We start from the raw sequence: 144,179 nt of genomic DNA on the forward strand, positions 1-144,179 counted from the left end.
CTGCGGGTACCAAGAGAACCAGGAGAATCCTACCTCTCAGGCCGGGAGAGTTCCGGCCAACGCAGTGACCGGGTCTTGAGGCTTCAGAGGGAAACGACAGGCAACCAACGAGGAGACAGGCGGCTAGGCCTCAGCAACAACTCCGGCTGTCAACAGACGCAAGGCCTCAACCATTGACCAGGGGGTCAACAAGCGAAAGGGTGGAGCTGCTATCGTCCCTATCAACGACCAGGCGGAGGGGGAGAGAAGCGAACCTCTTCCACTAATCCAAGGGTCAACGGGGGTCGAGCAGCCAGCGACGACCTCCCCACCACTGTGACAGCAATAGAAAAATACAGCAGGGGGTTCTACCCCCTAATAGAGGTCAACACGAGTCAAGATGTTCTCGACAGAAGATGGGGTGTGATAAGAAAGGCAATTTGCTTTCTAAATTCCACCTCCCAGAATGGGGGGTCGCACCCAGCAGTCGTGAACTGCACCAGCTCTGAGCGATAAAGAGGAGGCCGGGTCAAATCTAGAAAACATGGACCCCCCTCCTCACTGCTCCAAGTCAGAATTTGACAACTCACAGTTGAAACCAATGGAAAATGATCTTGGTACGAAAACAGGTTGTTAAAGACTGTACACGGGATCACAAAAACTGAAACTGCTAATTTGAATTTTAGAATCTGAGTGTGGCAAACCATATGTATTTTATCCTAATATGATTTAAAATGTATTAAGTATTATCTAGAAAGTAGTGTGTAGAAATTGATATCTATGTTTGACATATTAAGGATAGATAAACTATCCGAGTGTGGAAATGTGGTAGATTCTGGAACATAGATTATAGATAGGATTTCAAATCAAACTAATGTGTAAAAGTCTTATAGAAACAGTCAAAGTGGAACAATTCATAGAGGGTGTGTGTGGACAGGGATCTTGAGCTCACAAACAAAGGTGAATTTGCATACAAAGTGTGGGCAACAGCTGCAGACTAAAGATACAGAGTCATGTATCCTGTGTGATCTGTGGAACCGGTCCTGTGAGGACAGCTGCTGTAGACAAGTTTCAAACCAAGACAATAGAGGAACTGTTTACAAGTGGGGGTGGGTAAACAGCTAACGCAACAAGCCACCTGGGTTCGTCAGGGTGGGGGACAGGAAGCCTTAGTTACCCATTCACACACACACACACACACATTCACACACACACACACACACACACACACACACACACACACACACACACACACACACACACACATTCACACACACACAGAGGACACATGCATGACACACACACACACACAACATATTCTAGAGAAACATGTGTCTCCTCTTAGGAGACATCAAAGGGCCAACTGGTCTGCCAAAGACAATGATTAGGTCACATACAGTTTATCTGATGGCTCCATGACCATCAAAGGTCTGATCACACATACACACATACATACACACACAACTTAGTTTTTGATATGAAAATATAATTAGAAGTGTTTACATTGGGATAATAATTCTGAAGCCATATTAAACTGTGTAAAAACAGAAGATGTAAGTTAAAATATAAATAGAATAGGCTTGTTTATATTAGGGTAAGAATTCACTAGGTAATTAGTTTTCATTTTAAGTGAAAATAAGTCACTATGATAAGAACTGTGTTCAAGTATAATATCTCTGTGTTAAGGTGATCAAATACAATTCAAATATATGTTATGAAATAAATAAATGCAATGTATTAAAGTAGATAGTTAGATTAAATGAAACTTATTTGACTGTGTAAGGACCGCCTCCGTTTGCATATAACTAAGAGAGGCGGTGATTGGACAAACCACAGCTGATGATGTCATCACAATGAGCCGCTGAGCCTTGAGATAAAATGGGATGTGGTGAGGGGGAGAGGACACTCTGAAAACCCAACTGACACGACAAGACCTCGAACCATCTCATCCACAGGCAGGTCGGCAGAAGAACAAAGGACATCGCTTTTGGAGGGAAAAACAGAACTATACTTTGATCCCTAAGCCAAGGGAACAAAGCCATCATCAACTATCATTCTCTTTACTGTAATATTAGTCTGGTTGTTTTCATTTACGGCATAGTGTCTTTGATCACAATTATAGCATTCTTTATTGTAATTTGTATACACTCTTAACTTTGATTAAACAGCTGTTATATTACCTTTTCCTCCTAATTCCTTCTGCCTGCACCGCTGAGAAGAGATAAGTAATTCCCAGAGCTTTAGAGTTATTGAAACAACGCAGAGTACTAAGCACCCGGTTCTGATACAGAGCAGAACCGTAAAAGCTTGGGAATCCACTTCATAGTCATAACCTTTCGTTAAAAAATCTACAATGAAATGGTTAAAGAGGAGGTTAAAGAGGAGGTCTGGTTAAAGAGGAGGTCTGGTTAAAGAGGAGGCCTGGTTAAAGAGGAGGTTAAAGAGGAGGTCTGGTTAAAGAGGAGGTTAAAGAGGAGGTCTGGTTAAAGAGGAGGTCTGGTTAAAGAGGAGGCCTGGTTAAAGAGGAGGTCTGGTTAAAGAGGAGGTCTTGTTTAAGAGGAGGCCTGGTTAAAGAGGAGGTCTGGTTAAAGAGGAGGTTAAAGAGGAGGTCTGGATAAAGAGGTGGTCTGGTTAAAGAGGAGGTTAAAGAGGAGGTCTGGTTAAAGAGGTGGTCTGGTTAAAGAGGTGGTCTGGTTAAAGAGGTGGTCTGGTTAAAGAGGAGGGCAGGTTAAAGAGGAGGCCTGGTTAAAGAGGAGGTTAAAGAGGAGGTCTGGTTAAAGAGGAGGTCTGGTTAAAGAGGAGGTCTGGTTAAAGAGGAGGTTAAAGAGGAGGTCTGGTTAAAGAGGAGGTTAAAGAGGATGCCTGGTTAAAGAGGAGGTCTGGTTAAAGAGGAGGTCTGGTTAAAGAGGAGGTCTGGTTAAAGAGGAGGTTAAACAGGAGGTCTGGTTAAAGAGGAGGTCTGGTTAAAGAGGTGGTCTGGTTAAAGAGGTGGTCTGGTTAAAGAGGTGGTCTGGTTAAAGAGGAGGTCTGGTTAAAGAGGAGGTCTGGTTAAAGAGGAGGTCTGGTTAAAGAGGAGGTCAGGTTAAAGAGGAGGCCTGGTTAAAGAGGAGGTTAAAGAGGAGGTCTGGTTAAAGAGGAGGTCTGGTTAAAGAGGAGGTCTGGTTAAAGAGGAGGTTAAAGAGGAGGTCTGGTTAAAGAGGAGGTTAAAGAGGAGGTCTGGTTAAAGAGGATGTTAAAGAGGAGGTCTGGTTAAAGAGGAGGTCTGGTTAAAGAGGAGGTCTGGTTAAAGAGGAGGTTAAAGAGGAGGTCTGGTTAAAGAGGAGGTCTGGTTAAAGAGGAGGTCTGGTTAAAGAGGAGGTTAAAGAGGAGGTCTGGTTAAAGAGGAGGTTAAAGAGGAGGTCTGGTTAAAGAGGAGGCATGGTTAAAGAGGAGGTCTAGTTAAAGAGGAGGTCTGGTTAAAGAGGAGGTCTGGTTAAAGAGGAGGTTAAAGAGGAGGTCTGGTTAAAGAGGAGGTCTGGTTAAAGAGGAGGTTAAAGAGGAGGTCTGGTTAAAGAGGAGGTCTGGTTAAAGAGGAGGTCTGGTTAAAGAGGAGGTCTGGTTAAAGAGGAGGTTAAAGAGGAGGTCTGGTTAAAGAGGAGGTTAAAGAGGAGGTCTGGTTAAAGAGGAGGCGTGGTTAAAGAGGAGGTCTAGTTAAAGAGGAGGTCTGGTTAAAGAGGAGGTATGTGATTTGTGATTTTTTTCTTTTCCTTTTGAAAGTCCACACATGTGTGTTTTTGATTTATCTGTAAACAAAGACCGAAAATAAAACTATTCATCATCATCTTCATCATCATCATAATGTTAGGATGCATGGCCTGTTGTAACATGTAATGTATTTTAATAATTGTCAAATAAACTAAACTAAACTAAACTAAATCAACCTGGGAATCCTTGACACGAAAATGGTTGAGAATTCTATATTAAGGATGAATATAGATATAAACATTAATATAGAACCATAAACTACTTTGGGTACAGTGTGGAGTAGCCTATAGGTTTCAGCGTTGATATCAGCGCTTGTACAGAGCATGTTTAACTTTGTCATTTAGCTGATGCTTTTATCCAAAGTGACTTACAAATTGTGTACAAGTCAGCAGGAGGGGTACACCTCTGGCAGCTAAGAGTAAGTGGTATTCCTCATCAAACAGTGTTGAACTTGAGTGTTACACTCTGAGTGCATGGTAGTATAACCATATTGCATAGTAGGTAGTAGTATAGCCATAGTAGCATAGTGACCTACTCCTCGCCGCTGACAACCGTGACTGCTCTGTTTTAATGCTGCTTGACCTCAGTGCAGCTTTCGACACTGTTGATCACACCATTCTATTAAATCGTCTCCAACATGGGGGTTGGTGTCAGTGGCACTGCACTAGCATGGTTCTCCTCCTATCTCACAAATAGAAGCTTTAGAGTACATAATAGTAAAAGACAGTAAGAATGTTAAGCATTAGTTTGCAGCAAGTAGCCAGAGCTGTCGGTATCCAGTATGAAGAACAGCATGGATTGGGCTGAGAAACTAATCTACCATTCAACAACATCCCTGGTAAGTAGGAAATATGGCTTTAGCCTACATTTTTACTTAAAACCATGGTTGTTTCCTGCCCAAGAAGGAAGTGGCGATCTTGGTTTATTTTGTTCCCTATAGGTAAATTGTAAATGGCTGCATTTATATAGCGCTTTTATCCAAAGCGCTTTACAATTTGTTCCTCACATTTTACCCGTTCACTCACACATTCACACACTGACGGCGGAGGCAACCATGCAAGGCGTCAACCTGCTCATCTGGAGCAATTAGGGGTTACGTGTCTTGCTCAAGGACACTTCGACATGCTGCCCGGGGGAGCGTGAATCGAACCAGTAACCTCTGGATTACCAGACGACTGCTCTACCTCCTGAGCCACTCTCGCCCCCGAGGTGACATATGTGTTATTTTCTTAGTCTCTAAACTTCCCAACTAGGAGCGTTGATCTCTCCATGATGCTGTGTAGTAAATGTCATGCAGATCTGACTTCCTGTGATGAGCCTCCATTGTGTATTATTCCCTATTCCCAATACTCTCTCACTTTCTCTCTCCACCTCTATCTATCCCCCTCTCTTCTTTCTTCTGTCTCTCACTTCCTTTTTGCCTCTCTTCCTTTCTCTGTCTCTCTCCCTCTGTCTCTCTTCCTCTCTTCAATACCATAGTCCCCTCCAGGGACCTGGGCTTGAACTATGACCTCTGCCAGTGGGTATTGGACTTCCTGACGGGTAGACCCCAGGTGGTAAGAGCAGGCAACTGCACCTCCTCATCCATCACGCTCAACATAGGGGCCCCCCAGGGCTGTGTTCTGAGTCCCCTCCTCTACTCCCTGTACACACATGACTGTGTGGCACAGCGGAACAACAACACAATCATCAAATTGGCTGATGACACAGTAGTGGTGGGCTTGATCTCTGCCAACGATGAGAGGGCCTACCTGGAAGAGGTAGAGAATCTGTCGCAGTGGTGTCAGGAGAACTGCCTCTCCCTGAACGTCAGCAAAACAAAAGAGATCATTGTGGACTTCAGGAGGTCGGGGGGCAGGGACTACAGCCCCCTCAGCATCGACGGGGCACCGGTTGAGAGAGTGAACAGTTTTAAGTACCTCGGAGTCCACATATCCGAGGACTTGACATGGACCACACACATTGACAGTGTTGTGAAGAAGGCACGGCAACGCCTCTACTTCCACAGGCGCCTAAGGAAGTTCCAAGTCAGTCAGAAGATCCTTAAGAACGTCTACTCATGCACAATAGAGAGCATCCTGACTGGCAATATCATCTCCTGGTTTGGGAATAGCACCGCACAAGACCGTAGCAGACTACAGAGAGTGGCCCGTTCAGCCGAACGCACAATTGGAGGGGGGCTTCCCACTCTCCAGGACATCTACAACAAGTGGTGCATGGGTAAGGCTAAGAGAATGATCAAAGACTCCAGCCACCCGAACAACTGCCTCTTTGAACTGCTGCGGTCAGGCAAGCGATACCGGAGTCTCATGGCAAGCACAGAGAGACTCAGAAGAAGCTTCTATCCCCAGGACATCACGATGCTCAACGAACAATAACACTATGTGATATACATCAAATGCACTCACAGCACACACATCCACACGCACACACTCACTTTAAACAAACAACTCACTGCAGCACCCACTTTACCCACTTTAGAACACCTAAACACACTTTATATTTATTGGTAAAGAATTTGCACTACAACCCATACCTCATTACACCTTACTGTAAATTGTACCTCATCCCATTTCTGCTTTGTACTGTATAGTATATTGTATTGTAACTCAGTTACTTCTACTCTGCATTGTACATTTTATATATGTATATACTGAACACTTTTGTCTATGTACTTGACTTCTATTTTATACTGCTATACTTATTTTATACTTATCTATTTTTGTCTAGCACAGTCCCTGGAGCGTAACAGAAAGAAGCATTTTGTATAAAAGTATTCTGTACTTCTGTATGACAACTAATAAAGAAACTTGAACTTGAAACTTGTCTCTCACCCTTTTTTCTTATCTCTCTCTCTGACTGTTACTCCACAGGGTCTTAATGAGTATGCTATAAACGGAACCTGTGAGCCAAATATGTGTGGTATACAGTATGATAGATTTAAAATATTGTGTGTATGTGAGATGGGGGGGGGGGGGGGCAAAAAGAGAATGGAGAGATAGGGAGAAGGAGAGAGAATGGAGGAGATAAGGGGAAGGGGAGATAATTGAAATAGGGGGAAGGAGGGAGAATGGAGGGGAGATGGGGGGAGGAGAATGGAAAGGAGAGATAGGGGAAGGAGAGAGATAATGGAGACAGGGGAAGGAGAGAATGGAGAGACAGGGGAGGAGAGAGAATGAAGATAGGGGGAAGGAGAGGAAATGGAGGAGAAAGATAGGGGGAAGGAGAGAGAATGGAGGAGAGAGATAGGGGGAAGGAGAGAGAATGGAGGAGAGAGATAGGGGGAAGGAGAGGGAATGGAGGAGAGAGATAGGGGGAAGGAGAAAGAATGGAGGAGAGAGAATGGAGGAGAGAGATAGGGGGAATGAGAGAGAATGGAGGAGAGAGATAGGGGAAGGAGAGAGAATGGAGGAGAGAGATAGGGGGAAGGAGAGAGAATGGAGGAGAGAGATAGGGGAAGGAGAGAGAATGGATGAGAATGGGTCAAGCAGCAAACAAAACTTTGTTTTCATATAACTTTTTTTATTTATTTATATATATATATGTTTAAAAATAAGACAACAAGGCAAAGAGAAACTGAGCCAAACAATATAGATAAGTTCCATGCATAAAGACGGTCACCATGGTTTCGCTGTATAGTGATTTGCTCACATTAAAGGCGCACAGCAATATGTGTGCTACTCGATTGGTCAACTCACAAGTGAGTTGTGTTTTTTCTTTTTTAACCCAAAGAATTAAAAGAATTCACAAAACATGGAATTTCCAACAATTCTTTGTTAAAACAGTTTTTACACAGTGTTTGTATAGCAATCTTGATCCAAATCCGCTTCCCCATTAATCTCAATAGGAAAATAAATGCTAAATGTCTCAAGCCATTATGAGATTTCAGTATCACTGTAAGAAATTCCATTCAATGTAGGCTATTAGTCCACGATCCAGTTTATAGAAAAAATGACATCGTTGTACATAATTTTGCCATAGAAATGTGGTATTTTTGTAGAAATATACAATCTCATTGTGAAACAATCACACATACTCAAGAGGTAGAGAAATAGGCTAGTATAGAAAAATAGAGATTACAAACATTTACATTTATGTTTCTCGATATTGTCAAATATAAATCAATTTGACATAAAACTAGAAAAGTGACTCCACTTTGCAGATTGAGCTGAAAACAGGTATAACAACATTCTGACTCAACATTCACGTTCACGGATCGTTTTTTTTGTCCACGTAAAATGGCTTCAATGTTCACATTATATCATGCAGTAAACGTCTGAGAAATATTAAATGTATATTTTACAATCGAAGGCTGTGGGAGAGAGTCTGTCTCGTTTCCAAAGGAGCTGCTGTCCATGTTCTAGTGGCTTCTCTCTCGCCATCTCTCTCTGTCCATTCAAAGTCTGTTGGTTTGATTGAAGAACAACATGATTGGCGGAAGTTCATTTACTAATTTCAACGGCTCAAGCCAGAGGTCCATTTTCAAACGGTTCACACTGTTCATCTCTGAAATCAATCAGTATTCAACCTTCTCTCCGTTTCAACTCCTTTGGAGATAAACTGCTTCAACCGGAACGCTTTCGGCTCCAACTTTCACTTGTCTCGTCTTGACATTTTGTTGTCAAAAACGGACAGGCCGGCGCTCTAAAAGTCCCCCTGAGACTTTTATTTTATTTTTTAACTTTAAAACAACAGGCAGTTCAACCGGGGAGCTTCAGACGCCAGCGGTGGGGAAAGCCAGGGAGTAGGCCGCCATCATCTGCGCGCGCAGCTGCTGCTTGACGTGCACGCGCCCGTGCCTCTTCCTCTCGTCGCTGCGCGCAAAGCGCTTGCCGCACACGTCGCACGAGAACGGCTTCTCCCCGGTGTGCGTGCGCGTGTGCGTGGTCAGGTGGTCGCTGCGGCTGAAGCTGCGCGCGCACACCGCGCACTGGAAGGGCTTCTGGCCTGTGTGGATGCGCACATGGCGGTTGAGCTCGTCGGAGCGCGAGAAGCGGCGCTCGCAGCCCTGCATGGGGCACGGGAAGGGTTTGACTTTAACGGCGCCGTTGTTGTTGTTAACGGCGCTGCTCCTCCCCCCCCGGGACCCGCGGGACTTGCATGTCCCCGGCCCCGCCGACGAGCGTACGATGTTGAGGTTGGCCATCGGGAAGGCGCCTGGCAGCAGAGTGGAGAGCAGAAGCGCGTCCAGGGTGGAGGTGGGAGAGAAGGCCTGCAGGTCGCACGTGCCCAGCTGTTGGCACGCGCCTCCGGTCTGCACCTGCGCAAGCTCTGTTTTGATGACGTAGGTGTTGGAATCCCCTCCGCTCTGCGGCGTCGCGAGAATCAGGCTCTTGAGCCACTCCTCCAGACCCACCGGCTCCTGCTTGATCTCGCAGCCGGGCTTCAGCTCGCCCTGGCCGGCCTCGGAGACCAGGAGAGACTCGAGGAATTCGGCCACATCCACCTGTTGTTGCTCCAGACCCGGCAGCGGCGGGAGGACAGGCTCTGCGGGGAAGACGTGTGAACACCCGCTGTTGCAGCTGGGGGGGGTCCCAAACTCGCTCTTAATAACCACCGGCACCGGAGTCGACGACAAGGGGGGCAGAAGCTGAGCGTCGCCCGGGGAGGATGGAGGGTAGAGGAGCGAGGGAGAGGGGGCGGGGGCGGGGGGAGACCCGGTGCCGACGGGCTGCTGCTGCTGCTGGTTCTCCATATCGGTACAAATCCCCACGATCTCCGTGATCATATTCAGGATGGCGTCCGTGTTACTGTTCAGTCCCGCAGTTCCCGCCTCGGCAGAGAAGAAACCCCCAGAGTAGGAGAGGGAGGGGGACAGGGTGTCCGAGGAGGAGCAGTCGCTCAAGTCAGAGAAAAAATCCGAGTCTGAGGCGTCGGTCCCCGGAGAGAACGCTACACAGAGAGGAGAGAGAGAGAGAGAGGATGAGTCAGTGCTGTTGCATAAGATCTTGCATTTAGTGGGCGAGGGGCAACGGCAGCAGCCTGCATGCAAATTGTATGCTTCTATAATGCTATTTCATGCATTGCATAAATGGGTGCATAATAATCTATAGCCTAATCTGCATCATATTTGCTGTTTGCATTATTAGGGAACTTTGCAACTTGAATTAGGCAAGTAAATCCTAATAGCATAATATAATCATAATTAATTTTTTGTGGCCATCTTGGTCTATATGTCATAATTTGTCAAGTAATTTGTCAAGTATACTATTATATACTTATTGTTTATGTGTCTTGTAAGCCCATATATGGGCTGGGCATTCACTTGTATGTAAGACACGAAAATAAAAAACATCAAATCAAATCAATAGCTATCAAGCTATCACACACACACACACACACACACACACACACACACACACACACACATGCACACGCACACACACACACCTTGGGAGAAAGGCGAGCCCACGTCGGATTCGGTGCCGTCACTGCAGGGACTCGAGCCCACGCTGTCCACCCAGGCGCTGCACGCATCCTCGAACTCCGACATGAAGCTGTCCTCGCGCTCCAGAAGCATGATGGCGGGAAAACTGTGTTTTTAGGGGGGGGGGGGGTCCAACCAAGTTTGGTTTATCTCAGGACAAATCAAACTTGTCCGTCGGTTATATAGTACAATCAATCTAATTTGAAATATTGACAAATTGCGTTGTTAAGTGCTCAGTTTGTCTCGGGGATTCCCTTTGGCATTGAAGACGCGGTGATAATTCCGTTAGTGCGGTCGGTGCCGGTTGTGAGTCTGACGATGCTCTGCTCCTCTCCTCACTCCCTTTTATATCCTCCGTCTCCTAGGTAACTCCCGAACGGCCCTCATTGGTCTACGTCGGCGCGAGGGATTCCCCCCGCTGCGAGCTCCACTGGCAGCCCAAACATGGACACATCCGGGTGTGACGGGGGTATCCCCCTACCATATAAGGACAGACGGGAGATTGACGCGGAGGGGGGATCCTCTGTGAAGATTCTCTCCTCTCCCTAATGCAACACAACAAGAGCGCGAGACCATTTTGGTTTGCGAGACCAATGGCATGCAGAGCTCGAGAACCCGGGGGTATATTATATATATATTACATAACTAACCTAGTTCACGAGGAAAGGACGAGAGAGAGGGCTGCAAGGCAAAATTATTGTGATGTATTATTGTCTTTAAGTTAATGAAAACACATGATATCTTTCTACTGTACCATTATAGGAGCACCTCTCTGTCTGTCTGTCTCTCTCTCTCTCTCTCTGCCCCCACTCTATCTGCCTCCCCCCCTCTCTCTGCAGGTGCAGTGCGGGAGGAAGATGAGGACACAATGCGACAGACAGAAAAATAGGCATGCAGACAAATATGCAGTCAGTCAGACAGACAGGCAGTCATACACATGCACATGGCTAATAAATCAGAGCATTTATATGCATTTGGTTGCACGCTGAGGTTGCTTTATTGGATTAATTAATTATTGTAATGAATAATTCATATCTTGATCAATGGTTGAATTCATCAATACATGCATTAATTCATTCATTAATTCATTTATGATCACCGCTGCTTTCTTGGCTATTTCTCGTTTCAGCACCACGGACAGCTCTGCAGTACCACTGCAGAGAAAATGGAGGAATGAGAGGAGAGAGAGATGTATAGAGGCAGGACACACACAGTCACAGATAGACAGGCCTAGGGACAGACCTAGAGACAGGACACAGACAGACAGTCACAGACCTAGAGACAGGACACACACAGTCACAGATAGACAGACCTAGAGAGAGGACACACAGACAGTCACAGACCTAGAGACAGGACACACAGACAGTCACAGACCTAGAGAGAGGACACACAGACAGTCACAGACCTAGAGAGAGGACACACAGACAGTCACATACCTAGAGACAGGACACACAGACAGTCACATACCTAGAGACAGGACACACAGACAGTCACAGACCTAGAGACAGGACACACAGACAGTCACAGACCTATAGAGACAGGACACACAGACAGTCACAGACCTAGAGACAGGACACACAGACAGTCACAGACCTAGAGAGAGGACACACAGACAGTCACAGACCTAGAGACAGGACACACAGACAGTCACAGACCTATAGAGACAGGACACACAGACAGTCACAGACCTAGAGACAGGACACACAGACAGTCACAGACCTAGAGAGAGGACACACAGACAGTCACAGACCTAGAGACAGGACACACAGACAGTCACAGACCTAGAGACAGGACACACAGACAGTCACAAACAGACAGGCCTATAGAGAGGATACAAACAGTCACAGACAGACAGACCTAGAGGCAGGACACAGACAGTCACAGACAGACAGACAGACAGACCTAGAGGGAGGATACAAACAGTCACAGACAGACAGACAGACCTAGAGAGAGGACACACAGACAGTCACAGACCTAGAGGCAGGACACACAGACAGTAACAGATAGACAGACCTAGAGAGTCAAGTCAAGTCAAGTCAACTTTATTTTTATAGCACATTTACAAATGACTAAAGCCAAACCAAAGTGCTTCACAGGTACATGATAAAAACACATACAATGCAGTAATAGGTAAAAAAAAAAATACACTAAAATAACAGAAAAAGGTATTGTACAATTAGGAAAACAAGAGCAAGGTGCAGTATAAAAGAGACAAGAAATTTGATTTATTTTTTTAAAAGTCCAGAGTAACATCAAACGTTGTGTGCAGAGAGTGGCAGAGAGGTATGGATGGAGGACAAACAGACAGTCCCAGATAAACAGACCTAGCTTTTAGAATTCTAACAAGCCTTTATCGAGGGGATTTAGAAAATGGCTGTAGCGGCTTGCATTTAACATCTGAGAATGTTTAGACATTAAAATAGATGCACGTGCAGAGAGAGGGAGAGAGAGAGAGAGGACTAGAGAGAGAGAGAGATCAATAGGCTGTATGTTATTAGTGCACATATGGCATGCCGCCACACTCACACCAACACAACGGCAGATATATAACCGATGTGATGGAGTTACCATGGTAACAGTAGCAGATGAATAATGGTCGTAAACACCGTATTCAGGTCGTGGGCTGTTGCATAAGAGGACTTCTGCACTATAGAATGTTGCTGAACGAATGGATGTAGAACCAAAAGGGATTAACTAATTCCATTTGAGCAAATGGCACAGGATTCTTTTTCACATATAGCGGCTGCAAAGCTTGCAAAGATTTGGGTTGATATGACACTTGCAAAGCACTGTCCACCTTTCTCACCGTGGCCTTGTAGTTCTGCAGGAAGGAGACGTCTTCAGATCCCAGCTCCTCCTCTGGCTCTGATTGTGTCTGAAGGGGTTGATATCTCTCTGCTCAGCCTCTCCACCTTCTCCTTCATCGTCTAACTCGTCTGCTCCTCTTCCTCCCTCAGTGCAGCTGTTCTGGCCTCCTCTCCCTCTTGTGGAACCTTAACCCTTTCACTACCACACTACAGAAGGTTAACCTTTCACTACCACACTACAGACGGTTAACCTTTCACTACCACACTACAGACGGTTAACCCTTTCACTACCACACTACAGACGGTTAACCTTTCACTACAACACTACAGACGGTTAACCCTTTCACTACCACACTACAGACGGTTAACCCTTTCACTACCACACTACAGAAGGTTAGCCCTTCACTACCACACTACAGACAGTTAACCTTTCACTACCACACTACAGACGGTTAACCCTTTCACTACCACACTACAGACGGTTAACCTTTCACTACAACACTACAGACGGTTAACCCTTTCACTACCACACTACAGACGGTTAACCCTTTCACTACCACACTACAGAAGGTTAACCCTTCACTACCACACTACAGACGGTTAACCCTTCACTACCACACTAGAGAAGGTTAACCTTTGACTACCACACTACAGAAGGTTAACCTTTCACTACCACACTACAGAAGGTTAACCTTTCACTACTACACTACAGAAGGTTAACCTTTCACTACCACACTACAGAAGGTTAACCTTTCACTACCACACTACAGAAGGTTAACCTTTCACTACCACACTACAGACGGTTAACCTTTCACTACCACACTACAGACGGTTAAACCTTTCACTACCACACTACAGACGGTTAACCTTTCACTACAACACTACAGACGGTTAACCCTTTCACTACCACACTACAGACGGTTAACCCTTTCACTACCACACTACAGAAGGTTAACCCTTCACTACCACACTACAGACGGTTAACCCTTCACTACCACACTAGAGAAGGTTAACCTTTGACTACCACACTACAGAAGGTTAACCTTTCACTACCACACTACAGAAGGTTAACCTTTCACTACCACACTACAGAAGGTTAACCTTTCACTACCACACTACAGAAGGTTAACCTTTCACTACCACACTACAGACGGTTAACCTTTGACTACCACACTACAGACGGTTAACCCTTTCACTACCACACTACAGAAGGTTAACCATTTCACTACCACACTACAGAAGGTTAACCTTTCACTACCACACTACAGACGGTTAACCTTTCACTACCACACTACAGAAGGTTAACCTTTCACTACCACACTACAGAAGGTTAACCTTTCACTACCACACTACAGAAGGTTAACCTTTCACTACCACACTACAGAAGGTTAACCTTTCACTACCACACTACAGAAGGTTAACCTTTCACTACCACACTACAGACGGTTAACCTTTCACTACCACACTACAGAAGGTTAACCTTTCACTACCACACTACAGAAGGTTAACCTTTCACTACCACACTACAGAAGGTTAACCTTTCACTACCACACTACATAAGGTTAACCTTTCACTACCACACTACAGAAGGTTAACCTTTCACTACCACACTACAGAAGGTTAACCTTTCACTACCACACTACAGACGGTTAACCTTTCACTACCACACTATAGACGGTTAACCTTTCACTACCCCACTACAGACGGTTAACCTTTCACTACCACACTACAGACGGTTAACCTTTCACTACCACACTACAGACAGTTAACCTATCACTACCACACTACAGATGGTTAACCTTTCACTACCACACTACAGAAGGTTAACCATCTGTAGTGTGGTAGTGAAAGGGTTAACCCTTTGGTAGTGTGGTAGTGAAATGGTTAATCTGCCTCTCTGTGTGCCGGGCCTGGACCTTATTGTGTTCCGCTGTTTGATCAAATTTTTATTCAACTTCATTATTAAAGACCTTCAGTTTGTCTTGTAAGTGCTTTAGATATTTCTGGAGCTCGTCCTGGTGATCCAGAGCAGCTCAGTCGATGGGTTTTGAATATGTGGTTAGTATGTTTTCTAGAATCCCGACAGACGACACACACTGGTTGTTGTTATATTTCGTATAGCTCTGCTCAGCGTCATAGTGGCAATACTCTTCACTTCAGTACTCGCACTGAATAAATTTCCACATGTACCTTTACATACCATCATCTGTCTGGCCACACCCCTATCCGCTACCTACATAAGCAGGGGTGTGGCCATACCCTCATCTCCTTCAATTTTCACCACGTTGAGTGCCTGTATACCAATCACTTTGAGATTGTTGAAATCGTTTGAAGAAAGGAGAACAGAAGATCAAGGAGATACGTTGACATTATATCTTTGTTTTCTCTCTCACTATTTTCGAGAAAATACGGCGATAATGTCTTCGTCACTGGGGTGTCTGGAAGATGATGATTATTCTGACTTCCACCGGCTTTTTCGTATTAGGGGCTCGCGTCGCTGGTCTAATCTCCACCTGCAGTCCTCCAAGCTGCAGCTGGACAGGTATTACCTTCGGTTCTGCAGCTGGACTGTACAGGAGGCGTCGGCTGTTGTGAGAAGCTGGCTACCTCTGGGTGAGTGATGATTTTGCTATGCGAGCGCCAGTTGTGTTGTTATGAGGGGGTTAGCTGCACAATTTACGAAGGCCGGCCCCAGACTAGTATCCCTCCTGTGGGTCGCGACCCCGACTTTGGGAACCCCTGGTGTAGGTAAGACACTTAACGCCTCTTCCTTCCTTCCCTTCTAAATGTTTTGTAATAACGATGTTTTTGTCCAAAACGTATGTTGCTGCACTACATTGGGGATACGACATGTGTTGTGTGTGAATTGTCTTGTCGCTGGTATAGTTTCTCTCTACCTAGAAAATCAGCGTTGTTTTTTACGTGAGTAAAAATGAACTGGTTTGGTTGTGATGAGTACTTGTATGTTCATGTAACGTTAGTTAACGTGGTTGAGCTCACAACTAGTTGGGTTAATAACCCTGCAAAGCTATGCTTAGTGACAGATATGATCGAGGGGTGAGTCCTTCTCTCAGCCTGTGATGACAATAAACAGGTAGCGTGTTCACATATTAACAGGGCAGTACCTGTTCAACCTAGTCGTATCAAGGGTAATGTGGGGAGGGGTGTTTTTCCCCCTGGTTTCCCTGGGGCTTTCCCCCCTCCTCTCAAACATGTTTTGTTTACAATATATTGTTTCACTATGTTTGTGGGGATACGGTGTAATCCCTCAGCTTCTGCTGGGGTTGTGCTCCTGCTTGGGAAAACGATTTTTTCCGAGGGAAAAGATTGTTTTGGTCGCTATCATGTGGACTTAGCAAGGCCTGTGGGCCAGTACTTAATCGAGGACTTGTGTCTTCTCTCGTTATGAAAAACGGCGTTCCTCTTACGGTAGTGAGAGTGTACTTTTGCCTTTTTTGTTGTGATGGAGGGTTATGTGTGTCGTTAAGATCCACAACTGGGTTAGGTGCTGGCCTACAGAAGTCACATGTGTAAGCTCTGGTACCGGGGCTCTTAACACATTAACTGCCACGGAGTTTCAGCATCTTATACCATTCTCTGCCAGTACTGTAAGTCTATGGAGATGTTCACCTTCTTTGCAGGGCTATAACTTTTTAAATTGTATTGCAAAATTGACATTACTATGGCCCATTCAACATCGATTATCTATCGTTCAGGATGTAGGAACGTTTTACTTTTTCATTCACACATTCATACGAAAATACCATCTAGAGTATAAATATGTTTTTATCGTTTTCGGCAGTAATTCCTAGAAAGTGAGATATAGGCATAAATGCATATAATTAGATTATCAAATGCCGTTTGATACCGATCCACGCTATATTAAAAATTTCAACTGTACATGGTCCTAAACGTTATGACTGATCATGCGCAGGTGAACGGGGGGGGGGGTTGTTTATAATTCCGTGATCGTCGTTAAATGCTTCATGTAGTATGGGTGATATATAGATCAGAGCAGTTTGTATGGATAGTAATAAACAAAAACGCTGAAAGTCACGGCAGCTTCCTCTTACCGTTGGGCAATGACACTGGAGTAAAAATATCCCAGTTATTTGATGGGGATCGAGGCGATCCATTTCCGGTTTGTATAATAATAATAACAGCCCAAATCATGTCGATTATTGAGTTATGGCAGCGATCGCTACACATGGACGTGTGTCTTGAGTCCCGCAACGATAAGCGAGTGGCCGGACGGATTTAGGAGATGCACCGCTATCCGGTTTGGCATATCCGGTTTGGCAACTAGCCGATCATCCACCAGGTGGCAGTATTGAAGCGTTGCAGAGTTGTGCTGAGTCCCACAGCATCATACAAGGCTCCGTGAGTGAAATATGAATACCATGGCGAAAATATGAAATATGATCAAAATAACGTCGTACGACGTGATCTGGCAGAATTCGCATGAACTTGAAACCCGTTGTACGACGTGAATGGCGCACAAAGTGTTAAAGGGGCCCTCTCTGGGTCTGTGTTTTTCTTTGTAAAATTCAGATGGCAGGTTTCGCACATGAGTCTATGTGAAGCTGTTGAACGCTTCAGGTAGCATGCTATGACTGGTGTCATGACTCTACTTTGTCATTACATCGTATCAGGGGTGAGGGGTCATAAAGGGGTGAACTGGTAAAACCTTCCTCCCCTTTGTCTGATTGGTCAGGGGTTAAAACCCCCTGTCCTTCGGGCTTCCTGTCACGTTGCTGGATCAGCGTGTTACAGGGTAGGGGGGGGGGGGGAGTTTCCTGGTCCCACGCCATATTGGGTGGTGGACCACGGAAATTCCCCCGCCATAGAGTACGTCACTGGGCGCGTTTCTATTGGTAAGACTTCCGTGGGTTATTCAGGCTCCATGTTATGGACCTCTGTTACAGGGAGTTTCAGAGCCTCCTCCTCAGGGAGTTCAGAGCCTCCTCCTCAAGGAGTTTCAGAGCCTCCTGTGAGTTCAGACCCTCCCTCCCAGTGAGGGAGCCTCCTCAGAGTTTCAGAGCCTCCTCCTCAGATTGTCAAGGTGAGTAGAACTTAAAAAGAAGTTCTGCTCTGTTGTATGTGTATTTAGCTTGGTGGGTGATGCAACGCAGTAGAGACGGTTGTTCTTCTGCTCTGCTCCCTACTGGTAGTGTGTGTATTGGGTCAGAGCCTCCTCCTCAGGGTGTTTCGGAGTCTTCTACTCAGGGAGTTCAGAGCCTCCTCGGTGAGTTCAGAGTCTCCCTCTCAGTGAGGGAGCCTCCTCAGAGTTTCAGAGCCTCCTCCTCGGAGAGTCCTAATCCAATTGTTACATAGCTCAATGTTGCAATATGTCTTTTCAATCTATTGCTCACGTGGGAAGTCTCTCTGGGGGTCCCCGTCCTCTCCTTTATGGAGCAGGTTGACGGGGTATTGTTAGGGAGTTCCCTGACTCCAAGCCGGTAATGGTCTGTTGAGTCATGGTTTTTCCCCCCGTCATAGGGTACGTCGCTCTCCGTCCCCTCTTTTATGGAGCATGGTTGACGGGGTGTTGTTTTCCCTCAGCCGCGTCGTATGGGACCCATGTCCGTATTTTTTTCTGTGAAAAAAACGGCTTCTTGTCGTTCTCCCAGGCGGCTTGGAGGAACGGTATCTGGTGTCTTGTTAGACTATCCATTGATGTGTTTTGGGTCTCGACGTGTATATAGTGCTGGCCCTGGGTGCTTCTGATAGGAATCACGCATGGGCTTGAGCGCCTTGGTTGCTCATCATTAAAACAGCGTTTTTATGGGGCAACTGGGATGGAGTTTGTCTCTTCCGAGCGCCAGGTTTTGTCTCGACGAATTCTCGTTCATATCTGGGGGATGTTAACGGAATAGATCTAAGCATAGGTAGAGGGGTCTCACGCCCTTGGGGTGGGCCACCGAGCGCGGTACGAAAGGGACCATCTGGGTGGCGCCCTCTATAATGTTTTGGATCGACACGCGTACCTACCCCCCTCCTAGTGTTGGGGATGTCAGCGTGATTAGGGCACAGGACTGATTCTGGTCGCGCCGGTCCAGGTCAGTTAACCCGTTGTCCGCCGGGGACGCAGATCTGCTGTTCTGGTACCCTGAGGGACTTGTGCTTTTTTCGGGGGGAAAAATGCCGGTCGGTCCGGGTGTTACAGGGTTTGACGTTATGGAGATGTTCGTGGTTGTGTTACTACGTATTACCCCTCACTGTTGCTTGGTCCATGTTGTGTTGTACCTTGCGCTGCGCTAAGGGGGCCTGGTCCTTCTCCATTCTTTTCGCCCCTCTCTTCTCCTGCTTAAGCATGGCTGGGAGGGGGCTGTTGAGGTGGTTCTTATGGAACTCCTCTGGCATCCCTGTGTACGTCCCGGTCCGCCGGGCCCGGTCCGAAATTGTTTCGTCGACCCGTAGGCCTGGGATAACCCCTTTTTGAAAACTGAAACACTTGTACTGCGGTATAGCCAGTGTATACCCGCAGTTGTGTTTTGGAGTTTTTTCTTGAGGGGTTATAGGAACAACCACCTCATGTTTGAACCAAGGGGGTGGTTGGTTCCCTGGTGTGTTGGTAGCCGAGTCAACTCTCGGATTAGGCCGGTTGAGTGTGCCCCGGCACGTTTCATGACGTCTGCCAATCGTGTCAGCCTTCTCTGCCTCGACCCCTCTAGAGAGTCGGGTTTTTTTTGTGGAGGCTGTGACATGGTGCACAACAATACCAGCATACGCCCCTTCCGCCGGGGTGCTGTTTCAGCAGACCCCTTTGGCGCCTGTCTAGTCCGCAGTGCTCCAGGCTCAGGTCAAGTGCCTGTTGCCTGGATTGAGGGATCGACCTCTTCTGGAGGTCATCTCCCCGGTGCGCTGCCTGCTCCCACTGTGGGTGTAGCCTCTTGAGTGCTTCGAGTTTACAGCCATGCCAACCTGAACACGCGCGATCTCGTTCGATTTTGGAGGCGGTATAAGTTCAGGCCTGGGTTGTGCTTGGATGGGTGACTGCCTGAGTATACCAGGATCAGTGAGCCAGAGAACCCAGAGCGTTACAAGGAGAGTATGGATACAATCAATCAATCATCTTTATTAACAGAACACAGGGTCCACAGAGTAAAAAAACACGCAGAAATAATCAACAAATCACATCACAATAAATAAAAACATAAACCAATAGCAGCTCTACAACGGGGCACTGTACCAATACTTCCAGATACAGGACTTGATGATGTCACTGAGACTAGGTTGAGGCAGCATCAACAGGATTATCCTGTTCTGAGACACATTCAGACGACAGATATATTTGATACATCAGGTGTCTCAGCAGAGCATGAAAGGAGTCAACTCCAGTACCACAACACATCTAGCTGGCGCTGCAGAACCGAAGGCTTCCTCCGCAGAATCCTCAGGCAATCATTGTAATTAACCTGGAGCTTATGAAAGCAAGCCTGCTTAAACTTGACCCACAGGGGGGCAGTATAGAGAGGAGTACAATAGGCCCTAAACAGGTTAACTTTCACCCCAGCAGAGCAGAAATGGAACTTCTTCCTCAGCATGTTACTGTCAATACAGAATTTAATCAAATGCCTAGCAAATAGAGAACTTATATCTGAGATGTCAGCATTCCAATCATCAACCACATAGACAGACACAAGTACAGACATTATCCTGTATAAAGCAGTTGATAAAAGCAAGTTTGTCCATATAATCATCCTCATTGTGTAGACATTCTTAAGGGGTGTATACGTTGAGGACGATAAACTCCTTGTTGTTGTGTTTATATCGTACAGCAATACACCAGTCGACTTCAAGTCTGATAACACTGATCACTGAGTCCAGTTTTTTGTGCCAGAGGATAGCGACACCTCCAGCTATCCTCCCCCTAACTATTCCCATAGACAGGTCAGTCGTTGACTTGAAAATAGTAGTAGATAGTGGTAGATAGTGGTAGGAAGTGGTAGATAGTGGTAGGAAGTGGTAGATAGTAGTAGATAGTGATAGCTAGTGTTAGATAGTGATAGATGGTGGTAGGAAATGGTAGATAGTGGTAGGAAGTGTTAGATAGTGGTTAGAAGTGTTATATAGTGGTAGATAGTGATAGATTGTGGTAGGAAGTGGTAGATAGTGGTAGGAAGTACTTCATACTGCTATCTATCACTTCCTACAACTATCTCACACTTCCAACCACCATCTACCACTATCAATCACTATCTACCATTTCCTACAACTATCTACCACTATCTACAACTATCTACCACTATATAACAATTACAACCACTATCTACCACTATCTACCACTTCATATCACTATCTACCACTATCTACCACTTCATATCACTATCTACCACTATCTACCACTTCATATCACTATCTACCACTTCATATCACTATCTACCACTTCATATCACTATCTACCACTATATACCACTTCATATCACTATCTACCACTATCTACCACTTCATATCACTATCTACCACTATCTACCACTTCATATCACTATCTACCACTATCTACCACTTCATATCACCATCTACCACTATCTACCACTATCTACCACTATCTACCACTATCTACCACTTCATATGCATATCACCATCTATCACTATCTATCACTATCTACCACTATCTACCACTATCTACCACTATCTACCACTATCTATCACTTCATATCACTATCTACCACTATCTACCACTTCATATCACTATCTACCACTATCTACCACTTCATATCACTATCTACCACTTCATATCACTATCTACTACTATCTACCACTTCATATCACTATCTACCACTATCTACCACTTCATATCACTATCTACCACTATCTACCACTTCATATCACTATCTACCACTATCTACCACTTCATATCACTATGTACCACTATCTACCACTTCATACCACCATCTACCACTTCATATCACCATCTATCACTATCTACCACTATTTACCACTATCTATCACTATCTACCACTATCTACCACTATATACCACTATCTACCACTTCATATCACTATCTACCACTATCTACCAATTCATATCACTATCTACCACTATCTACCACTTCATATCACTATCTACCACTATCTACCACTATTTACCACTATCTATCACTATCTACCACTATCTACCACTATCTACCACTAGCTACCACTATCTACCACTTCATATCACTATCTACCACTATCTACCACTATCTAACACTATCTACTACTATCTACCACTATCTACCACTATCTACCACTTCATATCACTATCTACCACTATCTACCACTTCATATCACTATCTACCACTATCTACCACTTCATATCACTATCTACCACTATCTACCACTTCATATCACTATCTACCACTATCTATCACTATACCACTTCATATCACTATCTACCACTATCTACCACTTCATATCACTATCTACCACTATCTACCACTATCTACCACTATCTAACACTATCTACCACTATCTACCACTTCATATCACTATCTACCACTATCTACCACTTCATATCACTATCTACCACTATCTACCACTTCATATCACTATCTACCACTATCTACCACTATCTACATTACATTTACATTTAGTCATTTAGCTGACGCTTTTATCCAAAGCGACTTACAAGTTCTGTACGACAAGTCATCAGGAAGGGCACAACTCTATCAGCTGAGTAACAATGTTCATCAAAGTGTTGAGTGCTACAGTGTAGGTTAGTTTATTAGGACAAGTGCATGACAGTAAGGTTAGTTAGGGTTAGATTATTATAATTTTTGTAAAATTCAGATAATGGTTGAAGAAGTGCGTCTTTAGATTGGACTGGGTTTCGGCTGTCCTAACTGGGGTGGGTAGTTCATTCCACCATTGTGGGGCAAGGACTGAGAATAGGCGACTTCTCTTTGATGACCCTCCCGGAGCTTGGATAGGAGTAGGTCTGAGGCGGCCAGAAGATGCAGAGCGTAGGGGTCTTGAGGGTGTGTAGTTAGAGACCATTGACCGGAGGTAGGCGGGAGCGGTTCCCTTTGCCGCACAGTATGCTAGGTCGAGGGCCTTGAAGCGGATTCGTGCAGCAATGGGGAGCCAGTGCAGGTCCCTAAGAAGTGGGGTGACATGGGCCGACTTCGGTAGGTTTGAGATCAGGCGGGCCGCTGCGTTCTGAATGAGTTGAAGAGGCTTAGTGGCAGTGGCCGGGAGGCCAGCGAGCAGTGCGTTGCAGTAGTCGAGGCGGGAGATGACTGTTGATTGGACGAGGAGTTGGGTGGCTTCTTTTGTCAGGAAGGGGCGGATCCTTCTGACGTTGCTCAGGAGGAATCTGCAGGTTCTGGTTGTCGCTGCGATGTGAGCAGAGAAGTTCAACTGGTCATCGAGGACAACACCAAGGTTCTTGGCGGTCGGGGACGCGGTCACAGCTGCATTCTCAACTGTGATGGAAAAGTCGGTCAGGGGGGAGGATTTGGCCGGCAGGTGGAGCAATTCTGTTTAGCTTAGGTTCATCTACAGTACCACTATCTACCACTATCTACCACTATCTACCACTATCTACCACTTCATATCACTACCTATCACTATCTACCACTATCTACCACTATCTACCACTTCATATCACTTCATATCACTATCTACCACTATCTACCACTATCTACCACTATCTACCACTTCATATCACTATCTACCACTATCTACCACTACCTATCACTATCTACCACTATTTACCACTACCTATCACTATCTACCACTATCTACCACTATCTACCACTTCATATCACTTCATATCACTATCTACCACTATCTACCACTATCTACCACCACTATCTACCACTTCATGATCCCAGGAACAAAGGAACCAGACGGCGTGGGAAGAGAGCTGGGATCCATAACAGGCTGAGATCCAGACGCCACCGAACGCCATTACCCAGTATATTGCTAGCCAATGTACAATCAATTGACAATAAACTGGACGATATCCGAGCAAGGATTCAATACCAAAGAGACGTTAGGGACTGCAACGTTCTCTGCTTCACCGAGACGTGGCTCACGCCAGATGTCCCAGACCACGCAATCCAACCGGCCGAACACTTCTTCATCCACCGCAAGGATCGTACAGCAGAGTCCGGCAAATAACGTGGAGGAGGTATCGCCTTCATGTTTAACAACAATTGGAGCGATCCAACTAACGTGAAGGAATTATCCAACCACTGCTGCCCAGACCTGGAATATATAACCATCAAGTGTCGTCCTTTCTTCCTCCCGAGGGAGTTAACGGCGATCGTCCTGATCGGAGTGTATATTCCACCGCAAGCCAGTAACAACGTCGCGCTCTCCAGACTCCACGACGAGGTAAATAGAATACAAGCGGCGAACGTTAACGCCGCCATTTTAGTGCTGGGTGATTTCAATAGCGCCAATCTGAGAAAGGTATTACCTGACTTCTATCAGCATGTGACTTGCAACACCAGAGGCGGTAACATCCTAGATCACTGTTACACGCAATTTAAAGGTGGCTACAAGGCTCATTCTGATAGTGGCTTTGGTAAATCAGATCACGCGTCCATTTTTCTTTCATCAAAGTACAAACAGAGAATCAAAAGTACTCCTGTAGTCTCGCGAGAGGTGCAGAAATGGGATTTGACGTCAGAGGAGACGCTACAGGCTGCGTTTGACTGCACAGACTGGAACGTGTTCCGCGACACAGATAACATTAATGTCTACACGGAGACAGTGCTGGACTATGTTTGTACTTTGGTGGAAGAAACAATCCCCACTACCAAAATGAGAGTTTACCCAAATCAAAAACCCTGGGTAGACAAATCCGTCCGTGAAGCTCTGAGAGAGCGCACCAAAGCATACAACGACGGCCTAGTGGCAGGCAACATGAATGACCACAAGGTGGCGCGATACAACGTAAGGAGGACAGTGACAGAGGCCAAACGGCGCTACAGGGATAAAATTGAACTCCAGTTTGAACAAGCTGACTCTAGAGCTATGTGGCAGGGGCTCAAAACGATGACAGACTACAAAGGCGCCTCCCTCAAACTGAACAGTGACATCTCCTTAGCAAATGACCTCAATACCTTCTATGCGAGGTTTGATGCTGGTAATAACAACACCAGCCCACAAGCCACAGCAATGGGGGGGGGGGGGGGGGTCGGCTGCTGATGGAGACGCAGTGTTCAGGGTAACAGAGCATGAGGTGAGGCGGACCTTTAAAAAAGTGAATATCAGGAAGGCAGCAGGTCCGGACGGCATCCCCGGCCGCGTCCTAAAAGTCTGTGCCGACCAACTGGCCCCAGTATTCACTGACATATTTAACCTGTCCTTAGAACAGGCTGTCATCCCCACCTGCCTGAAGAAGTCCACTATTATCCCTGTACCCAAAAAATCCAAGCCTGCTTGCCTCAACGACTACCGCCCTGTAGCTCTCACCTCCATAGCCATGAAGTGCTTTGAGAAGCTAGTAAAGGGCTACATCTGCTCCTCCCTCCCCATCAACATGGACCCCCTGCAATTTGCATACCGCCCCAACAGGTCCACGGAGGACGCCATAGCCCATGTGCTGCACACAGCAGCATCACACCTGGACAAGAGGCAGGGGAACTATGTGAGAATGCTATTCATCGACTACAGCTCGGCATACCATAGTCCCCTCCATACTCATAGCCAAGCTCAGGGACCTGGGCTTGAACTATGACCTCTGCCAGTGGGTCTTGGACTTCCTGACTGGCAGACCCCAGGTGGTGAGAGCAGGCAACTGCACCTCCTCATCCATCACCCTCAACATAGGGGCCCCCCAGGGCTGTGTTCTGAGTCCCCTCCTCTACTCCCTGTACACACACGACTGTGTGGCTCAGCGGAGTAGCAATACAATCATCAAATTTGCTGACGACACAGTGGTGGTGGGCCTGATCTCTGCCAACGACGAGAGGGCCTACCTGGAAGAGGTCAAGGTCCTGGCGGGATGGTGCCAGGAAAACAGCCTCTCCCTGAACGTCAGCAAAACAAAGGAGATGATTGTGGACTTCAGGAGGTCGGGGGTCAAGGACTACAGCCCCCTCAGCATCGACGGGGCACCAGTTGAGAGAGTCAACAGCTTTAAGTACCTCGGAGCCTGCATATCCGAGGACTTGACATGGACCACACACATTGACAGTGTTGTGAAGAAGGCACGACAACGCCTCTACTTCCTCAGGCGCCTAAGGAAGTTCCAAGTCAGTCAGAAGATCCTTAAGAACTTCTACTCATGTACAATAGAGAGCATCTTGACTGGCAACATCACCTCCTGGTTTGGGAATAGCACTGCACAAGACCGAAGCAGACTACAAAGAGTGACACGTTCAGCCGAACGCACAATTGGAGGGGGGCTCCCCACCCTCCAGAACATTTACAACAAGCGTTGCAAGGGCAAGGCTAAGAGAATCATTAAAGACTCCAGTCACCCGAACAACTGCCTCTTTGAACTGCTGCGGTCAGGCAAGCGATACCGGAGTCTCAAGGCGAGCACAGAAAGACTCAGAAGAAGCTTCTATCCCCAGGCCATCAGGCTGCTAAACGAACAATGAACACTACACAACAACAACCACCAAACGCACATAGCACACACATCCACACGCACACACTCACTTTAAACAAACACACTGTAGCACCCACTCCACACACTTTATAGCACACACCCACTTTAAACAAACACACTGTAGCACCCACTCCCCACACTTTATATTTATTGATGAAGGATTGCACTACAACTCGTACACCTTACTGTAAATTGTACCTAAATTGTACCTCATCCCATTTCTGCTTTGCACTATATAGTACTGTACATTAGTACACTGCATAGTATTGTATATTATATGGTAACTCAGAACATTGTACATATGTCTATACCGAACACTGTGACCTCATTTTCTTCTTCTAAATTACATGCTATACTATGTTATTTGATACTATCTTGTCTAGCACAGTCTCTGGAGCGTAACAGTAAGAAGCATTTTGTATGAAAGTATTCTGTACTTCTGTATGACAACTATTAAAGAAACTTGAAACTTGAAACTTGAAACATATCACTTCATACCACTATCTACCACTATCTACCACTATCTACCACTTCATATCACTATCTACCACTATCTACCACTATCTACCACTATCTACCACTACCTATCACTATCTACCACTACCTATCACTATCTACCACTATCTACCACTTCATATCACTTCATATCACTATCTACCACTATCTACCACTATCTACCACTATCTACCACTATCTACCACTATCTACCACTATCTACCACTTCATATCACTATCTACCACGACTATCTACCACTATCTACCACTGCATATAACTTCATATCACTATCTAACACTATCTACCACTATCTACCACTTCATATCACTATCTACCACTTCATATCACTATCTACAACTATCTACCACTTCATATCACTATCTACCACTTCATATCACTATCTACCAGTATCTACCACTATCTACCATTTCATATCACTATCTACCACTATCTACCACTTCATATCACTATCTACCACTATCTACCACTATCTACCACTATCTACCACTATCTACCACTTCATATCACTATCTACCACTATCTACCACTATCTACCACTATCTACCACTCCACTCTGTAGATCCCTTTGGATACAAGCTGAATGTGTTGATGATGCACCACGGCAGGAAGGACCTGGGAAACCTCATCGGTGTGAAGCTGGTCACAATAATGAAGCAGGACCAAGAGACGTCGCTGGACGGCTGCTGTTGAGCTGAGGAGATAAATAAGAGCAAGACATCGGTTTTAAAGTATGATGGGTACATTTGTGGCCTGTATACAGACTTGCAGTACAGTATATTGGGGCCAGGACACTATCCAAACAAATAACCCACTACAGTTCTATAAGATGCAAGTACTATAATATTGCTTTAACCGTCTTTAAAGGTGCAATATCTAGTATTGGGACAGTCATTGAAGAAATCGTATGTATATCTTCACACAAGATAATAAACAAAACTGTCCTGATGAAAATTGGGTCCCTGTGACAGTGACACCCCAAATATACCAATAGTGGTATAAAGCCATTATTGATGATCTTCCATTGGGGGATCTGCAAATGTAAACATACCCTCCTCCAAAGAAAAACTGCATAGTGCACCTTCTTTAGACAGTGGCTCCTAACCTTTTTCTTAACAGATGCAGAGTTTCAGTTTCACCACTAGAGGTCAGTAATGACCAAAGTCACAGCCAGGCAACCTTGAGATAGACAAACAAAAACACATACACACACCCACACACACCCACACGCACACACACACACACACACACACACACACACACACACACACACACACACACACACACACACACACACACACACACACACACACACACACACACACACACACACACACACACACACAGTTAAAGTTACATCATGAAATTAGTCAAAACATTCAGAGAAGCTAAATGACCTGCCTGTATAGAGTCATTCTACACATGTATCATAGATTCAAACTAAATAATAATGAGTCAGAGTGAATGAAATGAGAGAAGAGAAGAGGAGAAGAGAAGAGGAGAAGAGAAGAGGACCAGAGAACAGGAGAAGAGAAGAGGAGAAGAGAAGAGGACCAGAGAAGGAGAGAAGAGGACAAGAGAAGATGACGAGAGAAGGAGAGAACAGGAGAAGAGAATGAGAAAAGAGAATGAGAGAAGAGAACGAGAGAAGAGGACGAGAGAAGAGGACGAGAGAAGAGAACAAGAGAAGAGAACAAGAGAAGAGAACGAGAGAAGAGAACGAGAGAAGAGAACGAGAGAAGAGAACGAGAGAAGAGAACGTGAGAAGAGGACAAGAGAAGAGGACAAGAAAAGAGAACAAGAGAAGAGAACAAGAGAAGAGAATGAGAGAAGAGAACAAGAGAAGAGAACAAGAGAAGAGGATGAGAGAAGAGAACGAGAGAAGAGGACGAGAGAAGAGAACGAGAGAAGAGAATGAGAGAAGAGGATGAGAGAAGAGAACGAGAGAAGAGAACAAGAGAACGAGAGAAGCGAACAAGAGAAGAGAACAAGAGGATGAGAGAACGAGAGAAGAGAACAAGAGAAGAGAACAAGAGGATGAGAGAAGAGAACAAGATAAGAGAGAACGAGAGAAGAGAACAAGAGGACGAGAGAAGAGAACAAGAGAAGAGAACAAGAGGATGAGAGAAGAGAACAAGAGAAGAGAACAAGAGGACGAGAGGACGAGAGAAGAGAACAAGAGGATGAGAGAAGAGAACAAGAGAACGAGAGAAGAGAACAAGAGGACGAGAGAAGAGAACAAGAGAAGAGAACAAGAGGATGAGAGAAGAGAACGAGAGAAGAGAACAAGAGGATGAGAACAAGAGAAGAGAACAAGAGAAGAGAACAAGAGAAGAGAACAAGAGGACGAGAACAAGAGAAGAGAACAAGAGGACGAGAACAAGAGAAGAGAACAAGAGGACGAGAACAAGAGAAGAGAACAAGAGGACGAGAACAAGAGAAGAGAACAAGAGGACGAGAGAAGAGAACGAGAGGACGAGAGAAGAGGATGAGAGGACGAGAGAAGAGAACAAGAGGACGAGAGAAGAGAACAAGAGAAGAGAACAAGAGGATGAGAGAAGAGAACAAGAGGACGAGAGAAGAGAACAAGAGGAGGAGAGAAGAGAACAAGAGAAGAGAACAAGAGAAGAGAACAAGAGAAGAGAACAAGAGAAGAGAACAAGAGGATGAGAGAAGAGAACAAGAGGACGAGAGAAGAGAACAAGAGGATGAGAGAAGAGAACAAGAGAAGAGAACAAGAGAAGAGAACAAGAGGATGAGAGAAGAGAACAAGAGAAGAGAACAAGAGAACCACTGTAAGACTGTCTCTGTATAGGACTGTCTCTGTCTGACTGTCTCTGTAGGACTGTCTCTGTCTGACTGTCTCTGTAGGACTGTCTCTGTCTGACTGTCTCTGAAACGGAGGGCTAGGGCGTCCACGGGTTGCGTTTGATAGAGCTGGCGGACACTATGGCGTTGTAACTCCGATTAAAGAATCACACAGAGGCGTGCTGCAGTTATTGGTTGTATTTGGGAACAGAAAGGTGTGTGTGGTTGTCTACAAGGGAATACAATACAGTATACATTAGTAAACACAAAGGAATACAATACAGTATACATTAGTAAACACAGTAGTGGTGCACATAAACATAATGTCATAAACATGTGGTTTATAGCTGCAATAATATTCATTAGCAATACAGTGCAACTAGTAACCAAGATATTCACTTAACCGGAGTTATTGTATATAACCTACATAGCCTATGCAGGGGGATTACTCATGCAGTGCATGTAAACAATATATATAGGCGGACTGTAAACCAGGTGTAAAGATACATTCTATTCACTAGAGGTAGTGAGTGAGTTATATAGCCTAGGCTAGCTCACGTGCGGCTAAGCTAGCCACGCAGCATATCACTAGCAGGCAGCATAGGCTGGCTAACCTGCGGCTAAGCTAACGGCGCAGCCTCTCAAGAACAGAGAGAAACAGCATCGACAGGAATAGATCAATGTGAACATACTGTAAGGGTAGAGTAAGCTGAAGGAATGAGTTAGGCAGGACTAAACGTAAGTACTGTACTCAATTACCCTTTCCTGTCAACAACAACATATTAAAGGGCTATTACAGAACAAAGTAGTCTTATTAACAGGGCTTTCCTACACAGCCGCACCCAAAAGTCTACTTAGACCTTTTGAACTAAACAGGAAAGTCTCAGGGGTCCTCTGTATCCGGGAGACTCGGGAGCTGCACCGACCGGGACACAGGGCGCAGGTATGTTCTGTCCTTCACCTGGACAGCTACTGTGCGGATGTGCCCATCAGTTCCAGGGTACATCTGAGTGACCTTCTCAATAGGCCAGAGTGCCCGAGGAAGCTGTGGGTCAACGATGAGGGCCACCTGGCCACCGAGTTTCTTGCCGTCCTTCCTCCGCTTCTGCCTCTCCGGCGCCCTATCTTGGTGTGAAATGGCCCAAAAATAGTCTACTCTGGTGGAATAGAATGGGGGCTTGTAGAGACGTAGGCGACAGGGCGGAAGGGCGGCCATTTTAGGCGTGTCGGGCTTTGCTCGCCGCAGATGACGTTCTCGGCAGGTGTGCTGATGCTTGCGGATTGCTCCTCTTCCACGTAGAACCCAGAATCGGGATTGAAGATCAACGAATACCCTCTCAGGCCCGGGGTGGAGAAGAGTTTGATCATAATCTTGGATGATCAGCTTTGTCAGGGGGTGAAGTGGATCCAAGACGATTGGGTGAATGTCATCCATCTCCAAGTTCTCGGCCCTGTGCGGCCTACAGCCTACTCTGAGGAGACATGTAGCCTTGTCATACTCCGGAGATAGAGAGCCCAAACGACTGTCTGGGGGAAGAGGTCGGTCAGACTTGAGGGCCTTGATCTCCTCTGGGAATGAGTCCAGCAGGGTTCGTTTAAGGAGGACCTTCTCAGCGTTGAGGAAGTCGGCTGCTTCATAAGGCTGATCAGTGGTCTGGGCATCAGCCGCACCGTGAAGGGACCTGACTGTTGCTTGGACGAGATCTTTCCATGAAGAGAGGTCTTCAACGGCAGGGAGCGGAGGACTGGGAGAGGTCTTAGGTTGAGTTAGTCGAGTACTGGGTTGAGTACTGGGCTGAGTACTAGGTTGAGTACTAGGTTGAGTACTAGGTTGAGTACTAGGCTGAGTACTAGGTTGAGTACTAGGTTGAGTACTAGGCTGAGTACTAGGTTGAGTACTAGGTTGAGTACTAGGTTGAGTACTAGGCTGAGTAATAGGTTGAGTACTAGGTTGAGTACTAGGTTGAGTACTAGGTTGAGTACTAGGTTGAGTACTAGGTTGAGTACTAGATTGAGTACTAGGTTGAGTACTAGGCTGGGTGCTAGGTTGAGTACTAGGCTGAGTACTAGGTTGAGTACTAGGTTGAGTACTAGGTTGAGTACTAGGTTGAGTACTAGGTTGAGTACTAGGTTGAGTACTAGGCTGGGTGCTAGGTTGAGTACTAGGCTGAGTACTAGGTTGAGTACTAGGTTGAGTACTAGGTTGAGTACTAGGCTGGGTGCTAGGTTGAGTACTAGGCTGAGTACTAGGTTGAGTACTAGGTTGAGTACTAGGTTGAGTACTAGGTTGAGTACTAGGCTGGGTACTAGGTTGAGTACTATATTGAGTACTAGGTTGAGTACTAGGTTGAGTACTAGGCTGAGTACTAGAGTGAGTACTAGGCTGAGTACTAGGTTGAGTACTAGGTTGGGTACTGAGTTGAGTACTAGGTTGGGTACTGAGTTGAGTACTAGGTTGGGTACTGAGTTGAGTACTGAGTTGGGTACTGAGTTGAGTACTAGGTTGGGTACTGAGTTGAGTACTAGGTTGGGTACTGAGTTGAGTACTAGGTTGGGTACTGAGTTGAGTACTAGGTTGGGTACTGAGTTGAGTACTAGGTTGGGTACTGAGTTGAGTACTGGGTTGAGTACTGGGTTGAGTACTAGGTTGGGTACTGAGTTGAGTACTGAGTTGAGTACTAGGTTGGGTACTGAGTTGAGTACTAGGTTGGGTACTGAGTTGAGTACTAGGTTGGGTACTGAGTTGAGTACTAGGTTGGGTACTGAGTTGAGTACTAGGTTGGGTACTGAGTTGAGTACTAGGTTGGGTACTGAGTTGAGTACTAGGTTGGGTACTGGGTTGAGTACTGAGTTGAGTACTGGGTTGAGTACTAGGTTGGGTACTGAGTTGAGTACTGGGTTGAGTACTGGGTTGAGTACTGAGTTGAGTACTGGGTTGAGTACTAGGTTGGGTACTGAGTTGAGTACTGGGTTGAGTACTGGGTTGAGTACTAGGGATGGTCGCACCATAGGTAGGACTCTGGGTACTGTGTGTAGCTACAGGGGGCCCTGTGTGAGATTGTAGGTTGCTCAATTGAACCAGGCATGTTGGGAGCTGGGTTGGCGACACAGGGGGAGCAGCAGAGCGAGGCGTCGCCTGTGCTGGATGGTGTATCACTGGAGTGATGGCGGCTGGATTAGCCGGCGGGGGATGCACGTTCTGTGGTACGGTAGGAAGGGCTAGAGGCACAGGTGCCACTACGTGGTGCTGTTGTCCAGGTGGTGAATAGGTCGGCTCAGATGCTGCTGCACGCACAAGAGCCCTCATCTTTGACTCTTGAAGAAGTGAGGTGACCAGTTTGGCTACTTGAAATTCCTTCCCCTTCTTCTTAAGCCGCCTCTGCCTGTCCAGGCGTTTAACGATAGCTTCCCGTGCACATTGTGCTTCCTGCTGTAGGCGTTGTAAGCGTTTACACTCCAGGTCGGCGTTGCAGTCTTTTTGTACCTGGCGCTGTAGCTCCTCAAGCTCCAGGGAGTGGATGTGCTCCTGGAGGATAGCTTCCTGGACTGGTGAGAGAGCATGTTGTCGGTGTACACTCCCAGATGAACGATGGGAGCCAACACCTGACCTTATGGTGGGTCTAGGAAGTGACAGATGAGAGGACCTACTACCTTCAGACGGAGCCCTTGCTTCACTCGCCAGGTATGAACGATGGGGGCCGACACCTGACCTTATGGTGGGTCTAGGAATTGACTGATCCGAGTACTGACTGATCCGAGTACTGACTGGTCCGAGTACTGACTGATCCGAGTACTGACTGATCCGAGTACTGACTGATCCGAGTACTGACTGGTCCGAGTACTGACTGATCTGGGTACTGAATTCAGGTTCATATCCCACTTCGAGGTCACGTAGGTGGCTTGGTAGGTGGCGCTCTCTCTGCGGGTGAGCGGTGGTCTCTGTGGTGTCCTGGTCTGCCATAGCGTCTTGGAGGAGCTCTATCCGGCTTCGAAGGACCTTGAAACGGAGGGCTAGGGCCTCCACGGGTTGCGTTTGATAGAGCTGGCGGACACTATGGCGTTGTAACTCCGATTAAAGAATCACACAGAGGCGTGCTGCAGTTATTGGTTGTATTTGGGAACAGAAAGGTGTGTGTGGTTGTCTACAAGGGAATACAATACAGTATACATTAGTAAACACAAAGGAATACAATACAGTATACATTAGTAAACACAGTAGTGGTGCACATAAACATAATGTCATAAACATGTGGTTTATAGCTGCAATAATATTCATTAGCAATACAGTGCAACTAGTAACCAAGACATTCACTTAACCGGAGTTATTGTATATAACCTACATAGCCTATGCAGGGGGATTACTCATGCAGTGCATGTAAACAATATATATAGGCGGACTGTAAACCAGGTGTAAAGATACATTCTATTCACTAGAGGTAGTGAGTGAGTTATATAGCCTAGGCTAGCTCACGTGCGGCTAAGCTAGCCACGCAGCATATCACTAGCAGGCAGCATAGGCTGGCTAACCTGCGGCTAAGCTAACGGCGCAGCCTCTCAAGAACAGAGAGAAACAGCATCGACAGGAATAGATCAATGTGAACATACTGTAAGGGTAGAGTAAGCTGAAGGAATGAGTTAGGCAGGACTAAACGTAAGTACTGTACTCACGTGTCATTTACGCACACGTTCCTCAAAGGGACAGATCTTACTGCTGCAGCAGCCGCACCATCAGGCAGCAGCACAGAGAACAGCTTGTGCACACGTTCGACGGAGAAACTCTTAAAGGGGCAGTTACGTTATCAGAAGAGCAGTGATGCCAGTAACGCATCTGATTACTTTCCCTCGAAAATAGTAATCTAACGCGTTAATCTTTAAAAGCCAGTAATCTGATTGCAGTTACTTGTCCAAGTGGCTGTGCATTACTATTTCGTTACTATCTCATCATAAATTCATAAAAATACTGTCTACCGCTAAAAACAGCACATCCAATTGCATTGAAAGCATCTGGAATCACAACACTAGCCGACGCTTCGACTAGGTACAGGAGGGTTGATGGTGGCAGAGCAAAAGCTCTTATTTGCCAGATTTACAGTTAATTTACATGTTAAAGAGAGACTGATTGTATGTTTATAGAGAGACATTTATAAAAACAATTTAATAGTTACAGTTGATATAATTGAAATAATAGTTCAGCCTGCATTTGTTAGATGTGATACACTGGTTTTGTAAAACCACTGGCTGGCTGCTCTAATGCTGTGAGCATCATAGACTGTTGCTTTACCATACTTGATGGTACAGAAGCTGAAGCACTAGTTTAACAATTTACGTTATGTGCAGAGAAACAAGTTAAAAACAATTTATGCACTTTCAATAAAGCGTTTAAAAAAAACTGTTGGGGGAACGACGACGACTTCGTAACCTAGTTACTTTCAAAGTAACTAAGTTACTCTGATAATCAAGTAATCAGTAAAGTAACTTAGATTACTTTTTAAAGGAGTAATCAGTAATCAGTAATCAGGTTACTTTTACAAGTAATCTGTGGCATCACTGCAGAAGAGTGAAACACTAGCACATCACGCTGAACGATTACACTGGCATAAATCAATTACCCTTTCCTGTCAACAACAACATATTAAAGGGCTATTACAGAACAAAGTAGTCTTATTAACAGGGCTTTCCTACAGTCTCGGTAGGACTGTCTCTGTAGGACTGTCTCTGTCTGACTGTCTCGGTAGGACTGTCTCTGTCTGACTGTCTCTGTCTGACTGTCTCTGTAGGACTGTCTCTGTAGGACTGTCTCTGTAGGACTGTCTCTGTCTGACTGTCTCTGTCTGACTGTCTCTGTAGGACTGTTTCTGTAGGGCTGTCTCTGTCTGACTGTCTCTGTAGGACTGTCTCTGTAGGACTGTCTCTGTCTGACTGTCTCTGTAGGACTGTCTCTGTAGGACTGTCTCTGTAGGACTGTCTCTGTAGGACTGTCTCTGTAGGACTGTCTCTCTGTAGGACTGTCTCTGTAGGACTGTCTCTGTAGGACTGTCTCTCTGTAGGACTGTCTCTGTAGGACTGTCTCTGTAGGACTGTCTCTGTCTGACTGTCTCTGTAGGACTGTCTCTGTAGGACTGTCTCTGTAGGACTGTCTCTGTCTGACTGTCTCTGTAGGACTGTCTCTGTAGGACTGTCTCTGTAGGACTGTCTCTGTCTGACTGTCTCGGTAGGACTGTCTCTGTAGGACTGTCTCTGTCTGACTGTCTCTGTCTGACTGTCTCTGTCTGACTGTCTCGGTAGGACTGTCTCTGTCTGACTGTCTCTGTCTGACTGTCTCTGTAGGACTGTCTCTGTCTGACTGTCTCTCTGTAGGACTGTCTCTGTAGGACTGTCTCTGTCTGACTGTCTCTGTAGGACTGTCTCTGTCTGACTGTCTCTCTGTAACACTGTCTCTGTAGGGCTGTCTCTGTCTGACTGTCTCTGTAGGACTGTCTCTGTCTGACTGTCTCTGTAGGACTGTCTCTGTCTGACTGTCTCTGTCTGACTGTCTCTGTAGGACTGTCTCTGTAGGACTGTCTCTGTAGGACTGTCTCTGTAGGGCTGTCTCTGTCTGACTGTCTCTGTAGGACTGTCTCTGTAGGACTGTCTCTGTCTGACTGTCTCTGTAGGACTGTCTCTGTCTGACTGTCTCTGTCTGACTGTCTCTGTAGGACTGTCTCTGTCTGACTGTCTCTGTCTGACTGTCTCTCTGTAGGACTGTCTCTGTAGGACTGTCTCTGTCTGACTGTCTCTGTAGGACTGTCTCTCTGTAGGACTGTCTCTGTAGGACTGTCTCTGTCTGACTGTCTCTGTCTGACTGTCTCTGTAGGACTGTCTCTGTAGGGCTGTCTCTGTCTGACTGTCTCTGTAGGACTGTCTCTGTAGGACTGTCTCTGTCTGACTGTCTCTGTAGGACTGTCTCTGTAGGACTGTCTCTGTAGGACTGTCTCTGTAGGACTGTCTCTGTAGGACTGTCTCTCTGTAGGACTGTCTCTGTAGGACTGTCTCTGTACGACTGTCTCTCTGTAACCCTGTCTCTGTAGGACTGTCTCTGTAGGACTGTCTCTGTCTGACTGTCTCTGTAGGACTGTCTCTGTAGGACTGTCTCTGTAGGACTGTCTCTGTAGGACTGTCTCTGTAGGACTGTCTCTGTAGGACTGTCTCTGTAGGACTGTCTCTGTCTGACTGTCTCGGTAGGACTGTCTCTGTAGGACTGTCTCTGTCTGACTGTCTCTGTCTGACTGTCTCTGTCTGACTGTCTCGGTAGGACTGTCTCTGTCTGACTGTCTCTGTCTGACTGTCTCTGTCTGACTGTCTCTGTCTGACTGTCTCTGTAGGACTGTCTCTGTCTGACTGTCTCTCTGTAGGACTGTCTCTGTAGGACTGTCTCTGTCTGACTGTCTATGTAGGACTGTCTCTGTAGGGCTGTCTCTGTCTGACTGTCTCTCTGTAGGACTGTCTCTGGTTGACTGTCTCTGTAGGACTGTCTCTCTGTAGGACTGTCTCTGTAGGACTGTCTCTGTAGGACTGTCTCTGTCTGACTGTCTCTCTGTAGGACTGTCTCTGTCTGACTGTCTCTGTAGGACTGTCTCTGTCTGACTGTCTCTGTCTGACTGTCTCTGTCTGACTGTCTCGGTAGGACTGTCTCTGTCTGACTGTCTCTGTCTGACTGTCTCTGTCTGACTGTCTCTGTCTGACTGTCTCTGTAGGACTGTCTCTGTAGGACTGTCTCTGTAGGACTGTCTCTCTGTAGGACTGTCTCTGTAGGACTGTCTCTGTACGACTGTCTCTCTGTAACCCTGTCTCTGTAGGACTGTCTCTGTAGGACTGTCTCTGTCTGACTGTCTCTGTAGGACTGTCTCTGTAGGACTGTCTCTGTAGGACTGTCTCTGTAGGACTGTCTCTGTAGGACTGTCTCTGTAGGACTGTCTCTGTAGGACTGTCTCTGTCTGACTGTCTCGGTAGGACTGTCTCTGTAGGACTGTCTCTGTCTGACTGTCTCTGTCTGACTGTCTCTGTCTGACTGTCTCGGTAGGACTGTCTCTGTCTGACTGTCTCTGTCTGACTGTCTCTGTCTGACTGTCTCTGTCTGACTGTCTCTGTAGGACTGTCTCTGTCTGACTGTCTCTCTGTAGGACTGTCTCTGTAGGACTGTCTCTGTCTGACTGTCTATGTAGGACTGTCTCTGTAGGGCTGTCTCTGTCTGACTGTCTCTCTGTAGGACTGTCTCTGGTTGACTGTCTCTGTAGGACTGTCTCTCTGTAGGACTGTCTCTGTAGGACTGTCTCTGTAGGACTGTCTCTGTCTGACTGTCTCTCTGTAGGACTGTCTCTGTCTGACTGTCTCTGTAGGACTGTCTCTGTCTGACTGTCTCTGTAGGACTGTCTCTGTCTGACTGTCTCTGTAGGACTGTCTCTGTAGGACTGTCTCTGTAGGACTGTCTCTGTAGGGCTGTCTCTGTCTGACTGTCTCTGTAGGACTGTCTCTGTAGGACTGTCTCTGTCTGACTGTCTCTGTAGGACTGTCTCTGTCTGACTGTCTCTGTAGGACTGTCTCTGTCTGACTGTCTCTGTCTGACTGTCTCTCTGTAGGACTGTCTCTGTAGGACTGTCTCTGTCTGACTGTCTCTGTAGGATTGTCTCTCTGTAGGACTGTCTCTGTAGGACTGTCTCTCTGTAGGACTGTCTCTGTAGGACTGTCTCTGTAGGACTGTCTCGGTAGGACTGTCTCTCTGTAGGTCTGTCTCTGTAGGACTGTCTCTGTAGGACTGTCTCGGTAGGACTGTCTCTGTAGAACTGTCTCTGTAGGACTGTCTCTGTAGGACTGTCTCTGTAGGACTGTCTCTGTCTGACTGTCTCTGTAGGACTGATTCGGTAGGACTGTCTCTGTAGGACTGTCTCTGTAGGACTGTCTCTGTCTGACTGTCTCTGTCTGACTGTCTCTGTCTGACTGTCTCTGTAGGACTGTCTCTGTCTGACTGTCTCTGTAGGACTGTCTCGGTAGGACTGTCTCTGTAGGACTGTCTCTGTAGGACTGTCTCTGTCTGACTGTCTCGGTAGGACTGTCTCTGTAGGACTGTCTCTGTAGGACTGTCTCTGTAGGACTGTCTCTGTCTGACTGTCTCGGTAGGACTGTCTCTGTAGGACTGTCTCTGTAGGACTGTCTCTGTAGGACTGTCTCTGTCTGACTGTCTCTGTCTGACTGTCTCTGTATGACTGTCTTTGTCTGACTGTCTCTGTAGGACTGTCTCTCTGTCTGACTGTCTCTGTCTGACTGTCTCTGTAGGACTGTCTCTGTAGGACTGTCTCTGTAGGACTGTCTCTGTCTGACTGTCTGACTGTCTCTGTCTGACTGTCTCTGTCTGACTGTCTCTGTCTGACTGTCTCTGTAGGACTGTCTCTGTCTGACTGTCTCTGTAGGGCTGTCTCTGTCTGACTGTCTCTGTAGGACTGTCTCTGTAGGACTGTCTCTGTAGGACTGTCTCTGTAGGACTGTCTCTGTAGGACTGTCTCTGTAGGACTGTCTCTCTGTAGGACTGTCTCTGTAGGACTGTCTCTGTAGGACTGTCTCTCTGTAGGACTGTCTCTGTAGGACTGTCTCTGTAGGACTATCTCTGTAGGACTGTCTCTCTGTAGGACTGTCTCTGTAGGACTGTCTCTCTGTAGGACTGTCTCTGTAGGACTGTCTCTGTAGGACTGTCTCTGTAGGACTGTCTCTCTGTAGGACTGTCTCTGTAGGACTGTCTCTGTAGGACTGTCTCTGTAGGACTGTCTCTGTAGGACTGTCTCTGTAGGACTGTCTCTCTGTAGGACTGTCTCTGTAGGACGGTCTCTGTAGGACTGTCTCTGTCTGACTGTCTCTGTAGGACTGTCTCTGTTGTTCACCAGAGATGTGATGATACTTCTTTAGGAAATAACTCATTCAGCATGGAAATTACAACAACAACATGAAAACAACTTATTATTTCTACATTTTCATTTCAACCTTTATTTAAAATCGTAAGCATCTGAGGTTTCCCTCATTTACAGAAACGACAATTGTACAAAATGTAAACAGTACATAATAAAAACAATATTCACAGAAATGTAAACACCAGAGTAAAAAAAAAATACTTTTCAAAATAATTTAAAAAGATCAACTAAAACAGTTACAGGTAGTCACACAATGGTCTGAAATCATACGTTTAAACATTCCAAGGGAAGGGAGAACCTCCGATTTCAGAGAGAGTTGAAGGACATTCCATGAGTTAGAGGCATCAAAGGAAAAGGCTGACTTCCCTAGCTCAGAACAAACTTGAGGGACCCTAAGAACCATCCAGTCATTCGATCGAGTTGAATAGGTTCCAATATTCCAATCTAACAGTGAAGAGATAAAAAATAAAAATAAATAAATACCAGTGTTTGTTGCGCCTTTCTGCAAGAGAAAGCCAACCCACCCTATCATACAGGACACAATGGTGAGTATCATATCTGTCACCAGTTATAAATCTGATAGCTGAGTGAAATGCAGAATCCAGAGGTTTAAGAGTTGATGCCGCAGCATGCCTATAAATTACATCACCATAGTCCACAACTGACAAGAAGACTGATTCAACTATTCTTTTTCTACTAAATAGAGGAAAATTGGATCTGTTTCTGTACAGGAAACCAATTTTCTGTCGCAGTTTAGAGGCAAGATTGTTCACATGGAACTAAATGTACATTTCTCGTCACACAGGCCAAGATATTTATACTCAGTGACTCTCTCTATACAAGAGCCACTGACAGTAGATATCCTCACATCATCAAAGTTAATATTCCTTGCTCTTTAAAACAACATAAACTGTCTTACTAGCAGAACCAATTTTAAGACTAGTAAGGGCATCCTGTAGAGAGCATAAAAGGAAAGTTGCAATTTCTCAATGGCCAACTGTACAGAGTCTGCAATACAGTACACAATTGTGTCATCAGCATACAAATGGGCATGACATCCATACAAAGAAGAAACAATATCATTAATATAAATTGTAAAAAGGACAGGGCCCAAAACTGAACCTTGTGGCACACCTTTAGTCATGGCCAAGAATTCAGATTGTGCTTGACCTAACTTCACACACTGCCGCCTAGAAGATGGATAATCCTGAAACCAGACACAGGCATTATCATCCAACCCAAAGTTAGATAGTTTCTTTAGAAGAAAGTAGTGATCAACTGTATCAAATGCTTTTGATAAATCAACAAAGCACAATGTTTCTTCTTATCTAATGCTGAAATAATGTAATTTGTAACCAAAGTGATGGCTGATGTAGTACTATGTTTGGCTCTAAAACCAGATTGTTGAGAACTAAGTATGGAGTTAATTGAAAGGTAAAATGTAAGTTGTTTGTTTACTAGTGTTTCCAGGACTTTAGCTAGGCAAGGTAACCTGGAGATAGGAAGATAATTATCTAAGTTATCCCTATCACCTCCCTTGTGTAAAGGAATCACCTGTGCAGATTTCCAAACTAGAGGAAATCTACCTGCGGAGATAGAGAGAATAAAAAATATAAGTTATCTGCTCAGCAATAACTGGTGCAGCCAACTTAATAAAAAAAAAATACATCAAATACAGCTGACTGTGTCAAAGGTTGAAAGGAGAAATGTGAAGTGACGCCCACAGGGTACAAACAATCAGAATCAACAGGACAAGGTCCATTATAGTTCCAATTAAATAAATTACCAGCCTCTGCAAAATGCCTATAAATGATATTATACAATTATATATATATAATAATACAGTGGCTCAGGAGGTAGAGATTCAAGATTCAACATTAAAGAGATTTGTTTGTCACGTACTGGACATGTAGTGAAATGAAGGAAAACGCCAGAGCAGTCGTCTGGTAATCTGAAGCTTCCCGGTTAGATTCCTGCTCCTCCCGGGAGTGTGTCAAAGTGTCCTTGACCCCTAACCCCTAACTGCTCCTGATGAGCAGGTTGGCACCTTGCATGGTTGCCTCCGCCGTCGGTGTGTGAATGTGTGAGTGAATGGTAAATAGTACTGTCATAATAAAGAACAGCAAGAGAGTTTTCAGGTGGTTTTCTAGTTTCAGACAGAGCTCCAGGGACCAGGTTTTCCTCTGATGACAGTTTGTTTATTCAGTTGTGAAAATATTCTCTTTTTGTGCTACAATTTCTGTTTTTAGGGCGGGAGCTATGTTAAGGTCGTCATGGCGACTGACGTCAAGCACAAGATAACGCCAAGGTTGGTTGACTGGAGTGAATCAAAACACGGGAGGGTCAGGGTTACACACACACACACACACACACACACACACACACACACACACACACACACACACACACACACACACACACACACACACACACACACACACACACACACACACACAGAAGGAGAGAGAGAGAGAGAGAGAGAGAGAGAGAGAGAGAGAGAGAGAGAGAAGGAGAGGGAAGTCACAGAGAGAAAGAAAGATCCTCCTCACAAGCCTCCAGTCTCTCCAGTCTCTCCAGTCTCTCCAGCCGGTCTGATCATGATATCTGCTCTCCTCTCCTCCCTCCTCTCTCTCTCTCCTTCCTCCCTCATCCTCTCCCTCCCCTCTTCCTCTCACTGTCTTTGGTCTTTAGCGGCGGCCGCCGTCCTGGTGCTGCTGGCTAAACGCTGGCTCGGGCGAGGCGGAACCGAACTCTCCTCGTCTCTCTCCTCCATCCCCTGCCTGCCCTGGGTGCCCGTGTTGGGCAGTCTACCCTGGCTGGGAGGGGACCAGCCTCCGCACCTGCTGTTCACCCAGCTTGCTCTCAGGTGAGGCTTCTAACGCTGTTTAACCCTACGGCGACGATGCAGAAGGTTAACCCTTTCACTACTGCACTTACCAAAGCGTTAACCCTTTCACTGCGACAATACAGAAGGTTAACCCTTTCACTGCCACACGACAAAGGGTTAACCCTTGCACAACCACACTACAGAAGGTTAACCCTTTCACTACCACACTACCAAAGGGTTAAACCCTTTCACCCTGACGATACAGAAGGTTAACCCTTTCACTACCACACTTACCAAAGGGTTAACCCTTTCACGGTGACAATACAGAAGGTTAACCCTTTCACTACCACACTATAGACGGTTAACCGTCTGTAGTGTGGTAGTGAAAGGGTTAACAGTCTGTAGTGTGGTAGTGAAAGGGTTAAAGATACATTATTAGTTTAATATCAGGGATGCCAATGATAGACGGGTTTCTGGTTTATAATAAACACACTCTGTCTGAGCCAATCGGCAATACCCGCTCAATCATGTGACTGAGTTACCCAGCTACCTGAGCGAGCTGCTGCACTAAAAAAAACGGGGCTCTATGGAGAAACGTTGGCCTAAACGTATAATGGAGCTCTATGGAGAAACTATGGTAGTATTCTACAATACCTATACTTTAAAAATAATTAGTAAGCATCACGCTTCAGAAAATTACTTCAGAACACAGGATTCAATGGGTTAAACCCGCTTGAGGACGTTTTATTCATCAATTGCAATTGACGATCTTGATTGTCCAAATCCCAAATAATCCAAATTCCCAAAAACATCCTGAGTGTTATAGGCCTAGCTCTTTATAGTCAAATGTACGTCACTGAATGGGAGGATGACTTTGCTATTTTATGTGTGTGTGCGTGTGTGCGTGTGTGCGTGTGTGTGTGTGTGTGTGTGTGTGTGTGTGTGTGTGTGTGTGTGTGTGTGTGTGTGTGTGTGTGTGCGTGCGTGCGTGCGTGCGTGCACGTGTGTGTGTGTGTGTGTGTGTGGCTGTGTTTTGCCAACTCTACCAGATGTTGTTATTTTCCTATCTCCGTGGTACATTTTTGCAAGATATGTTTTTGCCAAATTTGCTAAATTGTTATTGTGTTTTTCAATAACCTCTGTACATGTCTGTGTGTGTCTCGACCCACAGAGGTCTCTTTGGTTAAATGTACATTATTCAATACAACACTTGATATTTTTTTTATATATGTATGATGTATATAATATATAGAGATCCGCTACCACATAACCATGGCACTCCCCTGACTAAACGTATAATGGAGCTCTATGGAGAAACCATGGCACTCCCCTGACTAAAAGTAAAATGGAGCTCTATGGAGAAACCATGGCACTCCCCTGACTAAAAGTATAATGGAGCTCTATGGAGAAACCATGACACTCCCCTGACTAAAAGTATAATGGAGCTCTATGGAGAAACCATGACACTCCCCTGACTAAAAGTATAATGGAGCTCTATGGAGAAACCATGACACTCCCCTGACTAAAAGTATAATGGAGCTCTATAGAGAAACCATGGCACTCCCCTGACTAAAAGTATAATGGCGCTCTATGGAGAAACCATGGCACTCCCCTGACTAAAAGTATAATGGAGCTCTATGGAGAAACCATGGCACTCCCCTTACTAAACGTATAATGGAGCTCTATGGAGAAACCATGACACTCCCCTGACTAAAAGTATAATGGAGCTCTATGGAGAAACCATGGCACTCCCCTGACTAAAAGTATAATGGAGCTCTATGGAGAAACCATGGCACTCCCCTGACTAAATGTATAATGGAGCTCTATGGAGAAACCATGACACTCCCCTGACTAAAAGTATAATGGAGCTCTATGGAGAAACCATGGCACTCCCCTGACTAAAAGTTATTTCAAACTAAAATGGCTGGATGTAATTTAGCCAGATCAGCATGGCTGTGAGTGGGAGTGTCTCACACCTTACATGTCTAGCTTTGTCGTGGGTTGATTGTTTAGAGATCACTAGCATGGCTAAAAAATGCAAACATATTGTAGTCTGCCCTGTTGTTCTGACCAGGATTACGTTTATTTTTGCCTCCTTGATGAGCACTGAGTCTGACATGGCCGAGAAACCCGTCTATACACTTATTTGAATACACTTAAAGGGATAGTTCAGAATTGTTTGCCCTAAGTATTTACCTACTTATCAATGGTGTTGGTAGAGGTAGAGTCCTACTAGAAAACTACTGCAAAGTCAATGGGGTCACGCTTCAGTCTGAAATGAACTCAGGTGAAGTCAATGGGGCCAGTCTTCAGTCTGAAATAAAAGCTGAAACATAATGGTGCACTATGGAGTACAAGATAAAGAAAAAAATAGCAATACCTTGTATTATAAAAAATAATAATAATAACTGTATTTGTATAGCACCTTTCATACAGGGGATTGCAGTTCAAAGTGCTTTACATCAGCAAGAGCAAAGCATAAAGTGGGATAAAATAATATTAATCAAATCCTATCAGAACCTCACATTCCAATAGGCTTCTTGAATTTCTGTAATCTGTTACAAAACATGCACCCAGCGGATAATGGGGCGTAGAGATAAAAGAAAAAAATAAGTAAAATAATAGCAAGAGCTATACCACGGGACTGCTACCTTATCATTTCATTGAGCTGTAATGAACACAACACAAGGATTCATTGTCCCTGATGACATCACTGGTGGCCATATTCAAACTAATTTACTCTCAATAACTGTCAAACTAAATGAATGTGTGCAAAACTGGTTAGAGTTTTGTATGTGTGAGATCAGCATTGTTATTTTTTTTTGTGAAGTGCCCCTTTAAGTGTTTGTATGCATAAGCTAACACATCTGTCTGTCTGTCTCTGTCTCTGTGTGTGTGTGTGTGTGTGTGTGTGTGTGTGTGTGTGTGTGTGTGTGTGTGTGTGTGTGTGTGTGTGTGTGTGTGTGTGTGTGTGTGTGTGTGTGTGTGTGTGTGTGTGTGTGTGTGTGTGTGTGTGTGTGTGCGAGCGTGCGTGCGTGCGTGCGTGCGTGTGTGTGTGTACGTGGGTAGGTATGGTCCTGTCTACGCTCTGTACCTGGGTCCTCACTACACCCTTGTCATCAACGACCACCAACACGCCAGGGAGGTTCTGCTGATCAGAGGAAAAGACTTCGCTGGGAGACCCAAGATGGTGAGAGAGAGAGAGAGAGAGAGAGAGAGAGAGAGAGAGAGAGAGAGAGAGAGAGAGAGAGAGAGAGAGAGAGAGAGAGAGAGAGAGAGAGAGAGAGAGAGAGAGAGAGAGAGAGAAAGAGAGAGAGAGAGAGAGAGAGAGAGAGAGAGAGAGAGAGAGAGAGAGAGAGAGAGAGAGAGAGAGAGAGACAGAGAGACAAATGGAGGAGAGACAAAGAGACAGTGAGAGGGAGGAGAGACAGGGAGACAGTGAGTGAGAGGGAGGAGAGAGAGAGAGACAGTGAGTGAGAGGGAGGAGAGACAGGGAGACAGTGAGAGGGAGGAGAGACAGGGAGACAGTGAGAGGGAGGAGAGACAGGGAGACAGTGAGAAGGAGGAGAGAGAGACAGTGAGAGGGAGGAGAGACAGGGAGACAGTGAGAGGGAGGAGAGAGAGAGAGACAGTGAGAGGGAGGAGAGACAAAGAGAGAGTGAGAGGGAGGAGAGAGAGACAAAGAGACAGTGAGGGGGAGGAGAGACAAAGAGACAGTGAGGGGGAGGAGAGACAAAGAGACAGTGAAAGGGAGGAGAGAGAGAGAGACAGTGAGAGGGAGGAGAGACAAAGAGACAGTGAGAGGGAGGAGAGAGAGAGACAGTGAGGGGGAGGAGAGACAAAGAGACAGTGAGGGGGAGGAGAGAGAGACAGTGATGGGGAGGAGAGAGAGACAAAGAGACAGTTAGAGGGAGGAGAGACAGGGAGATAAATGATTGAATCTATAAAGTAAGGAATCTCTCTGTCTGCGTGCATTTCTGTCCTTCACATCTGGTAAAAATGGTAAATTGACTGTGTTCTGAAGGGCCAGATTAACACTGAGAATCTACGTTTTATTGTTTTATATAACTTGTATATTATTTATATATATAAGCTATATCCCTTTAAGCCTCCGTTGAATCATAGCATTATTCGCTTTCCTCATTGGATAACGCCCTTGACACTGGCGGCGCCAAGAATCGCGCCCCTCAGACAAGTTCAAAGACGAGTCTGGACAAGTTGAGACATGCCCTTGGCCAGCGCATTGATTCCGGACAAGAGATTCGGTTGCGCCCTAGAAAGCACTCTAAGTATATATTGTGGAAGGCGCAAACAGCAGCAGTTCGACCTAACCTAACGTGAAGTGAAGAGTTCGTCTTTTAGTGTGAATCTAACGTTAACGCAGTTCGTTCTGTGTGCAGCAGTAACAAGCAGTTCGTTCGTTTAGTAACTAGTGTGAACCTTAGCAAGTGTGTGTGGACTTAACGTAATTAGTATCAGAACACGAGGTGAACCTAGCAGCAGAACTATTGGACATGTGAGCATTGGAACCTACCGCGGCATATCGTTACGGATAACTAGTAGCTCCTTAGATACTACCTTGATATTGTAGAACCATTGTTGGTGGATTATAGTGACTTGTGGAAACGTAGTACCGTGGAGAAGAGCATCGTTAATACCATTGTCGTTTGGATTTAACTACCCTGAAGATCTGCATCGGGCTAGCTTCGAGGACGAAGCTGGCTAGCTATCATCACTGCCATCAGGCTTTGGATTAAAGCTATTACCCTGCTACAGAGCACTTGGATTACAAGGACTGGATCCGTATGAGACCCCCTTTCTTCAAGTGACCAGCCGGAGTATCCGTCTATTCTTCAATCCTCTGGAGCTTACTACTCTGTGGGAGGAAATCACCAGTCTCCAGCTATACCCTCGTTTGCCCCCCTATATCGCCATCTCACGCCATGCAGCGTCCCGGTCTAGTATCCTTAGCCTAGGAATTATTCATTCCCACTGACTTTGATACTCTGACATTCTAATATCATTCGCCATAAAAGAGCGACCAAGTAATTCTCAGTTGTATATCTGCTATTAATAATAAAATACTGTAAACGATATCTCTTTGTCACCGTGCCGTCTATTGAGTGTCTGCCATAATTAACTGTACTGTCTGGCAAGTAATAATAATATGTAGTAGTGGTTTAATCTATCACAATCTTTAATACAGTCAGGGTTTTGTAACCCCTCAGTTACAATTGGTCCTTCGAGCCGGAGGGTATCAGTAATACTAATCATATTAATAGTAATATGGCCAGCGGCGGACACTCTCCAAACGGCTCTCCCAAACTAGAGCGCCCTAGGCGCCAGCGTCAGCCCCCTCCACACTTGGAGGACTACGCTGTAGTTCTACCTCCTAGCTTATCTAAAAAGACGTTAAGCACGGATAAAACTAATAGCTTAAGTATGCCCAACCTTATCGACTTGTCGGCCCCACTAGTAGAGACCCAAGCTGGTTTAAGCGAAACTGACTTAGCTCACAGGGGGGGACAAGCGGGACATGACTTGACTATGCCCAACGACCACAGCGCCACCGAGATGGACCTCGGAGCGCCAGAAGATAAAGACCGCGCATCCGAGATGGACCTCGGAGCGCAAGAAGGTACAGAACGCGCACCCGAGATGGACCTCGGAGCGCAAGAGGATAAAGAGCGCGGCCCCGAGATGGACCTCGGCGCGCACCAAAGAAAAGAGTACCGCGTCTCCGAGATGGACCTCGGAGCGCGTAAAGAGAACAGGTCAACGCCAAGCCCTGTCAACTCCAGATCACCATCATCAGCGTCATCCCCAAGCGAGGCCGACCAGAGGCTAGCGCAAGTCTTGATCGCCACGCTTCAACCGAAAGAGACCGCATCCAGGGTGAGCGTGACCGCCTCCAAGCGCAACAACAGAGTGAGCGCGAATATTCTTCAACGGAAAGAGAACGTCTCCAAGCGCAACGAGAGAGCGAGCGCGAACATATCCGACTGGAAGAGAGGCGCCTCCAGGCTGAAGAAACCATACAGCGCGACGCCGCCAATGCACAGCGCGAGGCGGAACGAGACCGCGCCAATGCACAGCGCGACGCCGCCAATGCACAGCGCGAGGCGGAACGAGACCGTCTGCAGGCGCAGATGATGGAGCAAGCGCTCCAGAGGGCGACTCCCCACTCCTCCACCCGGAGCTCCCGGAGATCATCACGACAAGGGTCGAGGGCACCTTCCCCTCCCCGACCAATCTACACGGGACCCAGCCAACGGGAAGAGCCTGCCTACGTCGCCGAGAAACTAACCAAGCGACTACAAAGCCTAGCGGAGGACGAGGGAGGACATAAAGCCCACACGCACAAACCCATCTCGGACCAGGAGGAACAGTACAGCCCCGACCTCAGCCCCGAGACGCTGCGTTACGAACCCCCAACCCGTCCCAGGGGTGAGTTTAATCAACAGTCAGCACCGAGGAGCAGGGCCTCTGGTTCCCACCCAGCACGAACCCACGACCCCACGTACGGGGAGACTCGCCAAGGAGGCCTCTCCCCCTACGCGCATCAGTGTCACAGCCATCCATGGCATCTTACATTGGGACACCCACATTCCCAGACTTTACGCGTGAAGACAGAGCGCAGTATACCGAACTGCGCATGTGTTTAGAGACCATTATGTCCGGAGTGCAGGACGAGTCCTACAAATATGCCATCCTCCTCAAGCACCTTAAAGTACCCAGAGCGCACAACATAGCGCTGGCATATTCTAACTCAAGGACTCCCTACTCTGATGCCCTGGTGGCCCTCGACGCGCGTTATGGACGTACATGGGACTATGTAATTCAAGAGATACAGGAGATTGAACGCCTCCCCCCAGCTAAAGACAATAGAGCCCTGGATGACCTATCCATTAAAGTACAATCCCTGGTAGGGATGCTCGGGTCACAAAAGGAGAAGGGGATGTACGAGTTATACGCCAACTCCAACGTGGAGCGGATATTAGAGAAGCTCCCCCCAGCCCGCCAAGAACGTTTTCGGCGGCAAAGAGATCACTGTGACCCCCACGGCCCAGAACAATCCCTCCTAGACCTTGCTGACTTCTTAGCCAGAGAGGTCAGCAGCCTACGAATAGACACCTTCGCGTGGGGTGGCTCTAACACTAAAGATGGACCGAGAAGGTTTAAAGACAACAGCAGGCCCGTCACCGTGATGCACCAGGCCGAGTCGGTGCCGCGACAAAAGAGCCATAACCCCCCCCCGCTAAGGGAAAATGGAAGATCGCATGCCAATATTGCGACCACGAACACTGGCTATCTCAATGTGACGCATTTAAGAAATTGACCGCCGAAGAAGTGAGTCAGTGGATTAAAGCGAACCGTCGCTGCTTCCGCTGCGCGCGCAGCCACATGGCAGCTGAGTGCCGCCTCAAGAAAAGGTGCAGCAAGTGTGACGGCGCCCACCTAGAAGTCCTACATGAGAGCAACAAACGGAGACCCGCCCCACAAAGCAGCTCGAGAGCAGAAGTACTATACATAGACCCTGCGAAGAGCGGGAGCTCCCGAGTGCTCCTCAAGGTGGTCCGAGTGCTCCTGAGCTACGGGGACAAGGTACTCGACACCTACGCCGTCCTCGACGACGGGTCAGAGAAGACTCTCCTCCTCGCTTCCGCCGCGACCCAGTTGGGCCTGCGGGGTCCAGAGGAAACAATGACAATCCGTACCATTCGTTGAGACTTAAAGACAATAAAGGGTGAAAACGTCTCGTTCACCATAGCAGCGATCGAGCAGCCCGAGAAGCGGTACAGCATCACCAAGGCGTTCACAAGCCACGACATAGGTCTGTCACGCTATGACTACCCCATCCCACAACTGATGGAGAAGTACGCGCACCTACGCCGACTGCCCATACCGCTCATCGACGGCGCCACACCGACCCTGCTCATAGGCTCCGACCATGCAGACCTCATCGTCCCAACGGACGCGGTCCACATCGGACCCAGAGGCTGCCTAGCCGCGGTCAAGACCCGACTGGGCTGGACGCTCCAAGGCCCTCTCTCCGGGCCATCCAACTGACCAACGTCCACACGCTGCCTTTACACGAAGGTGAGCGACCAAGACACTACCCTCCTGCAGCACGTCGAGAGACTATGGACATTAGACTCGCTGCCATTCAAGAACGAACGTGAACTAGTTCGCTCCAAGGAGGACAAGTACGCCATAGCTCTTCTCGAGCAGAAGACCAAGAGGGTCGAGGTCGACGGAGTGCTAAGATACGCGACTCCACTCTTGAGGCGGGAGGGGATGCCCACCCTGCACGCATCAAAGGAAGTGACACAACGCTATCTACAGAACACCGAGCGGCGTCTCGCCAAAGACCCCCCTCAAGCAACGATATATCGCGCCGAGATCGACAAGCTGATCACGGCTGGCCATATAAAGAAAATCGACGACCACGAGGCAGACCAGACGACTGAGTCCTGGTACGTGCCCCACCACAAGGTCCACCACAACGGCAAGAACCGCATCGTATTCAACTGCAGTTATCAGATTGGACTACAGAACCTGAATAACTTGCTCCTGCCCGGCCCGACACTCGGCCCCTCCCTCCTCGGCGTACTGCTACGTTTCCGCCAGGACAAAGTGGCCATCAGCGGCGACATCAAAGGAATGTTCCTACAAGTGCGACTGATGGAGGAAGACAAGCCCCTGCTGCGGTTCCTGTGGAGAGAGAGGATCGATGATGAACAACCCTCAATCTACCAATGGGAGGTCCTCCCATTCGGCACCACCTGCAGCCCGTGCTGCGCCACGTTCGCGCTACAGAAGCACGTGGCCGAAGACCCCGGAGCCGACGAGGAGGTCAGACACAGCGTGGAAAAGAGTTTCTACGTGGACAACTGCCTACAGAGCGTATCTACGCCAGAAGAAGCCGAGAGCATCTTACTGAAGCTACGAGCCTCCCTGGTCAAAGGTGGATTCGACCTCAGGCAATGGGCCAGCAGTGACCCTCAAGTCCTCCGCAGCCTCCCCCCAGAGACAAAGGCAGCAAGCAGCGAGACCTGGATGGCGACCACCCCAGGTGAAGCGCAGGAAATGACATTGGGCCTCGTCTGGCGTTTCAAAACAGACTCGCTCCATTACAAGCACACACCCCTGACCACGGATCAGGGAAGGTCCAAGACCACTCTACCGACCACTCGGCGGAGTGTGTACCGAACACTCGCCAGCCAATACGACCCAATGGGGTGTATCCTACCTTACACCACTCGGGCGAAGATGCTGGTGCGAGAACTGTGGTACAAGGAGCAGGGCTGGGACGACCCCATACCCGAGCACCTGGCTTCCACCTGGAGAGAATGGGAGGGAGAACTCGACTCACTCCAAGATGTGACCATTCAACGGAGCTACTTCCCCCCTACAGTGCGGCTGGAGACGTGTCAGATAGACCTGCACGTCTTCAGTGACGCCTCTGAAGTGGCTTACGGATCGGTGGCTTACCTGAGAGCCCGAGAAGAGGGAGGAGAAGTACACGTAGCCTTCGTCCTGGCCCGCTCGAGGATAGCTCCCCGCAAGCAGCAGTCGATCCCGCGACTAGAGCTCTGCGCAGCTCTGGTAGGCGCGCAACTCGCCACGATGATACAAAGTGAACTCACCATAACGGTGCAAGAGACCATCCTGTGCTCACCTGGATCCAGTCCGACTCCTGTCGGTACAAGGTTTTCGTCTGAGTCCGAGTCACCGAGATCCAAGACCTGGTAGGAGCAGCATGTTGGAGATACGTTGACACCAAGCAGAACCCAGCGGATGTCATCACACAGGGGATGTCCTTAGACGACCTCACACGTCCTAACCCTTACAGTGACGGTCCTGAGTTCCTCAAGCTCCCGGAGGAGAAGTGGCCTACCCCCACACCACGGGAGGCGAGTCAAGATGAATCAGAGATCAAGAAGTCTATGTTCTGCGGGCTGACGCACGCCCCGGCTCCAACGGACCCGAACCTAGACGACTGCTTAACTCTTGAGAGTGCTCAGAAAAGGACATTCTTATGGCACCACCCTGAGACTCCCCCCACCACAGACCTTGATGCATCGAACTACAAAGAAGCCGAACTTCTTCTGCTAAGGAGAGCCCAAAGAGACTCATTCCCAGAAGAACTAGACTGCCTGACAGGGGAAAAGCCAGTCCCCTCAGACAGTCGACTCCTCACCTTGGCCCCAGAGCTCGACGCCCAGCACCTCATCAGGGTGGGTGGTCGATTGAGACGGGCCCCGGACGTGACTGACGATGCTAAGCATCCCATCGTCCTCAACAGCCGACACAAGATAACCGAGCTGATCATCCAGAAGTACGACGAGGTGGTGCACCACGCGGGGGCCGAGAGAGTCTTCGCTGAGATCCGACGACGCTTCTGGATACTCCAAGGGAGAGAAGCTGTACGTCGCTTCCAACGGACTTGCCTAACCTGTCGCAAGTGGAGAGCACAGCCTAGTATCCCGATGATGGCCGACCTGCCTCCCTGCCGCCTCCGACTCGGCGAGCGGGCCTTCCACTCCACGGGCGTGGACTGCTTCGGCCCATTCAACGTCAAGAAAGGAAGAGGGACAGAGAAGAGGTGGGGCATTGTGTACAAGTGTATGACCACCCGAGCTGTTCATATTGAAATCCTCCAGACCATGAGTACAGACTCATTCCTCATGTCCTTCCGGAGATTCCAAGCCCGAAGAGGAACCCCATCAGTGTTGTTGTCCGACCAAGGGACAAACTTCAGAGGAGGAGACACAGAACTGAGAGAGAGCTTCCTGGCTATGGGTGAAGAACTCAAGACCCGCCTCGCTCCCGCTCAGATCACATTCCAGTTCAACCCCCCGAACGCCCCTCATTTCGGGAGAACCTGGGAGAGAGAGGTCCGTTCTATAAAGACTGCTATGTACACCGTACTTGGGGCCCAGACCGTGGTTGAGGAAGTCCTGATGACAGTCCTCACGGAGATCGAGGGCGTCTTGAACTCTAAGCCCCTCAGTTACGTCTCAAGTGACGTAGCAGACGTCGACCCAGTCACCCCAAACTACCTCTTGATGGGGCGGCTGGACCCTGCCCTTCCACAGGCGGTGTACAGACAAGATGAGATGAACGGCCGGAGAATGTGGAGACACAGCCAAGTACTGGCCGACCAGTTTTGGACCCGCTTCCTCCTCCATTATCTACCATCCCTCCAAGCCCGTCAGAAGTGGGTAAAGGACAGGGACAACCTGAAGGTGGACACAGTCGTCATGATAATAGACCAGTCACTACCCCGAGCTACGTGGCCGGCCGGCCGCGTGAGCAGAGTGATTACTGGTGCCGATGGGAAGGTCAGAGCGGCAGAAGTCATCGTCCAAGGGCGGACTTACACCCGACCTGTGGCTAAGTTGATAGAGCTGCCGGAGATCCCTGACTCCCCTGATGACGACCATGACCCACTGACTTTGTAGATTGTTCCAACTCCTCATAACAAAGTATGGAGAAGTTGACTGGACACTAATATTAATCTGTGCCCCTTTACTAATTAGGTGCGGACTAATTAGGAGGCAGCTGTTCTGAAGGGCCAGATTAACACTGAGAATCTACGTTTTATTGTTTTATATAACTTGTATATTATTTATATATATAAGCTATATCCCTTTAAGCCTCCGTTGAATCATAGCATTATTCGCTTTCCTCATTGGATAACGCCCTTGACACTGGCGGCGCCAAGAATCGCGCCCCTCAGACAAGTTCAAAGACGAGTCTGGACAAGTTGAGACATGCCCTTGGCCAGCGCATTGATTCTGGACAAGAGATTCGGTTGCGCCCTAGAAAGCACTCTAAGTATATATTGTGGAAGGCGCAAACAGCAGCAGTTCGACCTAACCTAACGTGAAGTGAAGAGTTCGTCTTTTAGTGTGAATCTAACGTTAACGCAGTTCGTTCGGTGTGCAGCAGTAACAAACAGTTCGTTCGTTTAGTAACTAGGAGATGATTGTGGACTTCAGGAGGTCGGGGGTCAAGGACTACAGCCCCCTCAGCATCGACGGGGCACCGGTTGAGAGAGTCAACAGCTTTAAGTACCTCGGAGCCTACATATCCGAGGACTTGACATGGACCACACACATTGACAGTGTTGTGAAGAAGGCACGACAATGCCTCTACTTCCTCAGGCGCCTAAGGAAGTTCCAAGTCAGCCAGAAGATCCTTAAGAACTTCTACTCATGTACAATAGAGAGCATCTTGACCGGCAACATCACCTCCTGGTTTGGGAATAGCACTGCACAAGACCGAAGCAGACTACAAAGAGTGACACGTTCAGCCGAACGCACAATTGGAGGGGGGCTCCCCACCCTCCAGAACATTTACTACAAGCGTTGCAAGGGCAAGGCTAAGAGAATCATTAAAGACTCCAGTCACCCGAACAACTGCCTCTTTGAACTGCTGCGGTCAGGCAAGCGATACCGGAGTCTCAAGGCGAGCACAGAAAGACTCAGAAGAAGCTTCTATCCCCAGGCCATCAGGCTGCTAAACGAACAATGAATGAACACTACACAACAACAACCACCAAACGCACATAGCACACACATCCACACGCACACACTCACTTTAAACAAACACACTGTAGCACCCACTCCACACACTTTATAGCACACACCCACTTTAAACAAACACACTGTAGCACCCACTCCCCACACTTTATATTTATGGATGAAGGATTGCACTACAACTCGTACACCTTACTGTAAATTGTACCTAAAATTGTACCTCATCCCATTTCTGCTTTGCACTAGATAGTACTGTACATTAGTACACTGCATAGTATTGTGTATTGTATATTATATGGTAACTCAGAACATTGTACATATGTCTATACCGAACACTGTGACCTCATTTTTCTTCTTCTAAATTCATGCTATATTATGTTATTATGTTATTTGATACTATCTTGTCTAGCACAGTCTCTGGAGCGTAACAGAAAGAAGCATTTTGTATGAAAGTATTCTGTACTTCTGTATGACAACTATTAAAGAACTTGAACTAGTGTGAACCTTAGCAAGTGTGTGTGGACTTAACGTAATTAGTATCAGAACACGAGGTGAACCTAGCAGCAGAACTATTGGACATGTGAGCATTGGAACCTACCGCGGCGTATGGTTACGGATAACTAGTAGTTCCTTAGATACTACCTTGATATTGTAGAACCATTGTTGGTGGATTATAGTGACTTGTGGAAACGTAGTACCGTGGAGAAGAGCATCGTTAATACCATTGTCGTTTGGATTTAACTACCCTGAAGATCTGCATCGGGCTAGCTTCGAGGACGAAGCTGGCTAGCTATCATCACTGCCATCGGGCTTTGGATTAAAGCTATTACCCTGCTACCGAGCACTTGGATTACAAGGACCGGATCCGTATGAGACCCCCTTTCTTCAAGTGACCAGCCGGAGTATCCGTCTATTCTTCAAACCTCTGGAGCTTACTACTCTGTGGGAGGAAATCACCAGTCTCCAGCTATACCCTTGTTTGCCCCCCTATATCGCCATCTCACGCCATGCAGCGTCCCGGTCTAGTATCCTTAGCCTAGGAATTATTCATTCCCACTGACTTTGATACTCTGACATTCTAATATCATTCGCCATAAAAGAGCGACCAAGTAATTCTCAGTTGTATATCTGCTATTAATAATAAAATACTGTAAACGATATCTCTTTGTCACCGTGCCGTCTATTGAGTGTCTGCCATAATTAACTGTACTGTCTGGCAAGTAATAATAATATGTAGTAGTGGTTTAATCTATCACAATTTTTAATACAGTCAGGGTTTTGTAACCCCTCAGTTACAGACTGCATTTTTTTTTTTTTTTTATATTTTTTTGTATTATTGCAAAACAAAAAATTATTAAAAGTCAGTACTCAACACACAATGCATAATGAAACTTTCAGTAAAGGTGGTTAAAATATATGCAAGTACAGAAACAGGATAAAACAAAAATAGTCTATAATAACATTTTAACCGTATACAGTGTATATCCAGCGAAATTACAATTATATAAATGTTAGTATATAATATACCCCTAATACCTATTTTCTAAAACCCTACACACATATGCTCCAGCTCAAACTCCCCCCTCCCGGACCCCCTCTTGGGTAGTACCTCCATTATCCCTCACTCCTAACCAGACACTACCATTATAAGCTAGCTTTTATTCTCTCCACCACTTCTAACCACATTGACATTTTGGATTCATTGAGCCCCAGAATTCTTGCTGTAGATATTTCTTGATATATCACATCGAGATATGTAAGAAACCACACTTTTCGGCACATTTTTTCCGGTTGAAACCAACGTGATGCGATCAGTTTTTTAGCTACTGTGATACCCGATAAAACCAATCTTTTTAGTTGTGGATTCACTGCAAACTCAAAAACATCATTCAATAGTAATACCGCAGGGTGTACAGGTATATTCCAAAATACGAGTATTGATAATTGTTGGGACACATCTTTCCAGAATGCCTTAACTGGTGGGCAGTCCCAATACATGTGCATAAATGTTCCTTCGTCCCCATTTGTACATTGGGAGCATTTGGAGTCTTGTATAAGCCCCATTTTGCACAGCCTTATAGGAGTCAAGTATGTCCTGTGAATATAGTTCAGATTGATTTGTTGATGATCCGGGTTCCTTGATGTAAGTCGGACATTTGCCCAGGCTCCTTGCCAATCAAAGTCATATTCCAGGTCTGGTATATCCCTCCTCCAGACAGTGTCTAGTTGAAGGGTTTCATACGAGGACGTTAGTAATTGATAATAAAAACCTGATACAAAACCTCCCAATGTATCTCTTTCATAGAAAAATTTGTGGTATCTGTGGTGTTCAATTGGTATGAGTAATGGAACACCGTGAGATCTCATACAAAGTCGTAACTGTATGTAAAAAAGCCATGTGGACTCGGTGAGGTTAAACTTTATGCATATTTCGACATAACTACAGAGGCCCTTGTTATTAAAAATATCCCCTAATGAGTGTATGCCTTTCTCTTCCCATATAGGGAATCTTATAGGTCGTTTTCCCATTAAGAGTGCATTGTTATTGAATATGGGAGTGTGATTATGCCATTCTTGAGGGTTAGGATATTTCTTTTGTGTTTCCCGCCATGTTCTGATTGCATGGGTAATTATTGGGCCAAATTCTCGCTCACAATGCTTGATCGAAAGTTTAGTGTGTGCTATGTCTTTCAGTCTCTGTGGGGCTACCATGTTTTCTTCTAATTCTCTCCAAGATACCAAAGCCTGGGGGTCAAACCATATCTTCAATGGTCTTAATGTGAAGGCCTTAAAATATTGTAAAAAATCTGGGACTGCCATGCCACCGTCTGCTTTATTTCTCTGTGCGGTGGATCTTTTTATGCGAGGTGGTTTGTTATTCCAAATAAATTTGTATGTGGAGGTTTGTAATCTTTTCCAGTAGCCCTCTGGAGGAGGTAACGGAAGCATTGAGCTGAAGAAATTGATTCTTGGTAATACATCCATCTTAACTATTGATACCCTTGCCTGTACTGAGTTTTTAAGTTTTGCCCACCTGTCCAGGTCGTCTTTGATTTTGTTCTGTATTTTTGTGTAATTGTGCTTCACCGTTTGTCTTATGGTGGGAAATATTTCCACACCCAAGCATCTGAAATGTTTGACCATGGGTATCGCACCTGGGAGGGTTGTGTCTTTTTTTGCACTGGTGTTAAGAGGAAGAAAAGCCGACTTAGGCCAATTTATTTTAAATCCCGATAAATCACCAAAGTTTTCTATCAACTTGAGTATATGCGGCAATGTGTTGTTGGGGTTTTGCATGAACAATATTACGTCGTCCGCATATAAACTAATTTTATGATGTGTGCCCTTGATTACTATTGGTTCTATGTGTTGGGATTGTCTTATAAATTGTGCTAAAGGTTCTAATGATAGATCGAATAGTCCGGGACTAAGAGGGCAACCCTGTCTGGCTGAGCGTGATACCGGAAAGATATCGGAGATGAATGTGCCTGTTGTAATCCTGGCCGATGGGTCCTTGTATAGTACTTTAATCATATCAATGAATCCTTTTCCTAACCCCATCCTTTCTAATACTGCCCATAGAAACGACCATTCCAACCTGTCAAATGCTTTCATAGCATCCAGGGATAGTATCGCCTTAGGTGTGGTGTCCTCTTTGTCTGCATCTAGTACGTGCAGTATTCGCCTTATGTTATCATTGATCAGGCGACCTTTTATGAAGCCTGTTTGGTCCGGATGAACTAAAGACGTCATATGCTTTTGCAATCTGATGGCTAATATCTTAGAGTACAGTTTGACATCGGTTCCGAGGAGGCTTAAAGGACGGTAACTACCGCACTCAGTGGGGTCTTTGTCTTTTTTGTGAAGAACTGAAATGAGTGCGATATTTTGGTGTTTATGGAAGCTTCCCTCTTTGACTGAGTATAAGATCATATTTAGTAATAAGGGTCCAAATATGTCCCAGCAAGAAATGTACATTTCTGATGGGATACCGTCAATTCCCGGAGCCTTGCCGTTTTTCCTTCCGGATATGGCCTTCTTGAGTTCTTCTAATGTGATCGGTACTTCTAACTGTTTAGCGTCGTCCTCCGTAAGTTTAGGGAGAGTAATTTGATTAAGATATGTGTCTAATTTGTCTTGATCAAAGGTCGTTTCTGAATTATATAAATCGGAGTAGAATTCTTTGAATGTATCGTTTATTATTTTGGGTTCTGTTACTAGAGCTTGTTGTTTCCTAATGGCAGTTATATCTGCAAATTTTGCATTAATTCTTAGTCGCATGGCTAATAGGTGACTAGGTTTAGAGCCTTGGAAGTACTGCTGTTGTCTTGTGCTGCGTATTTGCAATTCCGATTTTTGTCTGTATATTGCTTTGATCTCTGTCTTTAGAATGTTAACTTGGTTTTCTAGTCTAGTAGAGTTGTTGTATTTTAAAGAATTAAAAAGCGTTGAGTAAAGCGTTTCCATTTCAGATAGTTTTGTGTTTTGATTTTTGCGCAATATGGAGGAAAATCTATCCGAGAAATCCTTGATCATAGTCTTTACCGACATCCATAATATTCTGGGATCTTGCACCGAGTTAGCATTATCCCGTAGGAATATTGTGAGAGCTTCTTTAATTTGTGTAATGAATTCATTGTTGTTAAGCAGCATAGAATTAAAACGCCATCTTGGGGCCCGGGAAGATAGTGTACCAAATGTTGCTTTCAGGATTAAGTAGCAGTGATCTGATAGCGCATTGGGTGTAATTTCCACTTCATATTTATCAAATATTCTCGGGGATGCAAAGACGTAATCAATTCTGGATAGTGTGTTGTGTCTCGTCGAACGACAGGAGTACTTGCGGGTCATGGGGTTAAGTGAACGCCATAAATCAGTTACCCCTGTTGATTTCGACCAATCTTTTAATGCTTTAGATGAATTTTTTTGTTCGCTGGAAAAGGTAAGGTAAGTTTTGTCCATCCTTGGGTTCCAAATGGCATTAAAATCCGCACCTATTATATATGAGTACTCGGGATGGTTTAACATTTCTCCGGTTAGTGAAGTGAAGAAACCCACTTCGTACAAATTTGGGGCATATACCGCTGCCAATGCAATTTTCCTGTTATTGTGTATAATCCTAGCTATAGTTATGCGCCCCTCAGCATCCGACCATACCCCTCTCAATTCGATATTTAATTTGCGTCTGACGACTATGGCTACCCCTCTAGTTCTCGTAACAAAAGAAGAGTGACTAATATTATGGTATATGTTATCCGCTAACGTATTTATGTCTTCCTCTAAAATGTGCGTTTCGCTTAATAGAGCCACGTCCACATGTTCTTTTTTCATCAGTGTGAGCACGCTTTTGCGTTTGTGTTGTTTGTTTATCCCACCGGTGTTCCATACCATTATATTCAAACTAGCCATAATCTATGCATGTTTTTGTGTAGTTTTTGGTAATGCTTCTGGAGTGTGAAGCTACAATAGATGTACATCCAATTAATGAGGTCCCGTTGAGAGCTGAGCTTAAAAACATATATATATACAAATAAAAATCCCCTATTTTCCCCTCACCCAGAAAGTCGTACAGGCCTGTGTTCCAAGAACACATCCTCCGCGATTGACTTTCTCCCATAGTCCACCGGATTGCCCAAACTGAGCATTGTAATCTTAATCTTCCTATGCTAATTGCCATAGGATCTAACATTTCCATTCTATTGCAATAGAATGTCGCTTTTGGTCTTGCACCTTCCCTTACTGTAATGAAGTATTGTGATAAATGACAGAAAAAATAAAATAAAAAATAAAAAAAGAGAATAAACTTTCATCGACATATTCATTTGAACCCTCTACTAACGTGTGGAAAAAAGGAAAAAAGGAAAAGATTGTAGAGCAATATTGACACCTTAATGTGAAGAACATTGGAAAAGAACAATGTAAGTTAAAATATATTTTAAAAAATATAGAGTAATGAGAAGAAAAAATTTAATAAAATAAAAATCAATGGAAAGATATAGATAAGGAATGAGAGATAGAATAATTATCAACGTGGAGAAGCCACTAGAACCGAATTAACAGATTAGATAAGATAGAAAAGCAGCGCCTTTTAGAGCTTCAATGTGCCTTCAATGGAGTGATTACTTAAATTGTTAGAATAACCTTGTAGTGTTCATACGTTTAAGTGTGGTTAATTTTTAAAATATTATTAAGGACTGATTGAACTTCATTTAATTTATTATCTGCTATGTGTATACACACCGGATGTTTATTGTTAGAGTTGTAGGCTTCGTTGTCATGGTGCCTTATATTCTAGAAGGTTGTAGAGTATACTAGTGCCTAGACTATTTTATGTTCCAGAATGATCTAAGAGACCCAGGGCATTTGAGCGATAAACCCAGAATATTCCAGATAGATCTTTTTGCAATGATATGTATTTGTCTCCTCAGAGACCAGAGACTGAAATTATAATGTATTATGAATCGTATTATACACAGTACACATTGTTATAGACGGCTTGCATATCGTCTGCTACCTTGATGAACACAATAAAGTCATTCTAACACTGGTATACATTGAGAAAGAGGCTTATCTGTTTCCGGCATTTTCGTCCTGCCTTGGGTTATTTGCTCCATTTCGATTCAGAAAATCCTCAGCTTCAATAGGTGTGTATATACCTGACCTGCGGCCGTCACTGCCCAAGAATGATAACAGCGCCGGGTATGATAGCCTTGGCTTGTAACCGGCTTTGAACAGCTTTTGCATCACCTCCTTGTATGGTAGACGTCGGATGATGGCATCTTTGCTCAAATCTTCGTAGATAAATATTGGTTTACCACCATAATTCAGATTCCCACGTTGGTTGCGAGCAAATTTGATGATGTCATCCCTTGTTGTAGTCTTCCGCAGGGTGACAATGATGACTCTTGGCCCGTTGATTCTTTGCCCCCGAGAACCGATTCTGTAAACTTGGTCCACTTCTGGCACTTTGTTTGGATCGATGTTACCCAAAATCGTTGATAACACTGTTGGAAAGTTGGGATCTTCGCAGTTTACTGCTTCATCAAGCCCCACAATGCGGATGTTATTCCGCCTGTGGTAGCGTTGGGTTTCTAGTAGCCTCTCCGTCGCTTCGTTTTTACAGACTGCATTTATTGTACTTTTATCCAAATCACTTTACAACTTATGCCTCACGTTCACCCATTCACTCACACATTCACACACCGATGCCGGAGGGAACCATGCAAGGTGGCAACCTGTGCTCATCTGGAGCACCTAGGGGTTAAGTGTCTTGCTCAAGGACACTTCATCGCGCCGACGGGAGGAGCCGGAATCTAACTGGCAACCTTCTGATTACTGATGACTGCTCTACCTCCTGAGCCACTATCACCACTGTTGCATATCTCGGGAAACATTCATCCGCTGGGCAGGAAAACTCTAGATTAGAACACTGATAGTAGCCATACCACGGTTATCTAGATTAGAACACTGATAGCAGCCATACCACGGTTATCTAGATTAGAACACTGATAGCAGCCATACCACGGTTATCTAGATTAGAACACTGATAGCAGCCATACCACGGTTATCTAGATTAGAACACTGATAGCAGCCATACCACGGTTATCTAGATTAGAACACTGATAGCAGCCATATCACAGTTATCTAGATTAGAACACTGATATTAGCCATATCACAGTTATCTAGATTAGAACACTGATAGCAGCCATATCACAGTTCTCTAGATTAGAACACTGATAGCAGCCATACCACAGTTCTCTAGATTAGAACACTGATAGCAGCCATACCACAGTTATCTAGATTAGATTATACAACGGCATGCAAATTTCTCGATTCTGATTGGCCATTCACACGTCTTTATTGGTAACAATCCACGGTCCTGGGCTCAGGACCCGCCCACAACCAAATCACATAACCCTCCCCGGCTCACTCCGGGAGAAAACAGGATCGCGGAGAACAAATGGTTATGTTGAAAGCACCATAACGACTAAATATGAAGCGATTCTGTCAAGGGGAATGTGTTAGTATTTTAAACAATGTTGGATGATGTAATTGATGGGTCTTGACTCAATCTAGAACAAAAGAAAAATCGCGGATTGATTGATAGATTAATTGATTGATTTAAATTTCTTCCTTCCTACTTTCCGACTGCAGCGTTCTCTCTCACACTGTCCGACGCTGGCGTACCCACAAACACACACATACACACACACACACACACACACACACACACACACATACACACACACACGCACACACACACTGTGACACACACACACACACACACACGCACACACACACACACACACTCCTGTCTGCAACAGCGGGGGAGTCAGACTGAGAGAGAAGCAGCGCTGTTTTAAGTGAGCATGGTCTATTGAATTGATTGATTGGTTGATTGCTAATTTTATTACTGTACCCCTGGTTTCCAACTGGTTAAGTTTAGGCTAAAAGAAATAAATAAAAAAATAGGGCGAAGAAAACGTTTTTTTCCTATAGGGCAAAGAAAACGTTTTAATAAATTTTCAATCAATCATTCCAATAATACACAGTTGGATGTGTTAGTTGGTTGGATGCACTTCAAGCTGCTTCCACATGAGGCAACTTCTCTCAATCATTCCAATAATACACAGTTGGATGTGTTAGTTTGGTTGGATGCACTTCAAGCTGCTTCCACATGGAGTTGTGGGAACTACTTTTTCTGGCGGATGGTTTTTTCAATAAATCTTCGATTAATGTGTGTTTATTGTATAGAAATAAGGTTGGATGAATCTGGCAGTTGTATAAAAGCTTTACACCACGTGCAGTCGTGATTTGTGACCAATAAACCATGCCTAGGGGGGTCTAACGACCCTCGGCTGCGCCTCGGGCCTAACAACCACCCCTAGGCATGGTTTATTGGTCACAAACCACTCCTGCGTGTGATGTAATGCTTAAACACTGATAGTTTTGTCCTCGTTCAATTTGAGAAAGTTATGGCTCATCCAACATTTGTTTATTGCTGATAGGCAGTTGGTAATGGAGTTTATTGCTGTCGCATCATTTGGTTCAGCGGATATGTACAATTGTGTATCATCCGCATAGCTGTGGAAATCTATACCATACTCTCTGATGATGTCGCAGAGCGGTAGCATATCGAGAGAAAAGAGTAAGGAGCAGGTTATGGTTAGCAACCAGACCTATCGTCTCTCTCTCTCTCTCTCTCTCTCTCTCTCTCTCTCTCTCTCTCTCTCTCTCTCTCTCTCTCTCTCTCTCTCTCTCTCTCTCTCTCTCTCTCTCTCTCTCTCTCTCTCTCTAGGTGACTACAGATATGTTGATTCTCTCTCTCTCTCTCTCTCTCTCTCTCTCTCTCTCTCTCTCTCTAGGTGACTACAGAGCTGTTGACTCTTTCTAGGTGATTACAGAGCTGTTGACTCTTTCTAGGTGATTACAGAGCTGTTGACTCTTTCTAGGTGATTACAGAGCTGTTGAATCTTTCTAGGTGATTACAGAGCTGTTGACTCTTTCTCTCTAGGTGACTACAGAGCTGTTGATTAAATTCAATTCAAAGGGGTTTTATTGACATGGGAAACATATACGTTTACATTGCCAAAGCCAGTGTTAAAACAAACAAAACAATCTAACAGAGTACAGTACAGATATATAGTGCAGGAATATATGTGTGATTGACAGTCTTTAGTCTGTATTTCACCCAGTAGGTATGGGAGTTTTGCGTTATTTGCCATGTTTTCAAAGTCTCTTTGGGTGTTTGCAATTTGTGGGAAGTATATGTCTCTGATGTCTTGGTATAGTGGGCAGGTTGTTAAGAAGTGTAGCTCGGTTTCCACCTCATCTTGTGTGCAGTGGGTGCACAGTCTGTCTTCTTTTGGGAGCCAGGTCTGCCTATGGCGGCCTTTCTCGCTGGCTAGGCTGTGCTTACAGAGTCTATACCTAGTCAAGGATCTTCTTAGTTTTGGATCAGTCACAGTGCTCAGGTATTCTGCCACTGTGTACTCTCTGTTTAGGTCCAAATAGCATTTAAATTTGCTCTGGTTTTGGATTTATTCTTTCCAATGTGTCAGATAGTTTTCTTTTTGTTTTCTTATAATTTGGTTTAGTCCAGTGTGGTTTTTGTCTGGTGGCTCTGCTTGTGGTTGTGAGCAGAGACAGAGACAATAAAAATGGTCATAGTTATTATTATGATGATTTTAGGATGTCTGTATACTGTAGTTGAAATGAATGCAATCACCATGATTCCTCCCAAATAAAGGCCTTAAGAACACGGCGCACACCAGTCTGTCCAACTTACGACTGCTTTTCAGTGCTCCTAAATCCTGCTCTTTTAGTTAAGACCGAATCCAGGAGAAGGGACCGTTGGTGAATCCCAAATTCGGCCCGGAAAAGTGGAGCTAGGACAAAATCTTGTCTGATCTTTTGTCTTAAGTCCGTTGGTGAATGAGACCCAATGTTGAGTTTTAGTATAGCCAATTGGAATTTAGAGTCTGTGAATCTTATCATTTCATTTAGGATACCATCAGCGCCGCAGGCCTTCTTGGTTTTCAGTAAATGTTGTCCTGTAGTTCTTGTAGTGTAATTGGGGAGTCTAGTCCTCCCCCAGTACTGCTAGTTTTTCCCTATCTGATAGATTAAATGAAATGTCTCTCTCTCTCTCTAGGTCACTACAGAGCTGTTGACTCGTGGAGGGAAGGACATAGCGTTTGCAGATTACTGTCCTTTGTGGAAGAGTCATCGTCGACTGGTCCACAACTCCTTCGCTCTGTTTGGAGAAGGTACCAGCAAACTGCAGGATATAGGTATACAATACCAGTCTATTCTATGCTAGATTATTTTACTTTGATTCTACTCTATTATCTACTATTATACTCTACCCTACTCTGTTCTACTCTACCCTACTCAACTCTACCCTACTCTATTCTACCCTACACTACTCTACTCTACCCTACTCTACCCTACTCCATTCGACCCTCCTCTACTCTGCCTATTCTATTTAATTCAATTCTAGTCTATTCTACTCCTCTCCATTTCATTGTAATCTACTCTGTTAAATTCTAATCTATTGATAATTTATTCTACTCTACAATGTTTAATTATATTCTACTATACTCTATTCTATTCTACAGTAATCTATTATATTCTACTGTATTCTACTCTACTATACTGTATTCTATTCTATTCCCAGTCCTGTCAGCAGTAGAATCGTTGTGTAAAGACCTCCTGGCCTGCAGGGGGCAGTGTGTAGATCCGGCTGCCTCTATCACCAGGGCCGTTACCAACGTCGTGTGCACCCTGGTGTTCAGCTCCACCTATTGCCGTGACGACCCCGAGCTACAGGAAGTGATGCGATACAATGACGGGATAGTCCAGACCATAGCTGGAGGTGGACTGGTAGATATCTACCCCTGGCTGAAGGTACGTACCTGTACACACACACACACACACACACACACACACACACACACACACACACACACACACACACACACACACACACACACACACACACACACACACACACACACACACACACACATACACACACATTCACACACGCACACACGCACAGACGCACACACGCACACACGCACACACTCACGCAAACTTTTTTTTGTCTCAGGTGTTTCCTAACCAGACTCTCAGTAAACTGAAGGAGTGCATCACTGTCCGAGACAAACTACTGACCAGGAAACTACAGGAACACAAGGTGATCACACACACACACACACACACACACCTACACGCACACACACACACACGCACACACACCACCTAATCCTAACCCCTAATCTTAAAATAGCTCATTTACCTTGTGGGTACTGAGGTAGAGTCAATGGGTCTCATTCACCAACAGACTTAAGACAAGAGATCAGAATTTATTTTTGTCCTAGGTCCACTTAAGAAATTTTCTGGCCGATTTTGGGATTCTTCTCTGGGACTCGCTCTTAACTAAGAGCAGGATTTAGGAGCAGTCGTAAGTCGGACAGACTGGTGTGCGCCGTGTTCTTAAGGGCTTTATTTGGGAGGGATCATGGTGATTGCATTCATGTCAACTCTACAGACATCCTTGGAATTAAATAATCATAATAATAATAAATACGACAATATTTGTATGATAAAAAATTACGTTTTACATTTACAGTCATGCCTCAAGAGGCATTGTGATGTCCGAAAAAAAATAAAAGCAGTACACCAACACTGCAAATGACAGTCGACAAATAAATAAGAACTAAACCTAATCGCGTGGATATAGCTATAGTGGAATAGACTGTATTAATATTCCATATTTATACCATCTTGTTATGCGCTCCTGGCCACCTGTTCAGCACACACACACACACACACACACGCACACTGTATAGCCTACGTGTGTAATGAATGAACAGTAGGCTTATATTATTCTAATTACTTGTTTCATTAGGAGATCGCAGATACTGTATGCGCTGCCCTATAGTAGTACATACAGACAGTACACATCTTAGCGTGACTTAAGGCCGCCACAGAGTCGGGCGTACTGTGATCAGACCGGACTCCGCGCACCATGTCCGCAATCGATTGAGGTTTCATAGTCAAGCGTACCACCGCGTTCCAATTTCCTACATTTCTCATGCCAGTTTCCTACATTTAATGCCGGTCGATGTCAACCAACCGCTCACGCCCGACTCTGTGGCGGCCTTAAGATGTCACGCTAAGATGTGTACTGTACCTACTGTACGTACTACTATAGGGCAGCGCATACTGTATGTGATCTCCTAATAAAACAAGTCATTAGAATAATATAAGCCTACTGTTCATTCATTACTTACATGGGGGCTATACAGTACGCACGCGTGTGCGTGTGTGTGTGTGTGCGCTGTGGCAGGTGGCCAGGAGCGTGCAACAAGACGGTATAAATATGGAATATTAATACAGTCTATTCCACTAGCTATAGTGTGCTGTATGATGACAATACATTTGAATCTAATCTAAGTTTGATCCATTGCAAAGCGCTTCCGCGCTACCTGTTGAATACGGGGATCAGCACTGCAATGCTGACCCTTGTTTTGCACACAGCCCTCGCATTATAATGAGCTGGAGGGGCGTGTCTGTATGCAAATCGGGTCTACGAGAACGCGCTCCCGGGGGTTCGCAGCTGTGATCATTTGGCAAGTTAAGACGACCTCTCCACGAGTTGGTGATAGTCGAGTTGGTAATAGTCGCCTTCCAAGGAGGTTGTCGTAAGAGAAATGTTGGTGAATGAGGTCATGATGAATTGAAAATGGGGGATCCTGATGTAAACAAGACGAAAGTCTTTCTCTGGTCTGCATCCCCTTAACAATTGTGTGTATTGAGTTGTACTGTATTGTACCCATTCTGCAATCAGTTAATTAAAGTTTTCAATCAATCAATCAATCATCACTCGTTGACACATTTGGTCCCCACAACTGTAGGAAAACACACACAAATAATGATAAAAGAGTAAAATCAGCTCAGTCTTTCATCTCAACGTCTGACCTCTGCGCAGGCGTCACTGAGCGACGGTGAACCCCGTGACCTCCTGGATGCCCTGCTGCAGGGTCAGACCGGGGTCAGCCGGAGTCAAGGGTCAAAGCAGCAGCCGGCGGGGGAGGGGGAGGGCATCACAGACGACCATGTCCTGATGACCGCGGCTGAGGCCTTTGGAGCCGGAGTAGAGACGACCTCTACGACCTTGCTGTGGATCCTGGCCTACCTGATACACCACCCTGAGGTGGGGAGGGTGTGTGTGTGTGTGTGTGTGTGTGTGTGTGTGTGTGTGTGTGTGTGTGTGTGTGTGTCTGTGTGTGTGTGTGTGTGTGTGTGTGTGTGTGTGTGTGTGTGTGTGTGTGTGTGTGTGTGTGTGTGTGTGTGTGTGTGTGTGTATGTGCGTATGGCTTTAACACTTTCACTACCAAATGGTTAACCATTTCACTGCGACAATACAGAAGGTTAACCCTTTCACTGCCACACGACAAAGTGTTAACCCTTTCACTACCACACTCATCATCATCATCAGGTGGCTTCTTCGTTCCGAAGGTTGCCTATCACTCTCCAACCCCTTCTGTCCCCACTTCTTCTCTCCCACTCCGTGACTCCGCCTTTCACGCCGCTCCCAATCACAGACGTCGTCTACCCAGCGTTATTTTTTTTTCGTAGCCGCAGTTTGCGGAGACGCTCTCTGATTGGCCACTGACGTTTCTGGTCATGTGACATGTGCGCCCAATCGTGTGACGCCTGTTTCTTTCACCGGTTAAGCTTAGGCACTCTTTCGAACTTGAACTTGAAGTTGGTTAAGGTTAGAGTTTGTCTTAGAGCAGGGCGATAGAACACCAGCCCTGATTCCAAACTCTAACCTTAACCAACTTCGAAAGAGGGCCTAAGCTTAACCAGTGATAAACTAGGCGTTATGTAGTTTGCATGCTGTTCGAGGCGGAAATGGGCAAAGACACAGCTCGTCACGCGATTGGGCACACATGTCACATGACCAGAAACGTCAGTGGCCAATCAGAGAGCGTCTCAGCAAACTGTGTCTACGAAAAAAAATAACGCCGTCTACCCAGCCTCTTCTTGGTCTTCCACTTCCTCTCTTTTCATCCACCTTCCCCCATGGGTGAAAGGTTAATAACCTTCTGTAGTGTGGTAGTGAAGGGGTTAAATAACCATACCAGCACCTCTTGTGTCTTTAAAGGTGCTATACTATAGATAACGTTTTTATATAGAGTGATCTATATAATTATAATGTATTTTATATAATAATAAATACAATCACAGAGCTTTTAGAAAGGTGTGGAATAAAAGTATTGCTTTCCCACCAAAAAACATTTGATTAATGAATTTATCATTTAAAAATGTTTGGTGCGTCCAAAATGTATGTTGATAGTTGCGTGCATGTATCCCCCCCCTACTCCCCATTTCTCCATGTGGAATGCACCCGATTGGATAAATGTGTGAGGGCTGCGGGTGTTTGGGTCACTAGCAAAATCATAGGGACTCTTTAAGTTATTCATGTACGCAGACATAAGGAGAAGGGGGAAAATAAACAAAAAACAACCTTTACAGGTGGAAGCCTCAACATTTGTAGATAAGAAAATTAATCAAGTCCAGGACAACACTCAATAAAGAGGTATTATAGAAAAAACTAAATAAGCCACAAAGGCACCTCCTAATAACAGAATTCATACAAAGAACTTACATAACAATAAATCCCCACTAAAAGGGAGTTTATGCGCAGTAGTGGACAAATGACAGTTCGAAGGAAACAAAAGAAAACTGTCGTGAAAAGAAACACTACAATAAAAGGCTCAGGGTCAGCTTCTAGAAAACAAAGCCAGTAGCCTAAAACAAGAATGGCTACCAAGAAAGGCTAAACGCTGAACAAACAGGGCAGAGAACAGCGCTACACTAATATAAAAGGGAATGCGAAAGCAGTTAACCCTGCGAGATTCAAACTTAAATAGACTAGATATCTACCATAGGCACAGCTGCACTGAATCAGGTACAATCAAGCCCACACACCTGCCCTACCAAGGGGCAATTAACCACAGCTGTCCATCACAGGAATACGAAACAAAGCAAAAACCATGACAAAATTACATGCTGGTGCTCTAGTGTGTGTGACCTCTAGTGAATGTTATCTATATCACTTAACTATAGCACTTTAATTACTTCTGTGAGCACATGTGAGTACGGTGTGTTTGAGCAGATCTCTTCCTGCAATCGGTGGAAAAATTGAAAAACAAGAGCACCTCTACGTTCTCTAACTTCACTGTATAACTCCACCCCTCAACCGGGAGCACCTGGGAGGTGATAACAAGCGCACCCAACTGAATGCAGAATTTCGATATGAGGGGCTTGTAGTAGAGTGTTAGTGAAAGTAAAACAGGGTGAATACCTGCCTAGCGACTTTTAAACAACTTTCACGTCTCATGGACTATTTTTGACAATGGCAGCTTGAATGGCGTTTAGTAAGTTATATATTCGTACTGGCATTGCGTCCCGCTCTTAAGCCATACCGAGATATACCTCATCTCATGTACCTAGTGTACTCCATCAACGAATAAACCAATACACCCAGCACCTGCCAGGCCCCGCCCTACTGCCGTACTATATAGTACTGGGTGTGGCCACCACTCACTCTTCCTCTTTTTTCGTTTCCATCATAGCGGATGCATGAGACACCCTATGCAACTAGTTGATATGAAAAGTTTAGATAATATTGAGTGCTTACGGAGATTTGCTTACCCCTGGAATCTTCGGGGTATGTTCCAACGACACGTCGGGTCTATTCTGATGTTCCCTCGTCTTGTGGCAGCAGATCGAGGGACAGCGTGCGAGGTTGGCTATCGGGGCGGCTCGCACACAGGTAGGCCCTGTGTCATCAGGCATTGATGCTAGTGTTAGTAATGCTGGTTGCTTTGTTACACAACCGAGTTGTGTGTCGGCGCCAGGGGCGGGATGGTTTGGTGAACGTTCCCCTGAAGTGGACGGTTTCCAAGCGATCCTGGAGCGTGCTGCTAAACACTAATGCTAACGCTAATGCTAATGCTAATGCTGAAATGCTGGGCACTGTTCTAATGTTCCCCGCCGTGGGATGTTGCCGCTTTTCCCTCCTCTTAACCGGTTCATTGATGAAGTCAGTCGGTAGCTAATGTGGGGGGTTTTGCTGAGTCCTATTTACCCTTTTACGGGTACATTTTTCATTTTCATTTCAACCTTTATTTAAAATCGTAAGCATCTGAGGTTTCCCTCATTTACAGAAACGACGATTGTACAGTACATAATAAAAACAATATTCACAGAAATTTAAACACCAGAGTAAAACAAATTAAAAACGTTTAAAAATAATTTTAAAATATCAACTAAAACAGTTACAGGTAGTCACACAATGGTCTGAAATCATACATTTAAACATTCCAAGGGAAGGGAGAACCTCCAATTTTAGCGTGAGTTGAAGGACATTCCATGAGTTAGAGGCATCAAAGGAAAAGGCTGACTTCCCTAGCTCAGAACAAATCTGAGGAACCCTAAGAACCATCCAGAAGACCATCCTAAGAACCCCGAAATGGGTTGACAACAGGGTGCAGGGCGGGTGTGCCGTGGCTAGGTAGCCAGGTAGCATCGATCCTGTGCCCCGGCGGGGTTGGACGGTGTCCCACCCGGAAGCCGATGCTTGAGAGCGAGTCGGCCCGGCGGGTGGCAGTATGGACTGATGAGAGCTATACTGCTGCAGGATGGAATTTAGCGGCGGCCAGGGTTGTGGCTCAGCTGACTGTTTTTCTGTCCACATTAGCGTCGAACGCTATGCTATATTGGGCTACTGTTTCTGTTCTGTCTCTCTGCTACGGGAATGTCTGTCTATACTACAGTCTTCCCTCCTCTCAACCATTCATGCTGACGGTCAATCGATGTCTACTGGGGGAGTAGTGCAGGGGGGGCTTTGTTTACCTTCATGGGTAAATGGGCTGAGGTCTAGGGCTGGTGTGCTGTTGTGAATATTATGAATGAATGCGGGACTGGTTCTCTCTGGTCCGCCTCCCCTTAACGTTGTGTGCATGGGCTTGCCCATTCTACAGTATGTTCGTGGTGTTAGTTCATTTATTCATTAACCCCTTCATGGTGCTCCGTGTTAGCATCAGTCCTTTGCTTTTGACATGTTGAAACAGTGCCCCGCCCGGCCGACGCCATGAGGTGGGTCGGCCCGGCGAGTGGCTGGTGGGCTGCTAAAGCCTGTACCGCCACGGTATGGAATTGGCAGCGATTAGTAACTGTGTTCGAATTGCTGTTTTTTCTATCAAAAAATTGTGTCTGGTGGTGGGGCCTTGAGGTTGTTGCGAGGTTGTTGACGTTATTAGCTTTGACCTAGCCGCAAGCTATAACCGCTCAGGGCTCCCCTCTCCGCACAGGATTTTGGTCTTCCGCTGGAGCGCGGGCGGTATTTGTCTTAGGCCCCACACCGCCTCACACCGCGCAGCCAGAAGAAGAGAGAGCACGGCCTCGTCAGCGGCGATGACGAGGCCCTCAACAGGCGGCCATGTTTTCCCCCGCCAGAGGTATCCTGGGGGTTGAATCGACAGGTGTCCACAAGGCCGACAGCCTTGGCGGCCGAGGGATCGGCCATGTTGGATGGGCTCGGCTTGGAATATACAAGCCGTCGCCATCCTGCCGCGAGCAGCCCGCTCTCCGATCACTCCCTCCCCCAACACCAGCGGAAAAGGGGCTCTGATTGTTTCCTATGGCTGCGGGCCGCGTGCCTTCGTTGAAGCGCGTGCGGCCCCACTTTTCGTTTCTCATGGGGACAGGGGCTGACACCCAGTTGATGGCTGAGCCTGGGTCTGTCCGTGAGAATGTTGTGCTGTCAAGCGGCTCCCACACCATAAGCTGTGTTGGTTGAGCCTGGTGTTACGACTGTCAACTATAAGTGTTGTCAGCAGGGGGGCTCGAAACCTTTTTGAGGCACACAGTGCGGGCTTCCCCGACCTCGTCTTCGCCAGGCCAGGTATCATGTTGGTGCCTCCCACTCCTGAAAGATTGGCAGTGGTCTCGCAGGCGCGCGTGATTTGGGTGGTAGTAATATCACTGCAGGGCTACGGTGTGTAGGAACCCATGGGGGCCTCACACCTTGCATGTCCGGCTGCAGAACAACTCCTCAGCATGTTCTGGAGGGGTGTTCAGTGGGGGAGCTTTTGTCACCTAGAACTGATGTCAGCTTCCCCCGTATCAAACCGGCCCTTTCTGTCGGGGTCCCCCCTTGGGTGCGATTGCCTCGTGGGTAGTGTCAGGGTCAGATGTCCCGACACGGAACGCTCTGCTCGCACAGGTCCAGGGTTGGCTAGGCACAGCGGGTGGGACCGGGCCGCCTGTCTACAGGTCCTAGCGGACCTGCGCCACATGGCGGCGGGTGCGTTGGGAGTGTCATCATATATGGCTACAGCAGTACCATATGTCGAGGTGGATGGAGAGAACGCTGAGGCGGGGACTTGTATTTACACAACCCCACCCGTTTTCGGGTTTGGTACAGACCCTATTGTCAGGGTCACCAGCAGTGACAGCTCTGGTCGACGAGATCCGATCTCTGTGGACGAAGCAAGCCATCGTCGTGGCGTTTTCCTCCCGGTGTTCTCTGGTGCCTGAGAAATCGAGAGGGGGGGGGGGGGGCGTCAGACCCATGTTGGACCTGTCCCATGGGAAGGTTCGGCATTTTTTGGATCGTCTCCTACCTGTTGAACACTGTCAGGTGGGGGTCTGATTCTCCTCCATAGACCTGTAGGATGCGTGTTCACATCCCCGATCTTCCGTCCTAGGGCTTACCTACGCTTCCTTTGCAGGGTTAGCGTATGAGTACCAGGGGCTGCTGTTCGGCTTTTCTCTGGCTCCCCGCATCTTCACCAAGTGCGTGGAGGCCGCACTGGGGCCTCTGCGTCGTCAGGAGTTACGAAGTGTATTCTGCCCTGCCGACGTTCTGGTCCTTGGCGGTCAAGGTGGATCGTCAGGTCTCATGCCAGGCTGGTTTCCTACCTGGGGTTGCTGTAGACTGGAAGTAGAGTTCTCCTCGTCCCAGTCAACGGGTGGAGTGCTATGGGCATCCCTCTCGGAGCGTGTTGCGACACGCTCGGGAGGTTCCGTCCTTGATACGCCTGCTCGGTATGAGGGCATCTGCTCATTCCGTGGTCCCTCTTGGCCTCCTCTTCACCCCAGGACGAGGTTACGGAGGTGGTTTTATTCCAGTATGGAAATAGACCCGGTGAGAGGCAAGTCAGGACGGACAATACCACGTCAGTGTCGTATATCGACAGACAGGGAGGAGTACGCTCCCCCCGTCTGCACCGGGCGGCGGGCGGCTGGCTATGGGCGTTCTCCATCTGCGCGGCCTGAGGGCTCTCCACATCCCCAGCAGGGTGAATGTGGGTACAGGTGTAATGTCGTGGGGCGGTCCTCACCCTGACGGGTGGGGATTATGTCCGGACATAGTCAGGCAGGTCTGGGACCGATGCCGTGCCGCCTGGGATTCTTTCCCCCATACATCTGTTAGGTCAGTTGTTGGGGCGGGTACGTTGAGGAGCGCAGGTCCCTGATCCTGATTGCGCCGGACCGGGGCGCAGCTGTGTGGTTCCCGGTCCTGATCCAGCTCTTGGTATCCCGTCATGGCCTGTTCCTTGGTCATCGTGGGCCCTCTCTCAAGCGCACAGGTCTCTGTGTTAGTTCCCTGTGCTGGGCCAGCTGCTGGTGAGAGGGCGAGTCTGGAGAGGATGGATCCTTTTGTGGTTGGTACCATCCGGAACGCGCATGCTCCCTCCACTATCGCGGGTTACGCGGGTAGGTGGCGTATTTTCCAAGAGTGGTGTAAGGCCACCCTCTTGTGAAGCGTTTCCTGCTTGGCGTTGACGCCTTAAGCCGGTGAAACGCTCTTTGGATCCGAGCTGGGATCTTCAATTGGTCCTCGGTCGGTTGTCCTTGGCCCCGTTTGAGCCTCTTGAGCAAGCGCTGTTGGAACGGCTGTCGTTCAAGACTGCGTTCTTGCTGGCCATCACCTCCGCTAAAACGCGTGGGTGTGCTTTGTGCTCTCTCGGTACGGCCAGAGTGCCTGTCTTTTCGTTCCGATAGTGGTGCCACTCTGAGGCCTAATCCAGCCTTCGTGCCTAGAAATATCCGGAGTGCTTACCGCTCCAGGGATATTATGGTTCAGGCGTTTCATCCGCCTCCTCACGCTAGTGAGTTGGAGGCGGGCCTTCACCTGTCATGTCCGGTCCGGGCTTGGGGGTTTACCTCAGCCATACTCAGGGCCTCAGGGCTACCGATCAGCTCTTTGTCTGTTACGGTGGCTCTCGTGCTGGTAAGGCACTGTCGAAACAGCGCCTGTCCCATTGGTTGTGCGAGGGCATTGCCCTTTGCTTTACGTTGGCCGGGCTGGCTCCCCCTGGGGGCGTCAGGGCGCACTCCACTCGTGGGGTGGCGGCCTCTGCCGCTCTCCTGGGTGGGGCCTCGGTGGAGGACATCTGTGCTGCGGCTTCATGGTCCTCACCGGGTCCCTTCGTAAGGTTTTACCTCATGGACATGACCGGGGGTTCTGTCTCCCAGGCGGTTCTGAGGTCTGTGGCCTCTCCTGCTTCCCGTCCTTTGGTAGGGTAGCAGGCGTGTGTGGGTGTGGGCCACAATGTGTTGTGTCACACGTGGTTCCGCCTGTGCTGTGCGTTTAAGAGGTTCTAGTTCCCTCTTGTTCGCACTCGGGTGGAGTTGACTGCAGTCCCCTCTTCATTAGGAAGGGTGGGGTGACGGGACTCCCCTTCCCCCTGATGTGGGCTTACGGGTCCTCAGGGGGTGCATTTGTTGGGCCTCGCGTCCGCTCTACCCCATATCTCGGTATGGCTTAAGAGCGGGATGCGATGTCAGTACGAATATATAACGACAGGTTATGTATATAACCTAGTTATATGAGTACTGGCTAAGCGTCACGCTCTTAGCGTGCCCTGAGTTCCCTTGGGGAAACTTTTCTTTGGAAACGATTTTCCGAGGAAGAGTGAGTGGTGGCCACGCCCAGTACTATATAGTACGGCAGTAGGGCGGGGCCTGGCAGGTGCTGGGTGTATTGGTTTATTCGTTGATGGAGTACACTAGGTACATGAGATGAGGTATATCTCGGTATGGCTTAAGAGCGGGACGCTTAGCCAGTACTCATATAACTAGGTTATATACATAACCTGTCGTTATATATTCGTACTGGCATCGCGAATCGTCGTTAAGCTGAGGTAATCTAAAACACACTGTATACACCTACAAACATAACATGTAAGTCAAAATTAGACTGGTATGGTCCCTTAACCCCAATCCTAACCATAACCATAACCGTAACCGTAATCCCATCAGAGAAAGAGAGGGAGATACTTAGAAAGAGATACAGAAAGAAAGAAAGAAAGAAATCTTTTTGAGTTTTTATGCAGTTTCCATCCAAATAGTCTAATGTGATAATTCACAATGAGCATAAAAGACTTGGATGGAAACATGCTGAGAGAGATACAGAGAGAGACACAGAAAGAGAGACACAGATATACAGAGAGAGAAATACAGAAAGAGAGACATAGAGAGATACAGAGAGATACATAGAGATACAGAGAGAGAGGGATACAGAGAGATACAGAGAGAGAGATACAGAGAGAGAGATACAGAGAGAGAGGTGATTTCATACCACTTCCCTACATAGAGTGTGGTATACTGCCTCACACCAACAGAGTCAACAGATGTAACGCCCTGCATAGCTACAGTTATATCAGAATCACCATGGTAACACCCTGCATAGCTACAGTTATATTTCATATAGCTTTGCGCTCTGCTCTATTGGAACTGTCCCTTTAATCATATGCTATCATGAAAACGTTCAACCACATGCACGCTCCACACCTGCCTGGCCACGCCCACATCCGCTCACACATACTGTAAGCGGGGCCATGGCCATACTACCAGCTCCTTCCCTACTTTCACCACCTAGAAGTACGTGTAGAGCACCTCTTCAAGATCAGTGCTGAAGTAGTTAGTTAGTTATAGGAGCTGTTTTGGCATTGTCTTTTGTTTTTCCCTCTCTCACTAATTCACGGGAGAAAGACAGAATAATGTCGTCTAGTCTAGAGGATTATTCTGACCTCCACCGGCGCTTCACATTCGGGCTTCCTCGGGGCGTAGTGGGGCTTTCCTGCTCCACGTTTGTGGCAGGCAGGTAAGCCTCAGCGGCGCCCAGAGGGGAGTGCGCGTCGCTAGGCAGTTCCCCCGCCAGCGTTGCTCTCCGGCTGTATACTATTGCCGCGGGAGGCAGTCGGCTGGGCTCTCCGCCTCTGCTCGCTCACGTCAATTGGCGGTGAGTGGCGGGGGCGGACGGTCTAAACGGATGTGTCAGTTGTTGCATCCGATGCAGCTACAGTAGTTAGCCATTAGCTTATAGCTAGCCGTTAGCCTGTAGCGTCCGATGGACAATTAGGATTACATGGAGGGGGCGGGGAGTTCTTGTTTGACGCCCCACAAAGACAGAGCTCTCTCCCCTCGGGCAGAGTGTGCTTTGTTTTTCTGGGAGCCCTGTACTCCGAGTCTGGGTTCAAGTCCCACCTCTGAGACGGGACGCCCTACTGCCATCCGCACTGGACGTTGGCCCCCGCCTATCAGAAAGAGAAAGTGGGTTGAGCTTCCCGCCGTGAGGGATGCGAGCTTGCGTGTTTTTTGTCCCGGAGCTTAGGGCGGCAGCGGCCCGTACAAACGGGGCTCCGCTGCCGACGCCACTGTATCTCTGGCAACGCCATCCTGTGAGGGAGGCGAGCGTTGTCTGCCCTTTCTTTGGGCTAGGCAGTTGGCTATCTGGAGTGACCAGGCCTGCACTCCACCTTACGCAGTTTTCAGTAGCTAGCCGTTAGCTTGTAGCTAGCCGTTAGCTTGTAGCTAGCCGTTAGCCTGATATAGCTAGCAGTTAGCCTGTGGCTAACCGTTAGCGATAGCGGGCCCTGGACACTCTGATTCTGCGTCATCTTTGGCAGAGGATGTCGTCAGCCTGCACCACGGCCGGCCGCAGGATATGGGTGAAACGCCGGAGCAGGGCTCCAGCCGTCGCCACTACTGGCCCTGCCAGCAAGAGGCCTCGTTAACGGGGAGACCACCATTGTTGCAGCCCCCTGAAGGGGGACTGTTTTTTGTTTAACAAAACGTCTGTTTACTTCACTGTATTTTGGGGGATGCGACATGTGCAATATAAACCCACAGCTAAAAATGCTATAGGGTCGCGTTCTTGCTTGGGAGTTTTGTGCAAATTTATCTGAAATTTGTTTTGGTTGCTGTTGTGTATAACTTGCAAGGCCTGTGTTCTAGCACTTAGCCAAGGGCTTACGTCCTTCTCTCTACCTAAGCCAGTGTTCTTTCTTACGTGGTAAAAGTGAACTTGACGGCTTCATTGTATGATGAGGGTTGTGTGTGTTTCATGTAAATACGTTTTAGGTAAAACGTAGCATTTGAGTCCGAAACTGGTGTGCTATTGTTAGCATACAGAGTTGTACATATGTAGCATGTAAACCAAGGACTTTTTTAGTCCCTCTCTTCAGTCTGATATTTTTCTTTGATTAAGGGTGAAGGTAAAAATAGCGGGTGGCAAGTTTTTCACACATAAGCCAGAGCCGTTCTTTTTTTACACAAACGAGGTTATCGGCTGTGGTTGGCATGCAGGATGTACAGCTATTACTCTACAGGGTTATGTTATTTCATGTAGCGCGCTATGAAACTGGTGTCACGGCTCTGCTTTTTTATTGCGTCGTATCAGGGGTGAGGTGGGTGAGGGGGGTGGACAAATACCCCCCCCCCCCCCCCCGGATATAGTTATATCCTTTACGAAACTGATTGACCAAGAGGTTGTGCCTCTCTACCTATCAGTCTCCCTGACGAGCTCTCTCGTCACAGGGAGGGGGGGATTTCCCTGTCTCCCACACCAAATTAGGTTAGTGTGACACAGGATTTCCCCGGCCATTGAAGACGTCACAGGCGCGTTTTCTTATTGGCCAAGAGACATGTACGTGAGTTATATTTCATTGGCTACGCTTTTCTGCTTCGCTCTATGGGGATACACTCAGCGCTTGTGCGCGTCCAATGAAAACTTCTCACATGTACCTTCCATTTGCCCGACCACGCCCACCTCCGGCCACCCAAAGCCCAGGGCCCTCATTTATCAACGTTGCGTACGCACAGATATGGGTGTAACCCGTGCGTACGATCATTTCTAAGCAAAGTGTGGGACTTATCAATTTGAACTTGTGCTTGACTTTGTGCTTATATCTACGCACAGCTCGGAGCATGCGTAGCTGGCGCCTGGTGGTAGAATATGTTTACAATGCGGAAATAAGCACTGACTGTGCTCCGCGTATAACTCAACTCGTTATTATTTTGTGCATAGATTGCAGAAATACGGGAACGTTTTGATTATATTTAAAAGGCTTTGCCATTGTTAAACGTAATAAGTGGAACCCCGAAGCTGTAAGCAGAATACAAGTCATATGAACACCCACGATAGTTCTTCCCCCTTCCTACTGTATAAGAAAGAATAAAAAACGCATTGCAACGAGAACAGAGGTTATTTGTTGAGTGTATGTGTATTACAAAACCCTTGCAATAAATGTGTCTTAAATGAATGAAAATACATGCTCCTATACATATTATTTTGATGTTTTCATAAGCGTAAAGATACAACAGCTAGATTAATGATCAAGTTAGTTTATTGTGCAGGGTTTGCAGGGCTGTGTCATGTGCTATTATATATGCGCAAGTTACTGTTGCATAATGTAGGCTATGGGCTGGCTGCTATTATATGTAATTCATATAGGTCTTTATTAGTATTTTGAGCTGTCCAGGCAGAATTGCAGCAATGGTCTTAGGGAGTCGTTGATATCTGACATCACCATGTACAAGTCCGCCAGCATTTTATTTATTATCCCATAACACGGGTTGTCTTCTTGGTTCGGCAGCGCCTCTGTGAACAATCTCTCGTGGAGTTTCTCAGAGTTTGCTCGGGTCAGTCCATTATTTCACATCCCATGAGGGTGTTTCATTACCATATATGGATAATCGGGGCGGTTCTGGTATGCAAATACGTAAAACCGTGCACAAGCTGCAGCGTAGGATCAAAGTGATATTTATCAAGACAGGTGTGCGTACGACCTGTGTACGCACGTGTGATAAATCCAGTTTCTTTTGTGCGTACACACATTCTAAATTATGTGCATAAGAACAAAGATAGAACACTTTCTAAGAATTGTTGATAAATGAGGGCCCAGGTGTGCAGTCTATTTCTCCCTTCCTCATTATTTTCAGCTAAACAAATGGCTCACAGGCATTTGACAGTTGAAACTAAAATTGGTTAGTTAGTTAGGTGAGAGATGTAAGGCTATTCCACCGACGTCGTTTTTCAGGACTTCCCCGGCGCGTTCTGAAAAGGGAGTGCTTGGGACCGCTGCTTGTGATGGAGTTTTCCTAGCAGACCGGCAGTTTCTCATCTGAGGACTGCTGGTATGCTGTGGCGCTGTCGGTGGAAGGCTTCGAGCCCTGGCGTGCTGCCTTCCGTGCTTTTTACTCCCACACAGAGGGTTAATTGCAGGCTTGACGTGACGAGGCGCGTCTCCGGGGGAGGCGCGTCAGAGGGGATCCCCGACAAACGGGAGGGTTCCCCAGCCCTCGCCAGGTACGGGGGAGCAGCACGCGGCATAGCAGAAACAGTGTCTGTCTGACGGGCATCTCTGCGTGTAAACATTGGCGGTTTGGACGTGTTTTGTGAACCGTCCAGAGGAGCTGCGCCTTCATTCAAGGAAAAAAAGGCACGTGACCAGCGGCAGGTGTACAGTACATCAACAGGTGCGTGCTGTGCTTGTTTTGACCTTGTGGTGTGTGTCCTTTGTCTTTCGAGTGCATAGGACCCCCCGTCATTTCTTGCTGTGTGAGAATGTGGTCTGGAACACAGCCCAATTGCTGAATACACAGGAGAGGAGAAGGGAGCGTTTTCAAGGGTTTTAATGAAATGAGCAACACAGGAATTGGGGTGGGATAGAACGGGGTTATGTTCTTGTCTTGGGGCTGCTGGGCTGCAGCGAGTGAGCAAGTGTTCCTCTTCGGGGACAGGAAACGTCCAGGCAGGGACGGCGGTCCTTGGGGCACAGGAGAGAACAGATTAGAGCAAGGCAATACAAAGGGTAGATTGCAGCAGAGCTTTAGGTAGAGACGTCGTACCTGGGTAGTGGTAATTAATACCACGACGACTTCTGGTCAGCGTTGAGGAGTAGAAGTAGGCACCTCATCAGAGGGGGATAGGGTGCAGCTGTGAGGAGTGAGGTGCCTGACCGCGTGTGAATCAGGGGGATGGAGTGCAGCTGGGCTAGGTGATGTGAAGTTAAGTGATGCTGGTCCTATAAGGGTAAATGGAGGGGTGGATGGAGAAGGAGAGGATGAGGAGGAGTGTGTAGTGGATGGAGAGGGGAATGAAGAGGAGCGTGTGGTGAACGTGAGGGGAAAAGGAGGGGGAGTGAAGTATGCCCGTGCTGTGACTATAACATGCTGTGTATTCTCAGCCATTATATTCTACTGGCTTGGTGTTCTGTGTTTTTCCTTGTATCCGCGGACTGCACTTCTTAAGAAGTGGCGACGGCCTGGGCTTTTTCCCCTTGTGTTATGTATCACGTCAACGGGGAATTGTATGTTTAGACATATTTTTATATATATAGGTATATATATGTATATGGTGTATTGTGAATGAGGTACACTGGGGGTCTGGGGGACATAAGACTATGTCTTCCCCTGGTCTACATCCCGTGCACGACATACCGAACACCCTTTCCGCCGGGATACTGTTCTTACAGTTAGCCCCTTTGGCGCCTGTCTAGTCCGCAGTGCTCCGGGCGCAGGTCGAGTTCTGCTCTTGTTAAGACCTGTCGGCCTGGATTGAGGGATCAACCTCCTTGGTTGTGCCAGCTGGCCCCACGACATTGTGGGGGGGAAGCCTCCTTGGAGCGCTTCGGAGCGGCGTGCCAGGTGGAGAAGGGCCTATTGTAGGCCCTGTCCGATACGCTGGCGATGTGGGGGGTGGTGTCACCAGTGACCGTCTGGTGGGGTCTCGATGTCCGGCCCATGGGGACATTAACGTGTGTTGTCGGGCCTTACAAATAAATTTACTTTGATTTGATCATCCTGCTTTAGGAATCTCATCCTCTTATCCCTCCCCCTCACCCCCCCCCCTCCACAGATCCAGGAGCGCGTGCAGAAGGAGCTGGACGAGTGTGTTGGTAGCGCACGGTGTGTGTGTGTGTCTGACCGCGGGCGTCTGCCCTACCTGGACAGTGTCATCAATGAAGGCATGAGAATACGACCTGTCAGCCCCGTCCTCATCCCTCACACAGCTATGAGAGACAGCAGGTACACACACAGACACACACACACACACGCACACACACACACACACACACACACACACACATACACACAGACAGACAGACAGACAGACAGACAGACAGACAGACAGACAGACAGACAGACAGACAGACAGACAGACAGACAGACAGACAGACAGACAGACAGACAGACAGACAGACAGACAGACAGACAGACAGACAGACAGACAGACAGACAGACACACACACACATGAGAATATGACCTGCCAGCCCCGTAATTATGCTGCACATAGTAGTTATTATGCTGCACATAGTAGTTATTATGCTGCACATAGTAGTTATTATGCTGCACATAGCTGTTATTATAGTCTCTCTACTATGTAAGGGATAATGTATAGCTACGAGGTCATTGTCGCAAAATAATTGACCGACACAGAGTTTAAAATACCGAGGCGCCTCGGCGAGGTGTTTTAAACGTCAGTGAAGGTCAATTATTTTGCGATGATGACCGAGTATAGCTATACATTATCCCGCTTATTACATGGCTAACTTACTAACAATATACCTAATTCATTTGACAAAATCGACAAGACGAGATCAAATGCAGACACAGTTGTTCTGTGGCTCTGTCAGCCCAAATAAAGTGATTATTATTATCGCGGGCAGCCCGGCAGGTGTGTCTAATTGCACTGAAACAGTGTGTGTCAGTGGGGCTTGATTACTCCAGCTGCGAAAAACAATAATCACCGGTGGTTATCGAAAAATAATTCACCGCTGTCGGGGGCTATTGACCAATCACAATCAAGCATTTCGGCGAATGTTAAAACGCCATGTAATAAACAGTGATAATATGTAGTCTCTCTCTCTCTGTGTCTTATAGTATCGGTGGTCTCTCTACCATACAGTGATGTAGTCTCTCTCTCTCTCTCGGTCTCATAGTATCGGTGGTCTCTCTACCATACAGTGATGTAGTCTCTCTCTCTCTCTCTGTGTCTTATAGTATCGGTGGTCACTCTATCACCAGTGGGACTCGTGTGTTGGTCAATATGTGGTCTATACATCATGACCCTAAGCACTGGGAGCAGCCTGACCTCTTCAAACCAGGTACACACACACCTGCAGTTCACACACTAAAAAGCCTGTGTTCATGTGCAGGGATGCAAACTCATCGAGGGTGAAAGATGTGAGAAATGTTTGGGTTAGGTAGGGTTGCACTTGGTCGGCCCTTCAGGTACGACTCACTGGTGGTAAAGTCATCGGAAACTGGCTTGATGAGGATCAGCTGAAAGCACCATCAGTCAGTGGTCAGTGAATACCACGACCACAACACCAGAGGGAGCTCCACAAATCATGTTAAACCCAGATTCGGCTCAAACAAGGGACTAAACACGTTTCGCAATTATGCCACATCAATGTGGAACGCCCTACCCAAAGCTGTAAAGGAATGTGAATCACTAACTACTTTCAAAACCACTCTCAAAGAACACCTACGGGAGACTGCTATTCGAAACTGGCCCCTGTAAATGTCCTAACCCAACCCCCTTCAATGTACAGTAAATTACCAAGTATGGTTTTGTCAATATTCCAATGTACAGTTTTGCTTGTACAGTGTCCCCCACCCACCCACCCTTCCTACCCAACCCCCCCCCCCCCCCCCCCCCCCCCCCACCTCCAATGTACAGTCCCCCCGACCCACCCAACCCCACCTACCCAACCTCCTCCAATGTACAGTTTCTACGTCAAATGTATATACTCTCTTTTCTGGACTCTTTTTGTATCACAAACAGTACTGTATTTGCAAATCTGGTATGTCATAAATGTGTAGATGTAGCAGTACTGTATATCTGTATGTCATATATGTTATGATAGAGAGAGGATAGGGATGCGGTATGTGTCAGTTTATGCAAAACACGCCCCTTTTGGGAATTTGGAGCCTTCTGATTGGTCGAGAGGTTTAAGGGGGCGGGACTTAGGGGTATGTCATACCTTATAAGGGCATATATCAAAGTTTGATGGATTGTAGCCACGCCCCCCCTTTTTAGATGATTTATGACCCCCTAGGGCTTCTCTGATTGGTCGAGAGGTTTAAGGAGGCGGGACATCCGGTTTTGAGGGAGGGACATCCGGTTTCGGAAGGGGAGGGGCATCTGGTTACGGAAGGGGAGGAGTTTTCAGATTTTTTTCAAAATAAACGTTTTTTTTTTTTTTCAAAAAAAATAAGTCCTTCAAAATAAAAGATTCAAATTTTTTTTTTAGATTCAAAAGTTTTTTTTATTTTCAGATTGTATGTATTCCAAGGTTTTCAGAATATGTATTTCTGTATTCCAAAAGTCTTAAGAATATATCTTCACAATATGTTTTATGTGTATCTTCACAATATGTATTTCCAAGGTTTTTCAGAAAAATACAATATCTTCACAATATGTTTTATGTGTATCTTCAGAATATAGTTTCACAACAATCTTAAGAATAAATGTGTGTGGTTTAAGTTACACAATTAAGAATATATGTATATCTTCAGAATAAAATACATTTTGTGTATTCCAAATGCTAAATGTAAAATACAATGTGTGTTTTCTTCAGAAAGTGCATTTATTTCAAATGTGTGTGTTTTCTTAATGCCAAAAGCCAAATGTAAAATACATTTTGTGTATGAATCTATTATTCTTCAGAAAGTGCATTTATTTCAAATGGTGAGTGTGTATTTCTTAAGAAAGTGCATTTTCTTCCAAGTGATGTTTGTATCTTAAGAATACCCTCTCTCTGTCTGTTTGCTGTTGGTGTGTAGAAAGAATTCTCCCCTGCTCTGTGTGTCTCCACACTGTAGGCTGTCTCCTCTCTCAAATGTCTCTCAGTAGACTGAAATGAAACGCTGCAGGTTCTCTGAAAATTCTGATAGTGACAACCCCCGTAGCAGTCATAGGAGGCGGGTGAATGACTAGGGCCAATAAGATGGCTCAAAACCATCTGCCAAAAGCAGATTTATGACTCTGCGACTTCCCGTTTCTGTAGAAAAAACTGCCCCCAAGGTGGGTGTATGTGTCTGTGTGTGTATTCCAAGGTTTACAGATTAAACATTTAAACTGTGTGAGAATTAAGTTACATAATATAGTTTCAGAATAAATGTAAAATACAATTTCTGTATTCCAAAATTACAAATTTTGTCTAATGTGTTTAAGCAAAAGTCTAAATAAAAGAAAATACTTTTGAATCTAAAAAAAAAATGTGATAACTTGTAACCACAATAAGTATGTATGTATGTATGTATGTATGTATGTATGTATGTATGTATGTATGTATGTATGTATGTATGTATGTATGTATGTATGTATGTATGTATGTATGTATGTATGTATGTATGTATGTATGTATGTATGTATGTATGTATGTATGTATGTATGTATGTATGTATGTATGTATGTATGTATGTATGTATGTATGTATGTATGTATGTATGTATGTATGTATGTATGTATGTGTAACTGAGGGGTACAATTCCCTGACTGTATTGATAAGTATGGTATCATTAAACCACTACCGCTTGATGTACTTTAACTTCTGGCCATCCAGTACACGATATCTAAGTATGATGAACACTTTCCCACATATGAAACCAGGTCCACACAAATATAACAGTCGAAGGTTTAATATAGCAAAAGGTATATACAACATTCACTTAATTACATTTATGATTTGAATGCACTTGTAAGGCAAATGAGTATTCGTAGGCAAATCAACACTGAATGTCCAATCTCTGGTTACGCAGGAAGCAAGTATACAACCTGGTTCTTTAGGGAAACTATAGCGATGGTACTTAAGGATTATAGCGGGATACTAAAGGGGTCCTGATGGTTGTAAGTCAGTAAGGGGGGGGGGGGGTTTGGAGAGCCGTCAGCTGCATCCCATCTGGCCAACGATTCCTGGGGAGAATTCAGGTACAGAAAACAGTGCCCGCAGGATCTTGATCCACAGATGAATACACTTGGGCCCTCTTGTAGACGGTAGCTGTAGGTCCACAACGAAGGAGAAGCGAGGCGGCCTCGGTCTGGGTTGAGCGCCGTCTCACCTGGGCTCCTCTCGGGGGTAATTCCAACACTCACCGGCGTTGGCTGTTATCCGCTCCACAAATCAAAGCACCCAAAGCAAATAGATATTCCATGCCGTATAGGCTCAGCAGTCGTCCGGGTAGGTAATCCAATGTGCAGGTCCACTCGTCCTCGCCCAGAACTCCTCGGATGAAAGCACCACGCGTGGTCTGCCCAGCCTGGTTAAGACTCTAGATAACGCGAGGAAACGATGGGGGTGCTGCTCACTTTAGAACTCTAACCGAACGATGCACCATACATAATAGACTATTATTAACTTAATAGAAATACGTCCCACTCGACGGTACAGTGCCAAACTATGACAATTCAGCTATGAATTTACACGAGGTCTCAATGCCTATTCTGGGGCCAAAATAGGCCATACTGCACCACACGTGGGTCGTGGGTGAGGCTTCACGTCTGTTACTAGGTTGGAGGGTAAAGGACTAATGGACTAAAAGAAAGTTCTACTTTACTTGCGCCCTATTTATATGCACGGTGAACAAATAGTACCATTCGTATTTCGGTAGCCGTATTCCTACGCGGAACCGGGGCTAGTTGGGACATGTTCGTCGGCACTATTGAACTTGACTCAAGGGGCCTGTCTGCTGGCGCCAGGTTCTTGTCCAATGAGAGAATGAACTATTATGGGCTGTAGTAGACTAAAGGGATATTCAGTGTATATGTACAAAGAATATACAAGGGATATCAAACGATATACAAATACTATTAAATATATATCCATAAATAAATATATATATTCGGTTTAATCTGATCCTTCACAACAGCCGCCCCCTAATTAGTCCCACCTAATTAGCTAAGCAGAGACAGATTAACCGCACTGTCTACCACTCAAGGTCCGCTGTAAGGGTCAGTCAACTCACAAAGTCATGGGGTCATGGTCGTCATCGATAGTGTCTGGGAGTCTTGGCAGTTCTATTAGCCTCGCCACGGGTCGTGTGTAAGTTCGCCCTTGGACGAGCACTTCAGCTGCTCGGACCTTGCCATCGGCACCGGTGATCACTTTGCTTACGCGGCCAGCCGGCCACATAGCTCTGGGTAGTGACTGGTCGATAATCATGACGACTGTTCCTTCTGTCAAATTGTCTCTCTCTTTTACCCACTTCTGGCGGGTCTGTAGAGACGGTAGATAGTGGAGTAGGAAGCTATTCCAAAACTTGTCAGCCAGTACTTGACTGTACCTCCACATTCTTCGGCCGTTCGCTTCTTCAGGCCTGTACATTGTCTGGGGTAGCGCGGGGTCCAGCCGCCCCATCAAGAGTGTGTTGGGGGTGACTGGGTCGACATCTGCTACATCACTTGAGACGTAACCGAGGGGCTTGGAGTTCAATACTCCCTCGATCTCCGTGAGGACTGTCATTAGGACTTCTTCCGCCACAGTCTGGGCCCCAAACACGGCGTACAGGGCTGTCTTTATAGAACGTACTTCTCGTTCCCAGGTTCCACCGAAGTGGGGTGCGTTCGGGGGATTAAACTGGAAGTCAATCTGGGATGGAGCGAGGTGGGTCTTAAGTTCTGGGCCCATAGCTTGAAAGCTCTCTCTCAGCTCTCTTTCTCCGCCTTTGAAGTTTGTCCCGTGATCAGACAACAATGTAGACGGTTTTCCTTTCCGCGATGTGAATCTTCGGAAGGCCATAAGGAATGAGTCTGTGCTCATGGTTGGAAGGAGTTCGATATGTATCGCTCTGGTGGTCATGCATTTGAATACAATACCCCACCGCTTCTCGGTTCCTCTTCCTTTCTTTATATACAACGGGCCAAAACAGTCCACGCCTGTGGAGTGAAAGGGCTTGTCGCCGAGTCGGAGGCGACAGGGAGGTAGGTCAGCCATCCGGGGTATGCTGGGCTGCGCGCGCCACTTTCGGCAGTCTAGACAGGTTCGCTGGAAGCGTCGCACTGCTTCTCTCCCTTGAAGTATCCAATAGCGACGTCTGATCTCCGCGAAGACTCTCTCTGCTCCTGCGTGGTGCACATCCTCGTCGTATTTCTTTATGATCAGCTCTGTGACCTTGTGTCGGCTGTTCAAGACTATCGGGTACTTAACGTCATCCGGTAGCTCGGGGGCTCTCCGCAGACGACCACCCACTCTGATGAGATTATGGGCGTCACTCTCGGGTGCCAGGTGGAGCAGTCTGCTGTCTGATGGGACGGGCTTTCCTCCCTGTAGACAGTCTAGCTCATCGGGGAACGAGTCTCTCTGGGCTCGTTGTAGTAGAAGAAGTTCTGCTTCTTCGTAGTCAGCTGCTGAAATGTCAGTGGTGGGCTGAATCTCTGGGTGGTGCCACAGGAATGTCTTTAGCTGCGCACTCTGTAGGGTGAGGCAATCATCTATGTTGGGGTCTGTGGAGGCGACTGTGCTCAATCCACAGAACATAGGTTTCTTGTTTTCAGCCTCCTCTTTACTCGCTTCCCGTGGGGTGGGCGTAGGCCACTCTTCTTCCGGGAGCTTGAGGAACTCTGGTCCGTCACTGTAGATGTTGTGACGGGTGAGGTCATCTAGGGACATTCCCCGGGTGATGACGTCAGCTGGGTTGTGTTTGGTGTCCACATACCGCCAGCTTGCTGCTTCTGTTAACTCTTGAATCTCTGTGACTCTGACTCCCACGAAGACCTTGTATCTGCATGAATCAGACTTGATCCATGTGAGTACTGTCGTAGAGTCTGACCACAAGATTGTTCTTTGCACCGGGATGGTGAGTTCACGTTGGATTAACGTGGCTAGATGCGCTCCTGCTAGGGCTGCGCAGAGCTCTAGACGCGGGATAGATTGTTGCTTTCGTGGGGCTATTCTTGAGCGAGCCAGGATGAAAGCGGTGTGTATCTCTCCTCCCTTCTCTTGGGCACGCAAGTAGGCCACAGATCCATAGGCTACTTCGGAGGCGTCGCTGAAGACGTGTAGATCCATCTTGCATGTCTCTGGCCTCACTGTGGGTGGGAAGTAGCTGCGGCGTATGTTGACGCCTGGGAGTGAGCGGAGTTCCGTCTCCCACTCTCTCCATGTGGAGGCAAGGTGTGCGGGTATTGGGTCGTCCCAGCCCTGGTCCTTGTCCCATAGTGCTCGTACAATCATCTTTGCCCTGGTGGTGTAAGGTAGAATACATCCCAACGGGTCATATTGTCTGGCGAGTGTTCTGTACACACTCCGTCTGGTGGTCGGTATCGCCGTCGACCTTCCCTGCTCCGTGGTCAGGGGTTTGTGTCTATAGTGGAGCGAGTCTGTTTTGAAGCACCAGACTAGTCCTAGTGTCATTTCTTGGGCTTCTCCTGGGATGGTCGCCATCCAGGTCTCGCTACTGGCTGCCTTGTCCGCGGGGGAGAGGCTGCGCAATACTTGCGGGTCGCTGCTGGCCCACTGCCTGAGATCAAAGCCGCCTTTGATCAGGGAGGCGCGTAGCTTGAGTAGGAGAGCCTCGGCTTCTTCTTGGGTCGAAACGCTTTGTAAACAGTTGTCCACGTAGAAACTGTTCTTCACACTGTGTCGGACCTCTTCATCTGCTGCTGGGTCCTCTGCGACGTGTTTCTGCAGTGCAAATGTAGCACAGCACGGGCTGCATGTGGTTCCGAAGGGGAGGACTTCCCATTGGTAGATGGCTGGGTGCTCATCTCCGATCCTCTCTCTCCATAGGAACCGCAGTAGGGGCTTATCCTCCTCCACTAGTCTCACCTGCAGGAACATCCCTTTGATATCCCCGCTGATAGCCACCTTGTCCTGGCGGAAGCGTAGTAGCACGCCTAGTAGAGAGGGGCCGAGTGTGGGGCCGGGCAAGAGCTCTTTATTCAGATTCTGGGATCCGATCTGGTAGCTGCAGTTAAACACAATGCGATCCTTGCCGTTGTGGTGGACCTTGTGGTGCGGCACGTACCATGATTCGGTCGTCTGATCGGCCTCTTTAATGTCAATCTTCATTACGTGTCTCGCTGTGATTAGCTTCTCAATCTCAGCGCGGTACACACTCTCTTGAGCGGGGTCTTTGGCTAGGCGCCGCTCTGTGTTCAATAGATACCGCTCCGTAGCTTCTTTCGTGGCGTGAAAGGTGGGCATTCCCTCTCGCCTCAGGAGTGGAGTTGCGTATCTCATCACTCCGTCGACTGTGACTCTCTTTGTCCCTTGCTCGAGGAGGTTTATGGCGTAAATGTCTTCTTTAGAACGAATGTCTTTCTTTTCGTTCTTAAAGGGCATTGTCTCTAGTGTCCATAGCCTCTCGACATGCTGCAGGAGAGTGGTGTCTTCTTCTGTCACTCTGGAGTGGAGGCAGCTAGTGGCTGCTGTTCGGTTGAGAGATTTAGCGAGGGGGCCTTGTAGTGTCCATCCTAGGCGGGTCTCGACTGCTGCAGGACAGCCTCTGGGTCCTGTATGGACCCGGTCTATCGGGACTATGAGGTCTGCATGGTCGGAGCCTATCAGCAGGGTCGGGGTGGCGCCGTCTATGAGCGGGATAGGTAGTTGACGCAGGTGCACATATTTATCCATCAGCTTGGCGATGGGGTAGGTGTACTGTGATAGTCCTATTTCTTGGCTGATGAAAGCATTTGTAATCCTATACCGTCTCTCTGGCTGCCCGCTTGCTGCGATAGTGAAGGAGACATTCTCGCCTTTTATCGTCTTTAAATCTCTTCTTATTGTCCGAATCGTCATCTGGTTCTCGCTCCCCCGCAGTCCCAGCTGGGCCGCAGCGGATGCGAGGAGAAGGGTCTTCTCTGACCCGTCATCAAGGACGGCGTAAGTGTCCATGACTTTATCTTGGTGGCTCAATGTTACACGGACTACCTTTAAGAGCACCTGGGCGCCGCTGCTGCTGGCGGGGTCAATGTACATGACACTTGCCTTTGTGCTGCTCGATGGTGCAGGTGCAGGCTTTCTTCTGTTACTGTCGTGTAGGACATCTAGGTGGGCTCCGTCACACCGACTGCACCTCTTCTTTAGGCGGCACTCGGCTGCCATGTGACTGCGCGCACATCGGTAACAGCGCCTGTTGGACTTTATCCATTGACTCACTTCTTCTGCATTCATCTTCTTGAACAGGTCACATTGTGACAGCCAGTGTTCCTTCTCGCAGTACGGGCACACCATCTTCCACTTCTCTTTTCTCGAGGGGGTACTGTGGTTCTTACTGCTCGGTACTGATTCTGATTGGTGCATGACAGTCACTGATCTTCTTCCATCGTTTACTCTCCTAGGTCCCTCTCTGGAGCTTGGTGTGCTCCGCACGAATGTATCCAAGCGTAGGCTGCTGACTTCTCTCGTCAGGAAGTCGGCTAAATCGAGGAGGGATGGTTCGGGACCGTTAGGATCACGGTGGTCTCTTTGCCGCCTAAAGCGCTCTTGTCTGGCGGGCGGCAGCTTCTCTAAAATCCTCTCGACGTTAGAGTTGGCGTATAGCTCGTGCATACCCTTTTCTCGTTGCGCTCCCAGCATCCCTACCAGGGACTGCACTTTTATAGACAGGTCGTCTAGTGAGCGATTGTCTGTTGCTGGGGGTAGGCGGTCAATATGCCTTATCTCTTGGATTACGTAATCCCATATACGTCCATATCTCTGGTCCAGCGCTGCTAGAGCCGCGGTGTATGGGGTCGTAGAGGTGGCATAGGCTAGCGCTATATTGTGCGCTCGGGGTACTTTCAGGTGCTTCAGTAATATTGCATACTTGTGGCGTTCGTCAACGACATCCACCATCATTGTCTCTAAGCACATCCGGAGCTCCGTGTACTGTGCTCGATTCTCATGGGTGAAGTCTGGAAACGTCGGTGTGCCAATGTATGACGCCGTGGATGGCTGGCACATCGGTGAGCGTTGGGAGAGAGGCCTCCTAGGCGAGTCTCCTCTTGCGCCTCTCTGTGGGCTGGTACCGGCAGGGTACCATGGCCCGCTGGTCCAGGTGCTGTTCCTCGGGGCTGGTCGTGCGTCATGCTCACCCGTGAATAGAGTCGGGGGTCTGTAGCGCAGCGCCGCGGGGGTATAGCCTGGGCTGTACTGGACCTCCTGGTCCGGTGGAGTACTGTGCTGTCGTCGGGCTTGGTTCTCCTCCTCTCCCTCTTCTTCTTCTGTCAGGTCCTCTAGATCCTGTAGTCGTTTATTTAGCCTCTCCGCAGTGTATGCTGCTCCTTCCTTGTAGCTGGGTCTCGCTTGGACCGGTCGGGGAAGGGGGTCTGCGGGGGGTATAGGCTCTCTCTGGTGGTCAAGTTCAGGGTCGCTTGGTCGGTTAGGGGATGCTGCCCTTGACTGTTGTCTCGACGAGGCCCTTGAACCCCTGGCGGAGGGAGAGGGTGTTGCCCTGGTGATCAGCTGCTCCATTAGCTGCGCTTGTAGTCTGTCGCGCTCGGCTTGTAGTCTGTCGCGCTCGGCTTGTAGTCTGTCGCGCTGGATGAGAGCGATGTCGCGCTCTGCTTCTCTTTGGGCACCGTCAGCGGCGCGCTGGTGGTCGGACCGGTCTCTTGCCATATTCTCTTCCGTCTGAAGGCGTCTCATCTCCAGGCGTATGTGCTCTTCTTCGCTCCGTTGCTGTGTTTGGAGTCGATCGCGTTCACCCTGAAGTCGATCGCGTTCACTCTGGAGTCGATCGCGTTCGGTAGAGGCTGTCAGGCTGACGAGGAACGCCTGTGACAGCATCCTCTCCGCCTCGCTGGGGGAAGACGCTTGTAGAGGTGAGCCGCTCCTGGCTGTCCTCATTGGGGAGTCCTGGAGCTCTATCTCCTCGGCGCTCTCCTCATCTTGTTCCGTGCAGGGTTCCACCTCTGGAGGGTTGTCTTCCTCCCGGAGCTGGTCGGGGACTACTTCTTCGGTATTGGCGGGGGGTAAAGGCATGTCTGTTCCCTCCTGGTCCCCACCGTGAGCTTGGTCAGTTACATTAGAACCCACTAGGGCCTCTGTGGTCGGGGTAACCTGGTCGTTAAGGTCAGACATAATTTTACTTTCTACTTTTACCGCGTTTACCGTCTGTAGAAGGCTAGGTAGTTGACTGACAGCGTAATCCTCTAAGTACTGAGGTGTCTGTCGTCTGCGCCGCGGGCGTTCTACGTTAGGAGGACCGTTTCGTGGAGTGTTCATCATAGGCCATTTCAATATTAATAACACTATATTAATATTACACTAGTTACCCTCCGGCTCGAAGGACCAATTGTAACTGAGGGGTACAATTCCCTGACTGTATTGATAAGTATGGTATCATTAAACCACTACCGCTTGATGTACTTTAACTTCTGGCCATCCAGTACACGATATCTAAGTATGATGAACACTTTCCCACATATGAAACCAGGTCCACACAAATATAACAGTTGAAGGTTTAATATAGCAAAAGGTATATACAACATTCACTTAATTACATTTATGATTTGAATGCACTTGTAAGGCAAATGAGTATTCGTAGGCAAATCAACACTGAATGTCCAATCTCTGTTACTAGGTTGGAGGGTAAAGGACTAATGGACTAAAAGAAAGTTCTACTTTACTTGCGCCCTATTTATATGCACGGTGAACAAATAGTACCATTCGTATTTCGGTAGCCGTATTCCTACGCGGAACCGGGGCTAGTTGGGACATGTTCGTCGGCACTATTGAACTTGACTCAAGGGGCCTGTCTGCTGGCGCCAGGTTCTTGTCCAATGAGAGAATGAACTATTATGGGCTGTAGTAGACTAAAGGGATATTCAGTGTATATGTACAAAGAATATACAAGGGATATCAAATGATATACAAATACTATTAAATATATATCCATAAATAAATATATATATTCGGTTTAATCTGATCCTTCACAACAGTATGTATGTATGTATGTATGTATGTATGTATGTATGTATGTATGTATGTATGTATGTATGTATGTATGTATGTATGTATGTATGTATGTATGTATGTATGTATGTATGTATGTATGTATGTATGTATGTATGTATGTCTATATATTAGTTTCTTGGATAAAGACATAATCTTGGATAAAGACAAAGAAAATTACAAATGTATCCCCTTAATGCTCTTTGGGTGCCAAAGTGCACCATTTCATTAGCATGCATGTGTCTAGGGTTTGAATATATCCTTAATACGGTCCTGTGAAGTGTTTTTATTTAAAATAGATTCTTTAAAAAGGTTGCATTACAGTGTTTTATATTATTCACATTAATTATTACACATATATTACACTATATATGATAGCTTAAAGAGTATGGCTGAAAATATAAAGTACAGAAAAGATCTATGTGTGTCTGTGGGTGTGTGTCTCTGTTCGGGGGTGCGAACAGGGCCCCTTCTTAGGTGCTAAAACACAGCATGGGGGGCGTGAAGATTAGGGCACATGCAAACTCAACACACATTTACAGTCATCATTCAAATGGTTTATATCTTTGTAACATGTACAAGTAATGTATTGTACAACATTATACTCATAGCATATTTTTTGTTCACACAATGTTCACCTGTTTTCACACATATTTTAAAAGATTTCCCCATAAACATGCATATGTCCTAATAAACTAACCTACACTTTGATGAATATTGTTACACCGCTGACAGAGATGTATTATAATTATAATTTGGATAAAAACATCAACTAATTGACTAAATGTAAATGGTGTAATACCAACTATTTGACAGTTTGGGACACGGTGGTGATTCTTATTTTCTTATTTCGTAAGACTAAAACTAAAATTAAGAAGTTACATGCCATAGCCTCTAGTCTTGTTTACATCAGAGTCCCCCATTCTCTAATTCTAATTCTTAATGTTACATCCAGACATTTAAGACATACCAGATTACAAATACAGCACTGTTTGTGAAAACAGTCCAGAAAATATATGTCTGTCCAAGCTGTTTTAACTGTTTCAATAGGGTATTTCAACCATCTTTAATTAAGACTTATTTTGGATATAGATCACCTCAAGGCCTGAATGTCCATACATTGTAGCAATGGTAAGCCTGCATCTTTAGGTCAACTTCCCCTTACCAACATGCACATTTAACCCCCATTTAATGTCACAGTACCCTGAAATAGCACAGAGTGTGGGGAAAAGGCCTTTTTCAAAATAATTTTTTTTTGAAACTGTACACCATTCACCACCCTAGCTGATTTTAAAGTTCCAAATTAAGGACATTTAAAGAATGAGAGGGGCTAATGTCCCTGCATCATTGCATAACGTGGTGTTATATTTTATATTTATGGCCTGACCATCTCCCCCATACCAACATCCTGCAGTTCATTAACTTCCTTCCTCTTTTTTACCCCCCAATCTTTTTTGTATTATTCACATTAATTATTACACATATATTACACTATATATGATAGCTTAGACTTGGGCTGAAAATATAAAGTGCTGAAAATATCTGTCTTTTTGAGGATCTGGGTGTGAACAGGGGGCCTGTTATAGGTGTCAAAACGCTGCAAGGGGGTGTGAAAGTTTAGAGAACGAACAACCTCTGTATATTTGGTGGTAATACTCTGCATTTTACTCTAAACAAAACTAATAAAGTCTGTATTACAGCTAACTCTTTAAGTTTCAATAGTTTGGATTTAATAAATAATTCGTTGGTATGTTCTCTTGAATCTACATTGTGAACTATTCTTACTGCTCTCTTCTGTAATATAAATAAGGGCTTTGCTGTTGCTGTCATTTTGACCATCTAGCTAAAAGAGGGGTCAATGATCGCAAATGAATACATGGTAAAAAGGTCTACCAATTGTCATGCAAGAATGCACTTCTAATATGCTACACACTAGTAATTCAGCCATAATATTTCCAAATAGTATTGTTCTAAACAGTGTATTACAAATACAGTGTATTTGTAGCTAATGTAGACAATAGGCAATTATATAATTGTCACCTGAAAACATATTGTTGTCTATTTTCAAGATAGCTACTTAACCAGTTCATCGCCACCCAGCTCACACCGTATGTTTGTAATTTAGAAATTAAAACGTGATGATCAATCGTATCAAGTGCTTTTTTAAGTCAATAAACACCCCTATTGTGTAATTCCTCTCATCTACGGTTGTGGTTATTTCTTCATATATATTCATTAAGGCTAAGGCTGTAGATCGATTTGCCCTGAATCCATACTGACTCTCACTCAGTAGGTTATTCTTTTCAATAAAACTATCTAAGAATCTTGAATCAAGAATCTTGGAAAATTGTGAAAACAAAAGACAATGGTCTGTAGTTGATAAAGATGTGTTTGTCCCCAGATTTAAATAGAGGAATAAGGTAGTGAATTAATAGAATTTTCCCACAGGGATGAGGTTTATCTTATCTAAGTGTGCTAGTGTTTAATAATGTATAGGGACATAGTGTGTAATAGTGTAATATTGTCATAGTGTAATAGTGTGTAATACTGCAATAGTTTAATACATTATTTTTTTTTATTCCTCAAACAGACATGTTCATGTAACTTGCATCAATCCGATCATACTTATTATAATCTATACCCTTAATTTCAGTCACCTTTCAGCCAACTGAGTTGAAGATTTGTAGCTTGGTCCAGAGTTTTTTTTTTTTACCTACCAGATAATCTGTAGCAGGCTAAATGTGAATAAAACACATTGAAAGCCAGGTCAAGAGGCTAAAAGTGAGGTTGGGTTTCTTTTTCAGAAACAAATCGTGTTTTTTTTTCTTTGATTGTCAAGGATAAACATAAATTATAGACATCTAAAATTATGAAACAGGTCGATTTTTAGTAGATTTAATCAATAGTCAGAAGGATAATGCTATTTTAGTCAAGGGTTGAGATATATCACCCCCATGACACATCCCTATTTTGTAAGACAAGCAGTATGATGTTGTAATTTCAGTGATTAGGCTCGTTTGCCTGTATACATTTTTTTAACAATCTGCTTTTGGTGTATTTTTTAGGTGTTTGGTTATGTTTTATCTGTCATTTTGATCAGGTCTAGCTAAAAGAGGGGATTTATGATCTCAAATGACTAAGGTTTACCAATTGTCATGCATGAATTTCAACTCTAACATGTTACATATAAGTAAAGAAGACTATTTGCAAACAACATTGTTCTAAACAGTGTATCTACTATAGACAGTGTGTATTTATATTTTAGCTAAATGTAAAAAAACATGAGAACACAATCCTAGTGAATTCTGAATTTGATGTTTATTGGTTGAATGTCAAGGATAAACATAAATTATAAACATCTAAAACCATGAAACTGACTGATACACTTAAAACAGACATGTCAACATAGTTTTTTTTACCTGTTTGCATAATGATAAGGTATAAAAACAAAGTGCTTCAATACAAATGTATTTTTTAGAAGTTTAGTAATATCAAGCCCCAAATGTATTTTCTTTAACCTGATCTAAGCTACATTATACAACTCATTGCTGAATTACTTTACAGTGTCTAGTTTTTTAGCCACACTAAATATTTATGCTCTCAATATTAATGGATATGCATTAAATCCTACACATGATAGGAAATATTCAAACAGCTCAAAGATGATAATTCTAAGGCAAATCCATTTTAACTCACTCACCATAGTTAGTGTATAGTATGGCTAACATGTATGAAAGTTGTTGATACAATATTATAATTCATAATAATTTTGGTCTAGGTCGGAGATGCATTTAAGTCCTATCGATAGGTTTTTCCATACCTTTGCAAGGATATGTATGACTGTGCTACATTCATTTATTTTAAATTTGGTGGACTTTATGGTATTTTATGGTTTATTTATGATTGTGATACTTCTTATTGAATTGTTTAAAGAATATGTGTTTAACCCAAGGGGTGATTAATGTATTGTTGGACCTTACAAATATGATTTGATCCCAACAAGTCACATTCACATAGCTGAATATAGTTGCACAACAGGATAATATTTGTATTATTACTAGGATGAACTTAAAATCATTCAAAACAATTATTACATAACAATTATTACAATGAAGCGCAGTTAGTTATATTATAAATTTTTTATTAAAGAATATTGCAGATCATACTGTAACCTTTTTTATCAATAATATAAGCGTGCATAACATCAATAATGTGATTAATATCTAAAGTTTCTAAACACTTATGATTTTTCAGTTTAAAAGCCGTAACATCCACTATTACGGTGTATAAACATAACAGGTGTGCTCTGTTAAAATGACCATTCATATGATCTAAAATAGTAACCGTTTTCAGATAGAAGACTTTCATCCTCTGAGAGTGTCTCTATCATATATTGCCAATTATTTAACAAGCCTTTCTCTCTCACCAGCTTCAACATATTTTCAAAAAGCCTTAAGCGCAGGCTATTGACATTCCCGTTTACAGTGTACAAGTGGGCATCGTTGACTTTATTAGCTATAGCATGCTTTAAAAGCAATGCGATATCATAGTTTATAGAGCTCGTAATACAGCTGGTAGTCCTACTGAAGAAATTCCCCATTTCCTATGCTACGATCCTGATACTTTAAACAACAGCTGATATAGGGTGTGTATTTCTGTTTGGGGGTGGGGATGAAGCTGCGGACGGGTCTGTATGACGCTATAGATGTGTAGGATAGAAACCTATATATTTAGAGAGTTCCCTCTTAGAGAGACCCTAGAAAGAAAAATGGCGAGCAGCCTAGCTACATCTACTATACGCATGTCAGCCCTCGTAGCGCATTTTAAGGCCGAGTTACTTGCACCATCCAAATTTGGTAGCGTGTTTTATAAAGAGATATGGCCCCTCAGGGATGGGGTCCTCGGATTCTGTTATGATGTTAAATTTGAGAGAGTTGTCTTCTACAAGACCTCCTTGGAGAATTTCCAGGGTGTTGGAAGAAGATCTGAGATAGACCAATCGGAGACGGAATTTTGGAAAATGAAAAAAGATTCGTATGAGGCTATGGATGGATTAGTGGGTAGAACGCTTAAAGACGGGCATATATTCACCCTGGTAATAAGCTCAATAGACTACGGGTATGTGTATTACGGGCGGATATCTATAAAAAGTACTCTGGCTTTTGGTGTAGAGACTAATCTAACTTCTCAAGGTTCCTTAATACAAGTCATGAGTATATCCTCTTCTCAGTACCGGTAACGGCCTGGTTAGAATGTCTTCGGACTTGCGGATTGGTTACTAACGCAGGGGTTAAGGTGAGGACGGACCTGGTTCATTTAAAAAGATGTCTATTCCCATACACCGAATCAATCGGAGATGGAGTGCGATTGACCCTCAGCGAAGGGGCGGAGGATGGGGCGTGTCAAGCCTAAATCCTCCTTTAAAAAGACTTACAGCGCATTTTGTACTTTTAGATAGCAATCATGGCTTTGTATGTGACACATGAGACTGATCCTGCTAACTCTGCATTGGATACACTAGATAGCCTGTCTCCACTATACACGCCTGACGATGTTGAGACACTACCCGCTGGCGGTTATAGATTCGGTGGCCCTACTTCAAAGCGATCAAACTTTGCTTGGTAGGAGGCTGATCCTTCTAAGCGTGCCTCGGATACACTAGATAGCCTGTTTCCACGATACGCTCCAAACGAGGAAATTAAGACATTACCCGTAACTATGTTTGGTTCAACTATAACTCCTTCATTGCAAAGCCTCCTAGACACCCCTAGGACTAGTTACAGCCCTCTTTCAACGATTTGGGAGACTTCATCGCCGGATTCACCACCGTCAAACCCCGTCAGGTGGATGGATTCCCCTCCTCGTAATAGCCCCTGGTACACGGGTCCTTGGGAGACTTCGTCGCCGGATTCATCACCGCCAAACCCCGTCAGGCATATGGATGTCCCTCCTAATAGCCCCTGCTACACCCCTCCTACATCAGAATCTGATGTATTCCACCCTGACCCCGAAGAAATACCTCTCGTTGATGTAACCAACATAGCATCAGGACTGCCATCCCCAACCGGGGGTACGGTTAAGAGACTGTGTCCTACTAGAAGAAAAACCCTCCAATTCCCAATCGCAGTAGCTACTCTTAGAGCCTTAGTGACAGCCGCGGAGCTGTCGGGACAATTGTACATCGATGGGTAACCGGGAATGTCAATAGCCTGCGCTTAAGGCTTTTTGAAAATATGTTGAAGCTGGTGAGAGAGAAAGGCTTGTTAAATAATTGGCAATATATGATAGAGACACTCTCAGAGGATGAAAGTCTTCTATCTGAAAATGGCTTAGTTACTATTTTAGATCATATGAATGGTCATTTTAACAGAGCACACCTGTTATGTTTATACACCGTAATAGTGGATGTTACGGCTTTTAAACTGAAAAATCATAAGTGTTTAGAAACTTTAGATATTAATCACATTATTGATGTTATGCACGCTTATATTATTGATAAAAAAGGTTACAGTATGATCTGCAATATTCTTTAATAAAAAATGTATAATATAACCAACTGCGCTTCATTGTAATAATTGTTATGTAATAATTGTTTTGAATGATTTTAAGTTCATCCTAGTAATAATACAAATATTATCCTGTTGTGCAACTATATTCAGCTATGTTCAAGTTTCAAGTTCAAGTTTCTTTAATAGTTGTCATACAGAAGTACAGAATACTTTTGTACAAAATGCTTCTTACTGTTGCGCTCCAGAGACTGTGCAAGACAAGATAAGTATGAAATAAAAACATAGTAAAATTAGAAGTAAAAAAAAATAGGTCACAGTGTTCAGTTTAGACATATGTACAATGTTCGATGCAGAATAGACGTAGTTACCATACAATATACAATATACAATACTGTGCAGTGTACTAATATACAATACTATATAGTGCAAGGCAGAAATGGAGAAATGGGACGAGGTGCAATTTAGGTACAATTTACAGTAGGTGTACGAGTTGTAGTGCAAATCCTTTATCAATAAATATAAAGTGTAAGTGTGTTTGTGTGATCTAAAGTGTGGAGAGTGGGTGCTGCAGTGTGTTGTTTGTTTGAGTGAGTGTGTGCGTGTGGGTGTGTGTGCTGTGTGCATTTGATGGTTGTTGCATAGTGATTATTGTTCGTTTAGCGATTATTGTTCGTTTAGCAGCCTGATGGCCTGGGGATAGAAGCTTCTTCTGAGTCTTTCTGTGCTCGCCTTAAGACTCCGGTATCGCTTGCCTGACCGCAGCAGTTCAAAGAGGCAGTTGTTCGGGTGGCTCGAGTCCTTAATAATTCTCTTAGCCTTCCCCTTGCACCGCTTGTTGTAAATGTTCTGGAGGGTGGGAAGCCCCCCTCCAATTGTGCGTTCGGCTGAACGTGTCACTCTTTGTAGTCTGCTACGGTCTTGTGCAGTGCTATTCCCAAACCAGGAGGTGATGTTGCCGGTCAGGATGCTCTCTATTGTACATGAGTAGAAGTTCCTAAGGATCTTCTGACTGACTTGGAACTTCCTTAGGCGCCTGAGGAAGTAGAGGCGTTGTCGTGCCTTCTTCACAACACTGTCAATGTGTGTGGTCCATGTCAAGTCCTCGGATATGTGGGTTCCGAGGTACTTGAAACTGTTCACTCTCTCAACCGGTGCCCCGTCGATGCTGAGGGGGCTGTAGTCCTTGACCCCCGACCTCCTGAAGTCCACAATCATCTCTTTTGTTTTGCTGATGTTCAGGGAGAGGCAGTTCTCCTGACACCACTGTGACAGGTTCTCTACCTCTTCCAGGTAGGCCCTTTCGTCGTTGGCAGAGATCAGGCCCACCACTACTGTGTCATCAGCAAATTTGATGATGGTGTTGTTGTTCCGCTGTGCTACGCAGTCATGTGTGTACAGGGAGTAGAGGAGGGGGCTCAGAACACAGCCCTGGGGGGCCCCTATGTTGAGCGTGATGGATGAGGAGGTGCAGTTGCCGGCTCTTACCACCTGGGGTCTGCCCGTCAGGAAGTCCAAGACCCACTGGCACAGGTCATAGTTCAAGCCCAGGTCCCTGAGCTTGGCTATGAGTTTGGAGGGGACTATGGTATTGAATGCTGAGCTGTAGTCGATGAACAGCATTCTCACATAGTTCCCCTGCCTCTTGTCCAGGTGTGATGCTGCTGTGTGCAGCACATGGGCTATGGCGTCCTCCGTGGACCTGTTGGGGCGATATGCAAATTGCAGAGGGTCCAGGTTGATGGGGAGGGAGGAACAGATGTAGCCCTTCACTAGCTTCTCAAAGCACTTCATGGCTATGGAGGTGAGGGCTACAGGGCGGTAGTCGTTGAGGCAAGCGGGCATAGATTTTTTGGGTACAGGGATGATGGTGGACTTCTTCAGACAGGTGGGGATGACAGCCTGTTCCAAGGACAGGTTGAAGATGTCAGTGAATACCGGGGCCAGTTGGTCGGCACAGACTTTTAGGACACGGCCGGGGATGCCGTCCGGTCCTGCTGCCTTCCTGATATTCTCTTTTTTAAAGATCCGTCTCACCTCATGCTCTGTTACCCTGAACACTGAGTCTCCATCAGCAGACCCCCCCCCCCCCATTGCCGTGGTTTGTAGGCTGGTGTTGTTATTCACAGCCTCAAACCTCGCATAGAAGGAATTGAGATCATTTGCTAAGGAGATGTCACTGTTCAGTTTGAGGGGGGTGCCTTTGTAGTCTGTCATTGTTCTGAGGCCCTGCCACATGCCTCTAGAGTCAGCCTGTTCAAACTGAAGTTCAACTTTATCCCTGTAACGCCGTTTTGCCTCTATTACTGCTCTCCTGACGTTGTATCTTGCCATCTTGTGTTCTTCCATGTTGCCTGTCACCAGCCCGGTGTTGTATGCTGATGTGCGCACTTTCAGAGCCTCACGGACGGATTTGTCTACCCAGGGCTTTTGATTTGGGTAGATTTTAATTTTGGTGGAGGGGATTGTTTCTTCTACCTGAGTACAGACATAGTCAATCACCGTTTCGGTGTATTCGTTAATATTGGCTGTGTTATTACGGAATACACTCCAGTCTGTGCATTCCAGTACAGCTTGGAGTGACTCCTCTGACGTCACGGCCCAACGCTTAACCTCTCGCGAGACCACCGGCGTTCGCTTGAGACTTTGTTTGTACTTTGGCAAAAGAAAGATGGCGGCGTGATCGCTTTTACCGAATGGACTAAGAGCCTGTGACTTGTACCCATTCTTAAATTGCGAGTATACATGGTCTAATATGTTCTCGCCTCTGGTGGGACAGGTCACATGCTGATAGAAATTCGGCAGCACCTTTTTAAGACTCGCGCTGTTGAAATCGCCCAGAACCATGTGAATGTGATCCCTTTAAAACTTCGAAATGTCAACACTTGTTGGGATCAAATCATATTTGTAAGGTCCAACAATACATTAATCACCCCTTGGGTTAAACACATATTCTTTAAACAATTCAATAAGAAGTATCACAATCATAAATAAACCATAAAATACCATAAAGTCCACCAAATTTAAAATAAATGAATGTAGCACAGTCATACATATCCTTGCAAAGGTATGGAAAAACCTATCGATAGGACTTAAATGCATCTCCGACCTAGTGTTGAGGAGATAACCCTAGACCCTTCTTAGATGTTGGTGACAGTAGTGTTGCACTAAAAACAGTCAAACAGTTACAATAAAGCATACCAACACATTTGCTATGTATAGAAAAAGGTGTTATTCCCATAGCAGGAGTCGAACCCGCGCCTCCCTGATGAAAGCAGGGCATCCTTACCGCTAGACCATATGGGATTTGCATGTGGTATACTGTACTGAACCTGTATACACTCTGACAGGGCTCCGGGGGTCGGAAATGTATCTTTCTGTACAAGTTTTTTAAGTGAAATATATTAGTAGAACTCTTTTTACATCATTCTATAAGACTTGTAGATATATAAGAACATTTTATAGAACATAAGACATGCTTTGATATTATAAAATATTATAAAAACAAAATATAATCGATCCACTATACCCCTGGATTCACTATACAATGAAATAAGAATACAAAATAAGACAACTCGACAATGTAGCTATCAACCATGGGCCATCACTGAAACAATATGATTTGTTTTTGCTACACCTTACATTTCGCAGAGTACATTTCACAGAGTAAATTTGACTCAAACAGAGTACATTTGGATAATTGAATGTGAATGATACATTCCTATCTCTAACTTCACAAGTCGGTTCAGGGTTAATGATGTTACTGAATGTATCCAGGATACATTCCTATCTGTGAACATTATAATCACGGTAAAACCTAACATTGTATTATTTTCATGGTTATAATACATCTTTGTTTTAAGATATTTCATGCTAAATAGTTCTTAAAATGAATTTTCTTCAATCATCGGGACAAGGAGCACACAACCTCGCCGGTAATACACTGCATTTAGCTTTTTTTTCTGCAAAATTATTATGAATTATAATATTGTATCAACAACTTTCATACATGTTAGCCATACTATACACTAACTATGGTGAGTGAGTTAAAATGTATTTGCCTTAGAATTATCATCTTTGAGCTGTTTGAATATTTCCTATCATGTGTAGGATTTAATGCATATCCATTAATATTGAGAGCATAAATATTTAGTGTGGCTAAAAAACTAGACACTGTAAAGTAATTCAGCAATGAGTTGTATAATGTAGCTTAGATCAGGTTAAAGAAAATACATTTGGGGCTTGATATTACTAAACGTCTAAAAAATACATTTGTATTGAAGCACTTTGTTTTTATACCTTATCATTATGCAAACAGGTAAAAAAAACTATGTTGACATGTCTGTTTTAAGTGTATCAGTCAGTTTCATGGTTTTAGATGTTTATAATTTATGTTTATCCTTGACATTCAACCAATAAACATCAAATTCAGAATTCACTAGGATTGTGTTCTCATGTTTTTTTACATTTAGCTAAAATATAAATACACACTGTCTATAGTAGATACACTGTTTAGAACAATGTTGTTTGCAAATAGTCTGTTTTACTTATGTAACACGTTAGAGTTGAAATTCATGCATGACAATTGGTAAACCTGTCATTTGAGATCATAAATCCCCTCTTTTAGCTAGACCTGATCAAAATGACAGATAAAACATAACCAAACACCTAAAAAATACACCAAAAGCAGATTGTTAAAAAAATGTATACAGGCAAACGAGCCTAATCACTGAAATTACAACATCATACTGCTTGTCTTACAAAATAGGGATGTGTCATGGGGGTGATATATCTCAACCCTTGACTAAAATAGCATTATCCTTCTGACTATTGATTAAATCTACTAAAAATCGACCTGTTTCATGATTTTAGATGTCTATAATTTATGTTTATCCTTGACAATCAAAGAAAAAAAAGCACGATTTGTTTCTGAAAAAGAAACCAACCTCACTTTTAGCCTCTTGACCTGGCTTTCAATGTGTTTTATTCACATTTAGCCTGCTACAGATTATCTGGTAGGTAAAAAAAAAAAAAACTCTGGACCAAGATACAAATCTTCAACTCAGTTGGCTGAAAGGTGACTGAAATTAAGGGTATAGATTATAATAAGTATGATCGGATTGATGCAAGTTACATGAACATGTCTGTTTGAGGAATAAAAAAAAATAATGTATTAAACTATTGCAGTATTACACACTATTACACTATGACAATATTACACTATTACACACTATGTCCCTATACATTATTAAACACTAGCACACTTAGATAAGATAAACCTCATCCCTGTGGGACAATTCTATTAATTCACTACCTTATTCCTCTATTTAAATCTGGGGACAAAAACATCTTTATCAACTACAGACCATTGTCTTTTGTTTTCACAATTTTCCAAGATTCTTGATTCAAGATTCTTATAGTTTTATTGAAAAGAATAACCTACTGAGTGAGATTCAGGGCAAATCGATCTACAGCCTTAGCCTTAATGAATATATATGAAGAAATAACCACAACCGTAGATGAGAGGAATTACACAATAGGGGTGTTTATTGACTTAAAAAAGCACTTGATACGATTGATCATCACGTTTTAATTTCTAAATTACAAACATACGGTGTGAACTGGGTGGCGATGAACTGGTTAAGTAGCTATCTTGAAAATAGACAACAATATGTTTTCAGGTGACAATTATATAATTGCCTATTGTCTACATTAGCTACAAATACACTGTATTTGTAATACACTGTTTAGAACAATACTATTTGGAAATATTATGGCTGAATTACTAGTGTGTAGCATATTAGAAGTGCATTCTTGCATGACAATTGGTAGACCTTTTTACCATGTATTCATTTGCGATCATTGACCCCTCTTTTAGCTAGATGGTCAAAATGACAGCAACAGCAAAGCCCTTATTTATATTACAGAAGAGAGCAGTAAGAATAGTTCACAATGTAGATTCAAGAGAACATACCAACGAATTATTTATTAAATCCAAACTATTGAAACTTAAAGAGTTAGCTGTAATACAGACTTTATTAGTTTTGTTTAGAGTAAAATGCAGAGTATTACCACCAAATATACAGAGGTTGTTCGTTCTCTAAACTTTCACACCCCCTTGCAGCGTTTTGACACCTATAACAGGCCCCCTGTTCACACCCAGATCCTCAAAAAGACAGATATTTTCAGCACTTTATATTTTCAGCCCAAGTCTAAGCTATCATATATAGTGTAATATATGTGTAATAATTCATGTGAATAATACAAAAAACATTGGGGGGTAAAAAAGAGGAAGGAAGTTAATGAACTGCAGGATGTTGGTATGGGGGAGATGGTCAGGCCATAAATATAAAATATAACACCACATTATGCAATGATGCAGGGACATTAGCCCCTCTCATTCTTTAAATGTACTTAATTTGGAACTTTAAAATCAGCTAGGGTGGTGAATGGTGTACAGTTTCAAAGTTTTTTATTTTGAAAAAGGCCTTTTCCCCACACTCTGTGCTATTTCAGGGTACTGTGACATTAAATGGGGGTTAGATGTGCATGTTGGTAAGGGGAAGTTGACCTAAAGATGCAGGCTTACCATTGCTACAATGTATGGACATTCAGGCCTTGAGGTGATCTATATCCAAAATAAGTCTTAATTAAAGATGGTTAAAATACCCTATTGAAACAGTTAAAACAGCTTGGACAGACATATATTTTCTGGACTGTTTTCACAAACAGTGCTGTATTTGTAATCTGGTATGTCTTAAATGTCTGGATGTAACATTAAGAATTAGAATTAGAGAATGGGGGACTCTGATGTAAACAAGACTAGAGTCTTTCTATGGCATGTAACCTCTTAATTTTAGTTTTAGTCTTACGAAATAAGAAAATAAGAATCACCACCGTGTCCCAAACTGTCAAATAGTTGGTATTACACCATTTACATTTAGTCAATTAGTTGACGTTTTTATCCAAATTATAATTATAATACATCTCTGTCAGCGGTGTAACAATATTCATCAAAGTGTAGGTTAGTTTATTAGGACATATGCATGTTTATGGGGAAATCTTTTAAAATATGTGTGAAAACAGGTGAACATTGTGTGAACAAAAAATATGCTATGAGTATAATGTTGTACAATACATTACTTGTACATGTTACAAAGATATAAACCATTTGAATGATGACTGTAAATGTGTGTTGAGTTTGCATGTGCCCTAATCTTCACGCCCCCCATGCTGTGTTTTAGCACCTAAGGGGCCCTGTTCGCACCCCCGAACAGAGACACACACCCACAGACACACATAGATATATATATATTTTTTTTTTATCTTTTTCCCCCTCCATTTTCCTCCGATTTTCTCCCATCCCAATGTTAGTCGTATGCCAATGCCCAGTCCCTTCCTGGTCGCTGCGCACTTACCCCCCACAGTCAGATCATCTGGGAGAGTGGAGGCTACCACGTGCTTCCTCCGACACACGTCCAGCCAATCACCGCTTTTTTTTCACCTGGCAGCGCGGATTCTCATCGAGAGGGCGTAGCGTGTGGGAGGATCACACTATCCCCCTCAAGTCCTATCCGCGCTTAGCAGGCGCCCCGACCGAACTGTAGGAGTCGCTGTTTTACAACGACCCGGACCCACCCCGCCAGCTTCTCCCACCCTCTAATACAGCCAATTGTATTAGTGCAGACGGCCAGCCAAGCTGGTGACAACCCCGGACACATAGACACATCTTTTCTGTACTTTATATTTTCAGCCCTACTCTTGCTATCATATATAGTGTAATATATGTGTAATAATTAATGTGAATAATATAAAACACTGTAATGCAACCTTTTTAAAGAATCTATTTTAAATAAAAACACTTCACAGGACCGTATTAAGGATATATTCAAACCCTAGACCCATGCATGCTAATGAAATGGTGCACTTTGGCACCCAAAGAGCATTAAGGGGATACATTTGTAATTTTCTTTTTGCTTAAACACAAGTGTATAAAGATTATGTCTTTATCCAAGAAACTAATATATAGACATACATACATACATACTTATTGTGGTTACAAGTTATCACTTTTTTTTTTTAGATTCAAAAGTATTTTCTTTTATTTAGACTTTTGCTTAAACACATTAGACACATACATTTGTAATTTTGGAATACAGAAATTGTATTTTACATTTATTCTGAAACTATATTATGTAACTTAATTCTCACACAGTTTAAATGTTTAATCTGTAAACCTTGGAATACACACACAGACACATACACCCACCTTGGGGGCCGTTTTTTCTACAGAAGTCGCAGAGTCATAAATCTGCTTTTGGCAGATGGTTTTGAGCCATCTTATTGGCCCTAGTCATTCACCCGCCTCCTATGACTGCTACGGGGGTTGTCACTATCAGAATTTTCAGAGAACCTGCAGCGTTTCATTTCAGTCTACTGAGAGACATTTGAGAGAGGAGACAGCCTACAGTGTGGAGACACACAGAGCAGGGGAGAATTCTTTCTACACACCAACAGCAAACAGACAGAGAGAGGGTATTCTTAAGATACAAACATCACTTGGAAGAAAATGCACTTTCTTAAGAAATACACACTCACCATTTGAAATAAATGCACTTTCTGAAGAATAATAGATTCATACACAAAATGTATTTTACATTTGGCTTTTGGCATTAAGAAAACACACACATTTGAAATAAATGCACTTTCTGAAGAAAACACACATTGTATTTTACATTTAGCATTTGGAATACACAAAATGTTTTTTATTCTGAAGATATACATATATTCTTAATTGTGTAACTTAAACCACACACATTTATTCTTAAGATTGTTGTGAAACTATATTCTGAAGATACACATAAAACATATTGTGAAGATATTGTATTTTTCTGAAAAACCTTGGAAATACATATTGTGAAGATACACATAAAACATATTGTGAAGATATATTCTTAAGACTTTTGGAATACAGAAATACATATTCTGAAAACCTTGGAATACATACAATCTGAAAATAAAAAAAACCTTTGAATCTTTTATTTTGAAGGACTTTTCTTTTTTTTGAAAAAAAAATAAAACTTTTATTTTGAAAACATTCTGAAAACTCCTCCCATTCCGTAACCAGATGACCCTCCACTTCCGAAACCGGATGTCCCTCCCTCAAAACCGGATGTCCCGCCTCCTTAAACCTCTCGACCAATCAGAGAAGCCCTAGGGCAGGGGTCAGCAACCTTTACTATCAAAAGAGCCACTTTTCCCCCGTCCCACAAAATAAAATGCTCAGGGAGCCGCACAACCTATTTACCCTTAAAATGAAGATAACACAGTGTATAACGTTTTATATATCCCCAAGCACACCCCACATTTAGCATAAAACGCCTGACAATTGCATACCCAAAGTAATTTGCGATTTATTATACTTTATACTTATAGCACACAGTTTGTTGCATTAATGGAATTATAAAGCAACAAAAAGAACATTTTTGACTTTTTAATTGCTGTTTTTACCTGTTTTTACCAAAGGAAAACCTCAAACTCTTATGAAGAGGAGAAAAAAATACTGGCTGTGTAGACCTACTTTTTAATAAAACACAGAAGAGGAGACAAAACACTGGTGTCTGTAGACCGACTTTGAAATAAAACCCTGAACTATTCAGGTATATTTGAGTCCTTCCCTTATTTGTGGAACATTTATAAAATAGAAAGTAGTCCACTTTGAAAAAAGAATACCATGTGTAGACCTACTTTGAAATAAAACACAGAAAAGGAGAAAAAACACTGGCATCTGTAGACCTACTTTGAAATAAAACCCTGAACTATGCAGCTCTATTAGAGTCCTTCCCTTACTTGTGGAAAATCTATAAAATAAAAAGTAAATTTTTCATTGTTCGCAAATTTCGCACCACATATCAGGCATACAGGTAAGCCTTTTGTTGACTAAATATCTTAGTTGATGAAATATTTTTTCATTTCAGTGTCACAGTATGACATCGATCTCCAAAATAAGAAAAAAAAAAAAAAAAAAAAAAAAAAAAAAATGTTGGGCCAGGGAGCCGCAGCTGATTGGCTAAAGAGCCGCATGCGGCCTCGAGGCCGCAGGTTGCCGACCCCTGCCCTAGGGGGTCATAAATCATCTAAAAAAGGGGGCGTGGCTACAATCCATCAAACTAAAAGGGGCGTGTTTTGCATAAACTGACACATACCGCATCCCTATCCTCTCTCTTATGATGAATTGAAAATGGGGGACCCTGATGTAAACAAGACGAAAGCCTTTCTCTGGTCTGCATCCCCTTAACAATTGTATGTATTGAGCTGTACTGTACCCATTCTGCAATCTGTTAATAAAGTGTTCAATCAATCAATCAATCAACCATATAACCTGTTCATTTGATTCTGAGGACCAGCCAAATGCCCCCTAAAATGATACCTCCCCCCTTTCTCCTCTCAGAGCGTTTCCTAGACGACCAGGGTCAGCGGGTCACTCCTTCCTGTTTCCTGCCATTTGGGGCGGGGCCTCGGGTCTGCGTCGGCGAATCTCTGGCCAGATTGGAGCTGTTCCTTTTCCTGTCCTCTCTGCTGCAGCGAATGAGTTTCCGGCAGCCAAATGGGGTTTCCCCACCCGACCTGCAGGGGCGCCTGGGGGTAGTGCTACAACCTCTCCCTTATAAAGTTATTATTACACCAAGGGAGGGGTGGGAGGGAGGGAGAGACTGAGAGAGAGTTCAGAGAGGGAGGGAGAGAGAGACTGAGAGAGAGTTCAGAGAGGGAGGGAGAGAGACTGAGAGTTCAGAGAGGGAGGGAGAGAGAGACTGAGAGAGAGAGTTCAGAGAGGGAGGGTGGGAGAGACTGAGAGAGTTCAGAGAGGGAGGGAGAGAGAGACTGAGAGAGAGAGTTCAGAGAGGGAGGGTGGGAGAGACTGAGAGAGTTCAGAGAGGGAGGGAGAGAGACTGAGAGTTCAGAGAGGGAGGGAGAGAGACTGATAGTTCAGAGAGGGAGGGTGGGAGAGACTGAGAGAGAGTTCAGAGAGGGAGGGAGAGACTGAGAGAGTTCAGAGAGGGAGGGAGAGAGACTGAGAGTTCAGAGAGGGATGGAGAGAGACTGAGAGAGTTCAGAGAGGGAGGGAGAGAGAGACTGAGAGAGTTCAGAGAGGGAGGGTGGGAGAGACTGAGAGAGTTCAGAGAGGGAGGGAGAGAGACTGAGAGAGTTCAGAGAGGGAGGGAGAGAGACTGATAGTTCAGAGAGGGAGGGTGGGAGAGACTGAGAGAGAGTTCAGAGAGGGAGGGAGAGACTGAGAGAGTTCAGAGAGGGAGGGAGAGAGACTGAGAGTTCAGAGAGGGAGGGAGAGAGACTGAGAGAGTTCAGAGAGAGAGACTGAGAGAGTTCAGAGAGGGAGGGTGGGAGAGACTGAGAGTTCAGAGAGAGAGGGTGGGAGAGAGTTCAGAGAGGGAGGGTGGGAGAGACTTCAGAGAGGGAGGGTGGGAGAGAGTTCAGAGAGGGAGGGTGGGAGAGACAGAGTTCAGAGGGAGGGTGGGAGAGAGTTCAGAGAGGGAGGGTGGGAGAGAGTTCAGAGAGGGAGGGTGGGAGAGACTGAGAGTTCAGAGGGAGGGTGGGAGAGAGTTCAGAGAGGGAGGGTGGGAGAGTTCAGAGAGGGAGGGTGGGAGAGACTGAGAGAGTTCAGAGAGGGAGGGTGGGAGAGACTGAGATAGTTCAGAGGGGGAGGGTGGGAGAGAGTTCAGAGAGGGAGGGTGGGAGAGAGTTCAGAGAGGGAGGGTGGGAGAGTTCAGAGGGGGAGGGTGGGAGAGAGAGACTGAGAGAGAGAGTTCAGAGAGGGAGGGTGGGAGAGACTGAGAGAGTTCAGAGAGGGAGGGAGAGAGACTGAGAGAGTTCAGAGAGGGAGGGAGAGAGACTGATAGTTCAGAGAGGGAGGGTGGGAGAGACTGAGAGAGTTCAGAGAGGGAGGGAGAGACTGAGAGAGTTCAGAGAGGGAGGGAGAGAGACTGAGAGTTCAGAGAGGGAGGGAGAGAGACTGAGAGAGTTCAGAGAGGGAGGGAGAGAGAGACTGAGAGAGTTCAGAGAGGGAGGGTGGGAGAGACTGAGAGTTCAGAGAGAGAGGGTGGGAGAGAGTTCAGAGAGGGAGGGTGGGAGAGACTTCAGAGAGGGAGGGTGGGAGAGAGTTCAGAGAGGGAGGGTGGGAGAGACTGAGAGTTCAGAGGGAGGGTGGGAGAGTTCAGAGAGGGAGGGTGGGAGAGAGTTCAGAGAGGGAGGGTGGGAGAGTTCAGAGAGGGAGGGTGGGAGAGACTGAGAGAGTTCAGAGAGGGAGGGTGGGAGAGACTGAGATAGTTCAGAGGGGGAGGGTGGGAGAGAGTTCAGAGAGGGAGGGTGGGAGAGAGTTCAGAGAGGGAGGGTGGGAGAGAGTTCAGAGAGGGAGGGTGGGAGAGACTGAGAGAGTTTAGAGAGGGAGGGTGGGAGAGACTGAGAGAGTTTAGAGAGGGAGGGAGAGAGAGTTCAGAGAGGGAGGGTGGGAGAGACTGAGAGAGAGAGTTCAGAGAGGGAGGGAGGGGAGAGAGAGGGAGACAGATATAGAGAGATGGAGCGAGAGGAGAGACAAAGAGAGGGGGCAGATATTCAAATCCTGTAAACATGTAATATTACTTATTACTGTACTTATTGCTTATAATACTGTCGTATTCATTATTATCTGAAATATTACTAAATAAAAGTATTGTTACTCAAGCTTAACAGTCCCATATTTCCCATGGTTTAATACTGAGAGAAGAAAGAGGCAGAGAGAGGACAGACAGAGAGAGTGAGACAGACGGAGAGAGAGACAGACAGACAGACGGACGGATGGAGACAGACACGTTTTAGGTTCGACAGTTTAATCATTATATCTTCAGACACACAGGTTTAGAACAGGCTGGTTTAGATAGGTAACTCACACTCGCACACACACGCGCGCTCACACTCACATCAATGCACACACACACAAACTCGTGCGCACACACAGAAGGGGTTAAGAGTTTGTAGGACAGAGAGGAAAATATGAAGGGGATGTAATTTTGCGTAATTATAAAAAATAAAAAGGTTAAGATAATTATAAATAAAAGATAGGGTCTATATCTGTGCTTGAGGAGAGGTAGGGATGGGGGGGGGGCATGGCCTGATATCCAGAGATATAATCTTAAGATTGAATTTACATCACAGGGTCACATCTGATTCAGCTGATCTATGTGGCACAGATCTACGTTATTAGAACCTAGAGATCAAAGTTGGTATTTTTGTCCACCCTTTTGTTATCGTCTTAACACAGTGCAGGGTAATAAAGAATCATTATTAAACCTCTGTTGTCATGGTCTTAACAAGGTGCAAGTCAATAGAGAATCATTATTAAACCTCTGTTGTCATGGTCTTAACACGGTGCAAATCAATCGAGAATCATTATGAAAATCCATTTTTGCAATGTCATGTAATTATCAACATACCAAAAAAGACCAACTTTAGCTCAGCGTCTCAATACAATATGCTGTTGAATGTCTCGTTCATTGCTTTTGAAATAAAAAAAAACCCATTAAGTTTCATGTTGGATTTCCGTGTTTTGACACCAAGAGAAGATGTGATCTGTGTCGCATACTGTTGCTACAACCAATCAAACTTCCTGCCATGGGACATTCTATAAAGAGCCAGCCCTGCCGGGGGACATTCTATAAAGAGCCAGTCCTGCCAGGGCAGGGGACATTCTATAAAGAACTAATTCTCCATTAAACCCAATGACACAACCCTCTCCTCCATCTCGGGGTCTGTGGCGTGAAAATTACTAATTCAAATGAGAAGACCGGGTCACCGAAAAACATTGTAGCACCAACATCAACCAAGTACCGGAGACGAACATGGTGACACCTCGACTATCGACATGGAATTCAATGGAATTATAGTGTTTATGGTACATTTTTAAACACTCAAAAGCCTAACAGTAGATTTCTTAGGTATAAAATTCTATCAAGGCAAGAATGACACAGTTCCCACATCGAGTCAGAACCACTGTTTTCTCTCCAGTGGCCAGGGTTCAGGGGTCAGGGTTCAGCATCTCGCGCCGACCTGGCCCGACCGAGCCCAAGCTAGCTGGGACAGTTGCATCGTTATGGTTTAAGGAGTGTACCTACTACCGCAGGGTGGTGTTGTGAATTTCAAAAGGTTGCCGAGCAACCAGAGACAAGACATAATGCATCAATGTATTAATATTTTAAAATGGTACACAGTTGATGTTACTGCTAAAATGCTTTTACGGATCAGGGATTAAAGGGTAAAGACAAACCTCAACCTTTCCCACCCACACAGAAGAATAACAGTTCAATCTAAGTTCTGTTGTAACAGTTGTCAAGTAGAAATGGCACTCGGTAACCATGGAGATATAACATTATTAGTTCAAGTAAACAAAAACATTGTCAACCACAACATCAACCACAACATCAACAGCTTGTTGTGAAATTTGTACTTTTCCGTCTGAGCTTCCTCTTGTTTAAAAGGGACAGTCCGCAGTTTTTGAAAGAGCCAACCTGATTCTGATTCTGAATTCAGTCCATCCATTTCGGTTTTTGAGATATCGAAAGCGGGAAATGTTAGCATTGGTTACCAATTATGCTAGTGGAAGTCAATGAGGGCGTGAGGCATCTAGTGGAAGTCAATGAGGGCGTGAGGCATTTCAGATAAGAGTTCCACAAGCATTATTAACACATTTTCTTTAAATAAAAATGCAGACTATCCCTTTAATTCTGTAGACCCAATATTAGTCTGGGTTTACATTAGAACAACACTTTCAACCAGATATTAGACGTAGCATAACCCAGATTTTATATTTTAAAGGTCCAATCTATAAATCATTTGACCATACTATACCTTTGACCTTTTAGTACCTCATCATAACTAAAAGTACCAATTCAGTTTTAGCCAATGTTTACAAATGTAAAACAAACTCCACATAAAATCTATCCTATCAAACGACCTCAATAAATAACGACAATGTAAAAGAAAAAGTGTTCCAGTCCATGGTTTGGATTTCAATGGTAGGACAACGTGTTTACATTTGTATTACAGATTGAACCTTTAAAACAGTATAACAATCTGATAATTGTCTTTGTTCCAATGTAAATCCCAAACTTGGGGGGAATTCTTGTTCAGGATCAGCCTTTTTAGTTTCCACGGCGACCACTAGGTGGCACCACCGGGTTTCCAGACATTTCAACCAACCAGTTTAGATAGTTTAGATAGTTGAGCTCAACTATTCACACTGCCGCTGCCGTCACTGTTATAACGTGACAATGTCCTCCCTGTGCGGCTTTTACACTGCCGTCAGTACGTTGTTCTCGAGTCCAACAAAGTTTTAGTCCGTTGTGGGTACCTGTAGTATACGCTGTGGAGAGAGTGAACCACCCGTTCCTCGTGTGTCAAATGGGTCAATAAAAGTCCTTGTGTGGGTTTCCACTTCCGTGTGTATTGTTGTAATGCAGCATGGACACAGGGTTTAAGTCAGAGTCTTCCTACTGGAGAAGGTTCAGTCAGCAGCTCAGTTAGGGGCTGACTTGGGATCAGCGGTCTGAGGAGGTCGCCAGCTCAGTTAAGGGCTGACCTGGAACCAGTGGTCTGAGGACGTCAGCAGTTCAGTTAAGGGCTGACCTGGGACCAGTGGTCTGAGGAGGACGCCAGCTCAGTTAAGGGCTGACCTGGAACCAGTGGTCTGAGGAAGTCAGCAGTTCAGTTAAGGGCTGACCTGGGACCAGTGGTCTGAGGAAGTCAGCAGCTCGGTTAACCCTTTAACCAAATGGTTAACCCTTTCACTGCGACAATACAGAAGGTTAACCCTTTCATTGCCACACGACAAAGGGTTAGCCCTTTCACTACCACACTACAGAAGGTTAACCCTTTACTATCACACTACAGAAGGTTAAGCGTCTGTAGTGTGATAGTAAAGGGTTAACCTTCTGTAGTGTGGTAGTGAAATGGTTAAAAAGGCAAATTCCATTCCCCGCCTTTCTCTCGGTTCCGCTCCTTGGTGTTTATAATAAAGCGTCAGTTGGAGAGACGCTCCCAGACAAAAATAACTCCTTTACTGGTGCCGGTCCCGCGAATGGTGGATTTCCACGATGTGATGATGTCACTGCCCTGTCCTTCTCTCGATGGTTGTTGGGTTAGAAGAATCAAGCAAAGTCAGACTTGAGCCCTACAATTACCTTTCTACCTACCAGCCCTCCAAAACCTATGTCAAATATTTGATTATGTATTTTACTTTCCTCGTGAAATATTTCCAATCCAGCTCCCAGTTAATGGCCCCCCATCTAGTATTTTTCAGCTAATTTCAATTGGGTGTAGGTACATACGCATAAATTCCTGCAAATGTAAAATATAATATTGCTCTTCACACATTTCCGATCCAATAGTGAATTAAAATACACCAGTTCTTCACTAGTTCAACAATACAAATGTAAACAACCCTTCAATAGTTTCTAAACACCTTACTGCACTGAGCTCCCATACAGTAGCTTTAAACATGCTACTGTACTGAGCTCCCATACAGTAGCTTTAAACATGCTACTGTACTGAGCTCCCATACAGTAGCTTAAACATGCTACTGTACTGAGCTCCCATACAGTAGCTTTAAACGTGATACTGTACCCCATACAGCCTTCGTCTGCTTATCAAGAACTCCGTTAGGCAATGTGAACATGAATAACATGCCTCCGAGAAAGGCCTTTCACAGAATGTTTAGAAGGCCCATTTGTCCTCCATGTTGGAAGAGACAACGGTTGCTGTGTGTTGATATGAGAAATAAATAAAAAAGCATTATACTTTGATGTGTAAGTAAACAAGTCACAGTAGAACAGTGCTATTGTTCCTTTAAAGTGTTACCTGTTGTTACATGCAGCCATGTTGGAAGGGAGACAGCTAACGCGCAAGGCCTCTGTTCCTAGCAGGGCTGCCCCTTGTGAGCATCAGGACTGCTTCAGGAACAGTCCAATTAACTGGTGGCTTTGTAACCAAGCAATCAAGCAATCATCGTCGGTTTGTTATATTTTTTAAGACTCTTGGCATAACTGCTAGTATGGAGAGATGAAAATAAAGAGTTTGTCTAGAGTTATCTGGGCCAACTGTTTGGAGATCACCCAGAATAACCTCTATTGTTTTATATGACCTAAGAGAGAGAGAGAGAGAGAGAGAGAGAGACAAAGAGAGTAATACAGAGAGACAGAGGAGAGGGAGAGAGAGAAAGAGAGAGAACGCGATACAGAGAGGGATAGACAGAGAGAGTGAGAGAATTAGATACATATATAGAGGGGGGATAGAGAGAGAGACAAAGAGAGTGATAGAGATAGGGAGAGAGAGAGAGACAAAGAGAGTGATAGAGATAAGAGAGAGAGAGAGAGAGAGAGAGAGAGCGAGAGCGAGAGCGAGAGCGAGAGCGAGAGCGAGAGCGAGAGAGAGAGAGAGAGAGAGAGAGAGAGAGAGAGAGAGAGAGAGAGAGAGAGAGAGAGAGAGAAAAAAGAAATAGATTATTTCATCTCTCCATCCTCTCGTCAGTTGTTGGTTCATAAAAGACTCCATTGTTCAATTTGTTACATGAAACACCAACTGGTACAAGACAGCCAGTCCTCCTGCGCTGGGCAGCTTGGTCAGGCAACTCGGATGGGCAACTGTCACACAGCCTTTTAACTGACATGTCAAAGGGTCTGTTCTGCTTCATGTATTACATGAAATTGTATTTGTTTGGTGTGTGTTTTAATAATTACCCTACCTCTGTGATGTATGTATTGTCTGGCTCTTTTTTTTTTTTTTTTTTTACTTTATTTAAAATATTTGTCCCCTTTCCCTATTAGACTTCAAGAAGTGTGTTTGTCCTTTCGCCAGGCCGCCATTGAAGTAAATAAGAATTTGTTAGGTCTTAATTGATCTGCCTGGTTAAACTGTCCTGTGCTGTTGTTTTGGTTTGGTTTCAGTATAATTCATCACTGCGATGAACATGGACATTATACACTTATTGTTGCCCCTATGACCCCCATTCATTTAGCATTAGCTGTGGCTAAATGTTGCATCCCAATTTAATTTGCTTTGGTCCGACGTGTAGTGATGGAGTTTAGTAACTAATTATCCCTTTCACTACCACACTACAGAAGGTTAACCCTTTCACTACCACACTACAGACGGTTAACCTTCTGTAGTGTGGTATTGAAAGGGTTAACCGTCTGTAGTGTGGTAGTGATAGGGTTAACCTTCTGTAGTGTGGTAGTGAAAGGGTTATACAGTGAATTTATCCTGACTGAGGTGTGGCCAGCAGCAGTAGCAACCCCTCCACTGTACCCACTGAAATCCAATCCACACATCAGACAAAAACAAAAACTGTAACCAAAGCGCAGTACCGTGTTGTCATCTTTTACCTAGGGGTCGATGTTTGACTACATTACAGAGTGTACCTTTAAAGTCAAGTTGCCCACCCACGTTGCCTTTAACCCTTTCACTGCCGCACTACCAAAACGGTTAACCCTTTCACTGCGACAATACACAGAAGGTTAACCCTTTCACTGCCACACGACAGCCGGTTAACCCTTTCACTGCCACACGACAGAAGGTTGTGTGATAGTAAAGGGTTAACCTTCTGTTGCATGGCAATGAAAAGGTTAATTGCTGCCCATAAGTTGTGGCCAAAAGTTAGTGCGTTTACAAATTATCCCCCTTCATCTACAATTTAGCATCTTTGAAAGAGACCAGATTCCTTAGTAAAATCAGATTCCGAGTGGTTTCTCCCGGTCTAGACAGTCACAAGGATGAAAGTGAAACCAGTCTTTTTGTGCCTTTATAAACCCTTTCTATGCTGCTGTCAGTCAACTGTATTAGGAGTATTTATGTAAGTAAACTGTATTAGGAGTATTTCAAACTCTGCACCATAATTATTAATAATCCACTGAGATTAGAATTCTCTTTTGAACGAGGGAAAAATATGATCACTGCTTAAACCAAAATCCAACCATCCAATCGAGTCGTTTTTCTATCTAGAATCCAACCATCCATCTGTCCATTCATCCATCCATCCATCCGTCCATCCATTGAATCTGTCCGTCTGTCTGTTGAATCATCTGTTACTCCTCGTGACTGTGTCACGTCTTCCAGCGATCCCAAGTCATATCTGTGTGACTCATCTCACGAGGTCAGCAACGTCTGCCACATATAGACCAATGCCGTCAGTCCCGCAGACACGTGTGCTGTTCTCTCGCTCTGTACCGAGTCCTTCAAATACCTCATAAAAGAAAAGAAAACGACAACCATCATTTCTGTTGTTGCCATGACACCGTGGAGGTAAACAAACAGATAATCTTCCTACGAGAAATGACGATTATAAGGTTTCTAAATCAAACGTCGAGGATGTATCCAAATGTGACGTTTTGTACAGTGATGCACATTTTTACGACGCATACACTCTCAGATATATTCAGTCCAGGGTCTCCTGACTCACAATCGAGCTCAGTAAGACGTATTAGTACTCATGTACAAATGTAGGCCCCAACATATTAGTAGTACTGTTGTCGAGTCGGGACCCGACATATTAGTACTGTTGTCACGTAGGACCCGACATATCAGTACTGTTGTCACATAGGACCCGACATATCAGTACTGTTGTCACGTAGGACCCGACATATCAGTACTGTTGTCACATAGGACCCGACCTATTAGTCGAGTCGGGACCCACTGCAAACCTGACCTGCGACCCATTTTTGGTCTTGAATGGGTTACTTCAGACTTTGTATTCAAACTAAACTCTGTTATCTGTACTAGTCTGATTGACAACAGGGAACATGGTGTCCCACCCAGTGCTTCCTGTGTGAAATGCAGCTCAGTACAATCTCTCTTGGCAACGCACGCAGGAACTGCACTCACGATCTCTCACCTGTTACCTAAAACCAGTGTTCACCACATTTTCCTGGGTGGATGTCATATTATATTGTGTTAATTTGGCATCAAGCCATCCATCCCTCATCCTATAGTTGACAAATGGTTTGACCCGGCGCTTCTGCCAATCAAACCATCTCCACGACGATCACGACGTCGCTGCCCCCATCCTCAGCCAAAGCTGGCGTGGTAATGGTGGTAGGGGCGGAGTTACACTGAGTCTGCCCCGCCCCCGTGGTCACCTGACCCCTGGCCGGACAGTCCACGCTGTCGTGGAGAGCCATGATGTCACTTCCCCCTCCCTCCCTCTTCTCCCCTCCTCCTCCTCCTCTCCTCCCATCCTTATCTCCCTCCTCCTCCTCCTCCTCCTCCTCCTCTTCCTCTTCCTCATCTTCCTCTACCTGACACCTGCACACCTCGATCCCAGAGTCTCCGTCAGTCGTCTGTGTCTGTACTGGCTCTCGTCCGCACCCACATCCTCCTCTTCCTCCTCCTCGTCCTCCTCCCCCTCCCCCTCCCGGCCCAGCTGGGGGGTCCAGGCTCGTAGACGTCCACGCAGGGGGAGAACAGAGTCTGTTTGGGGGGGGACTGGGTGGCGCGGGGGGAGGGGGTGAGGGAGGAGCCTTGTGTCGGACGGTTCAGAGCCGTCAGGGGGTCAAGGAACAGGGCAGGGGCCGGGGAGAGGAGGAGAGAGGAGGAGGAAAGAGGAGAGGGCTGTAGGAGAGGAGAGGAGAGGGGGAGAGGAAAGTAGAGAGGAGAGGAGATGACCGTGGTTCCAGGTGAGAGTACAGGGTCTACAGTTATAGTTGGAGCTGGTGGATAGGAAAGGAGTGGCACTGGAGACAGATTAGGAGCTAGGAGAGAGGGAGAGGAGAGAGTAGAGGAGAGAGTAGGAGCTAGGAGAGAGGGAGAGGAGAGAGGAGAGGGTAGAGTAGGAGCTAGGAGAGAGGGAGAGGAGAGAGGAGAGGGTAGAGTAGGAGCTAGGAGAGAGGGAGAGGAGAGAGGAGAGGGTAGAGTAGGAGCTAGGAGAGAGGGAGAGGAGAGAGGAGAGGGTAGAGTAGGAGCTAGGAGAGAGGGAGAGGAGAGAGGAGAGGGTAGAGTAGGAGCTAGGAGAGAGGGAGAGGAGAGAGGAGAGGGTAGAGTAGGAGCTAGGAGAGAGGGAAAGGGGAGAGGAGAAGAGAGGAGTGGAGAGGAGAGAGTAGGAGCTAGGAGAGAGGGAGAGGAGAGAGGAGAGGGTAGAGTAGGAGCTAGGAGAGAGGGAGAGGAGAGAGGAGAGGGTAGAGTAGGAGCTAGGAGAGAGGGAAAGGGGAGATGAGAAGAGAGGAGTGGAGAGGAGAGAGTAGGAGCTAGGAGAGAGGGAAAGGAGAGAGGAGAGGGTAGAGTAGGAGCTAGGAGAGAGGGAGGGGAGAGAGGAGAAGAGGGGTTTGGAGAGGAGAGAGTAGGAGCTAGGAGAGAGGGAAAGGGGAGAGGAGAAGAGAGGAGTGGAGAGGAGAGAGTAGGAGCTAGGAGAGAGGGAAAGGAGAGAGGAGAGGGTAGAGTAGGAGCTAGGAGAGAGGGAGAGGAGAGAGGAGAAGAGAGGTTTGGAGAGGAGAGAGTAGGAGCTAGGAGAGAGGGAGAGGAGAGAGGAGAGGGTAGAGTAGGAGCTAGGAGAGAGGGAAAGGGGAGAGGAGAAGAGAGGAGTGGAGAGGAGAGAGTAGGAGCTAGGAGAGAGGGAGGGGAGAGAGGAGAGGGTAGAGTAGGAGCTAGGAGAGAGGGAAAGGGGTGAGGAGAAGAGAGGAGTGGAGAGGAGAGAGTAGGAGCTAGGATAGAGGGAGAGGAGAGAGAGGAAAAGAGGAGAGGCGCAGAGGAGAGGGGTAGAAGAGAGAGAGGGCTAGAGACAGAGAGAGGGCTAGAGACAGAGAGAGGGCTAGAGACAGAGAGAGGGCTAGAGACAGAGAGAGGGCTAGAGACAGAGAGAGGGCTAGAGACAGAGAGAGGGCTAGAGACAGAGAGAGGGCTAGAGACAGAGAGAGGCCCACGCTGTGTGTCTGAAAGGACAGGAGGTGATAAGGTAGTGGCTGAAGATGTAGAAGGAGGAGGAGTCACCGCTGGGATTGAGGGAGTGTCTGGAACAGAAACAGGGGGCGTGTCTGGAACAGAAACAGGGTCCGGGTGTGAGGTTAGGCTCGGAGTAACATCAGCTAAACCTGAACCGGGAGACGTCCCTGGGTGAGGGTCTAACGCTGAGGCCATGCCAGGCCCTGAGGCTGAGGAGGGGATGGGAGTTACCATGGAGGTATCTGAACTCAGAGATAGGGCTGGGTCCGGAGGAGGGACTGGGGTGGACCTGGTGGTAGACAGGGCCGGATCTGAACCGGTTGGTGGACCGGGGACAGGAGAAGTGACAGGCATTGGGGTACAGGGTGAGGTGGATGGGGTCAGACAGGGGGCAGGGTGGGTGTAGAGATACTTATTAGGGACATGAGTGTGTCTTCAGTGTGAGTCACTGGGGCGCAGGCCGCTGGGAGTGGGTTAGGGGGAGATGTGTGTCCCCCAGGAGGACATGTCCCAGGGCTGGGGACAGGGTCACGGGGGCTCTGGTCTGGGTCAGGCCTGTCTGGGTCCGACTGGCGCCTGATCAGAGATGCAGCTCCAACAGGAAGAACTTCCTCTGAACCGGGGGAGCAGACAGGCTGTGGTGAGGCTGCCATGGTAACGGTCTGCCTGGCAACCGCTGATTCCACGGGATCCAACACTCCAGATGTGGCGCGAGGGGGAGGAGCATCGTCAGCGTCACCGATGTCAATGGTTACCGCGGCAACGGTCGCCACGGTTTCCGCCTCCATCTCCTCGGCCTCCAAGCAGGTTGCCGCGGCGGCGATGGTCTCCATGGTGACATCGAGGGCCAGGGGCGCCGCCTCGCTGGGAGTAGAGGCGTGGCTTGTGTCAGTCTCGTAGGTGATGGGGGCGGAGAGGGAGGAGCTACAGGGAGAGGAGGGGCAACAGGAGTCGCAGGAGCAACTGGAGCTACAGGAGAGAGAGAGAGAGAGAGAGAGAGAGAGAGAGAGAGAGAGAGAGAGAGAGAGAGACAAAAAAGAAATAGATTATTTAATAATATAACATAACATAATAATTATACAGGAGAGAAAGAGAGAGAGAAAAACAAGTAGAGGGACAGAGAAACAGTTACTGCTCCGATGCATTACTTTTATCCAAAAGTATCCCACTGGTAGTGTCTGACTGTAGGAGCTCTGATGGTAGTGTCTGACTGTACGACGACGCGAGATGACACACGAATGAATGTGGACTGTTCCATCAGAGGGGGGAGCTTCGGTGGCCAGTGTCCTTTCAGCCGAACAGGATAATGAAAAAATTATCCCACTAAATGGCCAGACGCGTCTTATGGCAACATCTACAATTACCTCATTGAGTCTCCAGGTAGACTAATGTTTATATTTAAGTGCAGCGGTCTGTAGCCACTCACATTACCACCGAAGCTCCCCCCTCTGATGGAACAGTCCACTTTCATTCGTGCGTCATCTCGCGTCGTCCAGACTCCATGGGCACTCTGCGCATGTGCATGCGGAATAGGTTCTTAAAAATTGGCTTTTTCTCTGCCGATTTAGTTCTGATCGATTAGGAATGGGTCACGCCGTGTTCAGGAGATTGAGGCGCATAAACGTCTATTCGATCATGTCTCCAGCACCCCCACAGCCGTATCTGCAACCACTTACATCACGGCTCTCATCCACATTCATTCATATGCTCCCCCCGCTATCTCCTCCCCGATTTCAGAATCCCGGAAGTGTTGCGGTGGTCTATGGTAGTGTCTGACTGTAGGAGCTCTGATGGTAGTGTCTGACTGTAGGAGCTCTGATGGTAGTGTCTGACTGTAGGAGCTCTGATGGTAGTGTCTGACTGTAGGAGCTCTGACGGTAGTGTCTGACTGTAGGAGCTCTGATGGTAGTGTCTGACTGTAGGAGCTCTGATGGTAGTGTCTGACTGTAGGAGCTCTGACGGTAGTGTCTGACTGTAGGAGCTCTGATGGTAGTGTCTGACTGTAGGAGCTCTGACGGTAGTGTCTGACTGTAGGAGCTCTGATGGTAGTGTCTGACTGTAGGAGCTCTGAAGGTAGTGTCTGACTGTAGGAGCTGTGATGGTAGTGTCTGACTGTAGGAGCTCTGACGGTAGTGTCTGACTGTAGGAGCTCTGATGGTAGTGTCTGACTGTAGGAGCTCTGGTGGTAGTGTCTGACTGTACGAGCTCTGATGGTAGTGTCTGACTGTACGAGCTCTGATGGTAGTGTCTGACTGTACAAGCTCTGGTGGTAGTGTCTGACTATACGAGCTCTGATGGTAGTGTCTGACTGTAGGAGCTCTGATGGTAGTGTCTGACTGTACGAGCTCTGGTGGTAGTGTCTGACTGTATGAGCTCTGATGGTAGTGTCTGACTGTAGGAGCTCTGATGGTAGTGTCTGACTGTAGGAGCTCTGATGGTAGTGTCTGACTGTAAGAGCTCTGACGGTAGTGTCTGAATGTAGGCGCTCTGATGGTAGTGTCTGACTGTAGGAGCTCTGATGGTAGTGTCTGACTGTAGGAGCTGTGATGGTAGTGTCTGACTGTAGGAGCTCTGACGGTAGTGTCTGACTGTAGGAGATATGGTGGTAGTGTCTGACTGTACAAGCTCTGATGGTAGTGTCTGACTGTATGAGCTCTGGTGGTAGTGTCTGACTGTACGAGCTCTGATGGTAGTGTCTGACTGTAGGAGCTATGATGGTAGTGTCTGACTGTAGGAGCTCTGATGGTAGTGTCTGACTGTAGGAGCTCTGATGGTAGTGTCTGACTGTAGGAGCTCTGATGGTAGTGTCTGACTGTAGGAGCTGTGATGGTAGTGTCTGACTGTAGGAGCTCTGATGGTAGTGTCTGACTGTACGAGCTGTGATGGTAGTGTCTGACTGTACGAGCTCTGATGGTAGTGTCTGACTGTACGAGCTCTGATGGTAGTGTCTGACTGTAGGAACTGTGATGGTAGTGTCTGACTGTAGGAGCTCTGCTGGTAGTGTCTGACTGTAGGAGCTGTGATGGTAGTGTCTGACTGTACGAGCTGTGATGGTAGTGTCTGACTGTACGAGCTCTGATGGTAGTGTCTGACTGTACGAGCTCTGATGGTAGTGTCTGACTGTAGGAGCTCTGATGGTAGTGTCTGACTGTAGGAGCTCTGATGGTAGTGTCTGACTGTACGAGCTGTGATGGTAGTGTCTGACTGTAGGAGCTCTGATGGTAGTGTCTGACTGTAGGAGCTCTGATGGTAGTGTCTGACTGTACGAGCTCTGGTGGTAGTGTCTGACTATACGAGCTCTGATGGTAGTGTCTGACTGTAGGAGCTCTGATGGTAGTGTCTGACTGTATGAGCTCTGGTGGTAGTGTCTGACTGTATGAGCTCTGATGGTAGTGTCTGACTGTAGGAGCTCTGATGGTAGTGTCTGACTGTAGGAGATCTGATGGTAGTGTCTGACTGTAGGAGCTCTGACGGTAGTGGCTGAATGTAGGAGCTCTGATGGTAGTGTCTGACTGTAGGAGCTCTGATGGTAGTGTCTGACTGTAGGAGCTGTGATGGTAGTGTCTGACTGTAGGAGCTCTGACGGTAGTGTCTGACTGTAGGAGCTATGGTGGTAGTGTCTGACTGTACGAGCTCTGATGGTAGTGTCTGACTGTATGAGCTCTGGTGGTAGTGTCTGACTGTACGAGCTCTGATGGTAGTGTCTGACTGTAGGAGCTCTGATGGTAGTGTCTGACTGTAGGAGCTCTGATGGTAGTGTCTGACTGTAGGAGCTCTGATGGTAGTGTCTGACTGTAGGAGCTCTGATGGTAGTGTCTGACTGTAGGAGCTGTGATGGTAGTGTCTGACTGTAGGAGCTCTGATGGTAGTGTCTGACTGTACGAGCTGTGATGGTAGTGTCTGACTGTACGAGCTCTGATGGTAGTGTCTGACTGTACGAGCTCTGATGGTAGTGTCTGACTGTAGGAACTGTGATGGTAGTGTCTGACTGTAGGAGCTCTGCTGGTAGTGTCTGACTGTAGGAGCTGTGATGGTAGTGTCTGACTGTACGAGCTGTGATGGTAGTGTCTGACTGTACGAGCTCTGATGGTAGTGTCTGACTGTACGAGCTCTGATGGTAGTGTCTGACTGTAGGAGCTCTGATGGTAGTGTCTGACTGTAGGAGCTCTGATGGTAGTGTCTGACTGTACGAGCTGTGATGGTAGTGTCTGACTGTAGGAGCTCTGATGGTAGTGTCTGACTGTAGGAGCTCTGATGGTAGTGTCTGACTGTAGGAGCTCTGATGGTAGTGTCTGACTGTAGGAGCTCTGATGGTAGTGTCTGACTGTACGAGCTGTGATGGTAGTGTCTGACTGTAGGAGCTCTGCTGGTAGTGTCTGACTGTATGAGCTCTGATGGTAGTGTCTGACTGTAGGAGCTCTGATGGTAGTGTCTGACTGTACGAGCTGTGATGGTAGTGTCTGACTGTAGAAGCTGTGATGGTAGTGTCTGACTGTAGGAGCTCTGACGGTAGTGTCTGACTGTAGGAGCTATGGTGGTAGTGTCTGACTGTACGAGCTCTGATGGTAGTGTCTGACTGTATGAGCTCTGGTGGTAGTGTCTGACTGTACAAGCACTGATGGTAGTGTCTGACTGTAGGAGCTCTGATGGTAGTGTCTGACTGTAGGAGCTCTGACGGTAGTGTCTGACTGTAGGAGCTGTGATGGTAGTGTCTGACTGTAGGAGCTCTGACGGTAGTGTCTGACTGTAGGAGCTCTGACGGTAGTGTCTGACTGTAGGAGCTCTGATGGTAGTGTCTGACTGTAGGAGCTCTGATGGTAGTGTCTGACTGTAGGAACTCTGATGGTAGTGTCTGACTGTAGGAACTCTGATGGTAGTGTCTGACTGTAGGAGCTCTGATGGTAGTGTCTGACTGTACGAGCTCTGGTGGTAGTGGGCTGATCTCCTACCCTCTTCTCTGCACATTGGCTCAGTATAGAAGCCAGTGCCACTTTAAATTTTTTTTATTTAACCTTTATTTAACCAGGAAGTCCCATTGAGATACAAGATCTCTTTTGCAAGGGAGACCTGGCCAAGATGACAGCAATAACATTTGCAATATATCAGACAGCAATCAAATGTGCGGTGCATCACACAAGAACATAATAAAAGTGCACATCACATGTAAACACAAAACAGAATAGTCTACATAATAGTAAAAGTGTATGACAGTAAAATACAGGGTAATACAGTAATTTAGCAGTTTTGCAGTTGGGACCCGACTACAGAAAGCCTTGCTGAGTGTGCTGCGTGGAAAGCTAGCAGAACGGTGAGTGTTCCACTAAGTCACGTGCTCCTCTTCAGTAGATGGTCTTTGGTTGGCACAGCTCGTCACCGTTCAATGGCAATCCACTGAAAGCTATACATTTAAAATAACAATCCTAATTGGCGGTAGCTCCAAAGCGTATTAGCTTGAGTGTTTTGTAACACACATGCTGCTAATATACACGCACAGTGTGCCGCTGCTCATTCCGCGCTGCCGCTATGAAAGGTATCTGCCGCACATAGAAGGTACAAGTAAAAGTAGAATGACTCGCTACGCAGTAGTATGCACTGTTCACATAGATGCAATCAATTCTTCCCTGCTGATAAATGCTGCTTAATTCTGCATATCTGGTGCATTCTGGGGGAATTTGCTTAATTGTTAACCGCTCAGTAGTTTATTTTCATAATCTGTTTACTGCAGATTACCTCCAATGAAGGTTTTGCTGTAATGCTCTGATGCAGAGCTCCAGTGTCTCCAATGAAGATTTTGCTGTAATGCTCTGATGCAGAGCTCCTCTTAACCCTTTCACTACCACACTGCCAAAGGGTTAACCCTTTCACTGCGACAATACAGAAGGTTAACCCTTTCACTGCCACATGACAAAGGGTTAAGTTGCTACTGCTAATAATCGTGCTGCATCGTCTTCTGCCGCTCATGCTGCTCCATTAAATATAATTATCACGCATCAACACGAGGAAAGGCCACACTTTCTGTCGGTTTCTCATGAGGCTAGAATAACTAGGTTTCATACAGAAACGCAATGGCTTTGCCTTTTCGTCTCTGTCGCCCCGTGAGTGAGAGTGGGACCAGCCTGTATGGACCAGTATGGCGGACGCACAGCGGGCTGGCACACAGAGCCGGTGTCGGGTTCCGGTTCTCCTGATGCAGATTTGGGGTTTTTGTAATTGATCACTCCCTGCTCTCATGTTTCTCCGGCTCTAAATGATGCTCAGCAGGGAGTGATTTGCAAACAGAGCCTTGACGCCAAGAACATGTTTACATGCATGCTCAATCAAATTCTTATTTCAATATGTGAGTTGTCTAGAACAGAATTTCTATTTTACACACTTTAATATGATGACTGTAATTATCATAAATTAACCTGTTTGAAGAGGTTTAAAATTATGTTTAATTCCCTGTTCCCTTCAAACATCGATATCAGTAATCCAATACATTGTTTTTGTAGTGATTGTTTTATAGTGATCTATTATCTGTGGATATCGATCTATAATCAATATCAGCGACAGTGGCTCAGGAGATAGAGCGGTCGTCTGGTCATTGGAAGGCTCCCGGTTCGATTCCAGCTCCCCCAGGAGCGTGTCGAAGTGTCCTTGAGCAAGACATTTAATCCCTAGCTTCTCCCGATGAGCAGGTTCGCACCTAACATGGTCGCCTCTGCCGTCGATGTGTGAGTGAGTGCGAGGCATACATTGTAAAGTGCTTTGGATAAAAGCGTGATATAAATGCAGTAAATATTTTATAATCGGTTGATAATGAGCTATAATATGTTGATAATTACATAAAACTGTTGTCTCCAGACACTATGGTTCAGTAGCAGCAGCAGATAGGTGTTGCCTGTGGTTCAGTAGCAGCAGCAGCTAGGTGTTGTCTGTGGTTCAGTAGCAGCAGCTAGGTGTTGTCTGTGGTTCAGTAGCAGCAGCAGCTAGGTGTTGTCTGTGGTTCAGTAGCAGCAGCAGCTAAGTGTTGTCTGTGGTTCAGTAGCAGCAGCAGCTAGGTGTTGTCTGTGGTTCAGTAGCAGCAGCAGCTAGGTGTTGTCTGTGGTTCAGTAGCAGCAGCAGCTAGGTGTTGTCTGTGGTTCAGCAGCAGCAGCAGCTAGGTGTTGTCTGTGGTTCAGTAGCAGCAGCAGCCAGGTGTTGTCTGTGGTTCAGTAGCAGCAGCAGCTAGGTGTTGTCTGTGGTTCAGTAGCAGCAGCAGCTAGGTGTTGTCTGTGGTTCAGTAGCAGCAGCAGCTAGGTGTTGTCTGTGGTTCAGTAGCAGCAGCAGCTAGGTGTTGTCTGTGGTTCAGTAGCAGCAGCAGCTAGGTGTTGTCTGTGGTTCAGTAGCAGCAGCAGCTAGGTGTTGTCTGTGGTTCAGTAGCAGCAGCAGCTAGGTGTTGTCTGTGGTTCAGTAGCAGCAGCAGCTAGGTGTTGTCTGGTTCAGTAGCAGCAGCAGCTAGGTGTTGTCTGTGGTTCAGTAGCAGCAGCAGCTAGGTGTTGTCTGTGGTTCAGTAGCAGCAGCAGCTAGGTGTTGTCTGTGGTTCAGTAGCAGCAGCTAGGTGTTGTCTGTGGTTCAGTAGCAGCAGCAGCTAGGTGTTGTCTGGTTCAGTAGCAGCAGCAGCTAGGTGTTGTCTGGTTCAGTAGCAGCAGCAGCTAGGTGTTGTCTGTGGTTCAGTAGCAGCAGCTAGGTGTTGTCTGTGGTTCAGTAGCAGCAGACCTGTGTTGTCTGTGGTTCAGTAGCAGCAGCTAGGTGTTGTCTGTGGTTCAGTAGCAGCAGCTAGGTGTTGTCTGTGGTTCATTAGCAGCAGCTAGGTGTTGTCTGTGGTTCAGTAGCAGCAGCAGCTAGGTGTTGTCTGTGGTTCAGTAGCAGCAGCTAGGTGTTGTCTGTGGTTCAGTAGCAGCAGCAGCTAGGTGTTGTCTGTGGTTCAGTAGCAGCAGCAGCTAGGTGTTGTCTGGTTCAGTAGCAGCAGCAGCTAAGTGTTGTCTGTGGTTCAGTAGCAGCAGCAGCTAGGTGTTGTCTGTGGTTCAGTAGCAGCAGCTAGGTGTTGTCTGTGGTTCAGTAGCAGCAGCTAGGTGTTGTCTGTGGTTCAGTAGCAGCAGATAGGTGTTGTCTGTGGTTCAGTAGCAGCAGCTGGGTGTTGTCTGTGGTTCAGTAGCAGCAGCTATGTGTTGTCTGTGGTTCAGTAGCAGCAGCAGCTAGGTGTTGTCTGTGGTTCAGTAGCAGCAGCTAGGTGTTGTCTGTGGTTCAGTAGCAGCAGCAGCCAGGTGTTGTCTGTGGTTCAGTAGCAGCAGATAGGTGTTGTCTGTGGTTCAGTAGCAGCAGCAGCTAGGTGTTGTCTGTGGTTCAGTAGCAGCAGCAGCTAGGTGTTGTCTGTGGTTCAGTAGCAGCAGCTAGGTGTTGTCTGTGGTTCAGTAGCAGCAGCAGCTAGGTGTTGTCTGTGGTTCAGTAGCAGCAGCAGCTAGGTGTTGTCTGGTTCAGTAGCAGCAGCAGCTAGGTGTTGTCTGTGGTTCAGTAGCAGCAGCTAGGTGTTGTCTGTGGTTCAGTAGCAGCAGCAGCTAGGTGTTGTCTGTGGTTCAGCAGCAGCAGCAGCTAGGTGTTGTCTGTGGTTCAGTAGCAGCAGCAGCTAGGTGTTGTCTGTGGTTCAGTAGCAGCAGCAGCCAGGTGTTGTCTGTGGTTCAGTAGCAGCAGCAGCTAGGTGTTGTCTGTGGTTCAGTAGCAGCAGCAGCTAGGTGTTGTCTGGTTCAGTAGCAGCAGCAGCTAGGTGTTGTCTGTGGTTCAGTAGCAGCAGCAGCTAGGTGTTGTCTGTGGTTCAGTAGCAGCAGCAGCTAGGTGTTGTCTGTGGTTCAGTAGCAGCAGCAGCTAGGTGTTGTCTGTGGTTCAGTAGCAGCAGCAGCTAGGTGTTGTCTGTGGTTCAGTAGCAGCAGCAGCTAGGTGTTGTCTGTGGTTCAGTAGCAGCAGCACAATATTTTGGCCTAGCTATAATGTTTTGGCCTAGCTATAATGTCTTGGCCTAGCTATAATGTTTTGGCCTAGCTATAATGTCTTGGCCTAGCTATAATGTATTGGCCTAGCTATGTTTTGGCCTAGCTATGTCTTGGCCTAGCTATAATGTTTTGGCCTAGCTATAATGTCTTGGCCTAGCTATAATGTTTTGGCCTAGCTATACTGTTATGTTTTGGCCTAGCTATAATGTTTTGGTCTAGCTATAATGTTTTGGCCATGACAATGACTAGAAGAATCTTGTTCTTATCACATTTGGTCCACCCAATATGGTAGCAAAACAAGGCCACACATGCGTGCACACGCGCACACACACACGCACACTCAGAGACTCTCACCTGTTGTCGGAGCTGAGGGAGGAGGGGGCATCGCTGTGGGAAGGGTGTGTGTGGTGCAGCATGGTCTCGTGGTGCGTGTGCAGGTGGGGGTCGGTGACGCGGGGGGGCTGGGGGTAGCGGGGGGCCGTGAACACCGAGCTGTAGGGGGGGGGAGGGGTGGAGGGCTGGGCGGCTACCTCCTCGTAGGACGGGAGCTTCAGGGAGGCCAAGAAACCTAGAAGACGAGAGGGAGACAGAAAGAGAGAGTAGAAAGAGAGGAAAGACAGAGAGAGTGAGAGAGAGAGAGGAGAGAGAGAGAGAGTAGAAAGAGAGGAAAGACAGTGTGAGAGAGAGAGAGAGAGAGAGAGAGAGAGAGAGAGAGAGAGAGAGAGAGAGAGAGAGAGAGAGAGAGAGAGAGAGAGAGAGAGAGAGAGAGAGAGAGAGAGAGAGAGAGAGATTTCTGTGTTGTTATTTAGTTGCAGTGCCATGTTTGGTCACTAAGTGGCGCTCCAATGTTTGTACCTGATGTAGCTACAGGTTTAATTTGATTTAACCTGAGCCAGTGACTTCTTCACTTCCTGTTCCACCTGACGTCCGACAGCAGCGTCAAGCATAGATATCTATAGAACACTAGATAGCTTAAGGCGGAGTCACCAGCGTCACTGAACCGCCGCCATCTTGGGGCAGTCAGCCTTGAGTGAGAGTGAGTGAGCTGCACAGACAAAAATACTCATAACTCGCTGAAATGTTGACGGATTTACAAACGGTTTGGTTTGCTATAAACATCAAAGATGTAGTTATGATACTGCATACTTATAAAAAAAAAATGTTAAAGATGTTTTTTTTTACAAACCGCTTGAATCATAGCCACGTTAATAATGCTTGTAATAAACCAAACCGTTTGTAAATCCGTCAATATTTCAGCGAGTTATGAGTATTTTTGTCTGTGCAGCTCACTCACTCTCACTCAAGGCTGACTGCCCCAAGATGGCGGCGGTTCAGTGATGTCGCTCTCCATTGGCCGGCAGCGCGGGCAAGCTATCTAGTGTTCTATAGATATCTATGGCGTCAAGCGCCAACTTGTTATAGTAGTTTCCCTAGTAACGATGTGGAACAATTTTTTTGCCGAACCACTGCTGCCTGGGCGCAGTGATTTCATCACCTCAAAAGTCCTGTTGTTTTTTGAAAAACTGGGCTTTTGATGTGATGAAATCACTGCGCCCAGGCAGCAGTGGTTGGGCAAAAAAGAATTTCGAGCATATATCTGCTTAGAAAACGAAAATGTCAACAAAAACAATTCCCCACGTGGTAAATACACAGGTCACAACATGTTTACAGGAAAGTTATGGAGTTGTATTTGGAGTGTATTTCGTGACTGTTGGGAACTAGGCTACACTGGCGCACCTACTTCCAGTGAATGCCGCTAAGCTAGGCTAACAGTGCGGCTGTTCCCTAAGCCTAATGCATGCACAGAGAAGAAAAGGGTATGTATCTGCTTGTCTAACTCCAGGGTAGATGACAAATAAGCAAATTTCCCAAAAAGTTGGCGTGTTCCTTTAAGCTATTGTGCTAAGCTATCCTGGTGCTATTATTTTAATGCTGACAAGTTGACGTCACACAGCCAGACACGTTACAACACACACACACACACACTTACTGAGGTCCAGCATGGGGGAGGGGTAGGAGGAGGTACTTACTGAGGTCCAGCATGGAGGAGGGGTAGGAGGAGGTACTTACTGAGGTTCAGCATGGAGGAGGGGTAGGAGGAGGTACGTACTGAGGTCCAGCATGGAGGAGGGGTAGGAGGAGGTACTTACTGAGGTCCAGCATGGAGGAGGGGTAGGAGGAGGTACGTACTGAGGTCCAGCATGGAGGAGGGGTAGGATGAGGTACGTACTGAGGTCCAGCATGGAGGAGGGGTAGGAGGAGGTACTTACTGAGGTCCAGCATGGAGGAGGGGTAGGAGGAGGTACGTACTGAGGTCCAGCATGGAGGAGGGGTAGGATGAGGTACGTACTGAGGTCCAGCATGGAGGAGGGGTAGGAGGAGGTACTTACTGAGGTCCAGCATGGAGGAGGGGTAGGAGGAGGTACTCACTGAGGTCCAGCATGGAGGAGGGGTAGGAGGAGGTACGTACTGAGGTCCAGCATGGAGGAGGGGTAGGAGGAGGTACTTACTGAGGTCCAGCATGGAGGAGGGGTAGGACGAGGTACTCACTGAGGTCCAGCATGGAGGAGGGGTAGGAGGAGGTACTTACTGAGGTCCAGCATGGAGGAGGGGTAGGAGGAGGTACTCACTGAGGTCCAGCATGGAGGAGGGGTAGGAGGAGGTACGTACTGAGGTCCAGCATGGAGGAGGGGTAGGAGGAGGTACTTACTGAGGTCCAGCATGGAGGAGGGGTAGGAGGAGGTACTCACTGAGGTCCAGCATGGAGGAGGGGTAGGAGGAGGTACTTACTGAGGTCCAGCATGGAGGAGGGGTAGGAGGAGGTACTCACTGAGGTCCAGCATGGAGGAGGGGTAGGAGGAGGTACTCACTGAGGTCCAGCATGGAGGAGGGGTAGGAGGAGGCTCCATGGTAGGCCAGGAGGCTGATCTCTCTCTGCCTCTGCTGCTGCTGGACTCTCAGCTTGGCCCTGCGGTGTCTGTATGCACAGCAACAGCTGAACAGAATCAGAACAGTCCACAGCAGCCAGAACCCTGGAGAGAAAACACACACAGTTATCAGGAGAGCAACCAGGACCAAAATAATCATATAAAAATGTATCTGTTTATTTGCATAAAAAATATATATATTTACAAACTTTAAAAAAAAATTATAGAAAATGAAACATAAACACCCACAACACTACCCCCCCCCCCCCCCCCCCATCTCACCAGCCCCTCACTCCCCCAACTCAACCACTCTCCCCACCCAAGATCCCCCACGCACCACCTTCCCAATCCCAGGACACCCACCTCCCCCACATCCTAAAACACGAAAAAAATCACTACAGTACGAACAAACAAAGCAAAAACAAATAAGAAAATAAATACATTTAAAATTAAATTAAAAGAAGGGGGGGGGGGTCTTGCGGCTACATGTAGGCTGTCAAAAAGAGCCGCGAGGGGCTAAACAGAGGAGTATAAACACTGTGGCGCGCATCGTAAAATAATTCAGTTCCATGTCCAGAATATGCATTTAAACTATTTATTCTTTCAACGTTTAATTTTAAGTTTATTCATTTATTTTTTACCCAGGGACAGTGTACATTAATCAACATCTTCAGTTTCCACATCAATGTAAATGTGCCAGAGTTAGCTAATGAGCTAGTTTCCATCTGTAGTCCCTGCCTAACATGTCTTTATGGTGATGATGTGTCTTAATGAAAGACATGTAAAAACATACAGTAAACTAGTACCAGCGCTGTTGCAATCTTTTGATCTTGCGCTCTTGCGGTCAATAGAAAATAATACGCTCCCTAAGCTCACCGGCTCTCTCCATAAAATGTCAACACAAGTGAAAGGGTGAATGAAATCCCATATGAATAGAATAGAATAGATTAGAAATACTTTTATTATCCTGTGGGAAATTTGACACTGCAAATCGCTCAACATTTAAACATTTAGACAGGACGCGTGAATATTTTAGGCAACCAACTTGTGTTTAGCGTTTCTCTGATTGGCCAATACGCCCATGTGACCACGGCAGCGCGAGAGAGCGGCAGCGCGGAAATAGGCTGTCTATTGCCTCGCGCTGCAGCGCGGAAATAGGCTGTCTATTGCCATTCTCTAAGTCAAACTCTAACCTTAACCAGCTCCTTAACAGCGCCTAAACTTAACCCTTCTAACCTTAAGCAACTCCGAAACAATGCCTAACCTTAACCAACTCCGAAACAATGCCTAAACTTAACCGGCGAAATGAATGCACGTTAAAAAATATTGCCATTCTCTAAGTCAAACTCTAACCTTAACCAGCTCCTTAACAGCGCCTAAACTTAACCCTTCTAACCTTAAGCAACTCCGAAACAATGCCTAACCTTAACCAACTCCGAAACAATGCTTAAAGTTATGCCTAAACTTAACGGCGAAAGAATGCGAATGCACGTTAAAAAATAAATAAAATAAAAATTGAAGGGAATCAAACTAGCGAGCAACGAGCCGTAGGATCCACAGCCATGCAGCTTTGCCAATTGAGCTATTTCTGGATACTGAATAAGGGGCGGTTACTGGCATATAATGAGCTCCGCTCTGCCGCTACGTTCAGGCGATTAAAAAAAGTAATCTAATTAATTACAGGATTTGTAACACTTTCAGAGCCTTTGATTAACCTTGATTTACCCCGTTGAATGCCACCATCCACTTCAATGTTAGCGTTAAAAACGCCTAATCTATGTTTTAAATTATGGCTATGTGTCTAATCTGCCCGTCGCTTATCAATGACTCGTTTGCAGTCAACATTGTTTTTTTTAATCGGTTCATATCCTTTTTATAGCATTTCGAAAAGCTATCGTTCTCTCGAAAATTTCCGGGAAGATAGAAAGATTCCCTCATAAACGGCATTTATTGGAATATTCTCGAATACACTAGACACGTTGTAATTTGTCTGCCTATTTATGAATCGTTTTCAAATAAACGCTAGATTATCGATAGTATATGTGTACGTATCCACGCTATAGACGCGAGCTGAAAAATCGATTCTCTCGTTCCCGCAAGATCACACACACACACACACATGGCACATAGGGGACACACCGTTATCTCAGCGAAAACAGCTCCGATTACCCCAAGACTGGTAACATAGATTCCTTACCTTAGATCAGATGTTCTCCAAAAAGATTATTCCAATTCCTGATCGCCATTCCAAATATCGCGTTGATTGATTGATTATTGGCTGCTGTGAATATATAATCCAGGCTGCTTTCCGTCCCGCGATGACTTCCATGTTGATCAGACGGCTTTGCCAGCTCAAGGAGCCAGCTGGCTCCGCCTCTACAGATCCCAGGTCAGTCTAAGCGACTGACCTGCAGTTACACAGGGATAGACGATAGGGGGCGCTTTTTTCCATTCTGAGCTCCTGTAGGGGCTGGTGTACCAACGGGAGACTCGGTTGATGAAATATTATGAACTCAGATCGCTAATAAAAAAATAAAACAATATTTGTCGTTGTGGGCACTCAATGGGGGGGCTGATAAAACGAGATATGTCGTCCGTGGCACTATCTAATTAATCGCATTTTAATCGCATAACCATTTTATGCCTGATATTCTATATTCTATAATCATATTTCAAATTGCATGTGTCCGGATGGCAGAATTCAGTACTGTATCTACAAAACCTTCTGTTCATCTTCCATCTATTAATTTGCTTAGATTTTTCAGGTCTGGTCAATTTGAGCATAGTGTTATTCACAGTCAAAGATTAAAAAAAAATGTATTGATATTCTCATTTGGTTCATTACAGTTTACTCAAGCCTAGTACAAGGACGCGGCAACTAGGGGTGCGGCAGGGGCTGCAGCACCCCCTGCTGGCGGGGAGTGTAACTGCAACTGCAAGGTTGTTTTGGCTTTTATTCCATTGTAACCGAGGCTACTCAATATCACAGAGCGTAGCGGCACTGCAGATTTACCCTACTCTTGGAATTCATTGCCAGATCCTCATAGGGGCGCTGTCTCGATAATACAATGTTATTAAAGTAGCGTGTAGCCGACGCATGAACCGGTTGGGATTCGAATAGACGCGGCCTGGAAGCGTCACCGCGGAACTGGAAATCCGTTGGTAAAAAAATAGACTCAGCCTGGAAGTTTTGGGACGCTGAATTCGCAGTAAAGGAATATATATGCGGTTTCCCTGGCGTGAACAAGCCAGCAGAACTATCCGAGCCCCCGGGAGGGTGATCGAAGACCTTTTGCATGTCAGCGATCATGTATGCGGGGAACGAATTGCAGAGGGAGGGCGCAACAGGTGGGGTAAGCTGGGCTGTGATGTTACATGTTTGTCTCGCACGCTCCGCAGAGCTGAGCGTGAGAGCGCGGTCTCTAGTGAACGAGAGTGTTGGTTTACCAGAGTGGTAAACCTATGACGTTATTATTATATCACTTATCTCAGCACCCCCTCATAACACGTTTCAGACCCTGTTGAACGCTCTGACTCAATAGTATCCATCTGCAAAACGTCAGCCTCAGCACTCTCAGGCCCCATGCTAAATGTGATTTGACCAAAGCAGAGTATACACACAGACAGTGGAGCTGTTTGCAGATAGCGAGCATTTTGACTTGTTGCGTGGTGGCGATGTCTCGCAGACAATACAACTACAAGTATAATTATATAATATATATTTTATAAAAAAAAAAAAAAAAAATTATATAAAAAAAAAAAATCAAAAACGATCAATATCTCAGCACCCCCACTTCCCGCGGAGTTCCCGTGGCCCTGGCCTAGTAACAGACACAGTATTTCTGACACTGGGAATACATTCCCTGAGATCCATAGATGTCCCTAGAATCAGATACCAAGAACATGCAAATGGACCATATAAAAGAAAAAAATCTGTAAATGTGTATTCTACATTCTTATGGAATGAATGAGATAAAAAAAAATGTTATTAAAAAAAAAATAAAAAAAAAATTTAATTAATTTTGAGTTAATTTTCATAACGCGATAATTTGCTGTGTAATTAATTAATCTAATTAACGCGATAAACTGACAGCCCTAATATCTCTCTCTCTCTCTCTCTCTCTCTCTCTCACACACACACACACAACGCAGTTTGCACGTTCCGAGACTCGCGCGGCGTTATGACTTGTCATAAGTGAATTGTATAGAAACTCACCAAAATTGACTATTGCACAACTGATTTTTTTTTTTTTAAATCTACGAAGGGGGGGGGGGGGGGGGGGGGGCACCCTCGCGACCTTATAACTATACGTAGCACCGGCCGCAACAGCCACCCTCCCTCCTTGCCATACCTTGGCTTTTACTGAAACGACGCCACTGGTGACTCAGACTGCATGCTTTGCAAGAGGCCTTTTCTACAGTCTTTACTCATGTTCCCAATGCACAAACACACACCATGTTCATTTAAGAAGACAATCTTCTCACTATGCACCTTCTTTTCCAATTGAAGGCACGTATCCAATGTGTGTCCACCACCTCCACAAAACAAACAAAACCTTGTACCAGATGAGCTTTCTCTCCTTCACTTTTGTTCCAGGTTCAACATTCCTTTCCATTGTTGCAATTGTGGTAGCATATAGGAAATATGGATTTCCTCATATCCTTAGATGGTGTATCCTGTATCCTGCAATCCTTACCTGACTTTGAATGAAGTCAACAATGTCAATAAACGTAGCTCTATGGCCACACCTTTCCTGCAGGTCACAGGCCGCAGTTCTCCATCTGTCCCTGTTTGTAAGGAAACCTTCTTATGATGGCTAGTAGGGCTGTCCCCGACTAAGGATTTGGATGGTCGACTATGATTGGCCAAAATTTGCCATTAGTCGACTATTGTTTTTTTTTATCATTCCATTTGGGCTGTGGGGGGTGCTTAATGTCTGAAGGAGTCGACTGAAGGCTTCTTGTCCTCTGCAAAAGCATGCAATTGGTCCACTGATGGATGCATCTTGATATTTGTCTAGTCTAGTGTGTTCATTAGATGGGTGAAATCCTCTTTCAGTGCCTCTGTGCCTGTTTTCGTACGCAGTTAGCCTCTGGTATGCGTGCCATTAGCGTTAGCCACGCTTCTAGGCCTCTTTTCTTTTGGAAAGAATGATAAAAAATAAAAATAAATATTATAATATTTTTTTTCTTTTTTTTTTACTAAGAGGTTGGCTAGTCGACTACGGCTCCTTTCGACCAATTAGTCGATTCTAATCGACTAATAGGGGTCAGCCCTAATGGCTAGCATGTTGGCTGACATGACTAACTCATACACCATCTCCACTTCTTCCATGGCGTTGCAGCATCCTCTCAAAAGGAGACTGTATGCCTGCAGAGCTTTCATATCTTCAGATTTTATTAGTGGCCATGAAAGAGCCTTTTCCATGTAGGCAGAAGCAATTGTATGTGCATTACCAAAGTGCTCGTGTAGCAAAGCCTTAGCTTGTACATATCCTCAGTCATGAGCCATATGCTGACAGCTTCTGACAAGCTCCCTAGGCTGCCCCCTGGTGTACTGTTCAAGGAAGTATAAGCAGTGCTTAGGGTTGGCAGTCTTCAATGCTGTGCTCAAATGACCTTATGAAGGTGTGATATATAGCAGATATTGAAGGGTCACCATCAAAACCCACAATGTCTCTTTTAGGCAAAAATGAAAGAGACTGTTGTTGAACTAACAAAGCTGTTATTTCATTTAGTTTCTCCAGAACAGTGATTATGTTACCATGAGCATTGCTGCTTTATTGCTGTGCTGCAATGTGATTGCTTTGGTGCTGAATCTGTGGCTGTGCTTGAGTGCTCTGTAATGCATTTTGACCCTTGACCCTTGACCCCTGCGTGTCTTGACAATTTGGGTTGAGGTTGTAGAGGTTGTAGATTCTGAGCTGTATTTCCCACTTTAAGCATCGTGCATGTGGACCGAGCTGGCCACCTACAGAGATGTTCGTAGCAGGCAAACACAAAGGTTTGTGCTTCAGCACTGAGTGTTTGAACATTCCTTTGTCCCCTTCGAAAATATGAGTTCATGCCATTGGAATTGACATATTACTTGAAATGCAAGATCCTCCAGAGCCTCTTAGCACATTGACTTTAGCTGCTGATGCAGCTATTTCCACTTCAAGTTCAAGTTGCTCCTTTTTCTTTCTAAGCTGCTCCTCTTGTTCTTCTATTGCTTTTCCTTTAATAGCCTTTGTCGTGCAATTAGAGCAGCCATGTTGGCCTCCGCTTTGATGCTGATGATGTAGTTGAGACTAGTGATGCACGATACATCGGCCGATATGGCAGTTTTTTTACACATCGTATCGGTCCGATATCAAGATAGGGCCGATATGGGCCGATATTAAATTTATTTTTATTTTTTTTACATGTTTTGGCCTTAACACTTTCAGTGCCCAGCAGGGGGCGCACATTTAGTGCTTGAATGCCCACCATCCACTTCAATGTTAGCATTCATATCGCCTAATCTATGTTTTAAATTATGGCTATGTGTCTAATCTGCCCGTCGCTTATCAATGACTCATTTTCCAGTCGAAGCGGATTGTTTTTTTATCGGTTCATTTCCGTTTTATAGCATTTTGAAAATCCCTCGTTTTCAAGGAAAAAATAAAGAATCCGTGATAAACGCCCTGTACTGTAATATTCTAGAACGTTGTCATTTCTCGGCCTATTTATGAATCGTTTTCAAATAAACGCTAGATTATCAATAGTATATGTGTACGTATGCACGCTGGTGCCGCGAGCTGAAAATCGATTCTCTTAGTTCCTGATCGCTCGCACAGTCAAACAGCCATATCACATATAGGGGAAAAGCTTTATCTCCATGGAAACAGGTCTGATTATCCTAAGACTGGTAAAATAGATTCCTTACCTGAGATCAGATGGTATCCAAATGGATTATTCCAATTCCTGATCGCCATTCCAAAAATCGATCCTTTTATTGATCCAACGCGTATACTGTAAAACACATATTACACGCTGTGCTGAGGGTCCACAATGAATCTGATCGGCTCCGGTTACATGTCGTAGTAGTAGTAGTAGTAGTAGTAGTAGTAGTAGTAGTAGTAGTAGTAGTAGTAGTAGTAGTAGTGAGAAGTAAAATGTGGATTCCGGAGTTTTTTTTTCTCATCCATTTTCATTGAGTCCAATCCAAAAGGGTGCATTACCATCTGGGAGACGATAGGGGGCGCTTTTTCACATCTGAGCGCCTGGTGGAGCTGGTTTACCAACGGTAGACTCGGTTGATGAAATATGAATTCAGATGGCTAATAAAAAAAAATCACGAGAATTCTCGTGATGGGCATTCAGGGGGCGGGCTGATAACCCAAGATATCTCGTGATGGGCATTCAAAGTGTTAAATAGTTTCAAAATATCTGTCATTTCTGAAAATAAGTTACAAAAGTAAAAAAAAATTATGCGTTTTGGAAAATAGCTCTTTATTTGATTATCATAAAAAAGTGTTTTCTATAGAGATATCGACATCGGTAAATATCGGTATCGGCCAGAACAGCAATATTAATATAGGTTATCGGTATCGGCCACAATTTTCACATCGGTGCATCACTAGTTGAGACGTTGGATCTAGGCCCAACAGAGCTCCGCTTGCCAGACCCTCTGCTTCCAGCATTTAACACAATGTCACTTGGTGTGATTTCATCTTGTGTGACAGAGTCCTCAACATTTTGTTCATGAGACTTAAGGCGCTCCCATAGTCCAGCAGACTGTACACAGAGCAGACTCCGCGGAGGTCCGCGCGGACTCTTGAGCTTTGATCTCAGCGGACAGCAGACCCACAGGTGGGAAGCTCCTATTTTCTGACGCGCGGACATCCGCGCCGCTGACTTGGTGTCACACAAAACGCTGCTCGGCGTTTTGGTTGACATCGAACTGCATTTAATGTGACGCCGATCTGCATTTTACTCTGAACACTCGCTCTGTGCCAAGAGAGATGTTTGAATGGCTTTTCTAAATGAAGTGTGTAAAATTGCCAGTTTTATTTCGAAATATTGGAAACGGAGATGTTATCTCCGTTTCCAATATTTTGAAATAAAACTGGTGCTTTTATTTCATGCAATGCGTGTCTTTTCAGCACCACGCGCTGTCCACCTCAAGCCTATACGGTACATTGCATCTCGCTGCCTATATACCTGTTATTCAAGTGCGTAAAACTGCCCGTTTTATTATCGAAATATTGGAAACGGAGATAACATACTTGTAACTGAGGGGTACAATTCCCTGACTGTATTGATAAGTATGGTATCATTAAACCACTACCGCTTGATGTACTTTAACTTCTGGCCATACAGTACACGATATCTAAGTATGATGAACACTTTCCCACATATGAAATCAGGTCCACACAAATATAACAGTCGAAGGTTTAATATAGCAAAAGGTACAACATTCACTTAATTACATTTATGATTTGAATGCACTTGTAAGGCAAATGAGTATTCGTAGGCAAATCAACACTGAATGTCCAATCTCTGGTTACGCAGGAAGCAAGTATACAACCTGGTTCTTTAGGGAACTATAGCGATGGTACTTAAGGATTATAGCGGGATACTAAAGGGGTCCTGCTGGTTGTAAGTCAGTAGGGGGGGGGGGGTTTGGAGAGCCGTCAGCTGCATCCCATCTGGCCAACGATTCCTGGGGAGAATTCAGGTACAGAACACAGTGCCCGCAGGATCTTGATCCACAGATGAATACACTTGGGCCCTCTTGTAGACGGTAGCTGTAGGCTGTAGGTCCACAACGAAGGAGAAGCGAGGCGGCCTCGGTCTGGGTTGAGCGCCGTCTCACCTGGGCTCCTCTCGGGGGTAATTCCAACACT

The 144,179-nt window shown here is 45.8% G+C and overlaps 2 protein-coding genes across 2 annotated transcripts; one reads left to right on the forward strand and one right to left on the reverse strand.

The window, feature by feature from the left end:
* Positions 1-8,437: 8,437 nt before the first annotated feature.
* LOC311239325 (uncharacterized protein) lies at positions 8,438-10,243 on the reverse strand (the record flags this gene model as incomplete). Its single annotated transcript, XM_084327631.1, has 2 exons — positions 8,438-9,615; positions 10,114-10,243. 2 exons carry the CDS (start codon positions 10,241-10,243, stop codon positions 8,438-8,440), a joined length of 1,308 nt encoding a protein of 435 aa, XP_084183757.1.
* A 32,122-nt stretch (positions 10,244-42,365) lies between these two features.
* Positions 42,366-112,124, forward strand: cyp17a2 (cytochrome P450, family 17, subfamily A, polypeptide 2; the record flags this gene model as incomplete). The annotated part of the gene is made up of 9 exons (XM_084327737.1): positions 42,366-42,634; positions 45,665-45,785; positions 65,798-65,936; positions 66,323-66,552; positions 66,758-66,844; positions 68,642-68,866; positions 82,877-83,046; positions 84,023-84,126; positions 111,859-112,124. The coding sequence occupies 9 exons, from the start codon at positions 42,366-42,368 to the stop codon at positions 112,122-112,124; spliced, it is 1,611 nt and encodes a 536-aa protein (XP_084183863.1).
* Positions 112,125-144,179: the final 32,055 nt, after the last annotated feature.

This window comes from Notolepis coatsorum, assembly GCF_963971535.1.
Source record: "Notolepis coatsorum genome assembly, chromosome: 1".
NCBI classification, from domain to species: Eukaryota; Metazoa; Chordata; class Actinopteri; order Aulopiformes; family Paralepididae; genus Notolepis; species Notolepis coatsorum.